At 38.9% G+C, this 144,179-nt stretch overlaps 2 protein-coding genes across 5 annotated transcripts; both read left to right on the forward strand.

The window, feature by feature from the left end:
- The first annotated feature begins 8,757 nt into the window (after positions 1-8,757).
- Positions 8,758-78,223, forward strand: col11a1a (collagen, type XI, alpha 1a). Of its 4 annotated transcripts, XM_087846007.1 has the most exons (68): positions 8,758-9,142; positions 13,599-13,763; positions 14,101-14,314; positions 16,547-16,709; positions 23,138-23,260; positions 24,557-24,649; positions 25,358-25,519; positions 25,738-25,836; positions 27,224-27,508; positions 28,675-28,740; positions 29,070-29,111; positions 29,192-29,254; positions 31,699-31,773; positions 31,907-31,990; positions 32,752-32,808; positions 33,724-33,777; positions 33,883-33,936; positions 34,882-34,935; positions 35,053-35,106; positions 35,961-36,014; positions 36,426-36,470; positions 36,671-36,724; positions 36,819-36,863; positions 37,563-37,616; positions 39,256-39,300; positions 39,809-39,862; positions 41,609-41,653; positions 41,988-42,041; positions 42,159-42,203; positions 43,539-43,592; positions 43,718-43,825; positions 43,898-43,951; positions 44,697-44,750; positions 45,730-45,774; positions 45,942-45,995; positions 46,147-46,191; positions 48,430-48,483; positions 49,132-49,185; positions 52,155-52,208; positions 52,656-52,763; positions 55,939-56,028; positions 57,104-57,157; positions 58,215-58,322; positions 58,421-58,528; positions 59,490-59,543; positions 59,699-59,752; positions 59,843-59,950; positions 61,767-61,820; positions 61,906-61,959; positions 62,131-62,184; positions 62,677-62,730; positions 64,368-64,475; positions 64,870-64,923; positions 65,353-65,406; positions 66,407-66,460; positions 68,844-68,897; positions 70,316-70,423; positions 70,754-70,807; positions 71,289-71,342; positions 72,093-72,200; positions 73,166-73,219; positions 73,307-73,342; positions 73,440-73,493; positions 73,610-73,850; positions 74,477-74,589; positions 74,986-75,054; positions 76,608-76,841; positions 77,397-78,223. In XM_087846007.1, exons 1-68 carry the CDS (start codon positions 9,028-9,030, stop codon positions 77,541-77,543), a joined length of 5,589 nt encoding a protein of 1,862 aa, XP_087702133.1. In that variant the 5' UTR covers positions 8,758-9,027; the 3' UTR covers positions 77,544-78,223. The 4 variants fall into 4 exon arrangements, with proteins under 4 accessions (XP_087702133.1, XP_087702130.1, XP_087702131.1 ...); XM_087846004.1 differs by lacking the exon at positions 25,358-25,519; XM_087846005.1 differs by lacking the exons at positions 25,358-25,519; positions 27,224-27,508.
- A 31,680-nt stretch (positions 78,224-109,903) lies between these two features.
- Positions 109,904-135,715, forward strand: olfm3a (olfactomedin 3a). The gene is made up of 6 exons (XM_006806334.3): positions 109,904-110,161; positions 127,544-127,687; positions 128,080-128,235; positions 128,992-129,211; positions 132,803-132,909; positions 133,180-135,715. The coding sequence occupies exons 1-6, from the start codon at positions 110,042-110,044 to the stop codon at positions 133,855-133,857; spliced, it is 1,425 nt and encodes a 474-aa protein (XP_006806397.1). The 5' UTR covers positions 109,904-110,041; the 3' UTR covers positions 133,858-135,715.
- Positions 135,716-144,179: the final 8,464 nt, after the last annotated feature.

The following is a 144,179-nucleotide window of genomic DNA, read 5'->3' on the forward strand; positions in this document are numbered from 1 at the left end:
ACTTTACTAATATTTTTGCCTCTAATGGTGTCTGCTATTCTCCTTAGAATTTACCATCTATGTTATTTCACTATAATTTGAGGTTTAACCTGCATTGGCTTTAGGAGTTGAAAGCTTAAAGTTAAAGATTTTTAATTGTATTCTTTTATTTATCGTTTGAGTTTGGTCTGGGTCTTGTGGTTCCAGTGAAAGGACGCTTCAGGTTACCAAGACATTTTGGACCAGTCTGTGCTTAAAACATTGTGAGAACAGTTTTGGGGATTTCTTTTTCTCTCCCAACATGACTGTGGCCTAATGCACAAAACATGGTCCATAAAGACATGACTGAATATGTTTGGCATAGAAGCTGACTGGCTTGCTTTAAACCCTGACCTTAACCCCATCGAGCACCATTGTGATGGACCAGAATGGAGATTGCAAACATCCGACATCGGTGTCTGACCTAACAAACACTCTTCTGAATGGGCAAAAACAACAACAAAAAATGAAAAAAAAAATCCACAGACACTTTAAAAAATCTTGTAGAAATCCTTGGCTGACAAACATAAGCCATTAAAGCTGGCAATGGGTGGAGGGGATAAAGAACGTGACATCATGCTGTAGGTGTAATGTGTAGGTGGCCCAATCCGGTCATAAAGTCTGACATCACTAGCCGTGTCTGGGCCTAAACTCCGCTGCAGGTCCATATATCAAACGATCACTATGGCATTACTGAGAGATGAAAAACTGTCTAAAGTCTTTCATCTTTAATAAAATGATCAGCGTTCTGCTCTACCAGGTGTAACAATTGAGTTTAACATCCAGGCATCCATGAAAACGGAATTTATGACATTTAACGGAGTTAGAAGTTAGCAGGAAGTTAGCTCGCTAGCTTCTATCTAAATACAATATAGCATGTCCTGACTGCGGGGTTTTGGAAACAAATTAAAACGTACAGCTCTGTTATCACTTCCAACATAAATGAAGACAGAAAACTAAACAGCAGTGACGTTTGTAGGGTTACTGAAGTTTGGCTAGCTGGTATATAATGATGTGCTACGTGACCGCTAGCGTCACAGCTATGTTAGCATAATATAAACAAGCTAACTTTTTTTCCACTCGATAAAAGTTAACGTGAGTGGTCAGGAACAAATGTAATCGCATGGCTGGATGCTGTAAAAGGACCAAACTTCAGCCAGGAGAACAACTGAGATAATCCATCCACAATACGAGGTAAGTCATTCATATACTGCTGCATGGGCTGGGCTGTAGTTACATCCTAAGGTTTTAAAAACTGAGCTTAAATAAATGATTAGCGGTAATAAAAGCCGAGGGAGGTCAACAGTGATCACTGACTGTTTTAGGAGCTTTTTGAGATTAAATAGAAGAAAATACAAAACATTAAACATGTTAACAACACAAAAGCCATATTAAACGCAGACTACTTTAGGCCCGGAAGTAGGATTCGTCACGTCATCACTTAACGACCGGATACATGTCTGTAGAAAGTATCAAAAAATGAGTTAATTTAATGTAAGTAAGGGAAAGTCTCTCTTAATGTGCATGTATCAAATTAAAGAGAGTATGGTTACAGTGTTTTGTACCACCCAAAAATTAAATGAGTATACTGAACATTTGCCTGTATAAACATATGTGATTGTAAGTTGCCCAACCTATCATTTTAAATCTCTTGACAGTATGGGTAAAAGTGAACTTGTATAAACTCAATATTTGGGTCTTTTTAGTTTGGGGTGAATTCTTAAGAAGTTCTTTGGAACTTTTAGGAAATGGATAACCATGTACGCAAACGGTGTATTAGCATAAGTGGGGTGGTCATGTTTATATGTGAAAGAACCTGATAAAACAAACGCTAATGCTCATAAACTCTTTTACAATCATATGGTGGTTGCAGACAGACTTGGATCAAACACTGCATCCAAACTCCACCACATCAAATGCGTATGGTAATGCACACACCCTGTCATTTTGTAACATGAATAGCAAACTATAGTTTACCTCCTACAATTCATCACTCAGCCAGTCTTCCTCATGGGCTTCCATTTAGAGGCTGCAGTATTTTCAGTGCCACCCCTGTGGGTGCACTCAGTTACAGGGTGGGAGGAGAGAGACATAGTGCATGAAAAGGAGCTCTATGAATGAAGCCTGACTCCAGCTGCCCACAGAGCAAACCCGGAAACACGAGGAAGAATATTTTAGTTGATGCCTGCTAAGAAACCTCTGCTCTGTATTGGTGACATGTGTGCAGCTAAGGCACTTGATGGGCTTCATATAACTTCATTATTACAGGATTATTTTGATACTGTTCAGTTAACTCACTCCGGTCTTCACATATTATTACATAGTGATAGATGGTGGCTTCCTCACTGACCTATAACAATGTTTGTTGCTTACAAACACAAAAGACGCTAGCTAGTTGTGGGCCATCCTCCATTACTTCACAGTAGAGTTGTTATCTTGTGATTCAGCCACAGTGTTCACCTGCTTTCTTCATTCATACCCCAGTCAATCCAAGTTTGCTTCAATCCTTTGTAAAATGTTCTTCTTTATTCAACCGTTTCGTGTTAGTGTCACAGCACACCTTGCTCCTAGTGTCATAATCTTCACCTTAACACCTGTAAGAAGAATGATGTGCAGTATGTTTTTCCACAGACTTTTACATACCACGTTTGTGCAACTCTTCTAATCCTCCATTGTCCTGAGGGCTCACTTTAGAAGCGCCCTGATCAGTTGGTGGAAAAATGTGCAGCTCTCTTTTGATTGGCTGAATGTAGCGCTTTACAGTGATAAACCATTCTTTTCAGTGAAGGAAACTGGAGTCATGTTCAAACTGTCCATCAATATATTAAATGAAGTTATTCTGATGTGCTCAGGGTGTGTTTTATGGTACGGCTGAAATTTGAAAATGATTTTCTTTATTTTTTTTCTTTATTTTTTTTTTTTACTATGGCTCTTTGCACTTTATGAGCAAAAAGTAGAACAGTATTCTTAAATCACAGGGCTAGCACACTAGAAATGCTGACTACATTTCCGCTCTGTCTTGTGAGACAAACTTACCCGAGATCTGGATCTGAGCTGTTATTACCTGTGGCTCATACAGCATACATAAAATAGTAATTATTAAGCCATCTGAGTTGTGAATATCACAGCGCCCTTGAAATTATACTTTTATCAACTGAAGCCATCATTTTAGATGCCTCTTAGCTACAGCGTGCTCAGACGGAAAGACATTCCTGACTTTCTGAGACACATAAATGGCTTGTTGCATGTCTGGCTGCAAAATTGCTGCTTTCTTTCTCTTATGTGCTGTAGCATTGAGTTGCATTAAGAACACCTGTAGACCAGGCCAGACTGACTGCAGTTCATTTGTTTTTCTCTTGGCCCAAAATAGTTGACACAGATTTGTGTTTTTTATCCATATAAACAATAGAGGCATGTTTGGAGTAGCTTTTATCTCAGGCCTGCTTAAAACAGAATGTTAAATTTAATAAGCAACACAAACCCCATATAAATAGTTCTCTTGTGCCCAAGAATATCCTTTTGCCAGATTTTTTGTTAATTATTTGTGTGCGTGTGAGAGCGAGAGAGAGAGAAAGTCGTAAAAGATACATATGTTTATATAAATATAAAGATACATATATTTTACACAGTACTGTGCAAAAGTCTCGAGTCGTCTATCATTTCTTCATTTTTGCTTTGAAGGAACCATATGTTCTTGTTCTTTTTTCAAAGTGGTCTTGAGGAACAGTTCTCCAAGCTTTCTAAAGGTCCCTCAGAGTTTTCTTTGGATATTGGTGCCTGATCATTTTCAGAGGAATGTTTTTTTAAGCCAATTAACACTGACCTATGAATCATTCAACCATAAAAAGGCACCTAACTCGTGAGACAAACCAATGTTGTGTCTTTAGGCACATAACAGACAATTTAGCAAAGAAGTCATTTTAGATTGTGCTTCAAGAGACTTTGTTACTAGCAGCCTGTTGTAAAATCATGTAAAATGCCAAAGATAATATAGTTTGATCGGCACAAAATGGCATTTTTGAACCAATAAGATGATTCCCAGACTGCTATTAGCCAAAACTTGGCAAAGCTTGGATTTATTCTGAAAACAAACTATCTACAGCATATGAACGGTATCTGAACAGCCCACCCTTAAGAAAAAGACAAAAAACACCTGACACAGGACCTCAGAGGTACATACGCCCCTTCTGTTGATCTACTGTTCACTGAAGCCTAATCAGAAAAGGTCGCTGTGACAGGGTTGCAGGGACAAAAAAGCCGAATTATACAACAACTGGACTGAAAATCAGTTTCAACAGGTCTTATGAAGCTATGAATCCAAATGTAACATTTTTTTTCATGTTGTATGTACAAGAGGGAGGACCAACAGTGACTGTCTAAAGCCGTACGTTAAACACAGTGAAGGCTCCATCATGGTTTGAAGCCATTGGTGTTGAGGGTTGAAAGTGATGATTCAGTTTCTCATCATCCAATATCAGCTTGAAACATCTGATTGTCAACAGTTCAGTTTTTCAGCATAACAATGACCCCAAACACACTGCCAATGTGGTAAAAGCACAACTGGATAGAAAAACACAGTACAGACCTTAAAAATGATGGTAGCAGTGTGGAATCATCTCGACAAAGCGCAGAACAAAAGGCAGAAACTTCCAAAGAAGAGCTTTGAATGTCCTTCAAGAAGCCTGGAGAACTATTCCTGAAGACTACTTAGAGACATTACAAGAAAGCTGTGTAAGAGAGTTCAGGCTGTATCACACCAAATATTGACTTTCAAGCAAATTAGACTTCAGCTTTTGCTTTATATACTGTATTTCCTTATGTTTGCAAAAGTTTCAATAAACTTCCCATTTTCCTAGAAAATAGAAGCTAATGATTGTTGGCTCAAGACTTTTGCACAGTACTGTATATATCTTTTGCAATACAGTAACAGCCAAAAATAATATTACTGAAGTCAGGGAACCTTTTCTTACTTGTTTTAGACAGAGGACTAGAGTGAGTGTGGAGAAAGAGCTCTTTATACTCGCCTCTGTGCAGTGTGTAAACAGTGACAGACAGTGGCTGGAGGGTGGCTCAAGTTTGCCTGTGAGAAGTGCTTGTGTTTCAATACCATGTCAGGTAAAAGTCAAAGCAGGTTAAAAAACTCTAATTTTTACACTTCTGCTTATATAGTATTTTTATTGCAGGTCTATTTTGCGTTAGAAGGGTTCTGTGTTTTGTGCTTGAAATATCACTGACTGCTGTTCCATATTTTTAATTAAGGTTTTGACAAATGGCAAAATAGTTGCAAATGATTTGCAATCCTTAACATCGATTTGCATATTTGCCACTTTAGCACATTAACACACAAGCTTGCTTTTGTGCAGACTGATTTTTATTCTGACCTTGATTGTATCAACAACAAAACACACACAATTTCTTTTATGTCTCTTAACACTCTTAGTTATAAAATAGATTTTTTACTCACATGAATGAATAAATTATAATATATATATATATATATATATATATATATATATATATATATATATATATATATATATATATATATATATAAATAAATATAAATCCGTGTTACTCTGTCAAATGTGTCAAAATAGTGATAAACTGTCAGTCTGCTATCAGTTTGCAATTGAATGTGGTTAAGTTGGCAAATGCATCACATCAGTTCGTAATAATACAGTGAATGACTTTGATAAATAACTTTGATAAATCAACAAAAATTGCAAAATTTCAAATTAAGCAAAACCTTATAGATCTGAGACAAAAATTCAGAAATTCCTCCACCTTTAGTGACACAGCAGCATGGTGATTGAACTGCATAAAGACAAAGGCACTTGGGAACCTTGCTTTTACATAAAAATAAAACCAGTATACTGCAAACAGCTGAGTTAAGTCTCCAATTTCAGAGAGACGTTTCACAGATGCGTTGCATTCTTTGGTGCAACCTGACAAAACTGGTTGCAACATGCTGGAAATCTGTTTGCATTTTTAAGTTAACATGTTTGCAAGCCTTCACCAGTCTCAGTGTGATTACTAGAGGTTGCCTTCCTACAGGTGACCTTGGCGACCATGCAGTCACAAAGCAAGGTTGAGAGGGTTGCACGTTCAACCGCTGGACAACCAGCTGGTCACCTCAATAACTTGCAACTGGTTAACAAATACAAAGAAAAATCCGCGCAGTCATCAAGCAACCATCAATTCTTCCTAGCTGCAAGGAGGTTACCGACCTATTATAACTCCATTGTGACTGAGCCATAACACAGCATGCTTGAACTAAACCAGTATTAACTCCTCCTGCACTTTTCCTACTGTGACCAAATAATAACTAATAAAAGCATTCTCAGCAGTTTCTGGATATACATGTAATAATGAATATTGAATTGTATAACTGTAAATACCATAACCCCAAAGTTTTAGCAGAGCACTACCCAAACTCTTGTGCAGTTATAGTCTTCATACGCAAGACGTGGCTGTAAGACAGAAACACTTATTTACAAGTTGCTGAACAGAATCACTGATCATTACTGTGAAAATAGTAAGAGACTAAAGCAGATAGCCAGAGAGATTATTCATCACTTCTCTGGCAGCGGTTAGTTGGCTTTGGTTCTTTTGGTTTTAGGGCCATCTCATTAGTGGAGATGGTAATAATTTTGAACAAAGGCTGATTGTTCTAATATTCACAGCTGATAACAGCTACATACACACGCTGGCAGTAATTACAGGAGAATATCTGAGACAGACTATATATTACACTGAAAGAGTTTTTATTTTATAAATAGGGACCATGAAACAGTTAAAACGTCATTAAATGGATGTCAACTCTAAAGTACACCTCTAATGTGTCACTTTAACTATACATGCATTTTGCATACATTACACCCAACAGATTAGGCACATAAAGCTTTCTGGCACTACTTGTATTTAGCTATCTAATATTTATAACAACATAAATAATCACTAAGTACAATTATTTGGTTGCGCCCTATTTTTAAAAAAAAAACAGAGGGGAGAATATGCTTTACTTATTGTCCAACAGGAAATCAAACCAGCCTTAAGTGTGCCTCAATGTCCCCGGGGCTACCATCTGCTGCTGTCACCCTGGCATCTTTGAACTGCACTGTAGCTGATTCACTCACCCCAACTTTATCTCCTTTGAAGTGCACTTCTGACTCCAAAGCAATAAAAATAAGTGAAAATACACACAAAAAAAGATTCTTTGCCCTGAAAGACTTGCCAATCATGCAAATTTCATTTGACCAGATTTTTTATTAGACCAATGTAACAAAGTTACGTGCACGATTTACATCTGATCAGGAAAATAACAATAAAAACAGGTAAGATCCTACAAGCTAGATACATTGACACCAAATGTGTCTTAAATCTTTAACTGGAACAATTTCTTATGAACCAAAAAATAAAATTACACTCAGGATTAAGCAGACCTCCAAAAGAACCCATGGACGTCACTGGAGCCCACTTTTCTTGAATGACTGCCCCTGCTCTGTGAACCATGCTAGGATGAGATGTAGCATGAAACCATCTCTGACCAGACAGCTATTCTTCCCAGCCATGGATTCGGTCACTGGGCACTGGGACCAGCATCTGATACGATTTGGCTGGGAGCTGAGGCTGGCCTGGGAGGATGAGCCGGCTGAAAAGACAGAGGCTGATCAGAGCTCTTGCCATCAGTGGAGTGAGCCAAAAGACATACAGATCTGACTCCTAAATCCTGGAATGCTTCAACTTCATTCAATTACAAGTTAAAGTTGTTTAAAAGAAGAAAAAAAACAAAAGAAGGTAACTTGCCTTAGTGTGTTGTGGTCCAAGAAATTCAGGAAGTAACTCTCTGTCTTTCTGTCTTTTTTTTCTTTCCTTTAAAAAACTTTAAAGGCAAAATGACCTAATCACTGATCTAGAAAGCATAACATAAGGTTTATTGGCTTTGAATAAGAGCATGGTGTAAGTATAAAAAAGCGATAACATTAGCAAATAAAATTAAATGTATCTTCAGGTCTTGTTGTTATTTTTTTTTAGTTTAACTACACATCAGGAGAACATTACCCTTCATGACCAAAAACAAACAAACAAACAAACAAACAAACAAACAAACAAACAATATTCTGTTAGCTTGTTGAAGGTCAGTGTATGACTCTAAAATATTCCGTAGGTCTAGTTGGTCTGGATGTTTATGAGGCATAACATCAAAACATTTATTGATCTTTCATACCCCAAAGCAAAACATCTGCATTCCTCTAATTTATTCAAGTGTTTTCTTTCATTCCACACCTGCAGGACCTTTCAGGATCTGTTTTCTTTTCTTTTTTCTGTTCTTTCGTGTTTCTGTCCACGGAAAATCCTGTGGATTAGTAGTGATGTAAAATATTTAATCCTCAGTGACTCTCTAGCACTGGCTGGTGTTTTTGTTTGATTCATTGGTGCATTATAATTCACTACTATTATTTTTGAATGGTGTATAAGAAAACATTGTGGATAACAAATTATGTAGTCTCTGGTGAACTGTAGATATTATCAATGTTACCGAACATCCTGCTTGCACAGTTTTCCCAGGTCATTATGAGCTGTGTCAGAGTTTTCTTTCATGAAAAGCGCTCTGAAGAGACTTCGGGGGGCGCACAACAAAGCCAATGGGTGGACCCGAAGGAGAATTTCCAGCCCCGTGATTTGCTAATCGGGGGCTGGTTCACTTGTCATTTCCCTGTAATCCTTGCTCTGGTTTGTGGAGCTCGCCCAGCCCTCCTGTCCGTGGACGCACCAAGTGTACCGATTGCACTCTTTGCGTTTTGGATAAAGCCCGACTACCTTCACTGTGAAGGCTGGGCACGGTACAGGAGGATCAGGGCCTCGTTGTGGCTGAGAGAAGAGGCTTAAATTCGTCACATATGGCTTTTTTGTAGGACAGTATCTATCATTACTTGGGATTGTGGAAGGGACGTCAGTAAAAATCACTTAAGTCGCCCAGAAGTTTTATACACTTGTGGGCGCGCGACCATGGAGATGCAAAGGTGGTCCACAAGGTGGAAAACGAAAAGGTGGCTTATGGATTCCACTGTAACCGGATTCATCACTATAACCTTGGTTCTACAGGCTGCTAATGTCAGAGCAGGTAAGATTACTAGGTCCCAAACGCCTCTAATAAACTTTGTATTGCCGAAAAGGGGAACGGAACGCCGACTGGATGGCAAACCTAGGTAACTGATGATGGAGATTGGGGGGTGGGGGTGTAACATACTTACCTGGAGAAGGCAGCGTTATGCTCGCATCGCAATTAGACGTGTTTTCCCGTTTCACAAACAAACGAGTCACAATAAGGTGAGATTGCCCCATATTTAGAAGCCGATGAAAGCCGAACCAAAGACACAGCAAAGGTGCGCCCTGTTACTGCCACTGTGAGGAGAACCGTTAAATACTTTGAGACAGGCGGCGCAGGTAGGAATCGATTGAAATGCGTGTATTTGTTGATCAAAATCCCGTTAATTAAAGCAAATTTTACCTCGTGCTACTTTTACGCATGAATGAAAAGCGTCTGCGGCAAATATGAAACACATGGCCTAATTAAATTCATCCTAAGCCGCTGGTATGCACTTATAAAGATCAGGAAACAGAGCATGGTGCTTTTTCTCTCTCTTTTTTGCAAGATTCACTTGGGCAAAAAGAAACCTCTTTGTTTGGACTGTGGTCCCCTAGGTGGATTGGAACACGGTTAGCAGGGTGGGCTTTTCCAGCCAGATGGCACTGGGCATTTGTCGGACCCTGGACTTTGTTCACTTGTTTCTTACAACTGTTTAACTGCACCACTCATATCAGAATGCAGTTCTTTACTTCACGCCTGGCTGAAGATATATTCAGCAGTGGATTGGTGTTTAAATTTGGCCGTGATCTGATTGCCAGTATACAGTGGGTGAAATTCTAACGTGTGAACGTGTGGAAAGATATTTAATTGAAGGTTCTTGGGCACAAACATTTTGACGTGAAAGTTGTGGTTTGGGGAACAGCAGCAATGGTTTCATGAAATCCGCTTTTATGAAAGGTCTCAGTGGATCTCCGACCTGTCAGAGCAGAGTGCAAATCATCTGTCGGTGTGGGTGCTAAAAGTGGTCATGCAGGTTCACCCTATCTCCACACTGCCCTGGTCCACACCAAAGCCCAAAAACTGGCCTGTGCATCCCCCCTCCCCCTTGCCACCCACCAACTTTGCACTTAAAGGTTTGGTCAGCTGCAGGACAAGGCTGTGTTGTGTCCGTGGTGGGAATGCTTCCTCTCTAAGTATTGAGCAGTTATTTGATGATGGTCCTTGTTGAGCTTCCCTATGATTTAAGAGCCTTCAAAGAGCAGACCTGCGTATGGGCCTAGCCTACCATTACAGCCACAAGTGACATGGTTCAGGATTACATGGGTCTCACATCTTGGCCGACAACTCTGTAAGGACTCCTTACAGAGTTGTCGGCTGTTGGAGATAAACATAAACTTCATAGTGATATTTATCCAATACCTGCAGTTTGTCTAGTGGGTTTTCAGTGGTAGACTGAAAGCGTGTTCTGCAAAACAAGAAATAAATGCAGTTTAATTGTTTCACTTGATGTTGTGCAAATGCAGGGGTTCATGATTACGTTGTTGTGCATTTATCTACTTCACACAGCATTTTGGTATCATTTGTTGTGTTAAAATACTACAGAACCTGTTAAATTTGATGAAAATTACTGAATTTATGGTCTAAATTGAAAATGTACCGTTTAATAACTAAACAACTAGAGACATTTTTATACAATTTAAATATCCTCCTGCAGACTCTGTGCTCTATGGTCCTAATTTCTTCGGCGCTCTTTATGGCAGTAGGAGCTGTTCCTGCAGGGTGCCCTCTCCATCTAGCAGTGTACAGACACGTTTTCTCAGCCCCTGGGGCGCAGGCTCAGATGTGCATTCCAGCAGACAAAGCTAGCATTTCCACAGTCTTCTCCTTAAAATGCCCAACTGTGAACAAGAGCTAATCAGCTCCTTGCTGGACCTTTGTCTGCTGAAGCTGTCACACATTTATAGTGTTTGTCAGTTCATTTAGAGATTTAAACACAATGGGGCAAACAAACCCATATTTCCATATGGAGGCATACAGTAAAAAGAGATAATGTGAGGAAAAGTAAAGTGAAGGAAGAGGAGTGGGGGGGAAATGATTTGAAAACTGGGTTGGTCTCGGTGAAGTTTCTTTGGTATGACAGCAGCATAAAGCCGTCTTGTTTTAGCCGGCAGCGTGGTGGAAGTTAAAGGAAGCAGAGAGGGAGAGTGGGGGAGAGGGGCTATATATATAGAAAGAGAGAGAGAGGGAGAGAGACACTCTGAAGATGTTATTCGAGTCTCAGGGAGCTGCAGGTGAAAAGGTCCTCTTCTATTTACCAGCCAATTTTACATTTCTTTACCTTAAAAAGACAAAAATGCTGAAAATGAGAAAGTGAGTGTGGGATTTATTATAGGAGTATTATGTACAGTTTAGTTAGAGATGAGAGTATTTGGCCTCAGATGTGAATGATGATATCTTTTGGAACATCCAGTTTACAATGATGTACACTTGTGAATATGACAAATAAATTAAATCTGTCCATTTTGATGTCTTATGGCAACAAAGCTTTATATTGCTCCTCCCATTCTCCTCTTTCTCTATAGTTTGCATTATCATCCACGCAAGGAGTGATGAAGCAACAGAGTATTTAGCAGCTCAGGTACTGGTTCCTCCTCCACTCTAAGGAAGGTCCATCCTGAGTTCTTCTCACAGCTATGTGGCCTATTTACTTAGCCTTGAGGGCAAACACACCAGCTCATCAGATGCACTCTTTTAAAATCTGTGCACACTCATTTGGCCACCTTGATGGATTGGCCAGTATTGACGTTTTCACAGCACCATTGTGTGAGGGTCGTAGCCTGGCCAAATTGGCACATCTGGAACATATGAGTCCTGGAGTCTGAACTGAAAGCAACTCTGCGGGAACTCACAATAAGCTCCTCAGTTCACTCTCCAAAATAAGTAGCTGCTTCATCCTCACAAGCTACAAAAATGACCATGTTGTCCTTAGTGAGGGTATTCCCACAGTCACGGCTGATACTGCTCTCAACTTCGCATTTATTTAAGATGTTTTTAGATACTTTGCCTTATCTTCCTTTGAGCGTTTTGTTGAAATGAGAGTGAGTTAATCAGCCAACACAGATTTTTCTTAGAGGGATCTATTAGCGGTTGGTGTTTGTGAACGGGCTTGTGACTTCTTCAGATTTCAAAGTTCAAAGTGCACCGAGTTTAAGGAGATCAGCTCTCTGCTTGCATTTTGACCTGTTGTGACTATCTAATGATCTTATACAAACCTTCTGTATGAGAGCTGCTAGTGGCATATTCAGTATTCAGTTGTAGATGTTAAGACAGGAGCTTGTTCCCAGAGCACATGCTTCTCTGAATGAATGAAACATGCTCTTTCTTTGCTTTTTCTTGCGATTGCTGGAATGTTAACCAGAAAGTGTTGAGATCGACATCAGTGACTTTTTTTAACATCCTCTTGTGTCAAGAAGTTAGAGAAATACAAGAGTTATTTGATCTCAACATGCCAACCATAACAGCGGCTTGAGAGCGATCAGAAGAGGCTTACTGATGCTTTCAGGCACCTTGGCATACTTCCGCTCCAGAAAAACACATTAGTGTTGTTACATCCAACAGTCTGCAGTTGTATTGCCTGATTTATTCAGAGACCGCTGTCTGCTTCATGGAGTAAACTGAGCAACTGTCATTTGAGCATATTCAGGAGTTAAACTCATTTGTCTATAAATAACACTTGCTGAATTTATCCATCAAATATTTCACATTTTTATCAGACCTTGGACAGGAAAAAAAATCTTCCAGCTGCTAATGGCCTGTATGGCCAATGGTCAGTATATGTTGCAGTTGATGTTTTCCCAACCTAATGTTTTATGATGAGACAGTGGTCTGAATAGAAGGCATAATTACAATGCTTTCCCATGGGAGTCCATTTGCACCCACATAGGCTCCTTTATGTAAAGCACATCAGATTGAAGAGTCTTATCAAGGTAAACCTATCCAGGTGTTATAGAGCTCGAATTCTGTTGGTGCATTGTTCATTGGTATGCTTGGCTTAGACATTTCCTGTCAGATGAGATTGTAGAGCCTGGGCAAAGCCACATTTCCTAATTTAACTATTTATTGTAAGAAACTGAACTCCACATTTAACCAGCATAACACACATATTTTTGATAAAAAGCCATAATTTATAAAAAGTTAATTTAACATTAGGTAGAAGTCCTGTTAGTGCCCTGCATTTGTTTACAAGCACAATGATATGTTCATTTATATATAAAAAAAATGTTAAAAGCCCCAACACTCATCATTGTTCCCTTAATATCTTTGGACTTTGTTGAGAATGCACCTTCACTTTAGCATCCTATCTTGATGGACTGCGTTTTATGTTTCCAACCTGAATCGTTCATGAGGTGGTTATGAAAAGGAAGCGCACCTTCATGTCGCCCACAGAAATCGCTGCAATAACCTGATGTTTTCTTTGCCTTTTAAACAGCAGAGCCAGTGGATGTCCTAAAAGTATTAGCATTTGAAAATTACCCCAAAGGAGTGACAAAAACAACAGGATTTTGCGCAAACCGAAGAGCATCGACGCCAGATACAGCTTACAGAGTTGCCAAGGAGGTCCAGATCAGTGCCCCCACCACACAGCTATTCCCTGGTAAGTACCTTTAACCTTAGACTGCTATGTGCAAACTGCTAGTGACTGCTTTTATCACGACATTAGGTGAGCACAAGAAAAACATATCATGCAGATTTGTGTAGATTTCCATGCGCCTTAATATTTTACCAAAATTAAAAGCGAGTAATGTCGCATCATTATAGTGTTATTATTATAGTAATTCACTGTGATAAAATGAGTATTTACTGAGAACGTACTAAAAATATTTATTGGTAGTTATTTATTACTTTTGAAAAGAAAAGTGATGCTGGGCGAAATTAAATATTATTTATTAGGTCATCTCAGTCACATTAACTTTTCTGTTTTGACCATGCAGGTGGTGTTTTTCCTGAGGATTTCTCCATCCTAGCCACAGTGCGTCCCAAATCTGGCATCCAGTCCTTCTTGCTGTCCATTTACAACGAGCAAGGAGTCCAGCAGCTGGGCGTGGAGGTTGGACGCTCACCTATCTTCCTGTATGAGGATCATAATGGCAAGCCAGTCCCAGAGGAATACCCCCTGTTTGATGGTCTTAACCTTGCTGACGGAAAGTACGTCAGATCTCGAACATTCACTCACGTAGTCACGTATTCGAACACATCCACAGGAGCTCAGAGGGAATGGGTGTGGAGAGTGAAGGGTGTTAAAATGCAACATGGGGCAAAGGAAACATGCCAGTGCGTTGGCATTTTGCAGCACTGAATAGTTTTGAACAAAGTGATCCAGCATTTATTTATTGGTGCCAGTTTTGCTGGACTATGCGTTCCTATAATGCATTGAATATCATGCCATTTTAATCAGCCTAAAAATAGTTTAATGACCATGTAAAGCTAAATATTTTCTGATTCCCACTGACTTGTTCTTTTTAATAAAAGTGAGAAAACAACCCAGATCTTCCCCTTGTTGCGCTGCAGGTGCTCATCACCGGATTAGCCATCTCATCAGGGGTCTGTGGGCATAGAGACAGGTCAGAGACAGAGAGACACTGGATTATTGGGGCACAGCAGGACTGCTATGGACAACCTGACCTCATCTATGAACTCACTGCCTCTGTTATTTTAGAGACGGAGGCAAGGGGCAGTACCAGAAATGCAGGCCTCTTAACATTTAGCATAAACCTGATTATCTTCTCCCATGTTCAAAAATCCCAAAATGCTCAGTGGGAGTTTTTAGGTCACTGTCAAGAGTCCATGTGCAGGGACAGGCTGGGGATAAATAATCAGAAAGGATGCTGTGCTTTAAAGTTTCTTCCAGTGTTATTAAAGGATTTTGCACTTGCTGAACATGCTGAACTTTAGAAGGAAGTCAGAACCCGGTCACAATATTTTTGTGCTCTAAATTGGCTTAAGATGAGTTCTAGTATATATGCTGTTATCATAATAGAAATAAGCTTGACAAATCCTTGAAAAGTCAGCAATAATGCTGCTTCGTGAGCATTTTTCAGCAAATGAAAGATACTCTGAGCCGGCTTTGTGCTAGTCTTGTAGGCGGTTTTGTCCATTATGTGCCTTTGCTTTGTTAGAGAGTGCACTGTTTTTTGTGGAGGACTTTCCAGCTCACTGTCTTGTTTAAAACTTCAGTGGCTATAGCTGCATGCATGGATGGATTCATTGCTACTAGCAAGCAGACACTCAGGCTGAATAGGGAGGTACAATGATCTGCTATTAATGAGGTAAAAAGGAGCATTCTTTTATTTAGAAAAAGGGTTAAGATATGATGCAACTTAGTTTTGCCAAAATTACACTTTTTAAATATGATTTATATAATAATATGCTATTTCAAATATAATCTTACCCCTCCGATCAATATGCACTTAAAGTCCGAGAAAACTGACTGAAGTCAACATTTGCTTTTCTGCCATATAAGGTGACAAATAGTCCTTTGTGCCGTAGTGCTTATCCCAGAGAGTGTTGCACATTTATTTTTCTCCAAGCTCCATTTCCTGCCCTGGAATGTGTCTGTGTGACTTAGCTGATATTCAAAGACACATTTTCACATTTGGTAACACAATTAACCACGCAGATAAATGAATTATCAGAAACAGTTATATCTGTGATAAAAAAAAAAAGGTCTTTGATTGCTATCTTAAGTTAAGATGTTGTCAGGTCTCATCTTCCACCTGTGAACAATGTTTTGACTGTCTGTCTCCTGCTCTGGCAAGGCAAGCCTTCCTGGATCCTGACACACACTTTCCACAATGTTCACAACGTCTGTCATGCTAAGTAACCCAGAAGGAGGATTAAGTTTGGAGTTTAATGAGTGTAATCCCGTGTTAAACAGGGCCAAAGTGTGGGGGCAAGAATGTGGTCCAGTGCTGCCTGGTATGCAATAGCCCTCAAGTGCAGCGCAAATGGTGCAGAGGCAAGGAAGGTGTCAGACTCACGTGTGACCCCAGTTAACCCATTGCATCGATGGCGGTTGTCGATCAAAATATACCATAAACACTGGAGCATGTATTGTAATGAGTATTGTGACTGTCTTTCTCCTTGAGTTGTGTTGTGAAGCAGTCAAAGTTAAACATACTCTTAAAGTGCTGATGTTGTTTTAGATTATGATTAAATTAAATAAAATTACATATCCTAATTTTTACTTGACACCTATAATAATATTTTTTAGCAGCTATCTGCTGTGCCAAGGCCTTTTTATTATGTGAGAATTCCCACCGCAACAACATGCAACAACATTTCAAAATGATTAAATAACAAACAGTTAACTTATTGAACTTTATAGATGTTTCCTTTTTTTCATTTATTGCTTTTCTCCTTGTGTGTGTCCTTGATTAGGTGGCATCGTGTAGCCATCAGTGTGGAGAAGAAAGTGGCCACTATCATTGTAGACTGTAAGAACAAGGTCACCAAAAACCTCCCCAGGAGTGACCATGCCTCCGTCAGCACCAATGGCATTACTGTGTTCGGCACCAGGATACTGGATCATGAGGGTTTCCAGGTAAGGTTGTCAACATGGTGGATTGCATATGTACAGCGCTTGTGATTGAGTTGTTTAATCTGCATTTTGACACCTTTGCTTTGTATTTTGGCACATTGTTTAGGAACCATGCATCTGCCATCTGTGACTGAAAAAGTAGAAGTTTAATCCATTACTGTGTGTATTAAATGCATTTTTCCCCTGTTTAATTTGAAAGAGTGTTTACTGTCTACCCAGTTTTGAAAGTGCATTGTTTAGTAGGTTATAGTTTAAATCGCGCTGACACAGATCCTTGTGATCCTGACAACATGCGTATCAGATATGAGATATCTGAGACCGTTTGAGCTTTGTCGCTTCTCATTTTTAGTAAAGCTACTTTGTGGCAACTTTAACATTTGCTGTTTTATTTGATCTTCCCACAGAAGAATTTTCCGTAACTAAGGGATATTGAATATAAATCGAATACAAATCTGCTTTGTTCTGCTTCAAACTCCCAGACTGTATGAGTAACTGTCTGGGAGTTCGGGTTTGTTACCATTTGTTCGTTCAGTGTGATGTTTGTTCTGCTTTGAGGCACAGGTCATCCAGAGGTTGATGGTGGCAGTGGGTCAGGCAGACGTAAATAATGACAAACAGAGGCTGAATTGTCATGATATTTATGGTCAAACATAAAGGTCACTGGGAGGCTGCATGGGAACTATTTTGGACTGAGGTTTGCCTAAGTGGTACAGACTAGATTTACTGCCTTCTTTTACTTTTATTTAAAAAACCTGGTCTTGCCCCCAACCATTGCAGGTGCATATTAAAGCATATATTTATGTGGATGATTAACTTATGTATTTTAATATATTCCACAAAGATGAGAAAAGATAAAACAAAGACATCAGTGTCTAATATATAAATCCAACATTAAAGACCTTTAAAAACTCAAATCAGACACAAAGACATAGACAGCACAAACACTCACACCACTTTGTATTATGAGAACATGTTTGTTTATCCTTTTAAGTTTATAAAGCATTATTTTGCTTTTTATGTTGTATATCCTGATTATTTTTGTGAGAGCCCCTTAAAAAAGGATTGTTCATCTCAAGTGAATAATCTTTCTAAAAACATCTAAAAAATGTTTATCAGCTGACAAAACCAGATTGTAGTTTATGATATATGATGGTTGACTTATTCCTATTTGTTGTACTATTTTTTAAACGTTTATAAGCAGATTTGCTTTCACATATCCTGTCAGTTTTGATTAGATTTATGGGGGGCACTGAGGCCCATGTTTGTATCAAACAGTGTGTCTAGTCAGAGGCTGGCAGTGGAAGGGCTGAAAATATGAGCCATAAGTCACCTAACAGGATCTTCTCTGTGTAGTTTTTGGAACAGGTCTCCTGTCTGTTCTCTGTCCTTGCGCTCTTCAGATATCCTCAATGTCCATTGCATGCTGGGATGTACAGTAGAGGGGAAGGAAATACCTCGACCTTTTGCATTCATGCCAATTGTTTTTATAATGAGAGATGATGTTAGACCTCCCCCTGATGTTTTGATCTTTTTTTTTGTAAAATTGGTCATTGCTCGAGTTATATGAGATTTGACCTGGTAAAAATATAACTATGTATAAGAAAATTTAAAAAAAAAAGTTTTGAAATGTAAGAAATACAAAATTGTCAGTTTGTCCAAAAGTTTTATTTCTCTGTTAAATGAGTAGTGTTTGATTTATAGGGTTAGATAGCACACATTGCTGTTATGTGTTTCTTTACCCAAATTTTGGAATTTATTTTCCCAACTTCACCTGCATTTTTCATAAATGTCTATTCATGCAGTACCTGCCTCAGGTTTGAGGCGACCACCATGGCAAAGGGATCTGGCTTAGATGAATGGGAGTCTTTCATTGAGCCTTCAGGCCTTCTTAGTTCCTCATCTCCTCCCCTCCCTGCATACTCACCCGTGCTCACCACCCCCTCCTCCCACTGTATCCTCCCTAGGTTGAGGCCTCCCTACTGTGCTAAACGAGACTGTCTATTCATGCCTGGTGAAAACACACACACATACACACACACACATATATATGTATAAATGCACTGATATATCACTTTGCCTTTTGAGTTCTTTTTCTTACTTGCACATACTTACCTTTCTAGTGTTTACTAGGATTATAAATCACATATTGTTGTAACTGTTGTATGAGGCTGTCTAATTACAGCTGACTGTGGTTAGACTTGAAGGTATGTTGCCTTTGGCTACAGGATGTCAAAGGACACATGCTGATGATAAATTTGGCCAGTGATAACTTGCCTCTGTATTTAGAACTTGTAGTAGGATTTTAACTGAGAAAAACAAACAAACAAATAGCTAACTGTCACAGAAAAGGTGACATTGTTGCATGCTAATGGTTCAAAAAATAGATGTTACCTCTCGATTCCAACAATGTTACTATGCGTGGCTGTAACCCTGGACCTCTTCCATGTTTATTTATATCCTAAGTTGCCTTGTGGTTAGGATGAGGTAGAATGTAAAAAAAAGATATATGGCAGAATTTGCCCTTTGCAGATCACAAATATGATTATTTTCCAGGTTTATTTCTGTCACTTTGTGCTACATAAAGTATAAGACAGATGCAATTTTTCCAAAAAAACAAACATAACTTTTTATTAGCAACTCCTTGACTTAACTAGTACACGTTAACAACGATTCGTGAAAAAAACAAAGACATGTTTCAGAGAATAATGTAAGAACTGGTAAATTTATTTGAAAATTATAATAATGTTCTTCGTAACTGCTTTGACCCTGCGTATCCTGATTAACTAAAATTAGCATAGCTTTAATTTTAGTTACTTTTCCCTTGTTAGCTTCTTTAACAGATCCATTGGATGTGTGGGTGAGGGTGATTTAAGTGTCTGATTACATTTGTTATTGTATTTGTTTTTGTGACAACAGATGCGGTTTACCTTGGCAAACTTTGTGTCTGCACACACAGTGAAGAGCTTCCATGCTAACGACATGTTAGCATGTGGCTGTGAGTGCTGTGAGCGTGCACACGTGTGGATGTTGCGCATGCCTGAAACAGACCAGCTTGAACAATTTGAAAATCAGTTGATTGTGGTCCCTGGCTGGTTGATCAGTGCATCTCCGTTTCTTAGTCTTGTATTTTGCTGTAACTTCTTTGGCAAAGCCCTTTGTGAAAGTGGATTTTTTTCAAAGGCATTACATAACTTTACTATTTTGGTAGCATGGGATGCTTCACAACAGTGGATAAAGCAGGTATAGAGTAGCAAACTGATTTCTACAAGTACTGACAAGTATCAGCTGTTGATCTTAGTCCCACTGCTCTTATCCATGCCCCCTCTTTTCTTATTGACCTCTAACAGTGCAGTCATTAATGTATAACCTCATGCGCTTGCTTCCATGCTGCACAGAGGTATTCTTTAGCCAGGGGGGGGCATATTTTGGAGTTCTGGCTTTACTCCAAGTTGCTTTGGCTTTTTTTCACCCCTTTTCTTCTCAGCAGCCCACATTAGAAGACAGGCTTAGAACTGTGGTGTAACTCTTCCCAGGTGTTTCCCAGTACAAAACATCTTTTACCATCCCAGCTGCTCTCTCTAAATCCCCGTCTGTCTCTGGAGCCCTCATGGTGTTACTTTCCAGATTTAATATTAGTTTCTCTCTTACCTTGTCTTGGTTTTGTGGTTTGGCTCTTGTTTGTAATGCAGGTCTGCAGCAGCCTTGTTATTTACTGGAAAGACATTTTAATGAACCGTTAAAGGAAGAAGCAGTCTGTGGGATTTCGGTTTATACCTGAGAGATGAAAGAACTTGGCAGGTATATTGATGGTGAGATGATTCATATAGATTTGCTTCAACATTTATCATCCCAGCAGTCTCCAAGAATAAAATCTTACATTTAATTAAAAATGTTTTTATCTATTAAAACTTTATTGGTGTTGTTGATTGTGAATGCCCGTCTTTGATCATTTTTTTTCTAATTACAACTATTGTTGAATATGTTGGCCATGATGCAGTCAGAAGTTTACTAATTGTGCTGAGCTGGTTTTGAGTGAGAACACCATGTCTCCACAACCTATTTGTGTGCAGACGGGTGGTTCTCAGACGTGGACTAATTACAGCTGACTCAAAGCAGGGTTCAAGCATTCACTGTTGGTCTTATGGTGACACATGTGAGGTAATACATGTCAGCTTGATTCAGGGGAAAGCTTGATCTTACCCTTTTTTTTATTGAGTCCCCTCCCCCAAAACACTTGGATTGAGGCACTCACGAATCTCTTTCCAGGCTTGATTTATAGCTGTCCAATGATCATTATACAAGTAAAATTTAGATTTAATGAACAATGTGGCAAATGTCTTCAACTGATAACACAAGTTAATTTTTTATTTGTAAATGTATACACAGACAGGTATGTTAAATCAAACTAAACAAAAAGACATCACCCTTAAGCTTTATAAATGTGTGTTTGGGCTCTGTGGCTGGCATTTTGTTGCTATTGTTTGTCTCCATTTGTGTCCTTAGAGGGAAGAGACTGGACCTTGGTACTGAGTGGTTACTAAAAGCGTAGTTGTGTGGTATCTTTCAGACATTGTGGGTACAGCTATTTAATTGTCCCACTGTGCGATCCAAGAGTGTGGCTACTAAAATGTAATATATGTAGTGTAATGACTTGGCATGAGCAGAAATGTTGTGACTGGCCTAATAAAACAGAAAGTTTGAATTAGGCATGACAGATAAGATCAGATGTTTGGCAGTCTAAGGAATGGAGCAACTGCAGTCGCTAGAAGAACCAGAGACAGAGAAGATGCTTTCTATGGTACATCAGATAGACTTTTGTGTGCAGATGCAGTGTGTTTAACTTTAAACTGACTGACAGTATGAGGTTTAATTGTTACAAATGCATTCCTACATTCAGAGACATAGGCAGGATTCTCTGGACTGCCAAAGTGATGCAGTCAAACATACATACTTATACACGGAGCAAGCCCTAACACATTGATGTTTATTCTGAGGTACATGTCAAGGATCCATAGATCTGTTTTTTTAACAAAAGGAGAGTTCATGCATGCACACACACAAACGTGCACACAGACACACAAACACATTCTCCTGCCAAGTTTCAGCTTGCTTGATTCCTCTTCTGTCTGACTTCCAATACTCTGTTCTACTCTTCAACCTATAGTGCCTCTGCTGACACAGATATGTTGGGATTGTACCTGTGAGCTGCCTCATGTCCAACACCCCTCACCCAGCCATTGGTTCAGTGGTGGTGTAGCGTGTAGATGCACAAAGCCGGTCTGCAGAGACTCAGTTCGAGCAGTTCTACACGCCAAAGAAAAAAACTGTTTGATTTGGCTATAAGACCAAGGGCTTGGCAGTGCTGGAGTGGTGTCAAGCGTTGCGGTATCCGGTCACACAGTAAACATTCATAAACCATGTCTGAAATCTACCCTTGTTTGTGTTTTAGGAACTCAAAACTGGGTGCAATACAAATTTTGCTTAATTGGTTGTCTTTATTTAGTGGTCAGCTGAGCTGTAACACAATTGCCTTTCGACACTTACTACAATCGACTTTATGGGTAAACATGTCGTCTTGTGGGTTTGGTAGGCAAATCAGAAAATACTGAGTTTGAGTCAGATAGCTGGCTGACTTGTGAACAAGGATTCGAGGGGAAACAAAGATTCTTGTGTTTGCTTTTTACGTAGCCAACATTTTTGGCAAATATATTTTTTATTTTTTGAAGTGGCGTAAAAAAGCTATGTGCTGTGGCAGGATATGAAGTTAGAATTAAATGATCAAAACCATTCCCTGTGCACATGTGATAAGGCATATGTGGGATAAAAACAGAAATACTGCATTGCCAGGATTGTTTGCATTTCATTTTCTTATATATTCACTACAGTTGTTGTACTGAGTATAAAGTCTTTTATATTAATAGTAAAACACACGACTACACCAGGTGTTTCTTGTGTCTTGATGATACTCATTTATTTATTTTTCCTGAGGTAAAACCCAGTGCTGATAACAATAATTTCCCAGTGTCTGAACTCAGTTTCCTCCCTGCACCTTGTCAGTGTGGACTCTGTGGTCTGTGCTTCAAGCTGTTTAATCATACAAGACTCTACTCTGCCAGACTCTATAAGTATCTATAATTTAAGATTTTCATTTATTCCACTTTACACAGTGTGTGTGGATGTCGTGTGAGTCTGTGAGCAAGATGAGGCATGACCCTCATGCCAGTAGGCCTGGGTACAGCATTGCCTTGTCAGGGAGGTAGTGATCAGGTTTCATAATCCTTTAGGGAGTTGTCAGTACTCGTAATATTCATGCAAATTAACATGCAACAAAATAAGGATTTCAGATGTTTACTGTATATTTTTAAAGCTGGCAAAGAAGTTCATGTGTGGTAGAAATTTGCTTATTTTTTCTGTTTTTCTGTTTTCTGCAGGGGGACATCCAGCAGCTTCTGATTGTAGATGATCCCAAAGCAGCATATGACTACTGTGAACATTACAGCCCAGACTGTGACACTGCCCTCAGCGATTCTTTGCAGGCACAGGAGCCAGAAGAGGTCAGGCAACCACCAGGGAGGGTGGTGGAGATTCCACAAATCAACCATAAAAACTAACATAAAAATAGGAATATAAACTAAACTGTGACAGAGGAGGGGCTTAGATGTTTTAAAGCCTTAATTACCCTTCTTTTTATATCTTAATGTATTAAAATTAATTCGATATTGGGAAATACTCCCCAGGGTAAAGTGCAATGCTTTGACAAGTTCCTTAGGAAAGCCCACTGACTTGATCTTTCACTGTTTCACAAACCTAAAGGTTTATGATCCTGGTGAATCAGTTCATCATTTGCACTAGAGTGATGCATGCTGACAAACCGACAGACATGCAAAGCTGTTAGGATTTAATAATCATGACTAAAACTGCTACTGCTACAATGTTGTATTTTTGTTGCAGACTATACGAATAAGGAGTAAAAGAGTACTGATTGGCTGATTTTCCATTTGTGTTCCGTACAATACAGATATATTTATCCAACACATCCATGAATTCTCGGTTATCTGGAGCTGTCCAAAACCTGCCCTTTATTTTTTCACATACTCAGAAAGATGCCATAAATTGCACTATTGATTATTCATTGGTGAATACACAGTCATGTCAGAAGCTGCTGTACATCTGGCCACATTTTAATCAGCGAAGTCCTGGAAGGTGTATTTGTACCTTAAGGGCCAATATAAGTGTGATCTACCTATATTTGATCAATTAGTAACTGCTAAAAGAAATTATACCTGCCTTAATATTTTAATCATTTAACCAAGGCATTATGTTGAGACTGCAAATTAAAGTTCAAAAGTCACCATCACTCCTTAATAAGGAGCTGCTATATAATAGGTCCACTTTTATTTTTTTTTAATCAGACCAGGTATTCCAGCTGAACTTAGAAGTCCTGTCGTGTATAATTTACATGACTTCAGTGAGAAATTTCTATTACGATGTCCCTGAAATGCCTAAAATAAAACTACTATTTAATTTAGCAACACTTTGTTATTTGAAGAGACCATCATCAAAAAATATTAGCTATAAAATATACATTTAATTTTCATGCATACACTATAATGGAATATAACATTGGATTACATTCTGTGTCTTGTAGCAGTTCAAATAATGCTTAATGTAGTTGAACTGTCAACACCTTACCTCAAGCATATTTTCTAACTGATTGCTGTTTAAACACATCGCATGATGAAGCTGATTTATATTATGTGTGATCTTCTTGATGAAAGAAGTTGAAAGAAGATGTGTCTTGCTGTTGCTAACACAAAAACCTCTATTCCCTCCTCTGTTATCCTCTCCAGTACACTACTGATGATTTAGATTACACTTCGTTTGATGAGTATTCAGAGGGAACGACAGAAACCAGTCCAACCTATGATGATTTTGAGCCGCAGGTAAATAGAAAAAGCGAAGGACAAGATGTTTTTGTGCTGTCTCATTTAGATTTTGGTTCTTTCGTGTATTGTCTCCGTGTCCCACTGTTATGTTTACATTCATGTCAAAGCTAAAAAGGTCGACTTGCCCTGCGACATTAAAATATTGAGATCATGCCCTTAGTGTGCAGTACTGCAGGTGTAAATTTGAATGTGGATGCAAACATACACAGTGTGCTAGTCCTGTCTTGTCTGTCTACAGCCTTCTCTTGGAATGCCATCTGCTTTAAGTGAATTTCCAGCATATCTTTGAAAGTACTGTATACACTGTGGAATATCAGCAACTCTGTACTCTTCTGTGGATTTCATATCTATGCATTTATTTATTTGTTTTTTGTGCGCTTGTGCCTGACTGTGTCCTAAAATCATTCCTGTGTGTCACATGAACAGCTCAGTCCTTGATTGTTGTACAGCACCCTGTTCTACCCAACTGTCACGCAGTAGTATTAACATCATCAGGGCTCCAGTTGCAGCCCTTTTTAGTTGATCTGCATGAACAATATGTAAAGTGATACGTGCAGACCAAGTACTGTGTATCCAGCTGCTTCTGGAAACACTGGCAATTGTATTGAAAAAATACTGTACATCAATCAAGGACTGTGGCTTCAAATCATTTCCATTTTCGGATGTTCCATGTTTGGTATTATTTATCACCGTCACCTCTTCCAGAGAAAGAAACGTAGTCTGTCCTCGAAAAAGAAGATGACCAGAAAGCCCCCCAGTAAAACTAAGCCCAAGCCCTTAAAAGCTAAAAAGTATTCTACTAAGAAGAAACGTCAGATGCCTGGCTACCAGGCTACAGCACCGGAGCAACACCGAGGCGATATTAGGGTAAAAATTCATTTCGAGATTAGAGAACATCCCATCAAGATCTTCCCGCCCTGAATTCTGAAGGGAAAATCTGTGATGGCAGATTTCAGCCTCGCTAACCTTCTCAGTGTAGAGGTAGCAGCGACTTCAGTCAGCTTGAGAAGACCTCAGCAAATAACCTGTAGTCTGAGCTTTTATGCTAACCTTTATTCTTCTTTGCTTTTTTCAACATGACTCAGATAAACAATTTAGAAGGAGATTACAATACAGACATTGACTACGGAACTGTAGATGGTACTCACACTCAGTCCCCCTTTGCCACGAGTGGACCCTATGAGGTAATTTTCAACTCACTTCTGTGTTAGTTATTTTGGGGAGTATGAACCAGGATTTTACCCAAGGAAGTGCCTGGTATGATATGACAAAGACATGGAGATTCAAGTCAGTGAATCTCTGTCTTTTGACCTTTGAACTGATGGACAGAGGATAATTTTAAATGCTTAAAAACAAAAATACACACACACAAACACACACAAACATATATATACATATATATTAGTGCTGTCAGTGTTAATCTCATAAAAATTACGTTAACGCTGTAACCGCATTAATGCGGAAAATCTCCATTAGTGAGTTAACGCGGATTGCCCCGTTCACGGGGCTGCAAGGCGTCAATGGGTTAGCTTGGTTAGCTCGTGTATATATACGTGTGTGTGTGTATATATATATATATATATATATACATATGTGTGTGTGTGTGTTTGTATGGCAAAAGCTGTGTCATCCAAAAATACTGATTGTAAATATTATTTAGCAGAGATTATCTGCTAAACAAAATACAAAATTTCCTGTTGTCCATCACAACATGAGCCTTGTGTTGGTCACTATTTGTTCTTATTACCTTGAAAAGAACTATGATCAAAAGGCTTAACTCTCACAGCCAGCTATGACTGTGCATTGTATACTGCAGTTTTTGACAAAGTTGATGTGATTATTCGAGCTATTTTGAACACCTAATTTGACTAAATGTCCACAGCAAGTGTAATTGCATCCACTTTGTCTTGCTCTAGAACTAAATCCACAGCAATCACCACTGTGTTTGAAAAGCACTATTGTGCCAGGTGATTGTGGTTGTGGTGAAAATCGCTGTGGCTAAAACATTTTAATAGAAATTGATTTGCTAATTTTGATTTTATTTGCGTTTCAGTTACTTCACTTCAAATAATTTGATGTTTTTGCAAGTTGCTGATGTCTTTAGTGACATCTGTTTGAGCCTTTCTTTGCTTTTTGCATCAGTATGCCATTTACAGAACGGCCATACGATGAGAGAGAAAAGCAGGCTCGGATAACATCAAGCACTTTCTTTATATCTATGATTGCCAAACTGATAATGATTATGTTTTGTTATCATGGTAACACTTTATTTATTCCTTGAAATACATATATCACAGTACTTGGCTGAAATGGAGTGATATATTGAAGAGTGAAAAGAGTGTAGTTGTTTTTCTCACATTAAAGATAATCTAAGATTGACAATATGGTATTCAAAATAAGTGAAGTGTTACCATTTCTTTTCTTTTCTGCATTTCCTGTTGAATGAACTTGCAATTTTCTTTAATAACATCTTAAAATGGATTATTTTACCTCAGTCGCTTAACTAACATTGTCATTTCCTTGGTTGCTCACTATTACCCCCACCCCCTTGGCTTGGTTAACACATGAAAGGCTGTGGAGGAGGATGTTGTCGGTGCATATGTCACAGAGGCCACTCACGTTGCTCCAGAGCCCACCGTTGTTGCAGAAGCACAGGACACCTTGGATACTGGTGCGGACGCATATGACTTTAAGGAGTATGACCTAAACCAGTATGACTTGGGCGAGGTTGACAGCAGGTTGTATGATTATGGGGCGTATGATGAGTATGGCACAGCCCTGCCTAAACCTGAGGCGACCTACGATGATGAGGTGGGGCCTGGGGTTGCTGCTGAAACCGATGTTTCGGAAAGTACTGTAAGTATCACACCCGGACCTGGTGACTGACGGGTGTGCGCATGAACAGCATGCATTAGAGACTCTGTGTGTCGTGGTTTCACTTAGTCCTTCAGTGCACGTCTTCTTTGTTCGTTGCTTGGCATGGGAAATGCGTCATTGACATGTTAAGTGTGGAATCAGGTGATCTGCTGCTGTTTCAACAGTGTGTGTCTGGTGATTCAGCGGTCATGGGGACTATGCATGCATCTATTTCGCTATAGTTTTTGTTATTAAGGTGGATTTCTATTTAACATAGCACAGACACTTATTCCATACACATCTTTTAATCAGTGTGTGTTGACCCAGCCTACACCCACTGATACCAAACAAGGCCTATTGCACCTCCCTACCCACTCATCTTTCAGCAGCTGGCTGTGATCCCTCTCTCTGCTCGTCTCACTGTGGACTGCAATTAGCCTATAAATCGTAGGCAGCTGTCTGCATAGTGCACCCACACAGTTGTAAAGAACATGCAGACTTTACTAATCAACAGTTTGTCACAGTATGTTATTTAGTCAGTATAAAGACCATATAAATTAACATAACTCCTCATTTTGTGTCTATGTTGGAAAATTTGGCCCCAACTTTGTGCTAAATGTACACAACCAGACTCCATTAAGTGCATTATGTGTCTGTGCGCCTTTGGGTATTGATACTGCATGTTAGGATGAGGCCTTATCTGCCTTTTTACTACCCATCTCACGCACAGCTCACCCAGACTAGCACCTTCTAATCTCACCACACCTTCTCCACCTCCATAAGGAAGAACTTACTCATATTATACATTTGTTGTGCTCAGCTACTCATGTGTATTTGCTAAATTGCAATGTTGGAAAAATAATGGGAAATTAAAATATACTAAATTTACATAGATAACCGCTGGTATGTTATATTGGGTGATCATTTATTAACCACACTGCTCAGTGACGATGCAATGACAGCACGACTCCATTTCAAGCATGCAGAGGTCCGTTGTCGCTCATGAGGACTACCCTTCTTCTTTGTTAGTGTTTGTTAATGTCTCGCTTTGTATTATCCATGATTTACTTAGTCTAGTGCTGTTTGTACCTGTGGAGTATAACTGCTCCATGGTTTAGCTCGACATTTATAAAACTGCCACCACTTTTCTTGCTTTGTAACTGCAGGTCGCTGGTTCCGTAGCAGGCTTTGGCCAGAAGGGAGAGAAGGGCGAGCCGGCTGTGATTGAACCTGTAAGGTCCAAAAAGTCGATAATTGTCCAAACATTATGACTTGTTATCACTTTCCTGGTACACATATTTTTAGAAAAATGTTATTCTCAGAGTGAGCAGTCTCACTTTTATTAGAACTTTAAATCATATTAAACCCAAACGAAATAGAGTCAAACCCAAACCACCGTTTTATTTTATTTATATACTCTTTAAAGATCCCATTGCAGTGCTATCTAAACATCTCCAGAACACAATTTTTTCCGATTATTATCTAATCTGGAACTTATCTATGTTACTGCTTTTGAATATCCCACTATTTGTGGTGATAAACACTTTGCTTGTATTTTAAGGGCATGCTAATCGAAGGACAACCAGGACCCTCCGGCCCAGCAGTGAGTATATTTTTTGGGGAAAAAAAGAGACCTAATTATGCGACGTTATGAACTCTGCTAACTTTGTTTTGCTTATTCAGGGTCTTCCAGGACCCGCAGGCCTACAAGGACCCCCAGGCACCTCTGGAGATCCTGGTGACAGGGTAGGTTTATCATTTACGTCTCCAAGCTCATAGTTTTTTATGTGGATTTACTCTGAATTCTGAATTCAACTATGTTCTTTCCGATTACACTCTTTCAGAAAATGAATGTCTGGACAGCTTAATAGACACTCCAAATTAGTGAAATTATTTTGTTATAGGTTCATTTATTGGTGGACTTCATTTACGCGTTGAAGAATAATGATCTGTGTCAGTGTTTTATATGTGAAAGGAAGGCAGTGTGAGGAATAGAAATTTTATAGCACGCTAATTGCATTGAAAACTGCATTGAGAATAACACTGAATGAACTCACCATTAATAGTTAATATGAATATCAAACACTAGTGATCTTGGGGGCATTACTTGTGCTACACACAGTTCACTGAAATTAAACTTCTTGTTGTAAGAATGGTTAAAAGCAGTCTCTGGGATAGAGATGCAAGTTTTAGCACATCCAAACTCTGACAGTCATTCATTTCTACAATAGTGCACTTGAAAGTGTATTAATAGATTATTGTCAGTAGACAGAAATAGTCTTGAGCTGTTATTTTCACTTCCTTGCTGCTCATCATTAGCATAAGCAACAATAGCCAAGGTGAGTGAGACTCTACCTGAGATGTAAAGTATTGTTATAAAAGTCTAAAATCCAACTGCTCCACAGTTCTGCAGCACACTCACACATGTGCACAAATACGGCTAAAAAGAAAAGATGGAAAAAGGATGCTAGTTTTGGATTGCAGATGGTTGTGTTGCTTACCAATGGACACTCCTAGTATCTGTGCAATTAAGCATTTATGTTAATGATATGAATAGAAATAGCACAATATAAGATTAAAGAGCAAAAAAAGTAATAAATCACCCGAGTAGAGATTCAGTAGTTTTGTGTGTCCAACATCAAACTAGTCTTTATATAGTGTAAAGTTGACATCTTCTTGCTGCCATCTATACACATAAACAGTGTCCCGAATGTAAATAGTATAGTTTTGATGCTGTTGACACAGCCTGTCTACAGACATATGGACAAACAAACACCCAGCAAATTGCTGTGAATCCTGGTATAGCAGGTATCTTCGCGTCTGCCTTTTTGCCGTGATGACACACACAGACACGTGATTACAGCCACACTAGCTACATCAGTGTGTCAGGTAAAAATTTTAATTTTGTAGCTCAGATAAAGATACTTATTATGTAGTTACAGATAGACAGAAAATGTAAAAAATGTCAAACAGGGCTGTAATCTGGGAAGAGGAAAAAAGGTACTCAGTGAGGGTCAGTGTACACCCATCTTTGACCAGAGCCTTAATTTGAACATGAACTATGCAGTTGAGTTAAAATCTATAGACACCCAGCAAATTAGTAAAGGCAATCATTTTGTCCTCCCTGCGTTCACATTTTGTCTAAGTGTCACAAAAACACACACATAATACATATTAAATACATAATCATGCTACACGATTCTCAACTAACCACAATTTCGTAACTCCTCGAGTTAAAAGTAACTTTTTGAAAAACTCTGTTATATTTAGAGCATCTTTTCAGTGGAATAAGTTGCCTTATGCAATTAGAGAATTGGCTTCTATTCATAATTTTAAAAATCACCTAAAAGCCTATTTAGGCAGTTTTTAATTTATTTGTAAATATTGTAAGAGGGTAATGTCACTTGTAATGGAAATTGTGAATTTTGTTTGAGTGTTTTTTATAATTTTTAATATTTACATGTTTACATTTTCAGAATTGTAAAACCTTATTGTGGATGTAAGAGCCAAATTATGTGGACATTTTGCATCCAACTCATTGTGTAACATTTTATTCGGTGGTGTTTGATGGTTTGGGCCCCAGGAAGACTAGCAACCACTGTTGTGGAAACTAATGGGGTTCCTTATAAATAAACAAAAAAAATAAACATACACAGAGTCACAGGGTGCCCTGATGAAAATCTCTTGGTTAGGTCTATTTTTCAGCAGTGCAGAGCATATAGATAATTCTGTTTTTATATTTTGTATAAATTTGCTTTCCGCCCCCTCGTGTTTGATTCATTTTAGCAATATGTACCATCATAAATTCTTGAAATTCAGCCAAAATATAAATGGTAGTACATACAAAGATTCAATTCAATTCAATTTTATTTCTATAGCGCCAAATCACAACAAAAGTCGCCTCAAGGCGCTTTATATTGTACAGTAGATCGCACAATAATAGATACAGAGAAAAACCCAACAATCCTATGACCCCCCTATGAGCAAGCACTTTGGCGACAGTGGCGACAAAGATGTGACAAAGCCCACAGGAAACTGCCAGAGAGCTTTTGCCACAACTGATTTGCTAATGGTTAGATGTTATAAACATAACCAGCTATGGAAATTTATTTTTTACACTTTTTTCACGTGCCATAATTTGTTTTCAATGTTGATGCTATTAATAATTTTTTGCCTCTTCTGTATCACAGGGTCCTCCTGGACGCCCTGGTCTGCCTGGTGCTGACGGTTTGCCGGGGCCCCCTGGTACCATGCTGATGCTTCCAGTAAGCGCTCATACAGCAGAACTACATTCCATCCAAACTTATCATATATCCATAACCAGGATCATTTTTAAGATATTGCGTAGTGATGACAGAGTGAGCTGAACAAAACGCGCTGTCTGTGTGTGTCCAACAGTTCCGTTTCGGCGGGGATGGTGAGAAGGGTCCAGTGGTGTCGGCCCAAGAAGCCCAGGCGCAGGCGATCCTTTCACAGGCTAGAGTAAGTAGAAACAACATTTTAAAAGCCACAAGGAAACCAAAAGGCTGTGGACAAACCCCTACCCCCCTCTTGCTGGCTACATAGAGCTGTAGGGGGAAAGGAGGGGAAGGAAGACAGAGACAGCATTTTGGTGAGGAGGGGTTGCGCTGCATTTTGTTGTCCTTGTGGGGCTAAAAGGAGACATGCCGAGTGGGCTAAAGAGCAACAGCATGAAAAGGCCACTTTGAACAGGTGGACAGGCAGGAGAGACTGTTAAAAATACTTCAGGGGCTCAGCGTCTGCGGGTGGGCTAAGAAACAGGTGTAGTCTTTGCATCTTTATGGGAGAGGAGATGGGCACAATTCACTTTAGACCCAATAACTGAACAGGTAAACCGAATAATTGCTAAATCTGATTATTAACTGTTAAAATGTAAATTGTCGACTACATAAGTTATCACAATGAGACAGCAACCGGAGGATGATAAAGAACGTTTACTGCAGTCCAGATGAGAGGCATCTCAGAATAGGATGTAGTGATCATGTAGTGCGAGCAGTGCCACAACTTTCTTAACCAAGACCAAAAAAAAGGATTATTAAGTACAGACATGCCAGGATACTAGAAAACAGACTATCAAAATATGTAAAATGGGAAGGAAAATTCTGGAAAATGCATAAAGATATGTGTTATGTGCTGCTTATGTGGTTTGCAAAAAGTATTATGAATGGTTTTTTTGCCTCAGTGAAATTTGACCTTGCTCTTGTCTGTGCCCATACCTGCAGCTGGCTATGAGAGGACCCCCTGGGCCAATGGGTTTGACGGGAAGATCGGGGCCAGTGGTGAGTGAGAATTTATCCAGTGGAATTTATGCTGCAACACAGCTTTTCAATCTCTTTTTTTTTTTTTTTCAATCTCTAAATGTATCTATTATTCATAGTTTTGTGTTTGATTGCATTCATTAAAGTTGTCATTTACAGCCATTGTATATATCTGGAACAAGTATTCAAGATTAAGTTAATCAAATGCATATTTTTAAAAATGCAGTGTTTTATTGGATTGGATTATAAAATATCTTCTTTTGTTGCTTGTGCATTTTTCTTTGTACTGTTGGTACTAGAAGAAAGTACAATCAAATACAGAGTAGTACGTTTTTTTTTGTTGCTCAGTAAAACAGAGGAAAAACACACGTGTATTAACAGCTGCTTTACATATTGCAACCGGGCAAACTTTTTTTTCTTGGGCTTGTTGATACAAGATCCACAGCTTATCTCCAGGAAAAGACCCTACAAAAGACTTGCCCAGAGATGAATGCCAGATAAAACACAGATCTATCACTGTACCTGCATGTGTAATCTTAGGCCTCTGGTGCCAGCTAGACCTGGAGCTATCAGGCTAGTCTTGCAAATAAGTTTGAACTCTAACTTGGCACAAAGCGTTTAGAAGCTGAAAATAAATTGCAGCAAATTAAGATCAGCGTTTAAGCCAGGTGCATATAATGCATGATTCAAAATCTGATAGGAGTGTCTTGCAGTTTATAATATCACATGTGCCAATTTGTGCTTAAAAATAATCGGTGCAGTGATGTTTATTTTGATGAGCATTGGTGTATGGTTTGACTGCTGTAAAATGTCGCCATCTGCTGTTTTTTTTAAAGAACTGTTTTCCGTAATCTGTCCTGAAGGAAACTGCGTGTGAAAAAAGCTTGAAAAGATATGTATATATAAGCATGCTTGGTTTGTGTTCCCTTACTTTAGGGTCCACCTGGCATTTCTGGATTGAAAGGTGAAAGTGGAGACCATGGTCCTCAGGTGAGGGATAAGTTATGACTTAATGACTGGGTGAAAACATTTCACACAAACTGAGAAACAAATAGTGCTGCTGATCACCAAACTGGTCCTCATGTGCTTTTACAGGGTCCTCGTGGCACCCAAGGTCCTCCAGGGCAGCCTGGCAAAGCAGGCAAGCGGGTGAGTGAACTCACTCACCTCCAGCACTCGCACTGCAGTGTGTGTGTGTGCTTGCATGCCTCTGTGTTTGTTGTGTGGTTGTTTGTACTTGTCGTCTCTCCTCAGTAGCTGAGAAGCTTATTTCCACTCCAACAAACAATTGCTTGAGATGTGCTTAAAGGTCTGTGGTTCCTCCAATCCTCGGATCAATGGCTGGGCAGTTAATCTGTCTGAAAATGCCAAAACATTAACACTGACTATGAATGTAGGGCGCAATTAGTGTCACGGTTCAGTCCCTCTGCAGGGCCAAACATCGTGACCTAATTGGATACTAATAAACATAAACCAGTCATTTGCAAGTTAGTAATACAAGCTTAATTAAAATGCAGGACTTTAGCTGGTTTTAATGTCACAAAATGTGATTAAATATTGCTTAATTAAATAAATAGTATGCAAGCTACTTATGTACGGATGCAGTGGATGAAATGTATCTTGCGCTGTCATTTCTAATGTTTTCCCTAAAAGCTAGTGAGGCAAGGAGGAGATAGAGATAATAAGAGAAATGTAAGCTGCCCTTCAAAAACGAGTCAAATCTGACAAATAAACATATTCTTTGGTTTTACTTCATTATTTACTGATTATAACAACCAAACAAATACTCATTTTCTTCATCTATCGGTAAGAATTTGCAACATCCAGGAAGCCAACTGGTTCACAGGAAGAGTAAAAACAAATATTGACATTTTATCTGATGATATAAATAGAACGTAATCGCTGGTAGTTTTCTACAGAAATGAAAAAGGAGACTGATAGCAAAATACAAAATAGAAAAGTGTGTGTTTTTAAAGCAGATATAACAAAAAATATATTATTATCTTACTTATCTAGAATCCAATAGTTATGTTCTGAACGTCTCCGCAGTATCAAAATCTGTATTCATATTTTTAATCTCTCTTCTGTTTTAAGGGTCGTGCTGGAGCTGATGGTGCCCGTGGGATGCCTGGAGAATCAGGTTCTAAGGTACAAATGCTGCTACGTAACATTTAAAGTTTATTTCACTAGAAAAGAGCAAATAGTGGAAGTGCTCTTGTCCATATAAAGATTGCTTTTGTAATATTGCGTACTGTTTTGTTACAGGGTGACAGAGGATTTGATGGACTTCCTGGGCTGCCTGGTGAAAAAGGACACAGGGTGAGCATAATATGGCACTTCATATGTTAAATTATGTGCAGTCTGCTCCTTTTGCAGATCTCTCTGATTTAGAATAGCTGTGAGATTTATCCGCTGAGAGTAAATATGAAACAGAGCATTGTTTGCCTGAGAAACTGAAAAACTCTAGATGTTTTTGAGCAGTTGAACAAAACACTGCTTCCTCGTGTGATAAGTCACAAAACTGGCATTAAAACAAACTCTCTCAGTTATACAGGATTAGCCGTCTCAGATTACAATAATAACCAAAGGTTTGGATATCTTCAATCTCTTTTAGTTGGCTGTAGTGGGTGATGTAGTTTGGAATTTCAGTATCTTTCTAAGATCATGTTGAGTAACATCCTTAAATTTCAGTGTGCTGAGTGAAGAACTGTTATGCCAAGAGGGGAAAATGGATTAACAATTTATAATTTGCTACATGGCTTCCACTAATGTACCTGCATTAATCACGCACTGAAACTCGGTAATTGGTTTGTACATTGAAAAATTACGAATGAAATCACTGTCGAGTACGCCATCCTGCCTGTCACCTGGTTATTCGAAATCTGTGTTATGATGTCGTATTTGGTTCATTCCCAGCAATGGTTTATAGCATCAAAGGTTTGGTATGAAGGCTTTTACAGTATAGTGAGATGCAGCAGGAAGTGAAAACATAATGTGTTTAGTATGCAAGGATGAAGAAACAAAAAAGTAACCAGTGTTTGAAAGGACACTAACGTAGTTTTCAAATTAAAAGCTCCAACTAGAAAATTCTACAAAATAAATAAAAAACATCATAATGTGAGACACTAACCTCGACCTGTGTGCCTTTCTGATCTCTTTCTTCTTTTTCTTAGGGAGAACCAGGACCAATGGGACCCCTAGGTGCCCCTGGAGAGGATGGACAGAGAGTAAATGCTTCCTCTTTTATCTCACAAATACCTGCACTCAGCCGAGATGCATCACCAACATACTTATTTAGATCAGATGTGCTTCACCAGCTCAGCCATCAGGCAGCAGCAGCTGGGTTGAGACTGGGAACTGGGAACGAGGAGAGCTTGTGTCTAACCTTTTCTTCTTATGAAACTACCTTAACCAACTCCTGGCTGTTGGTGCATTCAGTAATGTTTGCAGTGGTTTAACATAAGCTGTAACTGATAGAGGATTTTAAGCACCTAAAATTAAAAGTGATGATTACTAATATATAATACAAGATGTTTACTTCCAGGTCTGGTTTATTTGAATTAATATGATAAACGCTAAAAGTTCAGTAAAGATCATTATATTTCATTTTCTCTGATTCTGTCTGTTTCTTCCCTCAGGGCGAGGATGGAGAGATTGGGCCTCGAGGATTAGCTGGAGAGAGTGTAAGGCTCCTGGTTTTATTATATCATGCCATCCCAGATCTATGAAATTACAACAAGCTGCAACATGATCTTCCTTAAGTCATTTAAAAAAGCTAACACAAGCATCCAGCAGGGGCAGTAGTGCCCCTCTGACAATTATTCATGAATATTATGACCATAAAACAATTCTCAGTTTACTTGAACTCGTTTGTTTCTCATAGGGTCCAAGAGGTTTGCTGGGACCTCGTGGTCCTCCAGGACCCCCTGGATCACCTGTACGTACTCTGACTTTTACCATGTCCCCATGTAGTATCACTGCCTGCAATTAATATGATCGGTCACGAATCTTGTTTAATGTGTCCTCTGCAGGGTGTTGCTGGAGTTGATGGTCCTCAAGGTCCAAAAGGAAACATGGTACAAACACAGCTTCCTCTTTATCATAGTCACCAACATGTGACCATATCAGCTTTTAGTGCTGCAGATCTTCAGACCCTGGGCTGAACTACACAGATGCTTTTACTCAGTGCGCATTGTTAAAGTTAACTTTTAGGTTGTAGGATGCACAGCTGTGAGATCAAAGGTTCAGTGCTCAGTGGTGAGTCTGCTGTGATCATTATATCTTAAAGATGTGTTAAAAGTCACATTATGTTAAGATAAATATATATAAATAACAACAACTTACAGAAATGTGTTATTAATACGTTTTGCTGCTATTGAGAATTAAATGTCCACCAAGAGTATAGCCTCTCTTTCATTTATTTCTGTCCTGGACCCCTAAGTAAACATGCTGTGGTATTTTAGGAAAGAGTGGAATTTTTTGGACCAAAGTAAAATACATTAAGCTCAGTAAAAAGGCAATCCAGATTGGAGTATATGAAGCAGATTGGGAAAAGTAGGCATACCAAAATATTTCAATTAGTTAATTAAACTCTTCTATAACGTATCCCCTGAGATATCATTGTTTTTTCTTTGTGATCTGGGGAGTAAATAGTCCAGGCGACAGACCTGTTAACAGTGCCACACTGGGTGTAATTCAGCTGCACTGTATTTCTGAGAGTTGCTCCGGGAATAATGTTTCTTGTCTAGTTTTGACAGTCTTCTTGTTTTTTTTAGGGACCTCAAGGAGAGCCAGGCCCACCCGGGCAGCAGGGAATCCCTGGGACACAGGTGAACGAATCAATCACGAGGTGTCATCACTGCACCTGAAACAAGCAAAGACAAGTGCAGTGCAGGGATATTTTCCATGGACTTATCTTAGGAAAAGAACTATTTGTTTGGTTTAGTTTTCATTGTCTTTGTGTTGGTTTAATCCTGCAAAGCTTCTACAACTGTTGCTTCAAGCTGACACACACACACACATAAATATATAAGCACATATCAGATAGTGTTATGTTGTGCTTCAGTGAAAAACATTATGAGGTCAAAGAAAAGTGTGAGGCAGAATTCATAAGGACCTTGGAAAAGAGAAGTGCAGCGGTCAGAGAATCTCAGACAGCTTAATAATGTGGCAGCGCATGTTGTTGATGTGGGTCTGATGTGGTGAAACAGTGTCTCAAAGATGGACTACACAAAATACATCTTAGATGCCTCACGCAGTGTTACTGAATTGCATACACCTGATCTCTCTTAGGCCATTTTTACCTTGCTCAGTTTTTATATTTGCTTTTATACTTTTATGACTGTTTATGTCTAAATTTTATCTACCATGTTTGCTATATATACATTTTTCTTATGTTTTTTATGGTATGTTTACGTGTTACTGTAAGGTGACCTTGAGGGTCTGAAAGGCGCCTATAAATAAAATGTATTATTATTATTATTACTGTGCTGTTACATGCAGGTCTTATGAAAGAGAGAAACCAGTGAAAAATATCACTTTGTTACAAAGGACGGAATTCGAACTCATCATTAAATACAAATAATGTTCACCTGAGAGGTCACCTCTCATTGAAGGTTCAAATTTTATCAGCACGTTTTGGTATCAAATAGAAACGGCACTACTAATGAACATTTAGCTGCCACATGTCACTGATGCTCATCGCAGTTAATGATGTTCACGTATTATGTCGCTATGAATAATGGGAGGGCATTATCTCCTTTCACTTCATAAAAGGATTGGTCTAGTCTATCTACTGCTGAAGGAGGGGATGAAAGAATCACTGGAGCACCTTTCCTTAGTCATTAGACAATTCATCCAGTTTTTCTTAAGGGTTATTATGGCTGCCACTCAGAGAGATTCTGTGTCACTTCCCTCTGTTAGGATTCTTCCTAAGCAAGTTTAACAGCTTGCTTGTAGCCTCTGTATACACTGAGCATTGGTTTAAAAAAATGACACACAAGTGGGAAAAAGGCACATGAGCCGACTGTCAGGCATAGAAGGCAAAGGAGCAAAGGTGGGAAGTAAAAATACAAGACAAAAGGGAAGACGAACTTTCACAGTACAACGGAAAGTAACCAAAAGATAAATAACTAATGCTGAAAGACATGAAGACAAAAGCATGGGAAACAAGGACACCAGAGACACAACCAAACCAACAAATATAAAGGGCAATGGCAGGTAGGGACTCAGAAATGCATATATGGGAGCACATAAACAAATATTTAAGGATTTGCAAGCATGCTAAGGGCCAATATACCCCACTTAGAAAGAACAAGCACACTTAAACACACAGGCTTAACATTTCTTTACCAGCTAAACTATTTACAGCTCCAATAAACTCCTCAGTTTATCCAGCTTGCGCATGTGTTTGAGCATGCCTGTTGTTGCTATATCGACTCTCATCTCTATCTGTCTCTTGTTTTGCAGGGTCTTCCTGGTCCTCAAGGCCCCATTGGACCACCTGGAGAAAAAGTGTGTTTATCTCTGTCTTCATTATTTGAAAGCTTATTATTAAAGCATTACGGTTTGTACATGGTGAATGAAATGTTTGTTGGTACAAAAAAAACGTAGTCCTGTGCGAGGAATTATTAAGTTGCCGAATCAGTAAACTGTATTTGATATAAGATATAAAGATCCATGATTTGATGTAACTTTTGCATTATTTGTTAAAATAAGGCAAATTTGGTATCTGCAGGTTAGCAAGATTCATGCTAAGTATGCTATGTACTGCATGCTTCTTTGTCATGTCTCTTTGTTAAGGAAGCTTAGTTGTATTTATCTAACTACATTTTAAAATTTAAATTCAGTTTATTTATTTTTTGTTTATGATAGAATTTCTTTTCCTTGAGTTTTCTTTCATCAAAACTAAGAATCTATATTAAAGTCAAAAAGTTGCATTTAGCTTATTTGAACCTGCACGTGATCTTCATAAGAATCCTGGACATTTTTTTAAATCTGTCTTTTTCTTTTCCCCATGCAGGGACCTCATGGCAGGTCGGGGTTGCCTGGATTACCTGGAGCTGATGGGCCCCCTGTGAGTGCTCTTGTGACCTATACACATGCATACTCTATATCAATATTACACACATACATATCCCACAAACAAGATAATCTAACACCACTTTACTCATTTAATATTCACTAAAATTGCGGGTGCTATTTTTTACTTTTTATTTTGTACTAGTATTAGTAGTAGTTTAGTACTGAATCTGCCGTTTAAATATGGGGCAATTGTGCACTTGTCCACCAAGTTCAAAGATAGCTGCACAGCTAATGTACTTACGAGATCATTGAGGATTAGCGAAACAATAGACATGCAAAGTGTAGTTTGTGGACAATCCACTTTGAGAGCCTTTCCTTTATTTGTTTTGCAAAAATAAAGGAAAGTTTTAGTTCCCATAGATTAAGAATTTAACTATGGGTGCTGAGTAGATGAAATGGACATTTTTACTAAAAATTGCTCTTAAGTATGCAAACAAAAAGTGCAGTCATTAATAAAAAATCAAACCAAAACCCAAGTTAAATTAGTTACATGCTTCCCCTTAAAAGTCAGGAACCATGTCTGGAACATTGTAAAATTGTGGTGGCCATAACTCACACAGATTGAAAATTTACATGTGGAGGTGGTTTTGAGAATATTCGTCTCACACGTCTCACCTGCAAGTTATCAGAAGTTGTGAAAGCAGAAAAAATAAAAAGCTTATACCGTAAAATAAGAACCATTCATTCACATGACATGAAACAACAGTATTCTCTATTGAATCCTCTGCAGTAAACCCACCAAGTGGAAAGTAGATTGCTAAGAAAACAGACAGACGCACGCACAGATGCACACATATACAGTGACTCCTTGACTTATTTGTGTTATACCTTCAGTCTGTTGGTAATGATTTTTGGAAATGGCCCCCATTTTTGTTTGTTTGTTTTTCTTGAAATATCTCATATGCATTTCAGACTATAAATGAAGTTGTTGTGCAAGCTATGTGCTTCAAAAATGCACATGGACAATATTTTGATTTTTATGTAATCCTTTTTGTGCAGCATGGCAGAACTGTACCTCAGACATCTCTCGTGGCATTTTCCATCACCAGAAATTTGATAAATAGCCTACGGGATTTGTTATTTCGAACTCGTAGTTGTTCATGTCATACCTCCTTCACTGCCCTTACTTGGAGAGGTGTATAAGTTCAACAGGCAGACAGCCTTAGCTGGCCTCAGGCACCAGAGCCTGGTGATTTACAGCCCTCTACGTCAATGTCACACTTCAGATCGGGGAATGTCAGAGGCTAAAGGATCCCATATGTTTGTGGGCAGTTTATATCCAACCTGTCTGTCTGTACGATAAACCTTACTTCATCAGTGGCCATCACACAAATATCTAATTTAATATTATTACTAGAAAAACTTGTACTTGTAGTAGTATATCTGCTAATATACTATGCTATTGTTTGCAAAAAAGCACCATAGAGCACACAAGTTTACCCTTATAATTAATGCAGCATTGTGTGAATGCACTACAATTGCACACAATTCAGCTTTGCTCTGAAATAGTAACTCTTTTGTTTGTTTGCCATGTGTTTGAAGGACAGCACAAAAGCTAGAAATTGATCTTAATATGAATTCAGAAAGAAACACTGGGGTTCTTTTTTGTGAAGTTGCTTCAACATCATAAACGGTTGCATCACGTAGCTCAGTGACACACATTAGGTCACAGCATTCACTAAGTTCAATAGTTTTGCAAGTTTTAACCACGTTGTGAAGACTTTGTTTTGTTTTGCAGGGTCATCCTGGTAAGGAGGGGCCACCTGGAGAGAAAGGAGCCCAAGTAGGTGTTTTGAAGTCACAGAATTTTATCTTATTTTTTTATTTTTTTCATTTGTTCATTTATTCATTCATTCACTTTTTAATTGTTATTCATATTCAGATCACATAACATTTTGTTAACTGAGCTTATGTTGTGCCAGTATTTAATATTACAGTTTAGTTTGGTTCAATAATTGACCAACACTGATTGTTTACGATGCATTTGTAATGGCGAACCATCTTAAATTGACACTAATCGGGTATTTAAATATGTGATTACAAGTTATTATTAATGCCATCTGCATTTATCTGCTAAGCGTTAGCCCCAGTAATCATAAACTCTTTCTTTGCTCCAGGGTCCATCAGGCCCACAGGGTCCCATTGGTTATCCTGGGCCTCGTGGTGTTAAGGTATGATGTTTGATGAGGCATGTATTTGATCGTCCAAACGTTTTTTAATTATTCTACAGGAGTTTGTCCTGCTAGACATCATTGTCATCAGTCTAATCTCTGGCTTCTGTCCTACAGGGTGCAGATGGTGTCCGTGGTCTCAAGGGATCAAAGGGAGAGAAGGTATATATGTCTTTTTAAAATATATATATTATTTTACACAATTTTTTTGATATAAAACATAAACAAAAATAGCTTAATAATTATACATAACGTATTGCTAAAGTCAAAGTAAAGAACCAAATGGGAGTCAGTTCAATGGGATAACTCCCTTGGTTTCTGTTAAGGAAGTTGGCATAGTGAATTGCAGGTTGTCAGTCTAAACTTCATCTTGTGATAAAACTGAAGGCATCAAAAATAATGTTTGGGAACAGCTAGTAGATAGTTGCACGTCAACCTCTCCAACAGTGGCTGTTTACTGGCACTCCCAGCTTTGGTTTGAGTCCTTTGAGCTGGAGTGGACAGCTGCTGGAGCCTGAATGTAGAGGTCAGTCGATTGCCTTCTTCAGCAAAGACGGAGACTTTCTTAAAGTGACCCTCGATCCACTGTTGAATGTAAAGCTGTCACGCTCTAGAATGTTTTTGAAAGCCCACTACAATCAATTCCAAGCAGTTTCTGAAGTGTTGAACTGTGCGTGTATCCATGTAGAATTTAAACTAATATTTTTTATATATAGATAGGCATAACTTTTATTCAAGATCAATACAGCTGTGTCACTGTAAAAAAATCTATTATCTGACTGAGAGATGTTGTTCTTACTACAATGACAGGTATTCATATCATTTTTTTATTGAATTATTTATAGCAAGAGATCCAAAAGCCAAAACCTCGAGGAGAAAGCGTTTGTTATGAATAAAGGATGTGCTTTTCTTGAGGTGTGTGCGTGTGGTCTTTGCGATGCGAGTTGGTGGCAACAGATGTGCTCAGTACTGCATTATGCATCAGAGAGTTGAAAACATGGACAAGTGAAAGTTTCAAAGAACAGAGGAAGAAGTTTGGATGAACTCAATCGTGTCCATTTATTCACAAAGTCAATAAACCCGAGCATCATTCGGCGTATTGTAGATATACTGAGTGTCTAGTGTCTTTAAAACTAGAGCAAATTATATCATGTTTTCTAATTTGGTACATCGGTATATAAACAGTCACAAATAAAAGTGAATGGGCACTGCTGCAAATGTAGAGGATGAAAATATCAACAGCTTTACGTTTCCATGCAGGTGCTATTCCACTATCTGACCAGCAGATAGCACTGTCAATCCTGTGATTTACACGGTGAACCTAAGAAGGCTGAAGCTTTAAAAGATTTTCAAAAAAGAACTTTTCAAAAAAAGTTTCAGGGAGTTTCTTAGAAAAAATAATCAATTTCAGACAGTTAAACTTTTTTTTTTTTTAGCAAAAATATAGTAAATTAACCCCAAAAATGCCAGAAAATTCACTAACTTCTCTCATTTCAGGGTGAGGACGGTTTCCCGGGTTTCAAGGGGGACATGGGAATCAAAGGAGACCGGGTGAGGAGCTTGACTGAAATAAAAACACTGATGACTCAACGTTTAGTTGCATCTTTACTATTTGGATGGAAAATTAAGATATATAAAATTGAAACCATGTGTTGTTATATATTTGTTGATTGTAGGGTGAAATTGGTTTGATTGGGTCCCGTGGAGAGGATGGTCCTGAGGGTCCTAAAGGCAGAGCTGGGCCCCCTGGTGAATCTGGTCCTCTTGGTCTTGCTGGAGAAAAGGTAACATAGCTCTGACTGCAGTTGTGCTAAAATTGTATTCCTGTGCTTACTTGTGGTGTTAATGTCTCTCAGGGTAAACTGGGTGTCCCAGGATTGCCAGGTTATCCTGGAAGACAAGGACCTAAGGTACGTTTGTGAAAATCACGTTTTTTTGTTGGGGTTTTTTCTTGGATAATAATAGATAACAAATATTAAATGGTGGTTTACTTTGTTGGCTGTGGTACTTCAAGTCATCGGGTTTGCCAGGTTACTTGGAAATAACGCAGCTGTCAAACATCCCATATTATGTAGCACGCTGGTTATTTTTATTTTTTTTTAGTTATTTTTCAAAAATTGGCATCACTTTTTAATAAGGTGTCACTAACAAGGCTATAATTCCCTAAATGAGTAAACAACACAGCTTTATTTTGGCAGTGCAAAATTTTAGTGTTATTGCTTTATGGAGTTTGCCATGGATTCAATTTTTGTTGAATGTCCCCAATGCAACATTTGAGGCTCTGCAGAATAGGTAAGCTTTTTTAAAAATCCCCCTGTTCACAGTATGATTACAGAAAATGTCACTTTGTCTCGTGTTTAAAGATATTTTGTGCCATGTTGTAAAGTTTCCCTCCTCTTGTTTCAGTGTGTCAATTATTTTATATGGACTGAGAAAATGTTCTTTAACAAGAAGTATAGTGCAGTATAGATAAGGAACAGCTTGTTTAACCCCTTATGTTTCAAACTCTAGATTCAGGCTATTTGACAGGAGCGTGGGGTTAACAGTGCAGATAAATACAGGATGAGCTTTAATTATTATGCATGTGCTGACCCTCACAGCTTCTCTTGTGTTTCTGTACTTTCCCTCCGTGACATATCTACCTCTTGTCGACAGGGCTCAAGCGGTTTCCCTGGATTCCCAGGAGCCAATGGCGAGAAAGGAGGCAGGGTAAGAAAACACATGCATTAAGTTTTTGTGTATGAAAATCACCACGACATCACGGCGCAGCACAAAAGAAAATTGATTCCCATTACAAAGCATCTGCATGGTGACTTGGCACAAAAATAAATAAATAAATAGATGAATAACAGCAGCAAAATCAATGTCAGGGAGAGAACAAAAGGTGCGGAAACAATTGTGCTTTCATTGAGCCCATGGCCTCATTTCTTGGCTTGAAAAAGAGTTGCACTCACGCAGTTTCGGAGAGTTGCTGAGATGCTGTTTGAGTTTTCATATTTGCACGTTCACCACTGACGTGTGCAGTAAGCCAGATATCCCCAGCTCAACACCATTTGTTTTATTAAAGGTGGAGGTAATGGGAGAGAGTATTCGTTTGAAATCCACTTTAATATAAAGATTATTAAAAGTATAAAGAGTTATTAAATAAATTGGCTTAAAAATCTTTTATTAAATTAAGTGGATACTTTAAACTGTATTATTTATATATAGCTTTATTTGGCACACAGAGGTTATTTTGTGAAATAAAGCAATCCAGCCAAAGTCAAAATGTCTCTTCTGATGTGAGAAGCCAAATAGTTACTTAAAAAATTATTTGCTTTCAATGAACATAACTCCTGTACTCTTTATTTATATTTCCATATAACCCGTTTACATTTATTAATGGGATCACACTTTAAATTCAAGGTTTTCTTAGTAGGCCCATACAGGTAAATGGCATTGCACTGTGTCCTGTAATTAGAAATTATTGTTTATTTATCAGTTAAAAGGAAATAATGAGTCACTACAGTGTTTTCTCTGCTTGAACAGGGGACACACTGTTCTCTGCTTGTTGCTCGATGTAGAAGAGATGCTTTGTGTGGAACACATGTTAATGGGGTTTCATATGTTAAGTGGATTAATGCTGGATGAGGACAGACAAGCAGAATCTGTGCTTAAGCCTTTTTAAAAAAATTTTGTTACCTAACAGGGCACTGCTGGCAAATCTGGTCCGAGAGGACAAAGAGGTCCGACGGTAGGTGCTGTTCACGCCATATTTTTGTGATTAATGGGCTATTAGTGTAAACATTGTTGACATTAATTCGTTTAAATTATTCTTCCAGTCAAATTATGTGCATATATTATAGCTGTTGAACTAGACTGTTGTTGCTTAACATGACTTTTTTCTCTCTCTCTCTTTAGGGTCCCAGGGGTGCTCGAGGAGCCAGAGGTCCAACAGGAAAACCTGGACCCAAGGTTCTGATGCTATAGCCGTTACAACAAAACACTACTCACAAAGAGTCAAGACTTTTCAATTAAATTGCTACTTTGTCATTTTGAACATAATTAAATAGAGCTGCTTTTTTAAAAATGTGAGCTGATGATGATTTGTTTTTGTGTGTTGAAGGGCACAGCAGGCAACGACGGTCCTCCTGGCCCACCTGGTGAGAGAGTAAGTCCAACACACTGAGCCTGCAGTGGCTGTTGTGCATTTTAAAAGCACACAAGGTTTAGATCCATACCAGTTTGTTTTTGTTGTCCTTGCATTAGAAATATACTTGTAATTGTTGGTATTAGGTCTATCTCATCAAACTGGATTCTAAGCATCAAAGATAAATAGTGATGCTAACCTAGTAGGGTACACATAATATGCTTTTTTTCTTCCCAGTAGATCTCTGGCATCTACTAAAATGATGGCTGTGCCTTACTTTTACTTTTCTAGTTCAACAGGAGGATAAATAATAATTAAGAAATTAAGAAATTAGTTGATCAATCGATAAATCGTTTGTTTCATTTTTAATGAGGGGCAATTCAGGCATCATATAATATTATAATAAGACTTCTGTTCTATACGTTGTTGTCAGCTGGGATTTTGCCTTAATGCTATATCATTGTTCCTACAGACAGCAGCATTTTTGTTTTGTGTTTTTTTCACTTGGCTCCCAGCATTGCAATAAAGTAAATTGCTCCTTTGCAGCATTTCAAACTGACACTCCAAAAGGAAAGGAGGAAAGAAAGGAAAGAAAGCGCTTCAAAACTAGATGTTTAGTGCTGGGTGGCTTACTCAGCAAAACAAAGGAAAAGTAAACAGTGTGCAGTTGCTGCACAAAAACAGATTCCCAGCAGTGACACTTTATTTAATAACTTTCATTAGGTTTTGTTAGATTTCTAGTGGAATTTGATTTTGTTGTGTATCAAAGAAATGAGAAACATTGGCTTGATTTAGTGAAGGCCTGAAAGAAGGAAGGCTGTTAAGCACCTGCAGCAAATGCTCTGTTTGCATTAGCATTTACCTACCAGCACTATTTGTACTGACACACTGTGATGAATTTTAGTTGATCGGGAAATCTGAGCCTCTTTTCTGAAAGTTGAAAGTTGGTAACAACAGAAATGAAATAATGGCACATGTTGCTCCTACCTGTCCTCGGCTAGGTACAGGGATTTCATCATTAATCAGTCATAAAATAGTTTTTTCAGTCTCAAAGGTAAATGTTTATCATAGATATACTTTCACGGACTTAAAGTTTTCTTCTTTTACTGATCTAATACAGTAATGGCACAGTGATTGAAGCAGATGTTAATGGACTGCTGTCAACAGTTCTTTGATATTTAAGCTATCTGAGATGTAGTGTCATGAACTCTGTAACAGTATGAACGTCCTCTTTTGTTAAACTCCTATGAACATGGACAAGTGAGGTGAAATAAATTTGAATCTGATGAATAAGGATGATTAAAAGTTAAGCTTAAATGATCGAGTCAGCTTTGAAGCTTTTATTAGACTGCAGAAAATTAAACTTCTATTAGATGTTTCATCGATTTATGTTAAATCTCCTTAAATTAAACACTTGTTAACTCAATAATGTATAGTAACTGAAATCCTTCTTTAGCATATTTGACTCTACAAACTCGGATACACAACCCCACAATATGAATGTCTCTATTTGTAGCATTGTGGGTGACACTTTTTCCCCTTAATTAATTAAGATACTATTTGTTACAGTTTTTAGTCATTACCCTGATTTTTTTTAACATGCAGTTTAGCTTTCAGCTGGTTTCAACCCCTCATTAATTATATAAGCTGAGCATACAGTATATGCAGCAACATTGATGAAGATTTGTTACCTGATAAGCTACAGCTAATTTTCTACAACAATGAAAAGTAATATATTAGGATACAACAAAGTTTATTTGGAGTTAATGTTCATGTTGATGAACTTGGAGAATTCAAAGGTATTTTTGGCTTATTATTATTGCCATGATTCTAATCTTCCCTGTGATGTTGTCTGCTTGATTTAGTCGGATCAGACAGGGACTTTTTTTGAAGTTATCTTTATAACAATATAATATTGGATTTCAAAAAATATCCATGCTACTGAAAGTTTAAGGTTAGCTGGACAAATAAATCACTGCAAAGAAAAACTCCAGATACACTTTTACTCTCACTACTTTTCTGTGTGGTTAGAAAGTGAGGCGAGTCTTACCAGTAGTCACATCATATCATTTATGACCTGAGGCACAGTTACTCACCTCATGGTGAGGCTAGTTTTTCGATTCGAAAAGCTCCACTTCTCCAACCTTGTTTCGAATTAGCCATAAGCAATCCCAGAGCCTGACACTTTTTCACTTTTAGGTTTTGTTTTGCCTTTTTGCATAATGTCATAACCTTAACTTGACTGTGTGTTGATTGCAGGGACCTCAAGGACCACAGGGACCAGTAGGTTTCCCTGGACCAAAAGGCCCCCCTGTAAGTATTTCTCCTTCCTTGGAACAGAAGAAAGCCACTTGGCCTCTCAGACTAAAAAAGCATCTACACTGAGGCTTTGTGGTTTTGCAAGGCTCTGTGTCTAATCTCTTACTTTATTTACCCTTCCTCGGTGTTGCAATAGCAAAATAGCCTGTTTGCAAACATTAGAAGTCACAATTGATTCAATTTGAAGAATTCATAGGGTGCAGTAATACATAGCAATATCCCTAATTCTGTTCAGAGGTCATTACTCTAACTGTTATTGAAGCAGAGCTCATTTTCTCACTACCCAGTCAAGGCAGGAGACAAGTGGTAATTTCCACCTATTGATTCCGGTTACATTCATAGCTGGCTCTCACGTCTCAGCCCGTAACGATGTTTATTTCACACAAAAATAAACAAAAAAACTCTAACCCTGAGCCTATTTGCATACCCTTCAACTACTTCGAGATACTCAAGGGTTTTTCCTTTCTCAATATTATGTTTACACTGCCCACAAACCATTTGCACAAAATTGTAGTAATGAAACTTGTTGCTTAGAAAAAAAACTTTTACTCAACCAAAGGGCTGTCACTTAAGATATAAGTGTGATAACAATGAATGTCCCTGGCTGCCTGGTGAATGTATGTCTTGTTTTCTACCCGACAGGGACCACCTGGCAAGGATGGGCTGCCCGGACACCCTGGCCAGCGCGGAGAAACAGTGAGTAATTGCAATATCTTGTATGACCGTTACAGACCTCACGTTGAACTTAAACCCAGCATGATCTAAGAATTATACATATTGGCTTTTTTTTTTTAGCTTTCTACATTTAAACTACTTTAAAACAAGACTTATTCCTGTGGCTGTGCTACAGTATTATACATAAGCATATCTATAGTGCTTTCATATGCAGTAGATAACGATGAAATCGTTGGCACAACATCTCAGTGGGATGCCAGAGGTGCAGACCCATTTCGTAAAGCAAACTCTAAAAGAGAAAGCCCTTGTGAATACTGCCTGAGTCTGCTGCTCAGCTGGTCTTTATTCACACAGACAGAATACACACAGACACCGTCGAGGTAAATCCACAGGGCTCAGACTGTGGGCTGTGTAGCCATCCATTTCTGATGGAGTTTCTATCTTATTGTTACTTTGGCATATTTGCAAATATCCAATGAATAGATGCTAAGCTTTGACTGTTTAGTTCCACTAAGGTTTACTTGTGTATCACTGCCTACTGTATAACAATAACACCTTAGAGATAACTAAGCCAGCATAATATTTGTTGCAGCAGGATAAAACAGTTTGTTGCTTTTTTTATTTGTATTGTTTGTTTATTGTTCCAAAATGTGCATGAGCTAAATGAAAAATGGCTGAATTGGCACACAGATAACAACAATAAAAAAACAAAGCAGAGTAAGATTCAATCAAATGAAGTTAGAATCCCCCGCTCTTCGATTCCTCTGCGCTTGGTGTGCATCAGTGCACCATGGTTTGATGAGGCTCGGAGGACAATGATTCTACTAAAAGCTTGACATCATTGCCTTTATCAAAGCTTCCTTTTCCATCTGCCTCTTTCCCTTAGATAATATAATACAGCACACACAAGTGCTTCCCCGCCTTTTCTGTAATTCAGGCCCCAATAGTAGTCTTCATTAAGGTGTTTATGTGGTGATGAGTGGGCTCCACACAGCAATAAAGATGCTCATAGATGCACATCCTCAGAAATGCAAGTTACATTTAAGTAAGTGCAAATAAAGATTTGAGCCGTGAGCCACGGCCGATGCTGCAGCAGCCTGACTTGAGGGCTTTCTTTAAAAAATACATCATCATAAATCACAGCACATAGTGATCAATAGGCCTGGAGTCACAAGTCTTTCAGTATTGACTTTGTAAGAAGTTTGCATTTGAAACTTTGGTTAGTTATAGGATAATAAGTTGCAAATCAAATGTGCTGCGATTGTAATACCTCAGTGTGTATAGGTTATAGAAAAGGCCAGCGAATGAGGGATCCAATAGAAAAAGCTGATTTCATCTAACACTCCTCTTGTGCTCATCCTGGGGTTGTACTTGTTTGCTTCTCAGTAACTCTCAGGAAGCTTAATTAAGCTGTACACTGTTCACTGTCTACAAGTGTGTAGCCTTATTACAGCTGTGATAAAGGTAGAAGATACCATTCTTTATCTGGTTGTATCAGTACACTTAATAGTGTGTTTTAAGAAAACTGTTTAATTAGTATTTCAGGAATATACTGGAGTGCACTTGAATTCTGGTCAATGTGGATTGGATTGTTCCTCTCCCTGAAGACAGAAGTTCATCTGATTTGTACTGCACTGTCGGATTCAATGCTCGGGAATTTTGAACTTGGATCTTTTTTGGCTCGTCCTGTTTTGCTGTTTAAATGTGCTTAAACGTATCCACGGGGAGTACTTCAATGCAAATCAGCCATATGCTGTGAATGTAAACTTAAAAGTTAACTACAACTAACTGGTCTGTATTCTCCCAGAGAGCATATAACTTAATGGTGACTTGTACACTGTATACAGTAGTAGTAGAGCAGCTATACTATTATACTGCTGGCTTTGACGTTGGCTAGTTACACATTCATACACAACATGACCAGAGTTTTATGTCACCTCAATGACATAAAGTCAGTATTTTATTAAAGATTTCAAATTAAATTCAAGAAAAACCCCAACAATCAGATGAGTTGGTGCTTGCTCAAGGGACCTCCTATGAGCAAGCACCCTCAGGGAGGGGCAGCTATCTGCTCTGACCAGTAGGGGTGAGGGGAGGAAGACAGGACAATAGATACACTGTGGAAGAGAGCCAGAGATTAATAATAACTAATGATTAAATGCAGCGTATATAACTAAGGGGTGTTTAAGGGTAACTATATGCAAAATCAAAAAAGGAAAGTTTGAAGCCTAATCTTAAAAGTACTGGGTGTCGCTGTCTCCTAAGTCCAAACTAGGAGCTGGTTCCACAGAAGAGGGGCATGAAAGCTGAAGGCTTTTATATACTCTATGAGCCATGAGTTAGCCTGACGTGTTCTGTTAGCGACCAAAGCCCAGTTATAAGAAGAAGGACAGGACTTAGAAGCCAAAATGTTCATAATTTTCCACATTTTTATTCCTCATGTAGAAATCCGTCACTCTCATAGCAAACAAATGAAAATGTCATGTCAAATCTGTTGTCTGTTGTTGTCTTATTTTTAAATCTTAATTACAGCATCCAAGTACAGGTACCCCACTTTATTATCTGAGTGTCTTTATTGCCTGGTTTGGTTTAAACAAGAGGCGTATGTTGTGTGACCCTTCCTTTTCATGTCTACTTTGGACTGCAAGCAAAAAAAAGCTAAAAGCTGTAAAGCTTATTGCATAGACTTAATGTCCACATAGACATTAAGATATGCAACATATTAAACAACTGTACATATAACTCTAGTTATTTACCACCCTGCACTGTATTGCAAAACAATATATCCTTGACTGTAGATAGAAGCTGAAAAACTCTTGTTCCAGAATCAAGGAAACATCAGACCCAAACACATAGTAAATCCCTGCTCATCATCATAAATAATATCATAATAATTGCTGTACATGGGCTTGAATAGATATGATTTATGTCTCCAATGCTGCTGTAACTTGTATAAATAAGGTTTCATACTCTCGCTTTTCTTTTTTCAGGGTTTCCAAGGAAAGACCGGTCCTCCAGGACCAGGAGGTGTTGTTGGGCCCCAGGTAAGAGGAGATATACAGAAAAGGCAAATACATATATTACTAAACAAACAACAAAGCAGAAGGTGATATAAAGTAAGTGCTGCATCCGCAGTGCTGTGGATCAAATTCTTCTATATTACAATTTTATTTCAACAAGAAGTACTGTGGGCAATTACAAGAAAACACATACTTGCTCATATACAGTAGATAGATCATCATTTACTCAGTTGGATCTTGGACACCTACTGGCTTTGAGCTCTACTGTACTGGCGTAAATTATAAGTGAAAAACTGATAAGCTTTATTTATATGGCACATTTTAAAGAAGGTTACGAAAATAGAAAAGTTTAAAAAAAACAGCTGTAAAATTCACAAAGTCTTTCATTACTTATTTTCTAAATGTAACTTACTGATTTATGGTCATTTTCATACGTTGACCTGTAAATCCAAATGTGTGATAACATCTTAGGGACCCACAGGAGAAACTGGTCCCGTCGGTGAGAGAGGCCACCCTGGACCTCCTGGCCCACCTGGAGAGCAGGGTCTTCCAGGTGCTGCTGGCAAGGAGGGAGCCAAGGTATGTATATTGGATTCCCTTTAATTTTACTTTTCCAATTTATTTTAGATATCATATAATAGCAAACTATGCTTTTCTAGCATCTAACACTTTTACACACTAACCTTCTGAAAACACAAACAAACAAGAAAAGCGGCCTTGGCTTTTCATGTAAACTGAAGAAGAGGATGCTCATGACATTGATAGGAAGTTCAAGAGGGTATACACGAGCTGCAAATTAAACCTACACATTGTTCCACATGATTTTATTTTGCAGACTGAGCCAGCTGTCCCCATAAATACTTTTGGGGGGCATACAATGCTTGATAGATTACATATTCCTTTGATAACACTGTGAGAGTGTGGGATGTGTTTCGCAGCAATCACCCGACTATCACCATTGCTCTCTATGCTAGACAGTGCAAAATTGAAGGAAGTGACTGCTGAAGATACAGAGGCTGAGATTTGAGCAGTGTCTGGCTACGTTCTCTCCCTGGGCCTCCCTGCTCGAGAAGTGAGTGCCCATTAGGAGCAGACAGCAGGCATTTTGTAGAAGTATGAGCTGCTCCTAACCAACCCCCTGATTCCCAGGGCCACTCAGCATACCCTGCTCCTCAACCCCCACAGCCCTCAAATCCTCATGTGTTCTTCTTTCATTTTCTTCCTGTCTTCCCCAAGCAGACAGTTTAATCAAGTCTGTCGGCTAACTCCAAACCCTGTGCCAGTCAGGTCTACTCCGTTCAGACCTGCGCATCAGTATGCCAGGGACACTTTGAAGAGACCTTGGCAGCAGAGCCCAAATCCTCTTATACCTCTCAAGCCCACTCTTCTCTGCCTCCCTGTTTGCAGATAAAGTCAGCCTGCCAGCACTAAAGAAGAGAAAACGAAGCCAGAAGTTACTTTTTCTGAAGTCAAATGTCCTTGTTTTAGAATTGCACCATATAAAAGAAAAAGAAAAAGAAACAAACCAGAATAAAAATCTGTACTCAGTGAGGATGCAGTACAAAGTTTTTTTTCTTGTAGGCAGAACACAAAAGAACTTCTGAAGGAGATGTCTTATGTTAGGGAAGGGTGGAGTTTGTGCACTAAAAGGATGTGAACTTTGTCTTTTTTCTCTGTTTTTTTGGTTTTTGTTTTGCTTCATTGTAGCAAGAAACTGGCTGCTGGAGTGGAGTACTCTTGATTTTTGATTTTGTTTTTAAAATCTGACTGAAGTCTTTATGTTTCATATTGTGCCTGATGATGCAAAAGCAATACTGCATTGGTATTAAGAGTTATTTATTGACTGTGTAATGACAGTACTAATGAATCCACAGGAAACGTGTGTCTGTAAAACTAATTGCATCTAATAGCTCATGATGGCTGTCAGTTTTGAAACAGGTTCACTCCTGTCCCTGCTGGGGAGTTCAGAGGCATTAGTACATATATTTGCTCATTTTCCCAGTACTATGTATCTCTCCCTCTCTCTCTGCCTCCTGCTACTCAGCAGCCAGCACTGCAGTATAGTCCTTTTTTAAATGCATAAATGGCTGCAATGCATATTCCACCAGTGGGATGAGAATCATTAAGTGACTTGGTCATTTCATAAGTTTCTTAATTTCAAGGTTTTCTTTGTAGTGCAACTAAAAATCCCTTGTTTTTCTTTTCATATGTGTTGCATCTCCAAACCCATACTAACATCATCAGTACCTATGCAGTAAAGTTACGTTAGCAGTTGTTATGTAGATGATGTAGTTTTGTGTAAAAACAAACAAACAACATATATATATATATGCCCCCTTCCTTCCTTTAAGCGGAAGGAAGGGGGCCGGGGACTGGTGAGTGTCAGCACCACAGTCCAAGATGAGACAATGAACATCCAAGAATACATCACGAAGATGGCCCCAACTGACAGCGTGCTCAGTGAATACCTCAGGCAGCAGAAACCCAAGAAAGAGGAGGGAGACGAGGAACCATCATGGAAGGACAGGCCCCTGCACGGTATGTACCACCGGCAGATAGAGGAGGTGGCTGATATCCAGAAATCCTACCAGTGGCTGGACAAAGCTGGACTGAAAGACAGCACAGAGGCACTAATCATGGCAGCACAAGAACAAGCTCTGAGTACAAGATCCATAGAGGCTGGGGTCTATCACACCAGGCAAGACCCCAGGTGCAGGCTGTGTAAAGATGCCCCAGAGACAATCCAGCACATAACAGCAGGGTGCAAGATGCTAGCAGGCAAGGCATACATGGAACGCCATAACCAAGTGGCCGGCATAGTGTACAGGAACATCTGTGCCGAGTATAACCTGGAAGTACCGAGGTCAAAATGGGAAATGCCCCCAAGGGTGGTGGAGAATGACCGAGCTAAGATCCTGCGGGACTTCCAGATACAGACGGACAAAATGGTGGTGGCTAACCAACCGGACATAGTGGTGGTAGACAAACAGAAGAAGACGGCCGTAGTGATCGATGTAGCGGTTCCGAATGACAGCAATATCAGGAAGAAGGAACACGAGAAGCTGGAGAACTACCAAGGGCTCAGAGAAGAGCTCAAGAGGATGTGGAGGGTGAAGGTAACGGTGGTCCCCGTGGTAATCGGAGCACTAGGTGCGGTGACTCCCAAGCTAGGCGAGTGGCTCCATCAGATCCCGGGAATAACATCGGAGATCTCTGTCCAGAAGAGCGCAGTCCTGGGAACAGCTAAGATACTGTGCAGGACCCTCAAGCTCCCAGGCCTCTGGTAGAGGACCCGAGCTTGAAGGATAAACCGCCCGCAGGGGCGTGCTGGGTGTTTGGGTGTTTTTTGTGTATATATATATATATATATATATATATATATATATATATATATATATATATATATATATATATATATATCTCAAACATACCAAAACAGTAATTGTAAGTCTTTTTCATTACAAGGACATACTCCTGCAGTAAAGACTGAAGACCTTTTCAGACTGAGACTATATGAAGAGTGAAGCTATTAAATACTTTTCTATGGAAAGTGAGCTTTTATTATTCAGCAACAGTGCCTGAATTAATCTTTGTGAATGGTGACAGATGATTCATCTTTTATAACAGTCTTAATGTAAAAAATGAGTATGGTACAGGAAAGTTTCAAATGACACATTTGTAGTTATACACAAAAATTAATGCAACATTTTGAATTATAGTAAGTCCAATTAAACACATGTTATTGCCTGTATAGGGTGATCCTGGGCCACAGGGATCCCCTGGTAAAGACGGTCCCCCTGGTCTTCGTGGCTTCCCTGGAGAGAGAGGTTTACCCGGTGCCCCGGTAAGTGCTCCATTTCACCTGCATCTATTCATCATCATCAGATTTCCTTTACACGTGTTTGCTAGTAGAAAGTGACAGAACATAGCTACATAATAAATGAACCAGCATCTATCTAGAGCAAGTCACTTCATTACAGACTCCGGCCCCGCAATTCACACCAAGTGATCAATCCGATGCAGAGGAAATCCAAAGCGACATTTTACAAATGAGCAGGCATGCCTCAGCATTGCTCTGCTGCCACCAACGGCACTGTTTTAACACCCGCAATGGATCTTGGGCCTGTATTACGGAATTGGGAATTGTTGATTAGGGATTCATTTGTAAAAGTTTAACCCAAACATTTTTTCTTGTGGGGAGGACAAAGTTATGTGCTGTTTCTATATGCATTATTTACCTAATAAATTATTAAGTGAGAAATGTTGGCAATTAGACTGGGTTATCTGGGAATGGATATACTGCAGGGAGAGGAAGTGTTGTGCTTCCTCCATCCTCAAGGTCAGTCGGGCTCTGCAGGACAGCAGCACCACTGATTGTTTTCTGCCATTGTAATTTACTCCAGCAAACAGCCAGAGCCAGCAAAAACTCATTACCCATACTGCTATGTGTTCTTTTGTGGCCCACTGGGGAGCTGCACATGCACATGATGGGAACTGACAAATATATAAAACAGCACACATGCGTCTAGCCTATTATGCACACCCCTGCATGAGCAAAACTGAATTTACAAGCTTGCATATGCAGAACAAGATGGAGAAAATTGTATGCACCCATACAATAGCTTACAACTTTAAGCAGCCATCTATCTGCAAAAGAATCCCACTACACTTTCCCTGCAGTGTTCACAACAACACAATTATAGATGAAATGTGTTTTTGAAGTGTTGTATATTGTGACTGAGATATGTATTACAGATATTAGATTTACAATACACTAGCAATCTATTGATTTGTGTTTACTAGGATGAAAATCTCAGCGCTCAGCTGTAGTGGAGATTGGCTTGGTTAAATGCAATTAAAACACAAAGTTCAACAGCTGTGTGAAGGTATTTATGTCTCTTGTTCCATCTTTACCTCAGGGCCCTGCTGGTCTGAAGGGAGGAGAGGGTCCCCAGGGTCCACCTGGTCCTGTTGTAAGTACAGTGTTACCTGAGAGCTATGTAAAGATAACTGTTTTTATGCTCTCTGGATTATGTTGGTTTGCATGTCATTTATATTATCATCTTAGATTCTTCTAGATAGTTATTCTAGATAGTTCCACACTATACATTTGAAGTATTATTAAGACTTGAATATTCAAATATTACCCAAGTTGAGACTGTAGTATGTTCTTTTTGAGCTGATCGTGCCACACTGCACACGAACATATTCTGCTGATTCCCATTGTGTCATCATGACACTTGCGTAACACAGTACTGGCTAAATAGAATATAAACCAGATTTAAGTTTTTATTATTTATTTAGATATTTAGGGTTATTGTTATGTTGAACGTTGTAGTGTTTTAAGTTTGATTAGTGTAGAACAGCCTCAGTAAGACAAAACTACCAGTCGTTTGTATGAATTTATCATTTAAAAAAAGAAGATGCATCCCTGTCTCTACATAAAGCATTTGTTCAATAAAAACAGAGTCTAAATGATCTGTCTGGCCTTTATACTCAGAGTTTTTATGTTGTGTTTCTGTAAACAAAATTAGTGTGCATGCAGGTTGGTTCACTGCATCGATAATATAAAACAAAAAGTGCTGAGTGTCATTCATAATCATGTTTTATGGATTGAGCTGGACACTGAGTAGAATAATATATATGCAACAGAAGTCTGTTTCATTTTGTAATGCAGCTGCAGGTGAGAGTTGCTCAGGGCTTGGAGAACCACTAAGACATCAGCTCCCTGACAGGAGATAATGCTGACTACTTTCAGTGAGCTTTGCTCTCTTTTAGAACTTGCCACCTGATACTGCATGTTTCTACTAATGTTTTCACACTTTTTGTTTTAAAAAGAGGGGTTTGTGTGTAGCTGTGTATCTATTGATATATTATTAACAGAAATACACAGTGGGGTCTTTCTTTGCCAGTTTCCTAATGTCCTCAGTGTTTGTTCAGTGCAAACAGGCCAACAAAACTGAGATCTTTAAAAAATCCTTCTGCCCTTGTTTTTCATTAATATTGTCCGTCTTGTGCTCATGCTTACAGGGTTCTCCCGGTGAGAGAGGTGCTGCTGGCCCAGGAGGTCCAATTGGCCCATCTGGTAGACCTGGCCCTCAGGGTCCCCCAGGTCCCGCTGGGGAGAAGGGAGCACCTGTAAGTGTTACTTTGCTCCTAAAGCTTCATTCTTCTTGTCCTTTCTTTGGTCACCAATTTTCAGAATATAATTAAAAGACATTTCTGTCTTCTTATAGGGTGAGAAAGGGCCTCAAGGTCCAGCTGGTCGTGATGGTGTCCAGGGTCCTGTAGGTCTGCCTGGACCTGCTGGACCCCAGGGCCCACCTGGTGAGGATGGTGACAAGGTCAGTTACCTACATTCAGCACCACCAATTTCATCCTGTTACAGCTGCTTGTGTTCCCTAAGTGGGGCATGTGGGTAAATCAATCATTTCCCCATATTAATCTGCAACAAAAATATATTCCTCTTTTTCTAACTGTTGCTTATCCATCTTCATAAACAGATGTAACAGAAAGCACAATCACAGCAAGATGCTGTTGCATCATTCATTTCTTGTAATTATTATGGCCTTTAGGGTTACTATCAGACATTCTATAAAAGCTGCCAAACAAATGCTCATGCAGAGATTTGCAGTGCATTAACTTAGACTGACAAAATACATTCCTGTACTTGTATATGCATAGGGTGAACTCTCGGGAAATAAAGTGCCTAATTGCACCTTGACAGGAAGCACTTATTTTCTTCTTGAACCTCATTCTTCCATTACACAAAATTAGATTAAGAATGAAACTTGTCACCATGTATTAAATGCTGTAATTTATCTTTAATTGAAACTGGGAATGAAAACAATATTCAGCCTAACCTAACCATTTTCTGATATTCCACCTTAATATCGAGAACAAATATTATACATATGCATACCTTTATGGCCCTCGGAAAGGTTGAAATAGTTGGTTTTAGGTCTAAAAGTTAGTCCCAGGAGTGCATTTGTGCAGACTGTGTCGGTATACCCTCTCACCATTGCAGTTATAGATAATGTATATTTCTGCTAAGCTGAGGTTTTCAATGATTTTGCAATAACAATGTAGTATTGTGCTCATTTAGAAGTCTTAAATCCTACATTTGGTGTTTGGGCTTGAATTTGCAAATATGCAGAGAAGAAGAATATCAGCACTAGCTGATAACTATTATTGTTGTTGTTTATTGTTGGGTTTGGGACATGTTTTGGTTATTAGTCAAGTCACTGATATTGTAGTCATTTTTCATTATCTCAAAAATTGACTGTGTGTGTGTTTCTTTACCAGGGAGAAGTTGGAGAACCAGGTCAGAAAGGAAGCAAAGCTGACAAGGGAGAACAGGTAGGTGATGCAGAACATTTATATCCATCCTTCTTCAAAATAAAAAAATAGCCCGTTAGACTTCTACTCAGGAAGTGATTCGTGGGTGCTTGGATTTTTCTTTGACTCTGTGGGGATGTGCATTTTGGTGGCATTATTTTCACTGTATGTTTCAGGGTCCTCCTGGTCCAGCCGGTCTCCAAGGTCCTGTAGGCGCTCCTGGTCCTGCTGTAAGTACTGACAAAGAATGAGAAGTTAAACCTGAGCAGGAGGTCACAGCAGCGCTGTTCAAATCTTTGCTTTTGTTTGTTGTTAATAAGGGAGGTGATGGAGAGCCTGGTCCCAGAGGACAACAGGGCATGTTTGGACAGAAAGGAGATGAGGGCTCCAGAGGTTTCCCTGGACCTCCTGGTCCTATTGGTCTGCAGGTTTGTGCCATAACTATATATATATATATATATATATATATATATATATATATATATATATATATATATATATATATATATATATATTCTTTGTCTTATAGCTGTCACACAGGATAATATTCATGTTATTTTCAGCGTCATTCTGTCTGCCTGTAATAGTGTGTCTAATGATGTCACACGTTGTAGTCAGAAACACTCGTTTACCTTTTTTAACTACACTGTGACCTTCAGGTTACAAGCTATGGTGGAAAAATGGTAGACACAAACAAATTCATATTTACACCATTGCTTAAGCACTTTAATTGGATCTGGAATGTCACGTCCAGTAAACTTGCTTTGACCTGCAACGATTGCACCTCTCACCTCCATTCAACAGCAAAATCCCTTTTTTCATCACGGCCTGGCTTCTCTGTGCAGTGCCAGTCTCAGCCCCCGCAAAGAATTCACAAAAACCAACGAGGCCCGCCAGTGCGTGTATTGCAAAATAGATTATTATCAGTGGCGTACTTTTCTTTTGTATGTATTCATTGGTGAGGGTTATTCATCCAAGGAAATACTTGAGGCCAGACTGAAGTTATTGGGGGCATTTTAAAAACCCAACACTTTGACACAAAAAGGTACACATAAACTTTAATGATGTTTTCCTGAACTATGATAATATTCTAACGAGGTAGGACCTTTCCCATTGATAGACCTCATTTCTTTGTAATTATCTGTTTATTAGTAATCAACTTCTTAAGCTAGACGTGTTGGGCATTTACTGCAGAGATTGGGGTCATTGTCTTGATCAAATTACATAGACTGCTATTTATCAATCCGAGGTGCTATCCTGTCTCTGCAGGATTTTATTCAATGGACTTTTAATTGGGAGTAATTCACTTCCCATCACGATTCCATTAATTGCATGGACTGACCCACTCCAATAGCCTGGCCCTCATTGAGCACATTTACTATTCTACATAATGAGTAGCACTGCTAATGATCTTAGACTAGACGGAACCTTTACACAGATTATATTACTCAGCACAGGAGACATTAGCATGCATCCACACACCATTTTTTCAGCACCCAGTGAGCACACACATGCTGAGATGCATGCATGCACAAGCTCAAAACAGTCAGCACAGGGTCTTCGTTTTCATTGTGTGTCCTCAGTCTAATGTGGGGAGAAATAAATTCTTTGATCTCCCCCAGCAAACCTCCACCACTCACTCACGATCAAGTCCTAAATCACACAGAAGCAAAGCAACCTTCAGCAGTGATATGGCAATTACTGGTAGAAATGTCACAGATCAAAAACACATATGAGGTCTGGACCACGCAGCTTATTTTACAAGAATGAGTGAGCAGGATTTATGCCTGCACCTTGGAATAAGGATGGACAAGTTACTGCCTGCAAAAAGGAGAAAGAAATAATAGATCAGTGCTCTCTTACATGTCTGCAGAGCTGCAGGAAGAATTGTAGAATAGAAACATGACACCTTCACCAAAGAATTCATAAGGGAGCTTAAGCCCCCCCGTTTTGCTCAGGCAACAAGTACGTAACATAGAGTCTAACAAATTCAACCTTTTAGGGCAGCAGTTTTCCTTGACCTTACTGATCATACTCACTGGATATTTAATTGAACACAGACAGCAGGTGAAACATGAATTCAAGTAATTCATTTGTGCACATTTGGCTCACAGATACATTTAATATTTTACAGCATCACTGCATCAGTAGCATCAGCCGTTGTGACTACAGTTAACAACTCTAGTAAAATGATTGTTTTCTTTTCTAATAACATGATCATTGATTCATTTTATTTGTCCACAGGGGCTTCCAGGACCTCCTGGGGAAAAGGGTGAGAACGGGGATGTTGGACCTATGGTAAGAGAAAAACCACTCGATATTTGTTAGTACTTATAAAAGTTTGTTAAATACACTGTAACAACTCTCTGACTCTTTCCTGCAGGGCCCCCCTGGTCCACCTGGTCCCAGAGGTCCTCAGGGTCCTAGTGGAGCTGATGTACGTACAAATAGTTATTAACAACTGTACAAAGTACAACTATACTCATATGCATACTAGACTGTGACTTTTTTAACTGTAACTTCTATCATTTTACATTGTGAGGCCTTTATATCATCACTTGTCCTTCCCTGTGGTGATTGATGATGATTTATCTCTTTCCTGCTGCAGGGTCCACAAGGTCCTCCAGGTGGTGTGGGCCCCATGGGATCTGTAGGTGAGAAGGTAAGAATCAAAACTTGGCACCCCAGTGTTTTGTGCCTGCACTGAAGGATGTTAGGCACTGAGACTGAATTAGAGTCTGTTACACCTTCCAGCCAACTTCAGACAACCCAGTCACCTTCTTGTTTTTTAACACCGTGTGTTCATTTCAGTATGTTTTTTATGACTTAGAGCTTGGACACAATGTCGTTTTTTTTAAAAAAAGAAAAGTTTATAGCACTTCCAGGACTAGGACTACAAATACTTTGAATGTAGTAGCACATTATTAGTCAGCTACAGTTATAGACTTAATAGAGTTATATTGTCAGTTATTATTGTCAGAATAAATAATGATGTTATTACTAATATCATTATTTATTCTGACAATAATACGTATTCTCGTGTATGACTTACGCAGTTATGGCTCAATTTCAGATATCATATCTGAATTTGGAAAAAAAAAAGTGTGATATTGAAGATTTATTTGTTTTGACATTGACATTTGTCTAACCACAGGGGGAGCAAGGTGAGGCTGGAAACCCAGGACCACCTGGAGAGCCTGGAACTAAGGTAAGTAAGCTCTTGTTTTTGTTTTCTGTCAAGCTAAATATGTGTTGCTAATGTGTATTTGTGTCACTGTGTTACATGTTACATGTTTACACACTGGACCATGCTTATCGACATACATTCAGTATTTTACTGTAGATTCTGTAGCGTGATTGTAGGGCCCGTCTTTAAAATGGATAAACACACTTTGTGCACACTATTGCAGTTGAATGGTGACAAGGAAAAAAAACAAGACTCAGTAACTTTTGGTATGTTTACCACTAACTCCAACCTAATGAGGAGGTGTTTTTGTTTGTTGTTTGTAAGTGACACTGTGTATTCATCACCATGATAGTAATTGTTCCTCACATTTAAGCTGGTAGTTCATCTCAGCACGACTCTTCTGCTTTGCACCCTGGATCCACATAACCCGCCAAGCAGAGTCGCTTCCTCTTAAGACACAGCCTAATTAGCAGGAGGATCTGCACACTGCTTTTGACCTTATGAACAATGATTGCAGCAACCCTGAATCAAAGTTGCCTTTAAAACTTCAGACATCCGTGTTAATGCAGCTTAAGTTGTGATTTGTCCTTCTTGATAGTTACATTGGGGCTGTTGCACAAGAAATCGGAAGTGCTCTTCAGTGCCATACTTGTTTGGAGTTACTTCTAAAAGCTTTAAACTCATTAACGTACTGCAGTCATACACTTGACCTTGTTGTTGTCGAAGAAAAACACCCATCAGTGTTTGCTTTTTAGCTCTGCGGCTTAATTTATCATTATTGAGGTACAACAGCAGATTGAAAAGTTGTAAAGTGTGATTATAGGTGTCTGTAATGCCCTCTATTAGTTCCTCATTAAATTGCTGGTGTGACAGTTTCAGAGTTAGAGTGCAGTTTACGTTCCTATCATAAGCAATAGTGTTGGTTTAGTTAGTATAAAATACATCTAAATCTAGCTGTCATCCTATTTGCTTTGCTATATTAAGAAATGAAACAGTAGTGGACTACATGAGTTTCTTTCTTTCTTTGCTTGTTTCCACATCTTAATTGAACTCATCTTACTTTAAGAAATGTTGCAGAAACCAAGGACATTAATTACCAACTCGTACGCTCAAAAACATTATTTTTCACCCTCATAAACATGAAGCAAAAAGTAAAAATAGCCTGAAATGTGTAAAAGTAAAGATTTATTTGCTCAAATTATTGATCAGCAAGGATCTTTGTATAAACTGACACTATACTTACCAGATTCCATTAAAGTTACAATCAAATTACTTTAAAGTCAGAATTTTCAGAATCAAAGATTGTTTCGCATGTATCCAAATCTTCTCCAGATTTCTCACCAAATCAGCTTTAATCCTTTACAACACTTAACAACTGGACTTGCAAATAATAGTTTGAAAACTTGAAAATCATAACCAGCATATTTTTTCATCAGGGAGGTTTTAAAATATCTATATAATTTAAATGACCATCCAGGGTTGCTGTGCTCTATTACCAACACGGGGATGATCTTTGGATCCAGTTTCTCTCAGCAGCCTCTGACTGCTTGTCTGTTTTTATCACCCCATCCTGTTCAGTGTCAGCCTTGGAAGAAAAAAATGCCCCCTCTTGTGGAATTGATGTAATGAATGCCCTCACTTGCCCCCCATCACTACAGGGACCTAAAGGTGAGAGGGGAGAGAAAGGAGAAGCTGGCCCCCCTGGAGCTGCTGGACCTGCTGGTGCCAAAGGACCCCCTGGAGATGATGGCCCCAAGGGCAACCCTGTACGTGTGGCACATACTCTCAATATCTCTATAAGAGTTTTTTTTTAGGATTGACTCAGACAAGCTTAAATTTACTGCTCTAAAGGAAATATCTCTTGCAGCCATAAGGCAGGCAATTTTAGCCTAGAACATATTCAAGAGCTAAAAAGCCTTTTTATTGATGGAGATTATATTTTATGCCTGCATAGAAATGGGATGCAGTGAAGCCTTTTCTCAAAGATTTGCAACATTATCATTAAGTCCATCATATTTCCTTCAGAGGCTGTAACCAAGTACACCAAGTCTAAATCACTGTCGAAATTACTAACCATGTCTTTAATGCTTGAAGCCAGGAAAATTATGTCTTTTTTTTAGACACTGATGCATCTCATCATCTTATTTCTTTCTTCCAAAGGGTCCTGTTGGATTCCCTGGAGACCCTGGCCCTCCTGGAGAGCCAGGTGTAGCTGTAAGTATGAAACCCTTATGTTAGCCCTATATAGAGAACAGAGTATGTATAACTGCATTCAAGGTGGATCAGGCAACCGTGGCTCAGGGGGTTGGGAAGCGTATCTGTAACTGGAAGGTCGCCGGTTCGATCCCTGGGCTCTCTGTCCTTGGGCAAGACACTTTACCCTACTGCCTACTGGTGGCCAGAGGGGCCGATGGCGCGATATGGCAGCTTTGCTTCTGTCAGTCTGCCAGGGCAGCTGTGGCTACAACTGTAGCTTGCCTCCACCAGTGTGTGAATGAATAGTGGCATTGTAAAGCGCTTTGGGTGCCTTGAAAAGCGCTATATAAATCCAATCCATTCTTATCATGTTTAATGCAAGAATTAAAGAGTATGGTCCTAATGGATATTCCAGTGTCAGACTAATCTCTAATGTCTTTCTTGCAGGGCACTGATGGAGAACCAGGAGAGAAAGGAGAGGATGGAGAGGCTGGTCAACCGGTAAGTTGACACTTTTTTATAATTTGGAATGAAGAAATGACTGCGTGACCTTATATCACGTATAACATTTGGTACACTTGGTGCAAGCACATCATATGAGGACATCAGCTAATAGTCAGTTTCTCTGTCACAGTGCTTTTATTATTTTTTAGTTTTATATTAGACTTTAGTACTCCACCACAAGTTTGCCACTAAATGCTCTAATTATATTTAGTGAGTAAATAATTTACACTGCGGCATTTTAATTCATGCTAGTTACCTCATACGTACGGGTGTAGGGTAAATGGACTTATCTGCTTTGTAGATTCATTAAGTATAATTAGAAATAAAATCCACGTATTAATGTGCTGGCCCCGTGTAAAGTGCAACAAATGACAACTCTGAATATTTATGGATGTAAATAAGCCTTTATCATTGCCAGAGAAAAAGTCGACCGATGTTACATATTCTGTTTTTGTTTTTTTTTGTTGTTTGTTTGTTTATGAAGCCGGTTTGCATCTTTGAACGCTGCAGTGAAATATGTTGATTTAGACGGTATATTAATACATAATGTGAACTTCATATGATGGCTTCCCCTTCTTTGAAATCAGATCTACACACCATGACTTTTGTATTTATATGTCACTGTGCAGTCATCCCAAAAATGAGCTGATTAACACTGTGAATATTTACCAGTTTGAATGTTTAAAAAAATACTCTGATTGTCTGCAATTAACTCAGAGATAATTGGATGAAAGTATCTCAGGGAACACAGTGTGTATTATTTCAAGCAGTGCTGTGCACCATCCAACTTTTGGTCTGGGTGTAACTCTTACAGACTATTGAGGGGTTTAGTATTCCCAAAATGTGTATTCGGCCTCTGTGTTATTATCCTTCTGGCAGACAGAAGACGAATGCTGTGCTTTCATAACAATTCATAATCAGTACAGATTTACTTGTTAATGCAAACTGTTAATAGTGTTTCTCTGTTTTCTTTTGTTTTTTGGCTTGCTTCTTTTAGGGACCTCCAGGTCCATCAGGAGAAGCCGGCCCACCTGGACCACCTGGCAAGAGAGTAAGTCTGAGGCAGTTAAAACTCATTTCAAAGTGTTTGCATCACTGGTATGGTTCCAGCTACGATCCACAATCGACCAATCGGATGGTCCCATTATTACAGTTTTCATTGCTGACTAACGCTTTTATCAGCTATAACATCTTAACTTATTATGCTCATTTGAGATGTGTATTAGGTCGTTTTTATAATAGATAAAGGAGGTGGGATTTCTGTTGGCACTGTACAAAGCCTCTTTAGCCAGCGGGCAAGTGTTCTTCCTCGCTTTGCGACAACTCCTCCTCAACAGCTCAATTTTGGCAGTAAAGCCCGGAGAGACTCATTTTCATTAAAAGTAGAATGGGGACAACAAAGTGGGAGATTTAAGGGGTCGAGGCGTTACGCTGTCTGCGAAGAGAAGCCGCCTTAAAGCCTACTGAGAGATGAACGTCAGGATGTGAAAATCATGAATCAATTTTTTTTTTCTTAGCAAGAAATTGGAAAGGCTTACTGAAAAAAATTGCTGGGAAGAGGAGAAAAAAAAGCGAGAATCTGTCGGTTCCAAACTCATTTAGGTCCATATGGCAGAAAGAGCAAAAGCGAGAGAGAGATATAGCGAGTCTGACACACTATTGATCCATGGGTGCTGGACTGACAGGCGGAGCAAAACAAAAACATGGACATGCAATGACAAAATTGCTAGGATGTTATTAAAAGAGAGGAGCTGAGTGATGTCAAGGCCAGGACAGTGCACAACAACCAGTCAAAGTATGTGTGACAGCTGAGATTTGTCACCACTGCTATTTTGGCTGCCATAATAGAGGATTTCAACATTGGGAGAATCTTCTCAAGGTTGCAGGTCTGATTTAAAATGTAAAAAACAAAAAAAAAGCATATAGCCACACTAAAAGACAATGTGAAGCAGATGTCCCTCAAATACATCATGAGGCTGAGATGTCGGTGAAAAATATGAAAGCCGATAAATTGCTGAACAGAATTTGCAGTTCAAAGATTGAACATTAACATATTTTCAATCCCACATGAAACTCAAAGCCTACATGAAAATGAGCAGCTTTTCTCCTGAATTTGAAAGAAAAGTTACAATCTTGAGTGCCTCCCTGCATTTCAAAGAAAAGCACTGGGCTTCGGTCCAATGGGATAAAAAAAAACATGTTGTGCATTTATAAACGAGGGTTGATTGCTTTTCTAATGTCTCCAGTCAAATTTATATTCCGAGTCTTTAGCATGGTATCAGCATATGCTGCACCTTAATGTCCTAGGGATTATAGTTATGATAAGGGCCATTTTTCCCCCCACGCAGATCCTTGGTAGTCCATGCCTGGTCGCTCATACATAACTCCTCCTAACACCTTTTTGTATTTTCTCTGCATTTGGCCTTTTAAAAATCTGCAACCGTCCTTAAATCGTTGTCTGCTTCAGCCTGTGATTCTTAATTAGTCGGTTGAGCCTGTCCACAAATTTAGCTTCATTTATTCTTATAATGCGTTAATGCTGGAAATTTATTCACCTATGCTTCCTGAAAAAAGAGAAGTGGGAAAACTTATTAACCCCGTCTGGCTTTTTTTATTTGGGTACAGGTCACAGCTTTTTAACTGGAACACTAATAATCTCTATCCTAAACACATGGCATATGACAAGGTGCTTTAGCAACCTTGACATAAACCTACTTATTGACTCTAGCTGCTGTATATTGTGCCACTACTGAAATGGTTCTTTGTGCTGATCAAGAGCCTGCCTCTTCATCACCAGTAAGAGGTGCACATCAGGAGGAGATGAAAGCGCCAAGACAGGAGGCAAGCTCACATTATAGGCTCTCAGTCAATAGCACTCAGGCTGCAGTCGGCCAGATCAGAGTGGAATTTGGATGGAGAGTGGATTTGAAGAGGGTGGAGTTGAAAGAAATTATTGTGGGCCTCGAAGAGCCTGACCAGAAAGATAAGACGATCCAACAACTGTTGGCTCTGACCGAAGACGCCTGTGTTTCTTAAAAGTGATTTTTTTTCTGTTTTTAACATGGCTGATTGCAAATTATGGGAAGGCAGACACAGAAGAGTCATTCAGATAGATCTTTGCATAATAGACCCGTTGCACTTCACACTGGATGATAGAGAAAGATCCACCCTGTTTGAAGAAAACATCCACCAAGAATTTCATTAGAAAGACAACTGACAAAAATTTCCAGCGATTCCCCTTTTTAGACCAAAATATGCATGATGATGCAGAGTTGCGTGTAACTTGAAAAAAATGAGCCAACAGATAGAGTAACAACTTCTGTGAATAACTCTGATGTTCATTTCCTGTACGTGTTTGTGCAGTCTTCTTGTACAGTTGGCTTGTGCTGATGTTATGTGGGAATGCTGAAGCAGTGTACTATCATCCTCCTCAGGGACCTCCGGGGGCCGCTGGTGCAGAGGGCAGGCAAGGAGAGAAGGGCGCTAAGGTAGGAAAATCAATTCTTCCTTTGCAAAGTAGAGCCGTCTCAGCAAGTCCCTCGGACTTCCTCCTCCCTCACTGCGCCCACATTGTGGAATTAAAATCGCCAAAAAAAGCGCTGAAGTCATTTAATTTCCATCGCAGATTAGATGGAAATTTATGAACACAGTCTATTTGAGTAAAACCAAGATTCACTTGTTTCTCCTATTGTTCTGTGGCTTAATTTCGAGGCCTACAAAGGAAGTCAAGGCTATTTACGTATAGCCCTCAGGTGTTCGTCAGTTATCATGCGTTTCTCTTTTTTGTGCTCGCTGAAATTCCTCTTGAGTTTGCACTTGTTGTAAGCCAATTTCTTTGTTTCATCATTGTCTAAATGTACACGCATACGCTGCTGCTTCAAAATCATTTAACACCAGATGCTGCTCGCAACAAGACGCCTCTCTGTTTATGGATAACAGGGAGGATGTGGATGTTAACCTGAAGAAATGAATATTTTTTAATGCCAGTAGTGTTGCACACTTTGCATACATGTTTGATAATCACTGTTAATGAATGACTCTCTACGGTGTTCTTAAAACAGAGATTTGGCCTTAATTATCTGATTCCTGATCGGAAACATTGCAGATGTCATGCACAGTGGTCATAATAAATTCAGTAAAGTTGTTCTGACAGCTTTGCAATAAGCCTTTAATCTGTAAGTGCCTTGCAGCTCAGACATAGTTTATTTCCATGTGCTCTGTTTGCATAATGCTGTGTTTCAGATTACAGCTTGTCAGTATTCAGCTGTAGAACATGAGGACTTTATGTTCTCATGAGCTTTTTATTAAAACATGGCCAGAGTGACTTCCATCTATTGGGCCCATTTTCAACCTTGTGTAAAGCAGCAGCAACATAACTTTGAAAACTCAGGGTCTTTTTAATTTTATTCATTTATTTATATATGATTTTTTTACTGGCCCCCATTTACCCAGTCTAAAGACGAGATACTTTCTCGGCATAATTTAAAACTCAAAGCAGCCTGCAGTTGAAATTAGTCTGTAGTGCTGAGTCGCTTCAGAAAAATACTTAATACGCTAATAAGGTTGTGTGTGTGTGTTGCAGATCTCAAACGCCACACACATTTTTTAATCTATCCCATTATATTACACACTGCTATTACACATTAAGACTTTTATGAATAACCAGCTATATACCACTGGTTTTGTCATGAATCTGTGGTGAGTGCTTGCAGGCTATGCTTACTTAAAAACTGTGTGCATGTTGATTTATTTGTTTGTTTTACTGCTTGTAGGCTCCAGGACACATTTCCTAAATTTCCTCAATGACTGAACACTTTGGACTAGCTACTTTAAAACCTGCATTTGCTCAACTGTACAAAACTTTGCTTAAGTTATACCATTAGATCATTTGTATGTCCACATACAGGGTGAGTCAGGTGTGGAGGGTCCAGCAGGTAAAACAGGACCAGTTGGCCCCCAGGGACCTCCAGGAAAACCTGGTCCAGAGGGTCTGCGTGGAATCCCTGGCCCTGTTGTAAGTTGAAATTTCAGCAATGATGCCTTCCTGTTCATACGATATACTCCAGAGAGATACGCGTACTTAAACTAAGACTCACACTCACAGACACACTTTTTTCTAAAAAAAAAAAAAAAAAAAAAAACTACGGCTAAGGCATGATGATAGACTTCATGGAATAATCAATACTCCCATTTGGCTTATACTTTAGTTTCGCTTGTTTATTCCAGCACACTTTTCTTCCCTGTTTGGGCTATTAATCATCATGCTGGGCACAGAAAATCAATGGCAGACCAGAGAAAATACAGCAGCCTATAATGCTCACTACAATTGAATGGTTTTTCACAGGGTGAACAAGGAATGCCCGGCTCCCCAGGACAAGATGGCCCACCAGGTCCTATGGTTAGTATGCATAGCGTCCCCTACACTCTCCTGCCTTCTACTCTTGGCATTTATCTGTCTAACTAGAGCTGGTGTTGTTGGAAGCGGGGTTTTTTGAAACAGTGTTTTTTCTTGCTTCCAGGCTTGCAGAAGTTAACTCACATTAGACTTGTTCCAGATTTGACTGTTTGACAAAACCATAGCCTATGCCCTTAAATAATGGCTCAATTGAAAGTGTTTTCATCTGTTGTGTTGTTTCTTTGCTTCCCTCTCTGTGAAACGTGTGATTTTTGAGTCACTTATTTTGTTCCCTCTCATTTTGACACTCCAAGTTCTCTCTTACTCTGTCTTCCCTTTCTTTCTCTTTATTGCCTCATTTTTAAAAAAAATCAAGTCTTGTAACTTTACAGTTTTGCTTGTACTGTCATGAGTTCTTTTCTCTCTTTTTTTTTTTGGTCGTCTCTGTGAAAATTGATTTTTAACTTCAGTTATTGTTCTTCAGGGTCCTCCCGGTCTTCCTGGCCTGAAAGGTGACCCAGGTTCTAAAGGTGAAAAGGTGAGCATAGCACTTTCTTCTTCGTCTGATTGCAGACTGGTTTCATTTCTCATCTTTGATATAGGAGATAACCCTATAATTAGAGAGAGGAACTTTGGGGCAGAAGTGAGTCAAGACTACAACTTCTACCCAGCTTCCATGCCTTTTGGAAAGTATCAAAAGCAACAGATTTAATTAAAAAGACAACTATACCCTTACATTAAAATGAACCGAAATGAGTTCTGTCATACTGTCTGTAAGGAAAAATGCCTTAAAGTGATTGAATATGCAGTTGAATGTGATGTATGACTGTAAATCTGTCTAAACTAAACACTGTCAAATTTGCTGATGAAATATAACTGCAGAGGATATTCAGACAGCACACATTGCTAAGCTAAATTGCCTCCCACCCACTGACAGGGTCGGCTTGGGAGTGAGCAGTTTAAAAGTGCACAATTTAGGCACCGTTTTGCATGTTGTCAATTTAGCGGGCCTGGTTAGAACTCACCGGTTTTTCAGTAATCATGTACTGGTGTTGTGAATTGGCCTGGCTCATGTTTGATTTTCAGAGAAGTTCTTCGGTGTGTGCTGTAAGAAAGGCATTCCAGTTTTAATCCCTGAGGATTTGTACTGTAATGAAACTTCACCCTTCGCAGCCTCCCACGTGCATTTCATTTTTGCAGATAAAAAAAATAACTTCACCTTTGTCGGGAGATATGAAAATGTTTTTATGGTAGAGTTCACAAAGGGACATTTGTCTTCATCCTGCAGGGTCACCCAGGTTTGATTGGTCTGATTGGACCCCCTGGCGAGCAAGGAGAGAAGGGAGACCGAGGTTTGCCCGGGCCTCAAGGTTCTCCTGGTGGCAAGGGCGACGGTGTAAGTGATTGATGACTCTATTCCCACACTGGTCCACAGGCCACTTGCCCTGCACCTCTTGCCATTTTTAGCCCATTTGCCCTTCTACTGTGGCCACAGATCTTGCCACGGTCACTTGTTTTTGACTACAGCTTTTTATCAGAGCTCTGCAATGCACTGCACATCTCGTCTCTTGCTGTATCCAAAACATTTGTCTCATTGGATTACTGATGCAAATTGCTTAAAATGTGTAGAGAAAACTGTATAATTATGGCTGTGAGGTGTTTAAACCAAACTCTTTAGTTGACACTGCATTAGCATGTAGAATATCAACATCATGGAAACGAGCAGTTCAAGTATATGAGCATCAACACTAGTATAGATATTCGTTGACGACTCATTAACACCGTGGTCAGTTTCTATGTGTGTGTGACACTGCCGTTATAATATCACACTGTGTGATGTGAAAAACGGCTTTCATTCGGAGCCACATCATTAAAAATCAGACTTCTTTTTTTCTGGCTTTTCTACTTAAATAAGAAGCAGTACTGAAAGGAGGACATGACAGCCTTCATCCATTAAAAAACATACACACACTGCAGGATCACTGAATATGTTACATTTGTAACACACTCCGCTGTAGTCTTCAGCCTGCCTTCGTTTAGTGATTTAAGGTGGTGTGCTGGTTATCTATCTTTGTGATACTGCACTGCCTCCTTTTATCAAAGCTAAAAAATGTAAACATTTTTATTCAGATTGGTATGTTTACTTTAAGGTCTGAGAAGCAACAGCCCTGTCACAAGTGCAGTGTTTGGCCACTTTTGATAGTTTTCTTTGAATGTCACTGGTTCTCTTATCGTATTTTTTTTTATGTCACCAATTATTCAAGCTTGACAGTAATTCTGTATCCTGCAATGTTTTTGGTTGTTGTTTTGTTTTTCTTCTCAAATATATGTACCTTCTACTTCGATCTGATCTCATAACAGGGTATCGCTGGAGCCAGTGGTCCTCTTGGTCCCCCAGGCCCACCTGGTTTGCCCGTATGTTTGTTACTTATTCTACTTATATATTAATGTCATAACAGAATGACTTTGTTAAATTGCTGTACTGTGTTCTTTGCCATACAGGGTCCTCAAGGTCCCAAAGGAGCCAAGGGTTCAAGTGTGAGTACAAACCCATGTTTCTAATAATGCATTGCTGCTGCGACAATAAGCATTTACTTTAAATGGAGCTTTAATAACATGTTTGTATACTTTAAAGGGTCCTGCTGGTCCAAAAGGAGACACTGGTGCAATTGGTCCTCCTGGTCCTCCTGTGAGTCTTTTAAACTACTGTTTTCATTGTTTCCATTACCTTAAAGTTGTCACACCATCACTGCACAAAGTCTGTTGTATATTTTTATATTGTATGAAATCTAAAACACCTTACAGGGCCCACCAGGTGAAGCTATCCAGCCTCTGCCAATTCAGTCACCAAAGAAGACAAAGCGCTCCAGTGATATCCAGTCAGATGGTACCATCATGGACTATGGCGAGGGTATGGAGGACATTTTTGGCTCCCTCAACAACCTCAAGCAAGATATTGAACGCATGAAATACCCCATGGGCACCCAAAACAACCCCGCCAGGACATGTAAAGATCTGCAGCTCTGCCACCCAGAATTTGCCGATGGTAAGTTTAAGCCCAGCAAGACTTCAGCCTGAAAGGAAAACACACCCATGTTGTTGTCATGTTTCATAGGGATATGTATCAGCACAGAGAAGCAGACACCAGAGATTCTCCTCATGTTTCCAGATACTATTGCTCATCCTAACAGCCATTATTGTGACAAATGGATTCTCTATTGAAAAAAATAAAACCGGTTGATAACAGTGATTGGCAGACCTGCTCTCAAAGAATTACATTCATTAGTGAGCATTAGTGTTTGTTTGATAGCTCTTTGTATATCTCCTTTTTAAACCTTTGTGCCCTGTCTTTGCCTTATAATTAATGCATGAATTTTAGGCCGCCTCTCCTCTCGGTACAATGTGGGATTATCTGCTTCTAAAGCCTATAACCATAGCTGTTGCTGCGCAGTAGGTTTATTACTGCTGCTTTATTTCCTTTGAGGAATAAAATGTACCTTGGCTCAGGCATAAAAACCTCATTTAATCCAGCTGTGCGTGAGCCATGAAAATGAGCAACAAATTTTTACTTAAGGTAAAGAAATCAAGCACACTAACGTTTGAAATTGAGCTTTCTGCAATTTTCTGTCGATGTGTTGAAGAGAAAACTTGGCTGTTCTTGGTTCTCTTCAGGTGAGTACTGGATTGACCCGAATCAAGGCTGCTCAGGGGATTCCTTCAAAGTCTACTGTAACTTCACTGCCGGAGGCGAAACCTGCATTTATCCAGATAAGAAGTCCAGTGGAGTAAGTAACTTAGGTTTTTACGAATTATTTCAAACTGACTATTGTTAATCATCCTTTCTAAATTACTATTAAGCCATTATGCTAAGACAATGACGCAACAGAAGGCACATCACAAGGCTGCTATTGTTATAAGAACTCGTTTGATCTGCTGCAGGTAGAAACCTGTTCAGATCTGATTTTGTACAAGCACCTCAAACACCACCGAGAGGCAAACACTACACACAACTCAAGAAGTTTGTGAAAATGTTCTCTCGGAGATATAAGCTTTATCTTCTTTCCCGGATGATCAACTTTGATGCTATGCTTGAGGCATTGCTGTATACAGCAGAAATGTTCACATATTATGCCTGTGGTAATCTGAAATATTAATAAACTTTGTCTTTTTATTTTCCAAAGGTCAGAATATCTTCATGGCCCAAAGAAGTCCCAGGTTCATGGTTTAGTGAATTTAAGCGTGGTAAAATAGTAAGTTTTCTTTTTGTTTTCATCTCTCATCCATCTCTTAGAGATCTAACATAAACTGAAACATATTTAGTTGGTTCAACAACATGATTCAGCACCTATTAAAAGTTTAAAAAAAAAGCTTAGTTTGAATTTGGCTGCAAACTCTTTCAAAGTTGTCTCTTTGAGCAATCCTGCTAGGTTTCAGTCACTCAGTCAAAGTCCCATTTTCACTTGGAAGTGTTCATTTATCCCAATTGCTGGATCAACTCCAGTGTGTCAAAACAGGGGCAAATACTCCAGGTGGCGTCCCATCATTGTGTTGTTTTAGCAAAAACGTCAATTAAAAAAATGCAAAAACACAACATGCAAACACCAGTTTTTTCCTTTGGACAAGATTCACAGTTGTAATTGTAAAAAAATGTATTTATTTTTAACGAAAGAAAGAAAGATCGATCTGATCTAATGCACTTTCTCCTGACTCGGAGGCCCAAACTGCAACATGAGTTTCGGTCAGTTCGACACAGAAGAGATCTCTGCCAAACCTGAGATCAAGATAATATCACAAATGCAAGAAGTCAAGGAGTCAAAAAGGGACTTTTAGTGAGCAATGTAAATGTAACAGAGGTGCTGGAAGCACTGCACTGCTTTACAAGAGGATGACCTTGAGAGTGAAAGCAATCACATTTAAAGCAGGTATGGATTTGCTTTTTATGGGAGCATACACTGAAGTTTTTCATTGAACTTCAAAAACTTGCTTAGACAGTAACACCACCCATAAAATGGTTATTGTTGAAACATTTCTGTAACCAGACTATGCCATATACAGAAGAAAGTATCACTAAAACATCAGAGTGAAGCCGAGGAGAATTCTTCAGGATGTTAGCATTCCAGCTGTCCTCACTCTGTCCCTGGACAGTGAAAATCTCTCTCTAAACGTCGGCTATTTACTGTATTTACCAATGAAAGATACAGGTTTGTCCCGCTCCATCAAACTGGTGTCATGGTTCATTCCACAACAGCACAAAGGCTGGCTGTGACAGAAAATGACACGACTTTGAGGTATTGAAAGCACGGTGCATTTCCTGACATTGGACAGTGAGTGCTTTTAATGCACATGTTCAGACAAGAGTTACACAAAGTATCTGTCAGAACTGTGTCGTGTCTACAGGTCTTGTTTCTCTTGACGCTTTCCAAGAGAACAACACAGTGTCTACTGTAAACCATTTTCTACTATTTCTCATCTATGCAAATAGCCCTGTGACAGTTTGCTGCAGGAAAAACTTTATACCTTCATATACTCGTCATATTTTGTCTGCAAGTCTGTGCATGTGTATGGATGCTCTGCATCCATACTACATACATTACTATCCACATGAGTCTTTAAACTTAAAGTATTTAGGTATCTGAAGTTATTTTGCACTGTTTTTCACATAGTTTGTACAATCTTGCATGGAGAGACAGAACATTTTGTTCTTGTTAAATAAGATCAGGTATCAGTCATCACATTTATTTAGATTTGTTTCACAAACTTTTGGTAATTGCTGCTCATTCTCCCTCTTTCCATCTCTGTCCAGTTTTCCTATGTCGACGCAGATGGGAACGCAATAAACATGGTACAAATGACCTTCCTCAGACTACTGACAGCCTCAGCCAGGCAAAACTTCACCTACAGCTGCCACCAGTCTGTGGCGTGGTACGACGCCTCTAGCGACAGCTACGACAAGGCGCTGCGTTTCTTGGGTGCCAATGATGAGGAGATGTCCTACGACAACAACCCTTACATCAAGGCCATCTCAGATGGATGCGAGGTAAGCTTGACCGCCTAAATAAGAATGTTTATTGTGGTGTATTAAATTAAAGATAAAGAGCATTCCTGCTCTGAATGGCTATAATCTCTGTTTGTTATTGAATTCACATTTGTTGAATAGAGCTATTTTATTCATTTATTTCATTTACTTAAAAGAGACAACGCAGTTTGACATGGTTCCAATGCTGGGCTTTGTTGGGCTTTTACATCCACAGTTGAATGATCTAAATCACAATTTAAATCATTCAACTGATTCCAAACTTTCATACAATATGAAAAATGAGAAAATATCAGAGAATGGATAAAAAATTGAGCTGCTGGCACCTTTAATTACTTTAATTACAACTTTTATTACTCATGCAATTAAAGTTATCAGTTGGTAACATCTTCCTCCAAACAGAGTTTTTCCAGTAGCTTTTTTTCTGTAAGATATAAATGAAATGGCTTTATGATGAGCTTACAGATTGAGCACACAGCTGAAGGTCCCGGTTTATTTTTCTGATCATTTCTCATCTGACTGCTTGTTTTTTGTGTGTTCCTCTCTCTCTTGTTGCAGACGAGGAAGGGCTACGGAAAGACTGTGATGGAGATTAATACTCCCAAAATTGATCAGGTTCCAATTATCGATGTCATGTTGACTGACTTTGGGGATCCGAACCAGAAGTTTGGGTTTGAAGTTGGGCCTGTCTGCTTCCTTGGCTAAATACAAATGAAAAAGTCAAATAAAAAAAACAAACAAAACAAAAAAAAAAAAAGGACTTGATGGGGCCAACAAAGAAAGTCAAGTTGAGACATTCTGGGTACTACCAAGCCCCATTTTTAGCCCCCCACCCTTTTCCATGCCACATGCAAGTTTTGAATAAGAGATGGTGTAGCAAACATGTCTTTCCATGTATGTATGTGTAACCCAGGAAAATACTTGTTGCCCTTGTGGGGCTCGAACCACATGACTTAACCACGCCACGGAGCAAAGGTGAAGGACAATCGAATCGTGTGGCAGAGGAGGGTGGATCGGACGCAACCAAGGGGGGTGACACGCGTCTCCTCTCTGGACTCTCCAGGTGCTGTATGAAAACAACAATAAAAATGGTGCTTGTTCAAAACACACACAAAGTATAAAAGAGGTGCTACAAAAGAAGGTGTATTTTGCTAATTATAAAATACTGTAATTATTATTTTGTACAAAACTTTTATTTCTAAATCCACTTTCAAAACTTGCATGTGTATCAGATTTCACTTTTGGCTCTTTCATTTCAACGCTGGTTTAAAGACATACAGTGTAAGTTAAAGGCATCATTAAGTCAAGTCAATTTATAATTCTGTCTTTTTGTTCCAACACTTACTGTGTACATGTCATGAAGAAAATAAAAGTGAGCATTCAAACAGTTCTCTATTGCTAAATTAGACTGTATGCCCTTTGTATATATTGACAGTCCAAAGCATGAGGTTACTTGCTGTTTTGCCCTTGTGACCGTAGGTGAAACAACTGGAAGTATTACACCTGCACGTATATGACAACATCTCCCACTAATGTTGTGATCCTGTGCTAGTAGGAAGCAATCATGGCATTCATCTTCTTTTATTTAATTCTATTTTGCTTTTGTTTGTTTGTTTCCATTTTCTGACAGGCTTTCATTTTGGTTGGATACCTCAAACTTTCTTGATAACCTTTAAGATGCAAGGTTGCCATGCCCTGTATATACCTTGGTTAAGCAATTAAGTTTATATATATTTGGGTGGGGATTTTTTTAAAGAGAGAAATACATTAACTGTTAGAGATCCACTGTTCAGATCCCTCTGTGAATGCATTGAGAATCCCTTTCGGTGACCCATTTTTGTAACTAAGATGTTTTAATGTGCTTTTTATAGTTCATTTAAATATTAAAAACCGGATTCTAAACAACAGTGAACTGAATGTCTCAACAGTTTGTGTAAGATGATTTTGGAGAAGATCTACCTACTGTACATGTGAAATGCTTTAAATCAAGGATATGTTCATTCAACTAAGACTCTGGGCTGGTGCAATTCCATCTCTTGAAACCAATAAAGTACCATCTTACACTAATTTACGTTCATTTGGAGTACATGAGTGGAAACATAAAATGTTTTTTATTTGCCATGGAATGGATGAAAGAGACTAACCTGCCTTCATTTTTAAATGTTTCAGTATCTGCTGCTTATTTACCCCTAATCAGCCTGTGAAATGCATGCTGTATTTCACTATGATGCCTATTTGAGAAGCATGCGCACACAATGACACTTAATTCCAGGGAATACACTTTATTTCATTCAGTTGGTGGAAAAAAAACTGGGCTTATACAGAAAAGGATGTAAAGACTGCAGCAAGTGGGGTTAGAGTATTATTCTTTGCATATAGATGTTACATGCTGGGCGCAATTTACTTGAGGGGTTTTCCCCCACTGATCTATGTATCCTTGCCTCTCCTGAATTATTTTTAGCCCTGGTGGGGGGGCTAAACCAAAGACTTCACCAAAGTCATTAATAGTACTTTAAAAATAGATATACCAAGATATTCTGTGACCTTTCAGTGTGGTGCCAAGCACAGATTTCTGTGAAAACCACAACTACCTAAACGAAAAGGATTTAGAGCAGCAGATATGCCTATTTTACAGCACTCTTACAAAATAAAGCTGAATTTATAACTGCTGAGAATGAGGTTACAATCTCATTCTACAGTATCATTAAAACATTTTTATCCTTTTTTTTCTATCTGATAAGTAAGAATACAGTCGTAAAAAGAAAGTTTTCATAGCACTCTGCAAACCTGTGAGAAACTGCATACGCCGCATGATTCAGTTGCTCGTAGAGCTACCATCAGCAGCAGGGACTATCAGTAATAATTCTCTGTATGATCCCCACAGCACTTTGGTCAGGTTTATGTCTGGTCTCAGACTGGGCCACTGCAACACTTTGATTTTTTTTTTTCTTTTTTAGCCATTCTGTTGTTGTAGTTGCTGCTGTGCTTGGGATCATTTTCCTGTTGCATGAGCCAATTTGGACCAAGCTTCAGCTGTTGGACAGATGGCTTCACATCTGATTCTAGAATGTTTTGGTGCACTGAGTAGGTCATAGTTGGCATGGCAACTGCAAGGTTCCCAGACCCTGTGTCTGCAAAACAAGCCCTAATCATCACACCTCCACCACTGTGCTTGACAGATGGCATAAGGTATTTGAGCTGATGTGTTGTGTTTGGTTTCTTGACTGTGGCACTGCACATTTGGGCCAAATACCTCCACTTTGGTCTCATCTGTCATTGTTCCAGAGGTCTTGTTGTTTGTACAACTTGCAACCCTTCCAAACAAGCCATACTACAGTACTTCAGCCTTCTTTCTAATGGCACTGACATGAACTTTAACATTTCACATGCTAACTGAGTCTCAGATGTAGCTAGCTTGGATTTTTTGCAATTTCTCTGCAAAGTGCACACTTTGACCTTGTAGTGAATTGGCTGGGTGGTCCATTCCTGGGGAGATCCTGGTGAACACTCCAGACCACCAAACTGCTAAGCTTAATCAAGTGCATATGGCTACTACTTACCCTCTGTAGGGTGAATAAGTCCTGTGAAAACTTTCTCTTTCACATGACTGTATACTGTAGCTGGTTGTTCATGTATGCATTACTTATTTTACCAGATGTTTTGTATTAAAGTGATTTGGCAAACATGGCCTAGTGTGGCCCCAATCTAAAAAGGGGATTTAAATCATGCTCGTAAAATATCTGTTTTATTAGTCTGGCAATACTTTGTCATCAAATCGCTAATTCATTTTTTTTAAAACAGAGGAAAATTGTGAGTACAGTGGTTAAGTTCAAGTTAGAATTGGAGAGCTTAAAGCCTGTTTTAACTCCTACAATCCATAATGTGTATAAAGACCATAAAGATGAAATGCCACCATCAAGTGTTGTAAATATGAGGCAGAAGGCTAGCTAGCTAGCTTTGCTTAACAGAATAACTGAAAATATGCAATCATAATGAACTACCCTGGCTGTGTCCACGAGCAATAAAATTCCCAACAACAAATTACATCAAACCTGACCACTTAATTTGCTCAATGTTTGTGTCAGAGAGTAACAGAAACACTTTGCTGGTTAGTGTAATGACCCGTTAACGCAATGAACAGCTAGCTTAGTCTGCCTCTGCGCAAAGGTAGCAAAATCAAATCAGGAGCATATTAAAAGTGCAATAATCAATAATTAAATATTAAAATTGCTATCAAAATATAATCATGGAAACAGTATTTGCAAAATACCACATAATCACTAACTCTGGTGCATAAAACATTTTCAGAGTGTAATCAAAAAGAGAAAATCCAGTTTCTGAGTACATCTTTGGTGCACTGAGAGAAGGAAAAGTTTGGCTAGTTTTATCATTGTTTAATAGAGACATGAGTTTAAATTAGCCATTAGAATATAGCTGATCTCCACAGGTTTGTTCTAGAGTTGAAAGTTCTTGGTACTTGGCCTTGCTTTTTCATCAGTAACTTGAAAAAGCTGAATGAAAGCGTGTATGGCAAGAATACAGTGTTGTGTGTCTTTGCTGATTCCTCTTGGACTCCACAGTAACTAGACGTGATTGTATTAACGAAAACAGAGACAGGCCTCGTCTATCTAATGAGAAATCAAATAAATGCATTTCAAATGTAAAACTATTGCTCTACAGTTTGCATCTCTCTTAATTCATCCTGAAAGTGCCCATTGTCTTTCTAATAATTGTAATTCCATTACAGTTGTGTAGGTTGTTCCAGCCAAATCACTGCAGTTCTGCAGCTCCTCTTCTCTCCTTGAAATTTTGAGGGGCAAAACAGGCCTAATTAGTATTCAGTCCTCCTGTGCCTTCTTGAAACAAATGTTAGCAATGGCCTGTGTCACTTCAAAGGACTGACCACCGCTAAACCTTTTATTTTCTCCTTGAAAGGTGTAAAAGAAATCCTCATAATAACAACTGACATGTCTGTGCTAGGCAGCAAAAGAAATGGACTTTCTTTTTCTTTTATCTTTTTTTTTTCCTTTAGATTGTGGGTCTTTGTAGGGAAGCGACCAAAGAGAATACTCATGTGGAACTACACACAAGCAAAACAATCAAGAAATGCTCCCCGTGGGTTCAGAAGCAAATTCAGCTCCACGCCTCACGCTACCTTCTTTATAGTCCTTTAGCAAATACCACGTTTGTCTCAAGAGATTGCTCACACCATTAATAGCTCTTTTTAAATATTCAATTCACAGAGTTTATTCAAATGAAGCAATCAAACTTCCTCGAGTTGTTGTGAAAGATAGTCGTAATAATAATCTCCTACATTACCATATAAATGTCACTTTTGCTGCATTTGCTGTCGTACACTGTGAGGTGAATTGTGCACAGAACAAGATCTCAAAGAGTCCCGCTGACAGAACATCATTTTTTATTAACAGGAGATCAATGGGCAAAACAAGCTGCAATTGCACTGCATGAATGATTGATGATTAGTGAGTAGCGTGGCTCAAAAGCATCACAACAATAGCTTGTTAACAACAAAGCAAAGATACACTAAGCTGTGCAACTTGAAAGAAGCCAAATGTCAAGTGGGGGAAACCCTCAAATTTCAGCGAAAACACAATATTCTGGTTGTCCCTAACACAAGATCATGTTTCCAGCAGCTTTTTAATAACATAAATCTCTATTTCATGTCCCTAACTGGATATGATAAAGATGGCTTTGGAATAAGATATCCAAAACCTAAAACCACAGCACTTTTATAAGCTGTTGATGGGTCTAGTTTGTTTCTAAACTCATTCATAGACCTAATCAAGTCCGGTTTTACTGACTCCAGCAAATGTTTGTGTTGGTTCAGTGTATACAGAAGGTAAATAATTACAAGGACACCACTCACAGGGAACATTAAGTCTTCAGTTGCTTCAGCAGAGAGGGAGGAAAAGCATTTGGCTGTTCAAATTACTGCTCTATTCCTCTGGATCAGTGGATATGAAAAGATTACACGGCACCCCAAGGATCACACAGGGACTTCACAGTCACAGCAAGAACTAAGTGTGGCTAAGATACTCTAGTGAGACAAGAAAGCGGTAATTCTTAATCAAAATCCCCTTGAACTGTAGCATACAGCTCCTTTATAATGAAAACCAGACAGGGTTGATTTAGCAAGCTCATATATAGCAAGCTAATACGCCTGACGCCGTGGAACGAGAATGAGGAACATGTTATTTATTTGGAGATCGGGGTGTAGACGTTCCAACAGTTTCTCATACAATTATAATACAAGGGAACCTCATACCACTAAAAACAGAAAACATATAGTATTGAAAGCAAAAGATATTTAGAATAAATGGAAATAAGATTAAATGTTTTCAACAGAACAAACCCTTTCTGGGGATTACAAAACTTCTCAGGATTTACTAAAGTTGTTAAAGGTGTGTGATGGAAAGGCGTGGGCTTCCCCTTTCAAACAGCTACATTTAGGGGTTAAATTTAATGATACAGGCTTTACAGTCACCCAATCATACAACTTTGCTTTGGTCAAATTTCTGCTTATATCATTGTAGACTTAAAAACAGCATGTCAACCAATTTCTACTTGATGTGGCTTCATTTGCAGGTGGTGGGAGGAAGTGCTAAAAACAGAGAGAGAGAGATTAAAAGCTACTGTTAGCTGGCTGCCTGTAACTAGGGGTCACCACAGCAGGCAGCTCCACATATTTGATTTGTCAGAGTTTTGCTTACTAAGTGAATGTGTACACCACAAAACAGTCGAGCTATCAGAGAGAGAGAGAGACGTGTAATAGAAAAATAAAATATATTCAATTATCAGAACTTATCAGTTGCTAAGAAAGGTTATTCCAAATTTATAATAAGAATTATGCAATGCCCTCGGTCACAAAACGTCTTGGAACTCTTTTTTTGTTTTTGTGCGTTTCTGTGTTTGCTGCCTCTCCTTTTTAAGAGCTCGAGCAGGGCTCTTAAAAAGGCTCTTAAAACATTGTAAGGATTCATGTCATGCCTACAGTACACGTCTAGACAACATTAAGAAAAGGGGAAATTTATGGGTTATTAAGCTGAAGATTTGAACTATTTTTTCTTTTTCTTTGTTTTAAATGGCTTTAGGATCCTGGATGGATGTTGGTGGATGATTTTGGTTAAGAAAAATAATCCTACAGATGCTGGCTGCTGGTCAGGCCTACAGCAGCTATGACTGATGAGCTCGTGTTATCTTGTGCAATGTACTTTGTCCGCATGCTGCACATGCATTTGTGGGCATGCTGTGTTACAGATGTCCTTTTTGCTGGCAGGTTAGGTTTTGCCATGTATTTGATCAATCCCTCCACTAACGTCAGTTATTCCACACCGAGCAGTTCCTCTGCTTGTTCTGTAAAATAAAAACATGTATAAAACCTGTACTTATTTTTAGTCATCACTCACACCATTTTGTGGTCTGCTTGATTTCAAAACAATATGGAAATGATAAAGGTGAGTCTGTTCTCATACATTCAAACGCCGTCAGTAGATCACATAAATACATTTCTAAGTCTGGTAATGTCTGCCGGTGTGTTTACCTCTCCAGATCTTGCTTTTTCAGTATAATTACAGAGCTCTTTGTTGCGCAGGCTTGGCTGCTTTTGGCTGTGAAGGTAGTTTAGCAAATCACATTCTTCTGCAGGGAACTTGTGCGTCAATGCCAATTTTACCTTGTGTTGGAGGGAAATCATTCATCTACTGCATCCTGCTGAGTCAAACTGCATTTTTGAATGACGTTATTACCATTTTGGTACTTTGATGTTACCTTTGCAAGAAGTAATTTTGTCATTTTGCAATTAGCGATAAAGAAAAGCTGAAAAGAACCTATATACACACAGCCTGAAAGGCTAAATCATGAGGGCTGATGGCTTATTGAGTCACATCATGTTTTCCATTATTTAATTATCATTATTTTATTTTCAATGTTATGTTTCACAAAAAAAAGTGCAATTTACTTAAAATGACTTAAATTGAATGCAATTTGAAAATAGAGAGTTGTCAGTGCCACAATAGTAGGCTCTGATTGGCTGAAAGTAACAGAAGTTTCATGGTTCAAATCAGGTAAACTAGCTAAGTGGAGACTCTTGAGCTTTAATGCAAACTGAATTTTCTAGTGGCAAAACGGTGTTATTCACTTCAAATCTGACCTGACAGTTAGTGGTTTCAGTGTTCAAAGACAGACTTCAACTGTTATTATGGAATTAAAATTGGCTAATCCTCAAACTATAAATGATTACAGCAGAAATTTCCCCCAAAAGTTAAACTTTAAAAAGAAATAATGAGCTGCTATTTCTCTCCCTTCCAAATTTCCTCTCACTCTTTTCTGTTCAGGACATCTCTACATGACAGCTGGGTAATCGCCAGATGTGCACTTCTTCCTTTTTTACTACTCCTATATGACTCTGCAACTAAAAGCAGTGCATCAAACATGCAGGCTGAGTGCTCAGTCAGCACAGAAAGTGAGTGGCAATCATCTGAATGCACCAGCCTGGATTTCTGCTCAATGCAATAGTCAAAAATAAGGAAACACAAGACACTGGCTGGGAAACTCAAGGAAATGATCTCCTGACAGTCACTATCATATTCAAACATGGACAACATGGACGTGTTTGTGTGCGCTCTAAGCTATTTTTGTGTTTGAATTAATTAGCATCCTCATTCCCACATGTTACTGAATTGTCTAAAGAAGATGAAAAGGCTGAAGGAAGCTTTACAAGCTTTTACAAGCTTGTCTGTAATCAGCTGAAAGACTTTGAAAAGATTCTTTACACGTTATTTAAAAAACTAATTTCAGTACAATAGCAAACAAAAAAGAAGATGAAGAAATGTGAAATAAAATGACAAAAACACTAGATTGTCATCTAAATATTTGTGTCACATTCTAGAGATATCAGCAGCAAAGCAGTGGATAAAAATGTGTCATCAACAAAGATATTTGGGTCTTTCAAAGGATATAAGAGGAAACATGTTTTGGATGAAACAGTGTACTGCTTGGTGCATCAAATGCCTGATATGTATTTTTTGTTTTACATGGAAGAAAAAAAAAATCTGATTTTAAACACCATCAGACTTTGGCAAAACATAAATGAACCTGTAATTCCAGGGAACGTCCAAAGAAGACTGTGATGGCCAAACCCATGGCCACACTCTAGAGTTGGTAACTCTTGTGTATTTTTATTTCTTCACTTGAACACAATAACACATTTTAGTTTCCAGTAAGTTTATTGATTGGTTTAGGTACATTTGTTCTATTTGTAAGCATGCACATTTATTTTACTTATGTCTTCATACCAGTTTATTGCTTTGTTTGATTTTTGACTAACCTTTGTTTCTTTACTTGCTTCTTACCTGCCATGATCCCTGGGGGTTGCCAGACAAAAGGTGGTTTGAAGCCTTTAATACAAAGAGGGATAATTGGACCGCACCACCACTTCCTGCTGAAGGGGAGAACGTGTATTTTCTTTAATTAAAAAAGCTTTTGTATTTGATTAAATATTTGAGTTTGGATTTTCTTCCTTGGTGTTTAGTTTAACAACAAACGGCATCGTTTCTGTGGTTTATGATTGTGTTTGTTGAGTTACCCCTCGTGTATCATAGGGATCTGATCAACCATTATATATAACCTTGTGTGTCATTTCCTGTTTAGGTCAGTTGTGTTTGTTTGGGCAGTCATTTGGTTTGCTAAGTTTGCAGTTCTTTGCCTGAGTTCAGTTTTCTTTCTTTGACCTCTTTTATGAGCTCAATATTTATTACTTTTGTAATAAGTAATAAATGGGTTAAATAAATGGAAACCCTATTTTTCTAATAATTCTTGTGACGACTCCTGCTTTTTTCAACTCTGTCCATCACAAAGACACATAACTAGTTTGGCTTACTTTATGTTCATCTTTTTACTTGCAAGTAGTGTTTGTTTCTACATACAGCACAAGTCAGCTCGCTGCAGATTCTACTACACCGGATGACCCTGATGAAAGCCACAAGCCGAAACGCGTTGGTCTATTATTAAAGTTGTTCATCTTCCCTCAAGTGTTGCTGGAGTTCCTGCTTTGTGAATTCTTTTATCCTCTCCATGCACCTTGGAAGCAGGTGAAGTTGTGCCAGAATTTTTTTTTTTTGCTGCGATTCTACTGCACCTGAAAGTTTTCATTTGTTAACTAAACTCCAAGTTGATTGTTTTCTGTAATTTTTACATTTTGATTACCCTGGGTATTTCAGATTAAATTGCAGACGTTGTAATTTTATCATTCATGTTAACACAAGCTCCTGCTGAAGCCCTGCATGCAAAATGCCGCGTTACCCACAGTCTTCACAAATCTCACCAGTTTTGATGCATTCTCAATCATCCAGGAAAATAAATCTCCAAAAGTTGATTCTGTTCATCTGGACGTAGCGTTTTCTGGGAGAAACGTTTCGTCACTCATCCAGGTTTCCCCAATCTTATAAACAGTACATTTGCATAATGACTGAAACCAGCCCACTGAAGGAACAATGGACTGTGAGGTCAGTTCCTTAATCTTAATTATGCAAATTCTTATGACCATTGATCAAAAACCACTGACCAAAACCCACTGATCAAAGTGGTCACTCTTTCAAGGATGAGGATGTTCACATCCTGGACAGGGAAGAACGCTGGTTTGAGCGCGGAGTCAAGGAGGCCATTTACGTGAAAAGGGAAAGACCATCTCTGAATCGAGGAGGGGGCCTAAGTGTACATCTTTCGCCATCTTACAATGCTGTGATTGCAGCCATTCCCCAACTCTCTGTGAATGGTACTCATGGCCATTGATCAGTGGGTTTTGATCAGTGGGTTTTGGTCAGTGGTTGTTGATCAATGGTCGTGAGAATTTGCATAATTATGATTAAGGAACTGACCTCACAGCCCATTGTTCCTTCAGTGGGCTGGTTTCAGTCATTATGCAAATGTACTGTTTATAAGATTGGGGAATCCTGCAGTCAGCTGAGACTGAAGAAGTCACTTGGATGAGTGACGAAACGTTTCTCCCATAAAACGCTACGTCCAGATGAACAGAATCAACTTTTGGAGAATCTCACCAGTTGTGTACCTCTATGATTGAATTACACTTAAATGTTGGCATTTTTTCAAATAAACTGGGTTACCTTTTATTATGTAACATTTATAAATGCACTTAGCTGCTTATCTTTAGTTTGAACATCATTTTTAAAGAGACTTTATGTACAAAGCAGTACTATTTAAAAATTGTTTGCCATAATAGAAAGAATACCAGGCTTGTGAGTGGCACATATGAAGACACAGCCTGGCATTTTAAAACGGTGGAAACATCTACTTTTTGGGGAATTCCTTACCTGGATGATTGAGCAAGCATCAAGACATTGCTTCTCACAGTTGCACAATCTTGGTTCCAATTAAAAGAAAATCTCAGTCTCAGTACTCCCATATTTACAGTGCACTGCTGGGCATTTGGGAAATAATTTCATTATTAGGTAAATAGGTATTTTGGGGGGGCTCGACTGTCTTGACAAATATATCGGAGTAAGCAATTAGGGTCACTCACTAGTGTTGCATGCTCACTGATTTGATTTAATTGTGCTTTAATGACTGTCATTATGTCAACAGGCAGCACATTTTCTTTGGTTCTTTGTCTAATTGAACTGACAGACCTCGAGGGGAGTCCAGTATCAGGTTTTTTGATAAGTAGCTGTTTATTTTCCTAATAATTTCACGTTTTAAAAGACTTCAAATTTAGGCCCTTGAAGGTTTGTACAATTCGATTTTGTTCTTTACTTCACCACAGTGGGCTTTAAATAAAACAATCAACTTGTGGCTGAAGTGCAGACTTACAACTTTAATTCAAAAGGTTTACCACAAGCAGGTGATGTATGTTCCCTCGTTATTGTTCCTTCATTATTATTGATCTGGAGTTGAGTCTAGATTTTGAGAAATCAGTTCCATGACTGTCTCTACTTTTAAGATTAGGCTTAAAACTTTCCTTTTTGCTAAAGCATATAGTTAGGGCTGGACCAGGTGACCCTGAATCCTCCCTTAGTTATGCTGCAATAGACGTAGGCTGCTGGGGGATTCCCATGATGCATTGAGTTTTTCTTTTCCAGTCACCTTTCTCACTCACTATGTGTTAATAGACCTCTCTGCATTGAATCATATCTGTTATTAACCTCTGTCTCTCTTCCACAGCATGTCTTTTATCCTGTCTTCCTTCTCTCACCCCAACCGGTCGCGGCAGATGGCCGCCCCTCCCTGAGCCTGGTTCTGCCGGAGGTTTCTTCCTGTTAAAAGGGAGTTTTTCCTTCCCACTGTCGCCAAAGTGCTTGCTCATAGGGGGTCATATGATTGTTGGGTTTTTCTCTGTATCTATGAAGCGCCTTGAGGCGACTTTTGTTGTGATTTGGCGCTATATAAATAAAATTGAATTGAATTTAATTGAATTGTCCAATGGCAATGTGTACTTTTCACTGAGAACTAGAGAATCCAGAGAAGATGTACACTAAGACTTCATTTTTTATGTAAGTGGCCTCTTTAACTCCCTGCTCAAACCAGTGTCCCTCCCTGCACGGGTTATGTACATCCTGTTCATTAAAAGAGTGGCCACTGGGCTATTGATGTAAATGCAAACTTCTGGTCTAAGGTAGTTCTTCTGTGTTGAGCCATCCACTTAGGTAAAGGTTGTTTGAGTGTATAAATTATGTAAATCCTCTTGGCACTGAACTACGTGTGCTACGTTGGTCTGTTTGTGCCGGGGGATCCGATTCGTAGGGTGGACTGATTTCTAGTATAGAGTGTTTTGGGGTTAAGAAGTCACAAGACTTTTTTCAATATGCATCTGAGCTGTTCCAACAACACTCCTGACACACAAGGGCTCAGTGTCGTTTCAATTCAGTTTCTTTAAGAAGAAAGCAACAGACATACTTATTATATGTTAACATTATGCCACCTTGATTGTTAATCAGTGGAATGCTTTCTTCTTGATAAACATCATCAGGTACTAATGTCTCAAGGTCTGCAGTCTTAATCATGTCATAGACTGACTGCGAAGACAGAACCATGTAGGAGTTTTCTGGATGAATTTCAGGAGTCCGAGTGGACAGACTGGTATCAGTCACTCTCAGAACATTCTTAGAGAAAAACCTTGGACTGTTATCAGTGAATAAAATGGCCTGAATTGGTAGCTAGTGTATTTGTTCTTGTTCTATATTTGCCTTTTAAAATCCTCTAGTGGACTTCAAGGTCACAATTAAAAAGAAGGGTATAAAGAAGCAGAGGGAGTGATCAGAGAAGCACCCGAAGTGATTGTGAATAAGCCCTAAGGCAAATGCCAAGGCTCCCCTCGTTAGAAAACCTGAGACTGTCAACGGCACATCCACTGGGAACCATAACAAAGCTCACCCCATGCAATGCTTCAAAGACACACTCTCATTTGAATAAGTTTAGATGAGTTCTGCGCTCCACCCTCTCATCCTATGCACCGGGTGCTGCAGCCGGTGCGTGGCCATGAATCTCGAACAGGACAGCAGGCTCTCTGACCTCACTACCAATAAATTTTAGTACATCTCCTGGGAAGTAGTGAGCCGATACGCTCTTAAATAGCAGGTAAGGGACAAGCGTGAAGATTGTGTTTACCAGCCAAGGACACGGGATTCAAATACCCCAGGCTGGGGGAAGACAGGGCAGGCAGAATAGATCTTGGCAGCACCTGTTAAAACATTTAACAAGTCGACTTTTCAAAAGTAATTTCTTTACTTGAAAGGGCAGGAATACATCTGAGGAAACAAAGGGGCGATACAGAGAGGGAATTGGGGCTCTGCATTTACATTTAATTATAAAGTTGTAATAAAGCTGCTGTCAGACAAACAATACCTCGAAGTAAACAAGTTCAGCAAAAACCTGCATAGTCTGAGTGTATTATAAGCATATTGAGTGAAGTCTGTGGTCTGTCTCTAGGAATACATCAATTATTAACTCTCTGAAAATGCTGCAGTTACTTCTGCTTACTTGGTCAGTTAATGTGTGTGTGTGTGTGTGTGTGTGTGTGTGTGTGTGTGTTTACTATACTGCGGTCATTAAAACTCACACTACATTATTCCCATCCCTGCTGTATCTCCCTCCCTTCATCTTTGTTCTCTTACTTGGAGCTTTTAACATTCTTTTTCTTTCCTGTTTTTTCGGGTTGTTTCCACCTGCTTCACATTTCCTCCCTCCTTCTCTTTATGCTAACTTACACAACTTCTTTCATCCTGTGATCTGGAAAATCATCCCCCACCTTCCTTCATCATCATCATCATGGATAAGCTTTCAGTTTTTTAATTGAACTTCAAGGTGAAAGTAAAGAGGTAGCTTTTGGAGGAGCTTAGAGAATGGGAACACATTTGTATTCTACAGAGATTTGTTATCAAGTGGTGCGCCATGTGACAAAAAGCCACGCCTCCTCAGTCTTGAGCCTGGCTGAAGAGCCAATAATGTCATTTGGCAGCTTTGGCTTTTCATCTCTTCCTTCTCCTGATTCCAGCTATCACTCACATATTGGCTAGAAAGAGCTAAAAAGTGGAGATGAGAGTCGAGTGAAAAGATTATGTAGACATGTTAGCTGAATTAAAGGCACCCTTCTGCTTAACTATCTGCGTCCTGCATCCTTTCTGAGTGTCTCTTTGTGCCGTCACATTGTCCCCTGGGGGTTTGCTGTGTAGGAGTTACCTAAACCCTAACCCAGCAACTCATCAGCCACCTGTTGTTATTTCACTGTCAACCTTTGTTAGCTTCTCCCACAGACTTTATCCAAATACCTTTGGTTTATACTACCTCACTGACTGCTGTTCATCTTTGCAATCAGGTCCTTTTTACTGAACTCACAACAGCAGTTTGTGTAGCAGAATAATACATAATGATGCTCTTTTTTCCCCCCGGTCCAACTAATCATTTTACTCCCCTTCATATTCAAGTAAATATTGCATGAAAATATTGTTTTCAAACTGATTGTCCATTTTTTTTTGCATGCTTATCAAACATCTGTGTTAACTTTATATGCATTTAATTTGCATATTAACTACTGTTTTTCAGTATGTACTTGAGTGTATTTCTAACAAATTTTCTGATACTATACTTGGTCCTTTCACATTTTTTTTAATTGAAGAAGAAGGTCTGAATAGTTCCTCAGTCACAGGATGGCTGGAAAATAAGAGAAAGCCATGAAAGTCTGACAGGATTCACTTTCACATTCACTGTTTCCTTCTGCAAAGAATGCCGCTTGCTTTTCACAGGTAAGAATGTTCTACACAAGGTCGCACATATCCACCCACCACTGATGGATCTGATCTTTAGCGTGCACATCCTCGACAGCCTTATTCACATCACGACCACTTGAAGTCCTGACGTCCAAAATAGTCTACCTGAAAGACTGACATTTTCATTTGGACATAAACTATACGCCACTGAGATGCTGTCATCCTTTCAGAGCCAGCTGCTTTCTTTGTTTGTCAATATGGCTGTAGATAGTTAGCCTGTTGGGTTCCCATCACTATTTTTTCTTTTATCATTGTTATTGAAATTGTGTTGAGCTGCTGAATGGTGATGACCTTCAAATGACTTACAAGTTTCAAAATCACCCTGGTAAATATCAACGTGTGTTCAACCTGCAATGAAAACTTGTTTTGAACCAAATTTCTTAATTGAGCCAAAAATTGACGATGTTTCACATCAACAGTCTGAACCTTTGACCTGAGAACCTCCTCCAATGTGGACTATATTGTCCTACTTGACAATGCCTTTATGTTTATTAAGTGTCCGCTCCTATCCCTTATGTATTCCTCACATACATTAACACAGAGGTTGTTTTCTGATTTTAAACAGGTCCTCGGTGCAGTAAATAACGTGATGGAATTCGGCTGTCCTCATTCAGCCTTCACATAACATAACAATTTTTCCACAACATTCAGCACAGATTGTGTGAGGAGAAAAAAACCCACCGGAGTAGAGGACATTAATGTTCTTGGATATGAAAGCATTTGTTCCTGCATTCAAATGCTGATAGAATTTCATTTTATGTCCATGCAAAGTTCAAAATTAAAGACATCAACCTTGTTCACACATTGCAAATTTCATTTAACAGCGTCATCACCTCAACGGATGTTGATTAAAGGTGGTTGTAAAGAGAGGCAGAGGCTTCAGCCTCTCACTATTACTGCATTTATTGACAATAAATTCAAGGAAATGAAGACCAAAGACAGGAGTAAAGGATATTCTTGCATTTAAATGTGAAAAACTTGGGAGGCATTTTTCCAACTGAGACTTGAAATTAAGACCCTCGGGAATGGAGGTGAATTGAAAGCAATCATTGCTCATTTGACCACGATCCATCTGGCCTGACATTTTAATGATACATCTCCAGAGCAGTTTCATCTCTGTGTAGCCTGAGCAAAAAAAAAAAGTGTCACAGCATTTCTCTCCTTAGGAGGCTGAAGAAAATGAACTGATCTTTACCTTAATCTCACAAACACTTACACATAGGAGAAAATCGTGGATGCTGGAACCTTTGAGATAGGGCATGTTGACATGGAGCCTGACATTTTATCTGAAAAATTACATCTATGAAGCATGTTATTCTGTTCCTTGTAGAAGACAGAGGGGAAAAAAAAGAATCATTTCTGTGACTGTAGCTCAGGTGGTAGAGCAGGTCACCTACTAATCTGGAGGTTGATGGTTCAATCCCTGTCTACTCCAGTCTGCGTGCAACTTAAAGTTTTGCTCAGAGTGTGAATGTTAGATAAAAGTGCTTCTGTGAATGAGGCAAGTTGTGTAAAGTGCTTTAAAAGCTCAGTTAGAGTAGAAAAGCACTGTATGAGAACCAGCAGTCTTTTATTGTAGTTTAGAACTAATTAGTGATAAAATTAATTAAGTTGCAAAACAATTAGGAGACAAGTAATTTATAAAAAAAGTAGAAAGCAAATTCATGATTTCTTGCTTGATGTCTCTACTCTGTTAAATCGCAGTGAAACAATTATCACAGCTATTAAGAATACTCAAAAGATGGCAGCTGTTGTTAACACAATGAATAGGTGCTAAGAATAAGGTGAAAAATCGTTGCCTTGTTGATGCCACTCAGTTCTCGCTTTGCTCTTCAAACGAATTTTAAGGGGATTTTGTTTTTAAAAATGCATGCCTAAAAATTGCTTAAACAATCACACACATTTAGCTTTAATACCTAGGAGTTTGTGTGATGAAAAATGTCTAAATTTACTCTGCTGTTTTAGCCCCTTTCAGTTTACTTCCTTCACTAAACCTCAAAAGGACTTTGAACAATCCCCTAAGAAAAGTCCTTGTTGAATCCAAGTTTTGGTTAATAGTACAGCTGGAAAGGAGTGCAGGAGTCATTCACAAGTAAAGGAGTGTGGCAAGATGTGCTCTTCACAGCCGCACACTGGATTCACGTTTCTGACAATGCTCTCGAACATTTTGCATTAGATGGAAGCAATTGATACTGAAGATGGGTTAGTGCTGGACTAATAAGCAGTGTTGGGGTGTTTACTCATAAAAAAGAATTTGTTGCACATTACTTGTTACTTTTCTAAAAAGTGTTGCATTAAATTACTCAGTTACTCACTGGAGAAAGTAACCTGTTTACACTACTCATTACATTATATTTGTATTACTCCATAAAAAGCTACAGTCCCAAACACCAACACAGATCCTCCTCCTAATAATAATAACAACATCAATGTATACTTTGTTGATCCCCGTGGGGAAATTCCTCTCTGTATTTAACCCATTCACTCAGTGAAGCAGTGGGTAGCAGTGTGTAGGGACAGTACCTTAGGGTAGCCGTTCAGTGGATTCGAACCCTTGCCCTTCCGATCATGGGGTCACTACGCTACCTGCTGAGTTATCCCTGCTCCTAAAGAGGACACACTATCTTTCTTTTAGTGTTCACATGTGAACATAATGTTGACAACACAAGGCAAAATTGAAAACCAGCAGGTCTGACCTCTCATTGCTGCCTGTTTAAGTTCAGATTCTGGATGTTGGGTTGGGGGTCAGCATACACTCAGCTTGAACATCATTCTGGATTTTTGGCTAGCTTTTTGTTAGCATGCTGTATGTGCAGATGCTTGCAAAGAGCCAAAGTTGTGTTAGCAGTATAATGCCATTGTGTTTTTGTTGTGGTGGCAGTTTGCCGTTTACCATTCCACACTTCTTCTTCGTGCACTAAGAATAAAAGAAATGTTCATATCTTCACTCATGAACAGCTGTAGCCCACACCACCATTTTCCTGCTGCTGCACACAAACTCAGCTGATGAGCTGATACCTACAGAAAAAAAAATTAAGTGAACTTACAACAAAATTGTAACTGTAATTTGATTACTGATTTTAGTGCTCTAACACGTTAAATTACTTCATTACTAAAAGATATGACGTCATTACAATACTTGGTGTGCCAAGGTGTACCGTGTACGAAGTAACAGGGTACACTGGACTTAACTGCTGCCAGTGTTCCCTGTGTGAAGGCCAACAGCAGCTTTGGTCCATATTTTTATTGTTAATTTTGCTGAATATAAAATCCACACAAACACTGATTCAGCAGTGTTTCAGCATGAGCAAGCTGACATTTCCCCAAGACTTGCCAGTCATGCAGCAAGAGTAGTGAAATTACTTGTCCACACATCTCAGTAGTATACAATATTTCATGTCAAAACAGAAGAAAAAAAAACACTGAGAGATCTGAAAAGTGGGCTGAAGAGGAGAGGATATAGCAAAACAAACTAATTATATTTGCAGCAAGGATTCAGGCCACTGTGAATCATTCAGAATCTGGTGAGTAACAGTGGGAATAAATCAATGGAATAATTCACCCATGTCATCAGATATACTCAGGGTGTTCTTTATAAGCGCGATATTAAACTTAAGAGTCCTAGTTGGCATCAAAAAATTGATAGCAGGTTCTTATATCCAGACATAAGTCTGCACTAATATTTCATAGAGTGTACATATTTCAGTGTTTATTAGCAGTGCTTTGTGATCTCTTTTTCCTCCCAGAAGTCTCAGGGTTTGTTCTCTCTTCCAAATAGAAAAGCAGCTCTCCTAAAGAAGCGAGTGAGCAGAGATCCATGCCTTTGCTATGTTGAAAGTGAGGCTGCATTGTGTTAGCAGGACTTTTCTTAATATTTACCTGATGCCACTATGAACATGTCTCTGATGTGACGCATCCACTCAAACCTTCTCATATTGGTGAGATGAGCCCAGGTTATTTAATCAAATCTGAATAATGCAGAAATTTTTAGTGTGGTCACTGTGAATGGCTAAATAAACAGAATATGTAGGCTATGCTTATTCACTGGGGTTGAATTATTAGACATTACTACCATTTTGGTGGGTGGCCAGTTAGGATCAAATAACAATACAAATAATCCGTTACCGTGCAAAAGTATTTAGCCACCCCTCGTTTTATGGTTTTGAGTAAAGAATCTATATTAAATAGTACGTTTTGGCACTTTGTTGCTGGCAATCTGTTACAAAGACATATCATTTGTTCCCATTTCTTTAGCTGAATCTGTTAAAAATGCCAGTGATAACAAACAAGGTGATTAACCAGTTATATGCCAAAAAACTTGGTATGGTGTGCTCTGTGCTCATAAACAGTTTAAGGAAATGAGAAAAGTAGGTGACAAAATAAGTAGTAGGTAGATCTAAAACTGTATATGGTAGAAGAACATATGAATCTGAAAGTGCCTAGGAAATAGGGAAAAAATACAATAAAGATGTGACACAGGACCTGAGAGACGCATCTGACTCTTCAGTTGATCTGAAATGGCCTCAATGGAAGGGCAGCTGTTTTGTTCTTATGTCAGTAAGTAGTAAAGTTTAATTTTATAGAGCTTTTCAAGAACAAAAGTCACAAAACGTGTTACAATATAAAATGAGATACAACCATTAAGTATGAATAGACAAAACTAAATTAAAAAACTAAAGCACGCATGTGGAGGTAAATCTTCGGCTTCTTTTAAAGGTATCAACAGCGGCCACAGAAAGTGCAATGCAAGCAAGGTCCGCAACCTGGGAGTCACAACCTTTAAGTCTCCTTGTCTCCACAGTCTTCTTGTGTCCTTAACTTGGACCTGGGCAGCACCAACAACCACTGATGAGCTGACCTTAGACATGGGACCTTTTAGATGAACTGGCGAGAAGCCTTGCAGCAGCATTCTGTAAGTGATCCAGGGATGTTTTCCTTAGGCAAAGGAATAATGGATTGGAATAATCAATGCATTTTGAGGTAAAAGCATATATAATCATAATGATAATCTTGGCTGTTTTTTAGAAACTTGTACAAAACAGCCAAGATGCTTATCAAAGCGGAATACTGATCAAAACACCCACATTTTTCACAGGAGGATGAAATGAGTCTATGGGGGAAAAAGCTAAGAGAGACAAAAATGATTTTTTTTTAAAAAGATAAATAATTAGCTGCCATCCAGTTCTTTAGAACATTTTTGTATATTCTGAATGATTTATATAGACAGATATCATCTGTGTAACAGTGGTATGTCATGTCCTTAAAATCATTCAGGATGTCCAAGTGGAAGCACGGGAGTGACAGGAAGAGAACCAATTCAGCGCTAACCCAAAGATGCTGGCAGAAGAAAGACCTAAAAGTACAGGAACAAAATATTAAACTCTTTGCATTAAATCCCCCAAAATTGATTCTGTTCATCTGGAGGAACGTTTTGTCACTCATCCAAGTGACTTCTCCAGTCTCTATGCATTAAAATATATGCATATACATATATATAAAGTATTATTTGAAGAAGAACTGTTTAGCCAATATGACTAAAAAGTATCTAGAATAATTTTAGAAACTCTGTAACCACCTTTTCTAAAATTTTGGAAATGAAAGGAAATTTTGAAAGGGGTCTAAAATCCTGAGGGAGGGAAAGGTAAGCGTTTTTAAAAGAAGTTAAATAACAGAATGGTTACAATATGAAGGGATCACAGCTAGAAGTTAAAGGGTTGTTGATTATCCAACAAACACATGGCCAGTGAATGACCTTTTTGAGTAGTGAGGTTGGTAAAATGTCAAGTGGGTAAGAAGAGGTTTTCATTTTATCGACCCTACTGGACGAGAGCATTCAGAGATATCGGTGCAAAGCTCAACAGTTAAGGCATGGTGTTGCAGAGAAAGCAGGAGGATTAATGTTTTCTCTGATATGTTAGCCCTTATTAAAAAAGCAGGAAAGAAAATTTTCATATTCTTGGTAGGGTGAATAATTTGAGCAGGAGATACAGGTGTAACAATCTTTCTGATGGTGTCCAGTGAAACCTTTGGACTCCCTCTACTGTTTTGAATCAAGTTTGAAAAATATGTAGCTCTTCCACCATGTGATTAAAACAGTGTAGGAGTTCTCTTAGATAATGATGATTAAGATGAACCTGGAACTTTCTGGATTTCCACAAATGCTCCACTTTTTGTCAGCTACACTTGAAACAGTCAATACTTTCATTCATCCAGTGTAAGGATTTAGCAGAAGGGCCATTTCTGGTTTTAAAAGGAGCTGCTTCGTTTAAAACAGATAACCTGTAATCATTAAATGACTGGACCATGAAATTTGCATAATTGTTCAGGAAAACAAAAAAGGATAATTGAGGTTAAATACAGCAGAAAATGTATCTACTTAAAGATGATGCGAGAGATAAATAGATGGTAGGATGAGTCAGATCTGAGGAGGAATTAAAAAGAATACACGTGTGTTCAGATATAAAAATAGTCCGTGTTCAGGCCCAGAGAAAAACATGCTCTAAAACATGTTCCTTGTTATGAGTGGGGCCTGATGCTTGCTGAGTCAGATTAAAAGATCCATCGTATTAACGATTTTTGCTGTGGATTTATCTGTAGCATCGAATATGTGGGAACTGAGGAGGTCAGGACAGAGGTAAAGCAATGAGTGTCTACAGGTACCACAGTGGTGGTGTTGGGGATTTTGTCAAAATGGATTGGGAATGCATAAAAAAGTGTGGTCAGATTTTAGTCCAGCATGCAGTGTTATCTGGAACGTGTTTTTCTCTATGTCAATTATCCCAAACACACTGCCAATGCAGTAAAAACACACCTGGTTAGAAAAACACAATATGGATCAGTAACAGTCATGGACTGACATCCCCAGACCCCGCACCTCAACATTATCAAAGAAGTGTTGATTACCTCGACAGAGAACCGAACCAAAGGCAGTCAACATCCAAAGCAAATCTCTGGATGTATTTGAAGAAGGCTGTGTTGAAGAATAAAGATGACTTGGTTTCTATATGCTGCATTTACATTTTTGTTTGAATAAATCAATAAAGAAATGAGAGACACAGCAAAACTGAATAACTTACTGTCTGTGTCATAATGAGCCAAGTGCTTACTCTAATTTTATTGTGCATTACTACTCTATAAGTACCACACAGTATACCTTTCTATAATGTGAAATGCGTACATAGTAACCTTTAACCTCAGCATCTGTGGGAAATCCAGACAGAATCCTGCATTTATTTCCCTAAATGCACAGCTATTGGTAAAATTAGCTTTAAGTATAATGGAGAAATATATATTCCCTAATAAAATTGATCTTCAGCTAATCGCATTAATCCTTTGCCTAATTAGCATAATCTTGTAAATACCAGATACAGGGGCTCTTAAGTTTGATCTTAACTGTCTTAAATATCAAATCCGACTAACAAGCAAAAACCTATTTTATTATGGTGAGTAATAAAGAGATCTATATTTGGCTCAAACAAAGGAGAAGTTATACTCAAGAGGCCACTCAACTTCCAGCATTCAAGAGCCAATTATCCAAGTATAAGCTAATTGGCACACTGTACATTGTAATTAGCTATGCGCAGTAGGATCAGTGTGTTACCGAAGGTTCTTGAGCTTCATTTGAAGAGAAAACACCATTTCAATGAGTCTATTTTATCTCTCACCATGAGAATTTATCAAAACTTCCTTTCATAAAGCCAAGAATGCTAACCAGAGCAGAGAAAAGGTCAAATAAAACATGTTTAAACTTTATTCTCACATAGTGGGTTAACATTAATCTGCAAAATAATGAGCTTTTGATTTTCAAAAAAATAATAAATAAAAAAAAAAAAAAAAAAAAAAAAAAAAAAAAATAATAATAATAATAATAATAATAATAATAATAATAATGGATTGGATTTATATAGCGCTTTTCAAGGCACCCAAAGCGCTTTACAATGCCACTATTCATTCACTCTCACATTCATACACTGGTGGAGGCAAGCTACAGTTGTATGTGACAACTATTTCCCAATAATGACATCATCTGAAGCAAAATTAATGACTCACAGTGATAAGGTACACTAATACAGTCCTAGCGTTGCAGCTAAATGCTATTCACTGAGCAGTTATTTCTGCAAATGGACTTTTTTCAGCCTGACATGTGAAAGTGGAAGTTTTGTTAATAAAGTCAAACTGCATTAACAAGTAAAAGATTAGCATAGCTATAGCAATGCCACACATCTGTTTTTGATTTGATTTTGATACAAGAGCTGATTTATTTTTAAGACTGTATGCACGCACAGTGTATGACAGAGCAGTCTACAGGATACACCTTGCTATCCAAGCTAGGCAGCATTTTCAGCTGACATAGCACTCTTGTCCGAGTATCATCACCTCTGGCTGCTATAAAACAATAGTTTCATACTGTTGTTTTCACATGATGTCACATAATTAAGGGAAAATACAGCTGAAAGGCAAAATGAGCTCCTATTTGTGCTTTCTAGCTTTTTTATCAGGACTGTCTAGCCAAAATGCTAACAACTGACCACTCAGTCTTTGCACAACAGCTAGGAAAACATAGGGTTAGCCTCTGAATGTGAACACACTGCTAATGCTGTCATGCAAATGCTGTGACCAAATTCCACAATCCCTCCTCCATAGTATAACAGCCAAGGCTGTTAGTATGTCATTTATTCGTGTTTTGACTAGGTTCATGTCATATAACCTTCTCCTTTGTCATTATTGCCCCAGAATTCTGAGTAATTTTGATGTTACTCCTGAGAACTAATCCTGATCATGCTGAACTGTTTATTAACTTACATTAGCTAATTAACTGGCAACTTTGGCCTAAAAAATTAAGAAATTCCTCAACCACGTTACTGACACATCCTGATGTGATACATATAACTGGATATACTTTTGTACACTTTGATGACAGAGTAACCGGAGAGACTTTAAAAGATGTGGCATATATAAACATCGCCAAAGTGGAAATCTGGCAGGCACTGTTTTTAGTGGTTAAAATACTGCAAGAGTCCCAGAGGTGAATTTACAAGTGAATATTGTCAGTGTGTGATTAATACAGTCTATAAAGAATTTGCAGTTTGTTCTCACATATGTGTTGGAACAGTGGATTGCCCACCAGGGCTCCGCACTGGAGCTGCAGTTGTGACTTTAAAATAACCTTGTATGATGTCACAGTGGCTTCATCGACCACTTTAATACTATACTCATATTCACAGCCTTCATTGTATCCATTGCATATGTATACATATATTGGTAGATCACTGGTAAAGTTATTGTCTCATCAAGAATGTGGTTTTGGCATCATCCCATAAAACCCAGTATTGTACGGTGGATAACTGCCACAAACTGGTGCTGTAGTAATGTGCACTCCTGTATTAACAGTGTGCTTGTCACTCATTGCACATCAGAATAAAGGTTATACTTAGATGTACACATCAAATAAATACATTCAATATTTATTTCAGTTTCTAAGTTTTGAAATAATAACTAGCAAAATGTTTAATCGCTAAAAGACAGCCTCGGTATAACTCCAGTCAAAGTTATTTGCTTTTTGGACCCTGCAGCTCTGCAGAATGACAAAAGACCCCTCACAATGAACTGCTGTTTCTGCCTCACTATTTTTTCCTGTCCCAACAAATACCACTTGATGTTGCTGAGCAACTAATGCCAGAAAAGAGGAAGCAAACTTATGAAAAAGGAATAGCACAGCAGAGGGAATGACAGTAAAAGGATAGCAAAGCAATAGCATATAAGGTTTTTAGATGAGCACAGCAAAAGGCTAGGAATGCAATTCCTGCAAAATGCTAGGGTGAGAACAGAAGAAAGGGGAAATAGAGGAAGGAGTAAAAGAACAATTTTGGAAAAAAAAAAAAAGGATATTGGTCTATTAAGCTTTGGCATGAAAAACACAATTCACATGCATACTCACTTTTCGTAGCTTTCAGAGCTATGGATGGTGCACTAATGTCTGCCTGTGTGATGTTTCTGGTAAGAAAAGAAGAGAGTCTTGACAAACTGAAGGGGATGTAAGAAGCATTTTAAGTTTTAATGCTTTTCTCAAATAGGGTATAGAGCACCAAATGCTAAACATGCAGTGCTGAGCAAGTCTTGAGCTAACCTATTTTCTTTATATTTCTATAGAGTTTGCATGTTTTATAATGAGCTTGAAAGTCAACTTTCTTCTTCAACACATCCTGGATTCTCCTAGGCAAGCTTTCCTGTAATCTCTTTAAGTAGTCTTCAGGAATAGCTCTCCAACATTGAAGGACAACCGAACCTCTTTTGTGCCTTTTGTTCTATTGCCTGTCGAGATTATCCCACATTGCTTCAACAATTACAAGATCCAGGCTCAAGTTTTCAGGTTATGAGTCTTCAGGAATTACCTTGTTGGCGAAAAACTTCTTATGCCTGTTAACTGTGTTAGTTTTGATATATTTTATATATATTTAACATATATTAGTATTAACTGTACACACTTGCTCTTAAGTAGCATCTTTATTGTGGAAAGTTATTCAAAGAAAATCAGTTTATTCCTTCTTTCCTCTGATTGGAGATAAACACCTTTAATCAGCCTACAGTGTTTGTGCTTGTGTGAACTACTGACATCAATCATGTTACAGAAGAGAACTTCAGCAATTCAAGTGTAAAACTAAAATGAAAGTGTAAAACAGAGTGCCCCCTGGTGACTCAGATGTCCCCCTGATTTGAACACAAGACCCCTATAGATCTATGAGATATCGCAAAACATTTTTATTTTTCATTAATGTGAACAAACACTTTTTTTCTGACAGACACTTGTCATGGACAGACTGTCTATATCTTTGAAACCAGACTGGAGAAATCCATCGTTTTTATGGTATAAATTGGATGCAAAGCACTTTTTTCAAATATTATGTCACTGTTGCCACTATGATGACAACAAGTTAAAATGTTGCATTGCACAGTAGAACTCTATAGCTCCTTTGCATGAAGCAGCACATCATGCTTCGTGGTATGCTTCATCTCTCATGGGTGACTCAGTTTAACAACCACTCATTGATTTCTTGAAAACACATTCACAGCTTCACAGGTGATGAATCCTACAGCCTTTACTGCTCTGCTGACCTTTCCTTTGGCTTCACCATGAGCTTTATGTTATCAGTGGATTAAAGTTACTTATTTCAGTTATTAGTCATGTTCATATGGAATCGACACATCGCTTTTGGTGCTTTTTTCAAACTTTTTGTATAAACTGTAATGAAACTTGCCTTGATGAGTAACAAACCTATCTCAAACATATCTTTCACAATTATTTCACTGCAGTAGAGATCTGCTGCCATGAAATATCAGACACAAAGGATCTATAAAAATCCGGCTCTTATTGCCTGTGTACCATTATATACTTTACATGCCCCGATCATACCGCTGTGCCCTGCTTTGGAGTGTCTGATTTTTGGAAGTGAGACTGGCAGCTTCAGCTTGAACAAGGTAAGTACTTATGAAAACTGTTAAAAGCACCGTCCACATCAGTGTTTATTTACTAGCCATGCTGCTACTTCAAATATCCGGAGGCTTTACAGATACCTAGTACCTCAGAAAAAACAGTCCATGCTGGAGTGAAAACTTGCCCATACTAAGATGTGTCCATGTGAACTGCTCACACTTCCTTTGGACTTGGTGTGTTCTTATCATCCACAGCTTGACTATGTTAAAAAGTCGGTCCTTCCATGCTGAGCTAAAGCTCAAGAGTCCCCTTCTGAACAAAACCACTGGGGAAAAAAAAACCCCACTGTGGCTGCTGGTAAATCTTGTTTACTGAGACTCTGACTGGCCAGCTCCCCAGACTACCTATTAGATGCCCTACAAAGAAAACTAATGTAGATGAACATACACACACATTCACACACAAACATTTATCCCTCAGTGATGCATTAACCTTTAACCTCAGCTTACATCTGGTAAGCACACAGACATATGTGCAAACATTTCAGCTAATGTGAAATAACACTAATGGTGTCTCATCCACCAGCTAAACAGCTGATACATTATGGACGTCTGTACTTCTGTGTTTTACTGATGATCTTTGATAAGTCCAAAATAGAACTGAAGACCACAGGGAGATGAGAAGCAAAGAGAGTGTGAGACTGAGCTGTTTCAAGGTGTAAAAAACAGCGATCAGATGGAAGCTTTGAATTAGCAAAACAAATAGCACTATTCAGAGATGGAGCAATGAATGACGCAAAAGCATTGTACATAGATGTGTGATAACAGCTTTGCACATGACAAACAGCAGAGCCTGGAGTTCCCAAACACAATTTTCTTAAAGAATATAGAAATAAGCCCATTGGTCTCCGAGCAGTAGCAGGTCTGTTTAATTTTAATTACTCGAACTTAACCGTCTGAACCGGCTCTGTTCTTGCTCCATTAAGACTCCATTATACTGGTGGGAACAGGCATCGCATCACTTCTGGTATTTCTTTTCTGTTCAACTACAGATTTAATTCCTTTAATTGTCCCAGGAAAAAAAAAAACTAGAGGTCGCATTTAATTAAGATGCAAACACGGATGCAAGCTGCTTTTCCTTTCACTGTCAGTGTTTCTTCATTTTAAAAAGTAGGGCTGAGGAAGTCTTTGTGGGGCTCATTGGTAAGCAGTGTTTATGGTGGTGCAGAGAAAACTGATTCACTCTCCGTTGCTGTAAAACTATGACCAACATTTCTGTCTGCTACTGAAGAAACACTGTGCTGCAGTCTGAATACAGCAAACCACCTCGAACAGCAGACTGCTGAAAAACATCCTTTAAGGAACTATAAGGAATTAGAAGTAAAATATGAGGGGGTGAATAAGCAAAGGCCACAAAGCTCAATGCTAATCTGATCTCACCTGGTTTGCTGGGGAAAACATTATCAAGACTTGTTCATGGTAAAGGTTTTACACATTTATTCTAAGAGCATTTGGGGGCATCACGAGTGAACCAGACACAAGCTTAGTGTCCACCTATGGTGTGTTTTAAAAGCTTTATAAAGAGCCAATTAATATTTAACCTTTCATATTCCCGATGTTTGCACTTGATGAAGGTGGTTTCAGTTAGTATGGACTTCTCACTTCTTTGAACTACCTTCAAACTACCCTCAAATTACTATATTCCCCTGGAGATCTCAGTACCTTTTTTACCTTTTTGGGTGTTATCTGTTTAAGGTGTCCTGTTGCTTTTGTCTGCTCAGTGTGTTTTATAAATGTTTTTGTTTCTTTCTTTCAGGAAAAACGTCTGAAAACTAGAGTTTAATTTTAATGACACTGCCTCAGAGTATAAAAATGTAATATTTACAGCTTAAAATTAGATATTTTGTTTTGTCTTGTCTTTTAAGCACGTTTAATAATATAATTCAGAAGTAAAACTATTTTTTCTGGTATTTTTGAAATCTCACTTCGGCATGAGGATAAGGAAACTAAAGTGTGTCTTATCCAGAGAGCTCAAGATTTTGCTTGAATGTTACTGTTGACTAAATCTGGGGGTGTTTTTTCCAGGTGAAAATAACAATAATAACTTTTTTAAGGCTTAGAGCTTGGGAAGTGAATGAAGAATGTTTTCTTCTTCTTTTTATAGACCTCCTTCTATATATGTAAATACATATTAAGATGGGTGAAAGAAAGATAAGGTTGAATTGCATGTCTGTTTGATCTGTGTAGCAAATGAATCAAAATGACCTTATTCTAATCATCATGTACATTAGCCATAATCCTCTGCACAATTCTACTTAGCTACCCCGTAATTCGTAGTAGCATGAATAATAATAACGCGATATTGGATGTGGCTTATTTGAATGAATTTCAAAATTAAACATTTCATCAGCTACACCAGCATCTACTGAACTGCATAGGACAGACTGGAGATTTGAGTTAATTTTTTAAGGATAGACTGACCTTGTACAGATGAAAAAGAAAATGTGACCAATCAAAGTTGGCTGGGCTCAACATTTCTAGCACAGAAATAATGTTGAGGCATCAACCAATCATAAGTCCCTGTGTTTACACAGTGTAACACTGCGCATCATTGCACAGTGGCAACAGTGTCACTGGTGACTGTATGCCACTTTTTCTATTGTGCTTTCATCCTGGCGGCTCTTTGGAGCTCAAAACGAGCATGTCAACATGCTTATGTTACATCATCTCTAATTTATATAGATAGCTATAAGATTATATCCCGTTATATTTATCATCCCACTTTCGAGTGTTAGCACACCAAGAGGAGTCAATTACCTCTAATTACATAGTGATGTGAATGCCATTTTTATGCCATAAAACTATAATGCTGCTAATAATTATACATGGCTGAAGTTATTACAATTTTTCTAGAGGCAATATGCAAATTCTGTGCGAATGCAATGTAGTGCTTTTCTAGTCTTACTCTCTACTCAAATTGTTTTAGATCACAAGTGTAGACGCTATACACTAGGACTTTATCCACCTCACATCCATCACCTAACAGGAGTCACTGTTTACCCTTTCCGTGTCTTTGGACTGTAGGAGGAAACCCATGTAAACAACTAGAAACAGGTAGAAAATGCTGACTACACACAGAGAGGACAATTGAAACTGGAAGCTCATTGCTATGAGGTCAAAGTGCTAACCACTGCACCACCGTTACAGAGCCCAGAAGTCTGTAATACTTTGTCTAATCTAAAGATAACATGAACGTGAAGGTTAAACCAAAGCAAAAGCCAGTGTATCACTAAAGTCTTTAGCATTCATCACATGTGGACCATGAATGTTTGTGCAAGATTTCATGGAAATCCATCCATGAAATACGTATTAAGATCGGTCTAAGAAAGATAAGGTTGAATTGCATGTCTGTTTGATCTGTGTTGCAACTGAATCAAAATCCTTATTTTAATCATCATGTGCATGTACATTAGCCATAATCCTGTGCGTGTTATTTAAAAGGTTAAAGTTTGTACAAGTTCAAGTACAAATGTATTAAAGCATCAAACCGATGACCCTGTGAAGAACATTTTACTGATTTATGCTTTTAGTTTGCTTCAAAGTATGCTTCAGCATTCTCACCATGATCTCCAATTCATAAAATAGCAAGGATGAACTTTTCACTTTTAGTGCTTTGCTTTTTGAAATATTTATCTTAACATGGGGAGCTGCAAACTTAGAAAGTGAGCGTGTGTAGCTGCTTCAATAAAAAAATAAGAAATTTATAAACTTGAGAACAGAGCTCAAAAGCTTTCAAACATCCTGAAGAATAAAGGATGCTTGTAACAACAGGCTTGTTGTCTCATCTGGTTAAGCGGGTCTAGAAACATAGATCAGTGTAAGACAGTGAAGAGCGAGAGAAGCAGTCTGGATAGACTGAGACTGACAGAACTCAACGAGAACCCCCAACACAGTGTCACAAACCAGATGACCAGATCATCAACAGCCCTGCTGACTACCACTGCCAGCATGGCATTATACTGCTGCTTTCCTCTCATCACTGTACCCTGCCCCAGCATCTCATCTCCCTACTGCTGCTTCAGTTATGAATATCTCAGACATGATATATTCATGAAACTATATGAATGTAACCACAGAGCTGTGCAGTAACCAACTTTGTAAATAAAAATCTCTCAGCCCGGGTTTTAAATGAGAGTCATAAAGAAACAGAGGCCCTCATCTTCTCAAGAAAATGTAAGGAACCACAGTCTATTCTCGATGATGGCTTTTTATTATTACAAAGCCTGTTTTGCATCTGCTATTTCCCCCCATAAAGTTTAGTATATCATATAAATGCATGAGGTGGGAGAAAAAAAACCTTCTCAGGCTGGAAAGGCTATTTTGCATCAAGTAGATATACTCTTTTAGCAAAGTCTGAGCCACAGTCTTACAGCAAACACAATACATATCTACTCCAGCATGATTTTTTATACATATATTTTAAGTGTGTGAGTCCCAGCTCTCAAGTATGATACCTGAACCAAAAGAACAGAAGTAGACAATATGGACCAATACTAAGTTTCTCTTTATATATAAAAATATATAAAAATTTGCATTATTATTTGTCCTGATGGCATTTAGGTAACCAGTATGGAGACATACCGGTGATACTGGTTAGTACTCATAAACAAATTCTCTGATGTTATGTAAAATGAGTGTTTCAAAACACTCTTAAAACACTGTTTCAAGTCAAATTAAATGGGTATTTTCTCGCTCTTGCTCAAGAGCTATTTTCTAGTAAATCTCCCATTTTACTTTTCTAGTAAAGTGGGAATTTGTTTTTTGAACATACAGTTATGTGAAAAAGAAAGTTTTCACAGGAGTTTTATGCATTATTGTGAAAAAGCAAATGCACCCTTACTGTTTCCATAGTAATTAAAAGTCGCAACAAGTTGCAACCAGGTTCTGTTAATTAAGTGCATTTAATTATTTGATCATCAGCAAGTGTGAGCACCTTTTGTTCCTTGGTCTGGAGCATGGAGTGTGTTAAAACAACACCACAATGTTCCCAGGAGTGGACATGCCAGCAATTCTAGCCCAAAGTCAGACCGTGTAGTGTCCTGAATCCAAGAGCTACAGCTCAGATGCTACAGGCATCGGTTAGCATGTTAAACATTAAAGATCATGACAAAAATATTAGAAAAAGACTGAATGGCTTGTTTAGGAGGGTTTCCATGTAAAAGCTTCTTCTTTCTAACAAGAGGATGGTAGGTTTGCAAAGTTACATCTGAACAACCCACAAAAGAATGACCTTTGGACAGACCAGACCAAAGCAGAGATGTTTAGCCGTAATGCATAGCACCATAATTACATAATACACAAACACCCAGCACCAAGTGCCACGCACTAGGTAAAGGGTTGATCATTTGTGTGTGTTTTTGCAGCTGCAGGACCCAGGTACCCTGCAGCCATTGAGTTGACCAGGAACTTCTTTTTATGTCAAAGTATTCTAGTGTCAAATGTGAAGCCATCTGTCCAACAGCTAAAGCTTAGCCCAAATTGGGTCATGCTACAGGACAATGATTCCAAGCACAGTATCTACACAAAAATGGCTGCAAAGGAGAACTGAGGTGCTGCAATGTCCCAATGCTCAATAATGTTGTAAAGAACAGTGGACCAAAATTCCCCCACAATGATGATATAGACAATGATTACTTAAAGCTGTTGTTGCTACGAGTGATTCTAAATCATGGGATGTACTTAGATTCTCACAGGACTTCACGGAGTCCAGTAAAAACTTTATTTTTCACTCCTAATCCTCCATCCACTATATCCACAGATCCCTAGCTGAATCACATGTGTACAGATTCAGTGCACTGTACCTGAAATATTTAGATATTCAACATGGACAGATTTCTCCATTTACTGTTAAAGCTTCTCTCGCTCTCATCAGTTCAGTCGTACATCTGCACTGCTTTCCTCAGCTTTTTATTTTTATTTAATTTCGCGTTTTTCCTTTCAACAAGTGCACTGTGCACCACAGCTGCATTTCCATATATATTTCCTACTGAACAGTCATTCCCCCATCATTACAAAACTGATAAACCAGTACCTCTTCAGCATCCGGATAATGAGCTCACACCTGAAACCCCCTGTCCCACAATGGCCTCATTAGCCATTTAAGACATTATCTGCGTGAAGGTTGTGTAAATGAAAAATGTGGTCGCTTTTCACAAGGCATTCAGCACGGGCAGATAGATAGAAGTGCAGTCACATGGTTGGAGCGCCTCCCCTGCAGCTTGCTGGAACTGAAATATTTGAATATTTCCCCCTGTCTCAAAACTTTTTTTTCCTCGGCACTGCCCTCAGTCGGAGCGCTGTGTGTGATGTCGGTGAACGCGTGGTTGCAGTGCCGCGGTCGGAGCGCTCTCTCTGCGGTTCCACAGCAATAAAAAAAGAAAGAAAAACGCGTGAGGTGAACAAAAGGACAGGAGCTCCATGATAAAGGACTGTACCTTGGGGAAAAGTGGCTGGCCGGAGCCCGTCAGCATGCGGGTCCTGTTGAGCGTCTTGTACCCGGTCCTTTCCCTCACCATCTTCGGATTGTATCCCTCTATGGTGAGTTTGATTTTTTGACACTTGTTCCGTTACAGAGCGAGGATGTCGTTTTCCGCGCACTAGCCTGCTAAGGGGTGAGGATGCACAACCTGTAGTTTCTCCACACTAACCCTCGCACTGATAGATGCCACAGTTTGTTCTACGGAGGTATGCCCAACTTCACTCTAAAGTCGCAGTGCTTTAACGGGATTTAATGAGGTTCACGAATGTGCAGGAAGTACAGCACGTCGGTTTAGGTTTGGTGCGCATAGCTGCCCTTATTTCCATTAAAACTTTAAATAAATATAATGCCTGGAGCCATTCTCTAAAATGTAAACTGAAGCCGTCCCACATTTTTTCTAAATGCAGTGCTAGTTAGTAGAAAATGCGTGTGGCTAATTACCAAATACACCGTGCATTCTTTTCTTTTTTTTTTAAATTCACCTGGGTCTGTTTTTCCAATAAGCCAGAAAACGGCCACGTAGTTAATTTGTTCAATTTCTGTATGAAAATAAAAGGAAATCATTCTTTTGTGAATAATACATTTTGGTTCGTCACCCATCTTGGCCACTTGTGGATGTCATTTCGTTTGAAAGCTGAACAGGTCGTAATGCAGTTGTGGGAGAAGGTGCACAGCATTTCACCGTAAGCTATGGGCTGTTTCCTGTCTAATAGATGGTGAAGCTTCTGCCCTAAGCCACCATTCGTGTCCTATATGGTGAATACTTCAGCAGCAAAATCCTCCACAAAGGAGCGTCTCGCTCTTTTGTCAGTAACGCTGTTTCTGTCAGGATTTGTTGGTTTGTCTTTGCGTTTAACCTTCAGAAAATTGGAGGAAAGTGCAGTTTTTTGCTCAAAAATTCAAGTCCGAAGCTCAGTTTATCGGGCTCAAGGTTTTCTGCGGAGCTGTCCACTCTGTGGTGCTGAGACTGTGGTTCTTCCCAACTGGAAAACCAGAAAATCGACTTCATCCAACATTTGTATGCAGTTTCCAAAAGCGCAATAAGAACACTCTATGCTTTATTCATAGGGGTGAGTTCCTTGATCCTTTACTAGTCTTGGAACAATTAGGTGATTAATCAATTAGCGCACAGACAGAAAATGAATAGGTGGCAGTTTTTTTTAATGAGTTCATTCTTTATGTCATCAAGATGACAATGTCTCCTGCATATACGTCCTCAAAATACTGCCTCCTTTTTCTCCTTCACATGATTTCATGATTCCTCTGTTCTTCATCTGTAACTTTTATCTGTATACTTCAAAAGTTAATCAGTTGATTAGCTCATCCCTGCTATATACTGCATATGTTTTCATTATTTCATCACTAGAGAACTCTGTAAATCTGCTCGTTGGTATTCTCTCTATATTTTGGACGTTTTTTCTGCAAAGGTAGTTGTGGTTGCCTCTGACTATCATTCAGTTCGGTCTCTATATTTTATCTCTTTGTGATTAAATCAATGAATACACCGTTGCCATTGAGGAATGTGAGATATAGTGCTTGATCAAGAGCTGCATGCAAATTGCTTGCATGGCTCCAAAGGCCTTTCAGCTTCAGTGTTTAAAAATTATCTGGAAAGGGAAACCTTTTATGGTATTACACTAAGCTGGAAATTATTAAGCTGTCACTCACATGCTTTCAGACCATATACATAATGCTTTCTTCAGTTTAGGAAGTGGTGGCAGCTGTTACTTCTTGGCATTTAAGTTTATTTGTTCATTCTGCCTTTATTACCCCTCAAATGTTCAGTTGGGCAACTTGAAAATAACCTTTTACAAACCAGACCTTGGACAAAGAGACTAGAACTAAGGCTAATGGTATGAATTTTCCTTTGTTGTGGAGTGGCACAATCTGGTTTGGCAGATATTACCTCTGCAGTGTAGACAATGGATCCCTAAAGAGCTTTTGTGAGAAGATGAAATATTTGCATAGTGTAGTTTTCCCTTATGGTCTGTGCCAGCCGGGTAATTACACAGTGGCTGCTAACGGCACAGTGTTACTCTCATTATGATCAAAATGATGACTGGGATTTGTGTTTTATGATTACACGTGATAGTCTGCACCCAGAGGACGTATCGATTGAAGAAGAACGAGAGACGTAATTGACCTGAAGAGTCTGACATCAGTCCTGATGCCAAAAATTCAACTGCCCGCTTCAAATTCAACACCCATATCTTTCCTCGTAGTCCAAGCTAATAGCAGCAATTTTGTCTAAAAATAATCGTACAGTGCTTTTATGTAAGGTGTTACGTGTTAACATGTTTTAGCGAGTGCTTAACACGATAGGCTTTTTTTTCACGGCGAGGCTTAAAGTAATCATTGACTGACGTCTTTTGCGACAAAAGGGGCAATGCTGTTTCCTGTGGAAAGTTTTTTCTTGGTGAGACAAAAACAGCAAATCCCTGCCAGTTTCCTTAGAATAATTAATTCTTCTTTGTATATAAATGACAAATGATGTGCATGACTGCACAAAACATAACTGGTGTGAATAATGTGAACTTTTCTGGGGATTTTGTTACAACACCAGTGGGATGGAGCTTTGTGTAGGCACTTGCCCTCTCTGGTAGCCATTGTGAGTAGGTGGCAGGCAGGAGTACACAACCTGCAGGAACGCACACACACACACACACACACACACACACACACACACACAGTCCAAATAATCCCTTTTATTAATATAAATGCCAGGTTTGTCAGTTTACAGAGATGCTGTTTTCAGCCTCAGTTTTGGCTGAAATGTTTCAGGTCACTTAATCAGGTTTTGATCACATATGAAAAATATGAAATGAAAAATGATCATGGGTGCATGAGAGAGCATACTGTGACTGATCCAACATCCCACTGATCATTAATCATCTTAAACACAGAAAGGCATTTATGTAGCTATTGTTTTGCGGGGCTGAAGGGGGCTATCTGTCATGAACTGATGTTGTCTCTTGCTTGTTTGAAATCCGTTTTTCAGCTTGGATTAGCATTTATATGGATGATACACTCAGGGAAATTTGTTGAGCACCGATGCCATATCAAAAGATGAGAGGCGCCATAGGCACACACCTACTCATATCCACACAGTCGTTAAACAATGGAGGTTTTACATTTCACATAACTATTTCCACCAGGAGCTAGATTAAAAATGACATCTTCTAACTATGTGTCAACATAAACCAACCAAACTGTTAGCCACAAGTCGGCACGCAAAGTCATTAGTCTGATGCTGCTTGTTCCACGATGGAAGCAGGAAGGAGGTTGTCAGGGCTCTTGGACTGGAAATAAAGAAAGCAAGTCACCGATGATGGATGGGGACAGTTTGTGCAAACAGCAGGATAAATATGAGGCACTTTTTGGACTAAGAGATGTTGGACCTTTTGAGGCACTGAGAGGTTGTAATGACTTTTCTGTCAGCTTTTTTAAAAAATAAATAGTTTTGTACCCGTCTGTTGAGAAGTATGTGGCAGGCTGACGGAAGAATTCACTTGACCTTGTGTTTGTAGCGGTTGAATTCATCCTTTTGTTTAGCAGCACGGTGTCTAAATACAGACAGCTATAGACACCCACAAACAAGCCCTGAAGAAGTTTTAACTTTTGCACCTTTGCTTCTCCCTTTTCTGGCGACTGGCCATCATATTCACTCAAAAACAGATACTTACCAAGAGATCGCAGTTATGTGGGCAATTACCAATCGCTTAAAGCTTCCATCTTTTTTTATATAGGTGATGATTATAACTCTTTGAAGTGACATTTCCTTGTTTTATTTTACTTTTAGTTTTTTGCCCTCCTCTGAGTGAGACTGCAGCTTAGTTAATAATAAGTCTAAGCATAATTACAGGAGTTGAAACATGATGTTGAAACTACCAGGGGTATAGTTACAGCCCTCTCCCTGTTCCCCTTTTGATTACTATAATTACAGCCCAAGCGGTCTGTATATCAGCTGCATATTACTGGATAAGAGCTAAAAGGCTGAACATGAGAGGAGTGGAAGACATTTTTGGCCTGGAAAAATGGATGTTATACTTTCAGAGGTATTTAGAGCCAGATAAAGACAATAATTCCTGATGTCTTACTTAGATGCTGAAAAACTGGAGCAGAGTTGAGTTTTTAGACTGATGTCAATAATTTAAATAGTCATTAGAGTCAAAGTAAACATGCATCAGAATGCATGAATTTCTTTTCTTTTTTTTTTTAACTACGATTACTGTGCACACCAGCTGATTATTTGCTAAACCTTTTCTCTGACTTACTAAGCCTACCATTCTTGCAAAGTAAGCTAAAAATTTCCAGGCAGATATTATAAGCGGTGTTTTTAAAATGGGCCAATAATAGGATTGTTCTTAGTAGAGATAGGCATGTCTCCAAAAAGAACATGGCAGCACGGCTTAGGTTTGAAAGGTTGCCTCTGAACAAACCACAAGATATTTCAAAAGACATTTGGAACAACATCCTTGGGCAGAAAAATGCAAAGTGGAGATGTTTTAATGTGCACCACCTCATACCAGCTGTCAAGCACCGTGGTGGAGGGGTAATGATTTGATGAGAATCTGGGCATATTGCAGTCGGTGCCTAAGCCATGAACTCCTCTGTATACCAGAATACCAATGCTAGAGCCAACTGTGAGGCCATCTGTGACAGTTAAGGCGTGATCTAGAGTGGGTCTTGGAGGAAGACAATGATCCCAAGCACAGCAGAAAAACTCCAACAGCATGGCTGAAAAAGAGAAGAATCAAAGTGTTGCAATGACCCAGTCAAAGTCCAGACCTCAACCAAACTGAAATGCTACGGTGGGACCTTGAGAGAGCTATGTGCAAACAAAAGCCCTTAAACCTCAATGAACTCAAGCATCCATCCATTCGCTTCCGCTTATCCTTTTCAGGATCGCAGGGGGCGCTGGAGCCTATCCCAGCTGTCATAGGGCGAGAGGCGGGGTACACCCTGGACAGGTCGCCAGTCTGTCGCAGGGCCAACACACAGAGACAGACAACCAGTCGCTCTCACATTCACTTCCACATTCACACCTATGGGCAATTTAGGTTGATCAATTAACCTAACCCCACTAATTGCATGTCTTTGGACTGTGGGAGGAAGCCAGACTCAAGCACTCAAGCAATGCTGTAAAAAAAAAACAGTCACAACAATCACTTTTAGTTTTTGCTGTTACGTTTAACAGGGTTCTACTAGCTTTTGAGTCAGGGCTTTATTTGGCTTAATATTTGTTTTCATATGACTGTTGCCTGCTACAACACAGCTGAAACTTTCTTGGACCTCAAATGTGCATCATTATAAAGCCACTCATGTGCTTTACTGTCAGTGTTTATTTAATACACTTGTTCACAAGCGTTTTGCCCAGTACATAGGCACTGGAGCAGGAGGAATAAATGTGCCGTGAAATTGTTCTTTATATTTTTGGAACTTGAACTTGAACAGGTGCTAATGTTGGAATCCAACTGGGGACCTTTTGCTTTTTAGGTAAAGATGTAAACTACCTTACAGCCCATAAATATGGGTCTTTTATTCAAAGTGCAAAAGAGCTGCAAGATCAGTAACATTACAACAATGAATCTGTACATTCTTTAGCACTGAACAGAAAAGATAACAATCCTTTAAAAGGTATTTCCCCATTCATCAGGTATACGAGTTTGCTCTTGGTGCAGATGCTGTAACATCTAGAATCCAGAATGATGACTCAGGAGTTGACTCCTTATGCACGAATGGGTCACACAGCAGGTTTCTGTAGTTGCTGTGGCTGTTTGAATGCAGTTCAAGCTCCAGCATCAAAGATGGAGAAGTGAGGGTCACCGTTGAAGCCTGTAGATGCCACCTTGTCTTCTGTGTATCAGAGGATTCCTTTCATGGGTTCCTCAGCAGCAGCCTCGGCAGCATTCTTAATGTTGCTGTACTTAGCGGGCTTTTCCAGATAGTGTGGTTGATGACAGACTCTTTGGGAAAGGATACATGGGAATTCATATCAGTGAGTTAACATTCAGCTTGTAGATAACCTTGCCAACAGCTTTGGTGGCTTCAGTGGAGGTGGGAATGATTTTATCGGAGGCCGTCTCTCTGTATTTTACCAGATGAAGTTAAATTCCAAGCCTGATTCAACATGTTTGTTTCAGTCTGCAACCAATGTTGTGTATGTAACTGATAACAGATGTTGTAGAGCGCATTACAGCAGACAGGCACACAATCAGTGTTACATGCTTGCTCTTATAATATAATTCCAGAAACTCTTCAATATCAATGACTGCTCTTAGTACAGTCCAGTGTACTCATTTTAACATGTGACAAAATACAGAGTTTAACAGGTTACGCTATAATAGGACAAAGGTTGTTTAGGGTTAAGGTTAAGCAAAGAGTCATTTGAATTAATTGTGTACAAAATAGATCAGTACAAGTCCAAAGTCTGAAGTTTAACCATCAGGTATTGCTTTTTTTCTTCAAAATCATTTCTTTCTTCTTCCACTCTTCAGCACACACGTCCAGCTTTCATAAGAGAGAATCTCACCAATTCCTTCATTGGCAGTAGCCTCAGACAACCTTAAAGAGTTTAAAAAGTATTTACCAAGCTACATACTGCTATACACTTGCAGTACTGTCCATATCTATATATTCTGCTTTATTGGAGCCAACTAGTATAAGCATATTCCCAAAAAGTTGTTAAGAGACATTTTAAGGAACTCATTAACTGAAGTAGAAATGTTGGAGTTCAGTTTAAGGAAAGTAGTTAGAGCAAATAAATTGCAACACAACTTCAAAGAATTGCCTGAAATGCACTGAACATACTAATATGATGGTTTTCGTGGGTAAAAGGCAGTTTTTAGATTTTGTGCTCTCTTGCTTTTACATCAGGATTTGGACCAGAGGCGGACATTTCTCTTCCCAAGGGGTCACATGAGAAACTGGGAGTGTTATGATGGGCTGCATCAATAAGCTGAACTCAGTTCTGCTCAATGTTAATTTTATCTCTTTATAAACAGTTACTGGTGAGAGTAGATGTTACAATAAGCAAATAAAAATATGAAATAAGCAAAATGTTCAAAATTTAGAAGACTTTTAACTTTATCCAGTGTGCTATTGCTATAGTTCTTGTAGTTTAATTACTTCATCTGCTGTTTTTCAGTTAAAATCCAGTCTTTTTTGGGACTGAAAAGTCAGGTTCATTGTCTGAACAATATCTGCCTTCCATTCTGCATCTGAGAGATTTGGAAATCCATAATTTCTTTCTCACAAAACTGAGGTCCTATGCTCTTTTTAGTACTTTGCCCATCCTGAGCTAAATGACAGCTATGTGGTGGCCTATGTCACCATGTTCAATCTCGTAGTGCAACAAAGTATTTGTGATTCTCTTGCTCTGATTAAGTTAATTTGTTAACATCAGCGACATGCACGACACATCTTGGTGTATAATGGAATTAAACAATACCAATTTCAGGGTTCATTTCAGTCCTTTTATCTTCTATTGTATCTGTTTCAAAAGTCCTACATTTTCCAGTCAGATTCAGACACCCAGCAGTTGTAAAACCTACTAGTTTGTCCCATTGCAGCCCAAGCCTGTCCATGCATGCAGTTGAACAAATTACTCCCTGTCCTATTCCCTTTCACTGATCACACTGCTGCTAGCTCTTCCTAATCTCAAATGTTTTATTCTCCTATGTACGAAGATGAGTAACTGGGTTGTGTAATGGACACTACATCACAGCTTTCATCCAGAGACGAGAAGAAAAAGACAACATTTTCAGCTAAAGCTCCTTGGACCACCTTGTTACGCTTTGCCCGGAGAGGCAAATACATTAGAAATTCTTCTTTTTTTTCTATTAGCACATCAGAGTCCACCAAATACTCTTTGATAAATTTACCGCTACATCCCTGCAGTGCAAAGCTTGGTTGAAAAAAAAAAAAAAAAGTTCTTGCTGCTTTTACAGTTTTGCTAGCAAAGATTCAGATCTCTATTTTTGCTCTACATTATTGGTCAACTTATTCTGCTTCTTTGTCTTTAGTCTTGTAATGGAGATCCAGATTGTAAAATCCTTAAACACACAATCACACAGCGTGACCTCTTGCTTCTTTGAGTGAGTACTTAGGCCAGTGTTTCTCAACCACTATCCCGCGGCACATAGGTGTGCCATAAGAAATGATCAGGTGTGCCGTTGAAGATTGTCTGGTTCCAGCGGTTAGTACTCTAAGCCAGCGGTCCCCAACCCCCGGGCCTTGGACCAGTACCGGTCCGTGAGTTGTTTTGTACCGGGCGGCGAGAGTTGAGGCTCAGGTGTGAAATGTATGGTTTTCAGGGTTTCGGTTTTTAGCGTTATTTTGTTATCGTTTTTATCGTTAACTTGGTTTTCCTGGGTCTTTTCATGTGTGTTATGAATAAATCTTCTTTTTTTTTGGTACTGGTACTAGTTTTATTTTGTTGTATTTATCCGCGACACCTTAAAGGCCGGTCCGTGAAAATATTGTCGGGCATAAACCGGTCCGTGGTGCAAAAAAGGTTGGGGACCGCTACTCTACGAGACCAGCGTGGGTAGCGGGAGAACAATTACATTCTCTACCACAAGAGGGCAGTACAACTACCTGCTCTAATTCAATGGCATGCCAACTGCCAGTAAAACAGAAGAAGAAGAAGAAGACGATATTACATAATTGTCATCCTGTGAGTGAGAAAATACATAATAGCGATAGATAAATATTTGAGAAGAAAAATTAGTCAATATGACCTGGGTCCGGAAGAAAATTCCGACCCAGATGAAGGCCCGAGCTTGAGTAGTGGTCAGCAGAAAGCAAAAAAGGTACACTGGGGACAAACTGAGCCAATTCCGCTATGCCTGGTGCACATGGTTTATCAGTATGCTTTTGTGACATTTTTGTTTGGTGGTGTGATTTACAAAAAAAGCAGAAAAAAAAATAGCAAAGCATGTTATTGTTTTGATAAATATGCAAAGTTACAGTTATTTGCTTGCATTCCTGATCAGAACCATTTGGTTTAGTGGTTGAATATTAAACTTGATTAATTTCTGACTTTTTACAGGAATCCAGTGTGGCTGCTCAAATGTTGGTATGAAAACATAGTTTGGTGAATTCATTTTTTTTTGTACGTTTTAAATATATTTCAAAATGATTTGAAATCATATACATTTCTAAAGCACTGTATGGCAAACTCTCACCTTCAAAATAAAAGCAACATAACCGTATTGTGATTGGGATTTCCCACAAAACTGCAAATAACAGTAGGCATTCTCTGATGGGGAGTTCCTAAAAGAGTGTTTGTTGACTGAAATGGGACAAACTGCTTGATGTATACTTATTTACATTTTAATCCTAATTTTCCTGACTACACACCGACTGGTTATGGAGAATCAGAAGACCAGATGTAGCCCAGGGGCTGCACAACACCCAGGTCTAAATTTGTATTAGAAGAATCTGCGTTGTAGCTTCAGCATCCTACCCATCCTACTGACACCACCGTAGAGCATAATTAGGAGGCGAGAATTCAAAGGGTACTAAAGAGCAAGAATTTGTAAAATGTGACCATCTACAGATTCTGTGACATTAGTATGGCAGCAGTGTCCTTTTTCAAAGATTCAACCTTCTTATGTAATACTAATGAGCATGCTCTCATTTTTACCCTTAGAAGCTGCCAAGACATGTAATTGCTAATGACACAGATTTGATTTGGACATCAATTAAAGGGAGATTCTTTTTGTGGCAGACTGCTTTACAAGATTTACTACACATTAACTTTAAAATAATCCAGTCTCAGGACCTCGTTGGGTCCTGAGACTGGATGTGAGTGGCATTTCAAAAAGGATCCATAGATTTAGCTCTTATGAATCAGCTGAAGGTGGACACTCCTGACAAAGACCGAAAGAACAAAGATTCTTGGCGCCCAGCATCCGCATGCTTTTCTCAGCGTATCACAAAATAAATTTACATGGGAGATCTCCTTAGTAATCTGCTTGTGTATGCATGTGCCATTCACAGTGGCCTGAAGCTGTCCACTGGCCTTACTTCACTGATAATGTTTGATGACCGTTTCATTATCATCCTCCGTGGTGCCTATGACTGACATGTCATCTTGTTCAGTCAGAAGACTCATCGAAGCACCACCCCCCCACCCCCCACCCCCCCCACCCCCCCCACCCCCACCCCCCCCGGAGAAGAAGCACAGGCGTGTGAACAAGATAATGCTGTGGTTCATTCAGAGACTGTCTAGGGCAAAATGTGCAGAGCGCCTGCAAAATTATCTATTCAATCGTCTCTTCACTGGGGTCAGAAAAGGCAAGAAGGTAGCACGCCTCTAGAAAAAATAATCTCCCTGCCTTTCACTATAGTAACATCTGAGAGAAAAGATGGCTTTTGCTGCGTCTTCTTTTCCTCCCTTTTTTACTCCACAGTATGCAGCATCTCTTTGTCACTATCTTTCCGAAACCCTTTTTTGGTTTTAGGATTATTGCTGCTGTTTCTCCTGTGTTTAGGGGCGTCACCATTTCTCAGCGCTGTTTTGGATGTCTGCATTAGACTGCTTACAGACTGCACATGCAAGTTCATCTTCCCCTGCCATTAGAGTTAAAATGTTAAGTCATTTAAGTCGTATGATCATCAGTTACAGCACCGACATGCGCATTCCACTCCACTTGCCTCCAATACCGTGGTGGCTTTTTGTTTGGACAGGCTGATAGATGACTGGAGAGATAGCATCTGTTTAGGTCTCTGTCTTGTGGCAGGCAGAACGGCAGCATTATTGTGATATGAGATTTAGCTTTGCCGGCATCACTGGCAGCTAGATTTGTTTTATACAAATTTTATACAGATTTATTTGTACATATTAACGGGTCTTTTAATGTCACACAATGCCAGCTTTAATCTGAGTTTAAAGACAGGAAACTTTTCAAACACGTATGTTTGGCGTGACTTTGTGGAATTCAAATGTTCGACAACCTAATGGACAAAGACGAGCTGTAGTGACAACTAGTAAAGTTAAGGTGTGTGACAGTGAAGGCATTTCCAGTCTGTCACCTTCTTCTGTCAAGACTTCACACTGTGGAGATGGAAGTGCCACTTGAGACATTACCATCTGAGAATGAACCTCATATAGTCATAACTCCATATTTTACAGTACTGTGACAAACAAGTGATGACAGCTTATCAGAATTAGACTATTTGTGGCTTTTCTGCAGCTCTGACTGATACTGTTGAGGGAGTCAGTTACCTTGCTATTAATCTAAGCTGTATTTATAACGCATTGATTTCTGCTGCTGTCAATGACAAGCTTTTAATTTTTTCAGCCACAGCATCTCACCTGGTTCATTCCTCTGAGGGGTTGCTCACAGACTCATACTGCTAGAGCGTAGCAAATAGAATAAGCCATCATGAAAATGGCTAAAGAAATTATATCAAGAGACCAAAGCGATACACAGCAGGGGGAAGGGGGTTCATTTAGTGCAGACAGTCAGCTATGGTATATAGACTTGCTGTGAATCTTGGCAGCGGCTAATACAGATCTACTCAGCACTGAACAAAATCATTCCGCTGCTAGAGCCCAGCTAGTTTTGCACACAAGGGTGCACTTGAAAAAGAGCTACAGTATCCTCTATCAAGTTATACCTGCTGTGACTTTATAGAAATGCTTGCAAAGACAAAAAAAAAGTCCAGAATTCAACGTGCAAATTTATCCGGATAAACTGATCACAACTCACAAACAAGGGGAAAAAATTTTCAAATGCAAAAGAAAAGTGCAAGAGGGCAGAGACCAGATCAGGACAGAAATGCAATCATTAATGGAAGGGATTGAAATCTAATGACTCTAGCTCTAACTCTCCCAAATCCTTCGAATTAAAAAGGTTAATGAAGAAACAGTTAAAGGCAAATGAGTAGTAGCCAAGGTGAAGGTTCAGTTAGGTGTGAAGCTGGCAGAATGTATGGCAGTATTCATGATTACACTATTCATGGTTACACCAACTAAACTCAAGATGAACTCAAGATGATGTTAAGATGGAATCAGTTTTGCTCAAAATTATTTCATCTCTTTTTAAGTTTATTGGTCCAACCACAACAGTCCCAGTTTCCCATATGGCACATGCTCATCCATGACTTGATATATTTACAGCACAAAGGGAGCAAGACAGAAACATTCACAGACAATGCAGAAAATACTTCAAGTAAGACAGGACTATCTACACCGAAGGCTAAATTGAGAAGAGGATAGGGGGAATGCAATCAATAAAGTCAAACAGGGAGGTGTGTGGATCTGTCAGTTACCCATATACAGGGGTTAAGGTTAGGGGGTTGGGGAAAAGTGTGGACCGGCTCTCTATTTAAAGGGAATTTCTGATTCCAAGGGGTGTTCTTCCTTGGCAGGCCATGCAGAAACTGGTTTAAGCTAAGATGAGTCTAGCTCTGACAGTCTACCTCTGGCTGCTGACCCCGCTAATCTTTTGACGAAACTCTCCCAGAGTAGCCTTGCTGGTGAAGTCCAATGCATCAGTTCCTCTCCATGGCTGCAGCTCAGGAGGTAGAGCAGCTCATTCACTATTTGACGGGTCGATGGTTCAATCCCTGGCTGCTCCAGTCTGCATCCTAGATCCTTGCACAATACTGAACTCCTACTGCTCTCCGTTATGTGTATCAGGGTATGAATGTTAGGAAGCAAGTACTTGGGCATTGAAAAACCTGCTTGTATAAATGGGGGGCAATGAAGTATGTTGTATAAAGTGCTTTTTGTAGGATAGAAACGCACAATACTATATGAGAACCAGTGTATTTGGCTAGCTTATTACTTTAGTGGCCAGGAAAAGAATAAGCCTCAGGGATCTGTTTCTTTTTAAAGGGAATCTATAAAGACCATTGAAGATATGTCATAATTATTTGCAATCATTTAACCTTAAAGGGTATCTAAAAGCAAAATGCAAGAGAATACTAAATATTAAAGGAAATATTAAAAGGAGCATTAAAGTAGTACTCAAGCAAAAAGTCACAAATGCTAAAAATGAATGGGGAACACGTTATAAAGACAAAACAGAAGAGAAGCACGTAAAACCAGTCTAACGTAACCTTCGTAATCGTAAAGTAACCAAGCAGGAAATAAACAAAAGATAACTGACACCAGAGGCTAACCTAAGAGTGATAACAGACAGTGTCGCACAGAAGACACAAACAGATAAACGAGACCGAGGAAACACAAATAGGGAGATACTCACAAGGCTCGAATGACAACAAGAAGCCAAACAAACATCAGAACTCAATAATTTCACAAGAACTAAGACTCAGAATCACTAAAGTCAAAACTCATCATTAGAATGACAAACTAAAGCAAGAATCAAAATTCAAAAACTATTCAAAACACTAAATCCACAACTGAGAACCAAACAGAAACTCGAATACAGTGTATTAACCAAGAATCCAAATTAAAAATAAAACAGCAAAGCCCTCAGACCATGCAAGGACAATACAATTACGCATTTCAACATACAAACTTGATTCTGGTGGTGCAAGGCAACAAACAGGCAATTACCTTTTTTCTCTTTGTGATTTCTTGTGAATTTTCCATGAGGTGTAGAACAAAATGTATGCACTGATGTGAGATGTGACTGGAGGTTTGTGTTAAATCATCTCCTTGTTTACTCACTCACTGTTCTGCATATAATGGACACACATTGGTTCACTCAGCAGCGACAAGTAAATTGAGATGTATTAACCATGATTAGTTCATATCATCACTGTTTGCAATTTGGTGGTCGCGTCGAGCTTTTGTAAAGCACAGTGTATTGTACTGAGCTATTTTAGGCAGATGACACTGACCTGCTTTTTCTGTGTAACCAATTACTATAAATATAAAGAATGATATTAGAAGGTTGTTGACCAGCATATGTTCAGCCTTTATTGAAAGCCTTGTTTTTCTCAAACTCACAAATGTCAATCCCACAGTAAGAAAAGGGCAGGGGATCATTAACGTAATAACTAAGATCCATTATCTACATTACATTTTAAGAAATCCCATCATTCTTCCATGAGATTGTGAGATGTTTTGTGCTGAAATGATCAAACCATTGCAATTCCACAGCCCTTTGCATGAGCAGCAAGCTTTGTCTCAGCAGAAGATGCAGCTGTGCAGGACCGTTGGGCAAAAATAAATATTGTTAGCAATATAAGTGATAAACAAGCAGTTACAGTAAACTAGTCAATAAACCATGAAAACAACAGACAAAACAATCAACATGAAGCTGGCGAAATGACATCAGTATTGCATGTCATATTATGTGAGGGGTGCCTCCATTCATCAGTTTATTGCTTGTTGGCCTGATGACAGATCCAGTACTGTAAATGTCACTCTGGAATTCACTAAGGCATAAAAGGTTTAGGGGCAAATTCACTGTTCATTCAGGCAGCCTGACACAAGTCCAACAATAAAGAGGACCAGAAGTGAGACTGATTTTGTGGGCGGCAATAAAAGCAACGAAAACAATTCATTCATTACTTAGGTGTTGTGTAATCTTTGAGTCAGTAAATCAAGACCAGCAAACACTGTTTACATCTATGTTGAATGAACACATTTGTAATAAAAGTTAAAATATTACGAGTTTTGATGATTGCTGATCTGACTTGGAGACAGGTACATAGTTGTTAAATGGGTCCAGTAAAGGTTTGTTCTTTCGTTTCACTGTGTTATGTTGTCAGGTGTTTATATTATGTCATGATGTGTTTTCTGCATGTTGTGTTTTAGTGCAGAAACTTCCAAATCTCCCAGGAAGCAGGAAGCTGTAGTAAACAGTCTAAATCTGTCAGTAGACACAATTGATTCATATAATAAATGTTAAAAGGGGCTTTCTTTAAAATGACATGAACCGAGATTTGCTATTTATTAAGTAAGGACTTTCTTTGGATTTGTGAGGTCACTCAGAGAGTAGGAGGCTATAGAAACAGTTTCATATTGAAACATATTATTTAAAAGCTCAGATATTATTGAAAATGATCTCGATCTTAGTCACATAGAAAAATAAATGTTTGTAACAGGTTTGTTAAAAATTGAGTGATTTCACGAAATCTTCTAACATGTGCCTATGTTAGCATGTGTCATAGGTTTTTACTCCATTTTGTTACAAATCATGGGGAAATTACAAACTCTGGGCTTGCTTGCTGGTTTCGACTGTAAACATATTGAAAGCTGGCACAAAATAGTGTCTGTTGGCAACTTAACTCCAGAAATATTGATGACTGCTGTAAATCACCCTTTCAAAAATCCATGAGTCAAACCTTGGCAAAGACACATAGGGAGATCAAGTATGAGAACAACTGCAGGAAACAGTTGTTCTCATACTGTGTCTTTGGCAACTGGCTGTGGGTTTGTGTGCGTGTTAAATACTGCATGTGACCACTCATGCAATTCTGCGCTCATGTCTATGATTCCTGTAAGGAGAGCGATACCTCGCTGGATGAGCTGAGCAGAGCTTTCGGCTGCTGGATGCTGTTTTGTAAGGATGATAAATGACTGAGCTTTGGTGTGCAGAGCTGTGAAACCCCATGTAGCCTTGGAGCAAGATCTTCTTGTATTTAGTGTTTTGGAGGCAGAATATATCGGAAAATTAGTGTTTGCCTCATCGGCTACACGACAGCATAAGTAAAACACAATGTCACTGTGCTGAACAAGCTAAAAACATCGTCCCTTATTAATGATACGGCAGTAGCTCGCCAGGTTTAGATATGTACATCGTGTTGGACGTTACTGTAAAAGATTTGTTACACTTCTTTATATCTGTGCTGTCTTGCATTAGTAGGCAGCTTTTAATAAATCAATATTTAGCAATCAATAGTTAAGCATCAGTGAGATGGACTGCACTGCCCTAGTTTTTTAATGTTTTTGCTTTTGCAACTTTTTGTCAATTTTCTTTCATTTTGCCTCAGTACATTTTCAATGCCTACCTGTTTATTCCTCATCTCAGAATTTTGTGCTTACTGTACAAAGTACTTCTTTGTCAGCAATGTTCTGTTTTCTTTCCCTTTTTCAGATGTTGTTTACCTACATAACCACCTCTTCAACTCTTCGGTCTATTCATATCCCTCCTCTTCCCATTTTTTTTTCTTCAGATGTCAGATTACAGTGAATGAGAAGGTTTACAAGCACATAAATATTTATATCATTACAAATGCATCTTCTGGCTCCTCTGTCTGTTTGTTTTACTGGCGAGTCAGCTAAATCTCTATATCTAGAGAGTGCATGGCCCCGAGTCCTATGAATAATTGAAAAAAGGTACTTGAAGCTACGTAAGTTACACACAGTTCAAAGCTGTCAGAGTTTCATAGATGACTTTTAGATCTGTGGTGTTACTTTATTAAGAGTATTTGATTCTGATCAGATATTATGCATTATACTGAGATATCCCCATAGTTCAAACATGATAACATAACAGTTCAGTAAAAAAGTTACTTAAAAGTTGTAACTTATGTTACAACTTTTAACACAAGTTAATGTATCCACGCAGAGATTAAACAAGAAAAGACCGAAGGGATTGCTGACAAATTGATGTGTTAGAAGCTATTCTGACAGATGTGGTGAAAAGTATTGCACTCAACACAGGTTAATTGACATCCTTGAATTGCCTTATCCAATCATGGCAAGCATGACAGCAGGCTAGTAAGGGCTTAAGTTTCTCCACACGTTGATGTTGACGTGTGCACAGGCGCAGGAGCAATACTCTGAATACTGTACTGTGTGTATAGGAACCTTGCAGAATAGAGGCCTTTCTTGACCTTTCCAAAAAAAAAAGAGTTGCTATGTGTGCTCTAAATGTAAGTTACTAATGTTTAACAGTTTTATTTACTAGCTTACTGTTACCAATAGTGACCAAACCCAGTATCAAGTAATTCCAAAGCTAAACAGTATTTCTTTTTGATTTTCAGGTGTTATTAAATTCAGAGTGGATTACGATACTACACACCAGCGTAGCCGACACAAGCTTTAGGTGTGCGACACCTGCTCAGACTGGCCAGACAAACTGCGCATCCCCAAAAAATAAAAGTCACAAATCTGATTACTGATATTGGTCCATAAAATCACAGAAAGTGCTGAAAGACTGTTTTAGCAGCTTTAGTTGATGAAGCAATGGACACATGCCTCTTAAACTACCTCTTGTAAAATTATAAAGTAATATTTAATATTTTTAGGCTTTCTCTTATTCCCTTTCATTCTACAACTACCTGCACTTGATTACAAACTTACATTTCTATAAATGTTCGTAAAAATCAAGCTGAGCGTCACTTCAGCCAAGTCATGTAGTCATGTGTCATATACTGCATGGGACATAGGTAGTTACAACAAGTGAAGGATGTCAGAGCTTAGTCTATACACATTCCATATATATACTAGAGTATATGGAATATATTATCCATCCTTAGACTCTACATATATTTGTTGGGTCTTGCAGACTATCGGCCCAAAGGAGGGCTGGCAGGTGTACAGCTCAGCCCAGGATGCTGATGGGCGCTGCATCTGCACAGTGGTGGCACCAGAACAAAGCCTGTGCTCTAGAGACGCCAAGAGCAGACAGCTCCGCCAGCTACTAGAGAAGGTAAACACGTGATTTTACCACGCATCTGCACACACACGTTGTGTTATAAAGGATAGGAATAAAGACGTAACAAATCTCTACAAGCTTTATTTTCCTTTCATCTCCGATACAAGGTATTTTATTGTGAAATTTAACTGAAGTGGGGCGCTGCTAGGCCTTTCCAGGTTTTTTTTTCTCTTTTCAACAATAGCCCATTACAAATTTCAGGCACACACAGGCTCACCAGGGAAACCCATCAAAGTGCCTTTCAATTAGCTGCGCTGGCAGGAAAGAAGGAAAGAACAGAAGACGTCATATATTTACTTTACAACCATATCATGGGCTGTAGCTAGCGTCTCAGTTTGTGCATTGGAACCCCCGTTCCAGTTTTAACGTGGCTTCTTTTATTCTAGGTGCAGAACATGTCTCAGTCCATTGAGGTGCTGAACCTGCGCACTCAGAGGGATTTCCAATATGTCATGAAGATGGAAAACCAGATGAAGGGTCTGAGAACCAAGTTCAGACAGATTGAGGATGACAGGAAATCCATCATGGCCAGAAATTTCCAGGTGTTTATGTGTATTAGTTGTTTTTGTGCCATTTTGTACCATGAATCCGTTCAAGTGTAAACTGGCTCAGTCTTTTTTCTCATGCAAGTCTTTACATAAGTTCAATCTAACAGTTCTTTTAACTTAATATATTTCAAAAAAGAGAAAATCAAGAAATACTAAGTCTTGAAAGGGTTTACTAGTTGAGTTAATTGACACTGTGAATAGAAAAGCCACTGTTATTCAAGGCTTAATTTAGTGTAGTTGGCTAATAACTACCCTACAGATTCCCTAGAATAAACATTTACAACATATTTACCACAAACCCTTCAGAAATCATTCAGAAAGGGTTAAAATCTTAGATTTCTTTTCGCTGTTGTCACTGCCCTGTGTGGATTGTACTGACAGCTGGTAGGGGAGTAGGATTATTTCTGGTGTGGCAAATTGTCTGACACCAAATGAACTGAAAGATTCGCAACAAGCAGCTGGAAAATCAGAAATCGAGCTGTTGGTTGACCACCAACAAATTCCAATGTCATTGTATCATTGCAAATAGGAAATCGGTCCATTTTCTTGTGTTTAATACTACTAGATACCATTGCTAGCATTACTTTATTCTTTCATGTAAGGCTAACTGTTCTACTACAGTAAAATAAAATTCTACCATCGACATTTCCTGACAAACAGTCATTTCGTTTCTTCCTAACTTTTGCACCTATCTGCGATCTCCCACCTCTTCCCCTTTGTTTCTGATCTCTGCTGCTGTCATTTCTGTAGGAGCTTAAGGACAAGATGGACGAGCTGAAGCCGTTGATCCCTGTGTTGGAGCAGTATAAGATGGATGCTGCACTCATCTCTCAGTTCAAGGATGAGATCAGAAACCTGTCTGCGGTGTTGACAAGCATACAGGAGGAACTTGGGGCGTATGACTACGATGAGCTTTATCAGCGAGTCCTGCGACTAGACAGTCGGCTCCGCAGCTGTATGGGCAAGCTGAGTGAGTAGTGTTCACTGCATTTTGCTGATAGTACAAAAAGTTTCAATTCTTCGTGTTATCACAATAAACTAAAATAAGAAGCCACATGTGTACTGAGAAAACTGTGCTCATCTAAAAATAATACTACTGTGTGTGGCAAAAAAATGGCATTAGTATGTTGTAACAAGTTCCCATAGGAATATTGATGTTATAGGTTTTGCCATCATGGTGTACTTGTGAGTAATCCTGCTAAAGAAATTAACCACCTAGGGAAATACACAGTGCTGTGCTTAAGTCTAGAGCCATCGCTCATTTCTGTGTATGTTGCTAGGAAAATAGTGCAGCAACTTATTCAAACATGTGGAAAACAAAAGTAACTAATTCTATTTGGTACACCTTAATTTTTCATCACAGCCTGAACTGTCTTAGACAAGTTTTATTGTAACTTTTTTAAGTAGTCTTCATGAACGCCAGTAGTGATGACTAATACTGTTACTGTTTATGAGAAGGACCCAAGATGCAAGCACAGGCTGTGATGTGAGTGAGCTTTATTCCAAAAGGTGAAAATGCAAACAGACGCAGAGAATGTCCAGGACAGAAGTAAGAGCACAGCCTGTTCTCACTCCTGACGCATAATATACCAACGATTTGTCACATTCCGAGGCGTTCCATGGTGTGATGGACCGAGCAGTGAAGGAAACTTAGGCACAGGTTAAAGTCCAAAAAAATGATTTTTTATTTAACCCAAAAAACATAACTGGTTAAATCATGCAAAAAGAATCAAAATCTTGGGCCCATAAAAGAGGTCAAAACAACAAAACTCTACTCAAAGTTGACAACACTACTGATAACTCAAACAAACTGACCTAACTTAACGAGACAAAGGGGAAACTTAAATAGTGGCTGATCAGCCCACAAAAACACGAGAAGGGGGTAAAACACACAAAACCTAACTAAACCTAACATAATGAACTCCAATTCCCCCCCATGGTCCCGAGTTCATGGCATGAACCAATTTGTAGTCTTCCTTTAAAGCTCGCTCCGCCCCTTTTCCACCTCTTGGCTCCTTAATCAAGGGACTGGAACAACTAATGTGCGCACTTATTTTAGAATACAGTGTTATGTGGCTATGTGAATTAACTCTAAACAAAAACCAGTTATTTATTGTCCTGTAAATTAATTCCTATATTTAAAGAAAGACAAATGTGAATGCAATGTTACTTATAAGCCTCTACACTAACATGGTGGGAATTACCACTGTGTGGCTGTAAGTGCAGCCATCACACATGGGAATGCGAAAAGTGACCTTCTGTGTTCCTATGCTATGCGCTGGATTGTAGATGAAATCGAACAGAATGACGCTCCCGCGGTAACACGTTCCAGCCATGTAACCCTAACCATTACCATATCCCTAATCTTAACCACCAAATTAATCATGTTAGATAGTGTTTTCCAAAGCGATTTAAGTAACAGAAACATAAATGTGGAGATTCATTCCTCTCATGTTTCCTCATTTTTCTGAACTCGTAAAATAGGGACCTGTTGGGTGACCGAAAGCGCAATATACGACGATTGGTCACCTAGCGTAAAATGTTACGCTTTGGGAGTGAGAACGTGTTGCAGAGCAACCTAAACTGGGATAACTAACAAAACAAACCGGAAAACATGAAACGCAGGGGCAACACAGGGCATGATGAGCAGACGAACCAACGACGAGCGCTGGAGAACACACACTAATATACACAAAGGGAAACGAGGAAACTGCACACAGGAGGGAGACATAGCTGAACCTAACAAGCATGATGAGGCAGGGAGGATGCAAACTGAATATACTGACATCAGACACAGACTTTCAAAGTAAAACACTGACAGAAATCAGACACAAGATACTGACAGGGAACAGAGGGAACATACGGGCAGGGATGACTAGACTAGACTAAAGAGAAGCTCAGAACCAAAACCAAAGAACTAGGAAATTTTTAACAGAATACATAACCAGAATAAACAAGAACATAAGATAATGTTAATTAATACAAAACACTGAGTTCACAAAGTCAGGACCATCACAGTTACATTGTGTGTTTTCTTATACAGACATGCTTTTACAGCAGTTTTAGAATAACTGCTGAAAAATGAAGCCTTTACCATTTAGATGTTTTCCAGATTTCAAAATCCAGCATCACTTGCCTGCATCAATAATTGCATCAGTTCTGAAAAAATCCCCAAGACCACTGAAATGCAGCCCAAAACCACGACAGAGCCCCCACGGTGTTTTACAGATAGCTGTACCTCTCTTCTGATCTCCTCCATATATATTGACAACATATTGAACCAAAAATGTGGATTCATCACTCCATCACCTGTTGCGTGAGATTTTCAGTCCAGTTTTTGTGTAACGTGGCATACTTCAGACCTTTCCCTGCGTTTTCCTTCATTAAGAAAGGCAGTCACTCTTCCGCTGAGACCATTGGTGATGAGGCTTCAGTAGATGGATCAGCTGAACTGCCAGACGCAACTTGAGGGTTGTACCCTGAAATCCAAGAAAATCAGTGAGGTGCAGGAAATGGACTGAAAATGAGTGAAAAAAAAACAGCCAATGTCCAAAGAAAACCTCCAGAAGGCTTTAAGAGAATCTGGATTAAATTGTTCAAGATCACTTAAAAATGACACAAACATCTGGCTCTTTGGAAGCAAAATATATATAAAAAAAATGAGCAGTGGCTTTACACTTGCACACAGTTTCACACAGTACTTTAATATAATATAATTAATATAACCAAAGCTAGAATTATCCAAAATTTTTGAATGTCTAACTTCAGATACTTTTACTATTCTTTGCTTATTTCTTGTTACATCTCAGAGTGACAAATGCTGCTCTGAGATGTAACACCTGTGAGAAATAAAAAAAACCTTGTGAATGTCAGTGTGTTTCATCTAGAATTCATGCTGGTGAAAGACATTTTTTTAAGGACTGCTGTAATGTTTGGCCTTTAACATTAAATGTTCTAAAATCTTTAACTGAGGGAAATGAGAGTAATGTGCCATGCCTAATTTCTTCCTAATGGGCCAAAAAGGAAGCAGTTTGTGCCTTTAATATCTACAAGCACCGTTTCTCCCGGGAAGTTAAGCTATTAATTAGTACAGTAGGCAACATTCAAATTACATGGTGACTTTCAGGGGGTCTGACTTCTTATGCTTTGAGTTGGGGGCAAAGTGAACAAGCAGAAGATGGATTTCTTAATATGATGGCAATTTTAATGACACTTGTTCCATACTTGAAGATCAACCACCCATTACTAATTGTGCTTAAATCAAGCCTGTTATAACTTACCAAAATAACAGGTGGAGGAGGTCTGCATATAGAAAGAGATGTGTACATTTTTAATCTTCAGATACTCTAAAGAACTGTGGAGTAGACATAAGTTGAGTTTCCTTTAGCTACAAACATCAGTTGTGTAATTCTGTTTTAAGTTAAATTAAGCATCCACTGCTACCTTAGTATGCACGGAGGGCACACTCTGTGGTGGAACAGGCATGAAATTGGCTTCAGAAATCTAGTTAGAGACAAAAAGCACCACAGCACATCTTATCGCTGCATTTCTTTATTAACAGCGTGTGGGAAATTAATGAAAATCACTGGACCTGTTACAATAAAGACATCTGGAACCCGGTTTGGGGCATGGATGACTGATCCTCTCGCATCAACCAGAAACAACAGGGTGAGTTATGAGAGCATGAGGGTGCGATGCATTTAATATCAGCGATGTGCTCTGTTGTTTAAGTGGGCAGAATATCACAGCAATTTAAGAAGAGGCTTGCATTTATAGATGGGGTTTTGATTTCTTTTTGGGAGGGGGTGATTTTGAAAAGATGAACGATGTGGGTTTTTTATAATAATATCAAGAATGATTCAGATTTGATTTTGTATTGCTGATGGCTGTTAGCAGAGCTGATTCTAACCATCTGTCCTCTCCATCATCTCTTGTTAGGTTTGGTATATGGACAGCTACAGCAATAGCAAGATTGTACGTGAATACAAGACAATGGAAGACTTTGTAGCAGGGGTGGTTTCTCGAACCTACAGCCTCCCCTTTAAATGGGAGGGAACAAATCACATTGTCTACAATGGATCGCTTTATTACAACAAGTACCAGAGCAACATCATTGTCAAGTATAACTTCGAGACGGGCAGCGTGCTGGCCCAGCGAGCTTTGGAATTTGCCGGCTTCTACAACATGTACCCATATACGTGGGGGGGATACTCTGACATCGACGTCATGGCTGATGAACTGGGAATGTGGGTTGTGTACGCAACCAATCAAAATGCTGGAAATGTTGTCATCTCTCAGATCGACCCTGACACCCTGCAGGTCCTAAAGACTTGGACCACCGAATATTCCAAAAGGAACGCAGGTGAATCTTTCATGATCTGCGGGACACTGTATATTACTAATTCTCACCTGTCGGGAGCAAAGGTTTACTACGCTTATTCTACCAAGACGTCAACCTATGAATACATAGACATTCCTTTCCACAACCAGTACTTTCACATCTCCATGCTCGACTACAATGCCAGAGAGAGGGCGCTGTACGCTTGGAATAATGGGCATCAGGTAATATTTAATGTGACCCTTTTTCATGTCATAAAAACTGATGATGACTCTTAAGTGTGATACTTTTCAACTACAACTACAGCACCATTGTTTGTGATACAAGGACCTCCTTATTGACCATGTTTTCTTCTATTTAAAATGGACTGTGGTTTCTTTACTTCACATTACTTGAACTTTTCTAATTTTTGCCTCTGGATTCTTGGCTGACTTGAGCATGGACTTTAATGCTTTACTGAAAAACATGCTATACAGTTTATACACATTTCCGTTGCTGCTGATCAGACTAGTATGCCTTATTTGCTAAGTGTCAGGTCTGCCAGCAGAAGACGCTTTTGCATGAATGTTAACATTTTGTCCGCAGTGATTTGCTATGACATGACTGTGTTTTGTTGCAAAATTGTTACTTGCTTTACAGTGTTTGCTTTCTTTGTCTTATTAAAATTCTATTTAAAAGTATTTAAACCTTGAAAGTAACGTATTAATGATTGTAAAATGTAGTTGCCATTCTTTTAAAGATTACCCTGTAAAATATTGTTGTTATGTATGTCTCTGTGGAAGAACATTTGTATTTTTTATAAAACCAAAACCATGAGACGATATCGGCGCATTTTCATTAAAACGAATTATTGTACATTTCATTCAAATTATTTTGTCTGCTAAAAATGAATATCTCCCCTGATCTGATGAAGAAGCAGTCAGCACCCTGGACTAGTCTAGTCATTCGGCTTATTCCAATCAGGAAACGATGCATCCCACAGTGGAAGCCATCTGCCTTGTTTGGTTTGTGTCCATCATAGGCATGCAGTATTCATATTAGCATATGAGCACTCAAAGAGTTTGAGGTATGCTGCAGATGACTCTCCCTTTTGAAACCCAACCTGTATCATCTTAAACAGGACAATTTGATCAAATGACTTCTCCTAAAAGTTGATGGAAAAATAGAAGTATAGTACTGCACACAAGTCTTAAGCAGTCCCTCATTTCTTTATACTGTATTTTGCTAGGAAAATGGGAAATATTGAGACATATTGAGTCCTATTGAGATTTGTGTAAACATACATGGAAATACAGATTATAAGGCAAAAACAGTTTGTACAATTCTTAAAACCTTGAAATTCAATGACCATCTTTATTCTTTATATTCTGAACTCTCTTAGGCTACGTCCACACGTACCCGGGTATTTTTGAAAACGCAGATTTTTCTATGCGTTTGCTCCTTTCGTCCACACGTAAACGGCGTTTTCGGTCACTGAAAACGGAGATTTTTAAAAACTCCGGCCAGGGTGGGTATTTTTGAAAACTCAGTTTTTGCATTTACTGTACGAGAAAACGGAGAAAACGCAGCATCAAAGGTATGCGCCTTTTTTGACGTCACACTGTGCGCCACGTTATTGTTTCGGTGAAATGAATTTCTACAATGGCGGACGTAGACAAAATACTGTTACTGTTAATTGTACTCTCTGCAGGGTTTAAATGCTTACATATACACACACAGTTACTGTCCCTCCACACATACGACTCAGTTCTGCTTCTATGCGCCATCTTTGTTTACTCTTTCCCGCCCAGGCTTATTGACTTCTGATTGGCCAACATTTCTACACAGATAGAAATATAGCGCCACCTGCTGCTTCGGCATGTTCCTAGCAGCGTTTTCCTTCGTTTTTGGCTTTTATGTGTGGACGGGATTTTTTTTATAAACGAAAACGGAAAATCTTCGTTTTCAAAAATACCCGTGTACGTGTGGACGTAGCCTAAGTCTGCTTTCTTGTTATTTCTTTAAGTAGTCTTCAGAAACAGTTATCCAAGCTTCTTGAAGGACATTCAAAGCTTTTCTTTGGATGTTGGTTCCCTTCTGTTCCTTTCTATGTCAAAATTATCCCACACTACTTCAATAAAGTTGAGATCCAGGCTATGGGGAGGCCAATCCATGACTCTATTGTGTGTTTTTCTAACCAGGTATGTTTTATTATCAGCAGTGTGTTTGGGATCATTGTCATGACTAGAAGAGTAGAATTTTCAAGTATCTGCGCTTTATTTGAGTAGTTTTTCTCTGACAACTTTTTACTTTCACTCCCTAAAATTTTAAACAAATATCTGTACTTTCTACTCCTTAAAAATAAGCTAGTTACTTTTGGTTTAACAAATTTGCAGGGAGATATTGTTTCACGTCACTGAGAGCCTTCAAACATGAAACCGATTTGAGCCTAAACAGAAACACATGAAAGGTAGTCCTGTTTGTATATTAATCACCAGGGTACGCCACATAAAGACAAATGACGTGTGCCATAGTCAGAGGTTCAAGTTGGCCGGTGTGCAAATGCAACGTTTCTGTCAGTTCAACAAACATCAGCAAACACACAAACTGTGTGTTTGCAGTTTGTTGCACAGAGTTTGTCACTAGCTAAAGGTCCAGCTGCTGTATTTCACAAGGAGGGAAATAACTTCACTCAGATATGGAGAAAGATAAGAAAGAGAGGTTATATTTAAAGGTACAGGCTGCTCAGTGGTAGTTGATAAACTGGAAATGTAAAGCTTACATGTAAGTCCTCATGGTTTTAACTCAGATATTGAGTCTGTAAATTTTTTTTCATATTGTGAAACATGCTGCAAAACAAACTGATGTAGATTAACTGTGTGCTGGTTAGTGCAGGATAAACAGGGTATTTTGCTGTACTGTGATGGATTTAAAGTAAAGAACAGTGTGTGACTGGTGAACAGTGGCCGTGGTGCTCATGGTCTGTTACATCAAGTGTAGCAAAGATGAATATGAATTTTAGCTGATGATGCTTAGATCTAGAAAAAAGAAGCATAAACTGTGTACTGTCAGCGTAAAAGATGGAAATCAGCCAGGACAACTCAGGGAATACAGTACCTGCTGACATCTTCTTGAATTCAGTTGTGTAAATCTAAAAGAGCAGAGCACATCAACGCACCACTAGGTACATTAAGAAAATCTACTGGAGCTTAGAAATTATTGTGATTTGTGAATATTTCCCCCCACACTGAGCCAGTACAACTGATTTAGGGTTCCCCCATCTGCCGAATCCCACTTTAACCCTTGACTGCACACAAGGAGGTATAGTCACCCTTTACAAAGTAGGCAACAGCAAATAGACATATTTCTATTTTCTTCTTATTCTAAGTGAGTACAATTAGAATTAAAAATTAGACTAAAGTTTGTATTCCCATCTACTGATATTATTTTAACATAATGTTAATATAGCACAAGGCTCAGTTAGCTTTGCACATTTCTTTGGAGGAAACATCCTCCAAAGAGCTACTTTTTACCTTCTTACTTTGAGTACATTTCAGAGCCTGTACTTTTTTACTTTTACTTGAGTAAAGAAGTTGTATCAGTACTTCAAATTTTACTGGAGTATTTTTTTTACTAGTATCTGTATTTCTACTTACTTTTCCCAAGTCTTGTGATGACAGAGGTTCCACCGTGTTTTGCGGGTGGGTGGATGTAAACACCAGTGTAGGGACTAACGCGTTATTAAGTAACTTTATTTGTAACTGTAATTGTAACTGTAACGCGTTATTAAGTAACGCGTTACAGTAACTACGTTATTATTGTGGTAACGAGCACGGTATCTAGTTATTATGCCAAAACTAGGAACGCGTTAATCGTTACTGGGATTTAGATAGGGTCTTTAGTCGTTACTTTGTGTGGTGGCTATCGCCGAGCTTCCACAGATTCAGTAACAACATAACAAATGGTGGAGCCAGCAGGTGGATGAGTTAAAGGAGGCAGGAGGAAGAGAGACCCGAGGCGGCCGCCGGTCTGAGTGTGAACTGAACTTCAGGTAAGAAGTTATGACCTGCAGTCTATCTGGGTCAGATATAAACCAAGTTTAGGTGGAGTTTATTTTCGTTATGCTGACTGGGTACTAGCTAGCATGATGGAGTTTCTATACAGCTGGGTGGGTGCTATGATGTTAGTGATGTTGAACTTTATTTTGTTCATAAGGTTAATTATTAGAGTTGCCGTAAAAAACGGAATCGTCTCGTATTCAGAGAAAATCTTAACGTGTTTCGTATTGAGGTGAAAAGGAACAGTTTGTCCCGGACTTCAGCTAGAATGAAAAAGACACAAAGCTGGAGCTGCACAGCTGCCTCTTCTTCTCTCATTCTCTCCCCCCTCCCTCTCCTGTTTCTACTTCAATCATGAAACTGATCAATGATCAGCTGATCGGCTTTTCTCTCGTGTTTGTTTATCGCCCACTTTGCGCCAGAAAGAGGAAACCAGCGGATGTCGCGCTAAACAACAGCACGTTTAAGCTTGATCAGCTGTTGTTAGAATTTATTTAATATTACTTTCTAGTATCAGCTGATGTTTGCTGGAGCCACAGCTGTAAAAGCTGCTGGTCATGATGTCGGTTTGGATATGTGGTGAGAGGGAAACATGAGGATGAAACCAGGAGATGTCCTTACTGAATCATCAGAGCTGAACAGGTGATGGAGAAACAGGTTTACCTTTTAGGTGTCATGAATGAGTTGAAGGGAAGTTATGAACTGTTTCTGAGAGACAAATAACACCAGGATCCTTTTTCTGTAGCTGACAGCTGGTAACTGTGCAGGGGCGGGTCTAGCAAAGTTTTGCCAGGGGGCAGGTGGGGCATTAACAGGGAGAGGGGGGCACAAAGACATACTTTTCTTTCTTATTCTCATTTAAAATATCTAGCTTTTAAAAAAATAATTATCTGAATCTTACAACAAACAATTGATAGATTGATACATATATACCATCAGAACAGTGTACATCACTGTCACAACAGCATTTGTTTTCATTCAAAGGCTTTATGATTTTTCCTATAATGGTGGGCCAGTCTCTAATCAAAATGCCCAGGCTGATTTTCTGTCCCAGTCCAACCCTGTATGCAGCTCATCTGCAGTCTGGAGTTACCTACATCTTCCTATTCAGAAGGCAGAATGTCTGAGTTCTGAGTACAATCGAAAGCACCACGACTACAGTTTTCGTGTTGGATGTAAAAAGCGTACATGACGCTATGACGTAGGCTAGAATCATGGCGGCGGTCAACAACGGTCTAGGCGTGGGATTTCTCTCGTGGAAATATGCACATTATCTTTTCCTTTCTATTGGTAGGTGGCACAGTGCACTTGTGGCAAGTAAGCAAGCTAGAAGACTGGCAGTCTTGCTGGGTATCCAGTTACAGAAGCAACACATTAACAAGAGAAGTCTGAGTAAAACCAAAGTTACTTTTCCTAGTAACTAGTTACTTTGAAAGTAACGAGTAACTTGAAGTAACTGAGTTACTTTTGATAGAAGTAACTAGTAATGTAACTAAGTTACTAATTTAAAGTAACTTACTCAACACTGGTAAACACTCACTGTTTTACTTCTCTCCTAACCTCCCTCCATATATATTGATGTCTAATAATAATGGCAAACACTAAATGGATCAGCTGACAGGCTGCATGCATCTCTTAGCTCCTGTATCAGGCCTTTGCTGGATTTCTTTTCAATTTCTTAAGGACTTGACTTTCAGATACTGTTCAATTGCTGTAGATAGTTTTTTAAGCCTGCCACTTCTTCTTTTAAATCTTTTTTTTTTTTTTGGCCTTTTACAGTTTTTTATTGACAGATACTGTAAAGAAAGAACAAGAAAGCAGAGGGAGAAAGAGAGAGGGGAAGATATGCGGCAAAGGGCCATGTGTCGGACTCAAACCCAGGTTGGCCACTCTCAGCCGTATGGCATGTAGTTGAATTCAACCAGCACCCTCTGCCACTTCTACTTTTGTCCTCGTTTCAGTTTCCTCAAATATTTTTTGAACACACTGTACACCATGCTGAGATACTGTATGACAAGTTTTCAGCTAATAACTAACTACTACTTTATGCCTGTCAGACTTCATTATCTTTGGCATTTGTATTACTTAACTATAGAAATAGGAATAAATTAAGTAATTTTGCAACAGAACACTAGCAACAACCTGCCTGAAGAGGCAATTTAAAATTTGCTCTTTGCTAAGTTGTCTGTTATGTGTGGAAACAAGACTGGTTTATTTCTTGTGTTTGTTGCCTTTTTGAGCGATTCATAAGTCAGTATTAAATGGCTTAACAAGCAAAAATAACTAAATAAAACAAACATTCCTCTGAAAATGGTCCGGTACAAGAGCTGGACTGACAATGAGTGACAAGCAGCCAAACCTACAAAAGACCTTCAGAAAACCTGGAGAAGTATTGCTGAATACTTCTCCAACAAATGAAAAGAAAGTCTGGCTCCTTGGAAGCAAAATATGAAGAAATGAGGAGTGGGTCGAGACTTTAGCACAATACTTTGGATTTTAGTAGCGAGGGTAGGAATTGTTTGCACTTGAAGATAACCTAAACTAGAGTATTTCAGATTGTGTTATAGCTTAAGTGCTTCTAATAGAATATGTAAAGTAGCTAAATATGCTTAGCCATTTTACAGAGACACTTACAGCATACCATTAACTCGTGTGGATCCCACTTCAGGAAAGGAATTGATGGAAGCTGCAAGGTATTGTGGGGCTTAACGTAACATAAAAAGACTCCTTCTTTTCATTCATTATAATGAGGGGTAAAGATGAATAGATATGATGATGCTGGTAATGACAGCATCTCTCAGTAAGAGGGAAGAGGATTTTCATGCACTCAACATTAGACTTTCTAATGGCTTAAGAGTTATCCTTTGGCATTTCAAGCAGCATAAAAAGGCAATGAGCTGCTGGGATGTTCACTATAATTTCCTTCTCCTTACCACTGTGTCTGTATCTTCAGTAACAAAGAATGTGTTTACTTCACAGTCCCCGATGGTGAGTTTTGAATATGTCACAGTGTGGTCTATTTCTTTTTAATGGGTAAACAAACAGTCATGTTTTCATGCACACATAATGAAACAAGCCTGAGGCAAAATACATTTGCACTGGCACACATAAACAAACACAGACACATGCTTGGGGGTGGACTGCAATCAGTTAATTTCATCAGCATCCATCAGAAGTCACAGGCATCACTGTCATCTGCCTGACACGACCTACAAGAGCCACTGCAAGCAGTATGTTTAGACACTAAAGGTAATCCATTGTCGCTGTATTATACAGCTTTGCAATTCACTTCTTGGGTTTTAAAGTGCTGCAATTTAGCTCGAACGTGAGACACAAGAGTCGCTCTATATATTACAGCTGGGTCATTAAGGTCTTGAACAATGAAACATGTTTTGTAATTTACACCCCTGTACACCACCAGAGTTAAGTCAAACATCAAGATCTGCTTCAACTGCAGTGATTTAACACTTTTCCACACCAGAGTAATATTTTGAGCTTATCAGTGACTCATAAATCATCATTGATGGTATATATTCAAAGAAAGAGCAGAAAGTTAGCTTTTTAACACTACATCACCTGATTGCTGGAATATTTATAGTGTTAAAAAAAATCATTGCTTGAAGTCTTTTAAAATTACATTACACATTGTTATCAATAGTCCCCCATATTCAAAGGCTCACAATGAACTGAAAAAATGAACATTGTTATAAGTAAGAAGATTGTTTTCAATATTTGGATGAAAATCCGTTGCTCTCAATAACTGTCTAAAGTCTAGAATCCATGGACATCACTGAATGCTATGTTTCTCTCCCAGAGATGCTCTGCTATCCCTTCACTTGAACCACTTTCAGTTGTTGCTTGTTTGAGGTGCTCACTGCATTCAGTTTTTATCTCTAGTAACTAGACACTCTGCTCTGTTAGGCTGAGATCAAGTGGCTGAGTTGGCCATTGAAGAATATCCCATTTCTTTGCCTTGAGAAATTGGATATTCAAAAGCAACCCATGGCCTGTATATTGGGTTGCTTTTGCAGTGCATTATCCCTTTTCACAGTGAAGCAGCATCTAATCATTTTTGCAGGATTAGTCTGAATCCGAGCAGAGAGGCTAGACCTGTACACTTCAGATTTCATTCTGGTACTTGAGTCAGCAGTAAACTGAATCAGCTAGCAGGAATACACACCCATGCCATTACACACTCAGCACTGCGCTGTTCTGCTGATGATGTGATGTGCTTTGGATTATGAGCATTTCTTTTCCTTCCTCAAACTTTCTTCTTCTTTGGTCTTCTTCATTTTGGTTTCATCTCTCCAAAGAAAAGGTTGTTTTTTTTGTTGGAGGCAGTGGGGGGGCTGACTCTTTAGGAATTTGACTGTTTGTAGAAAAACATTAGCAGTGTGGTTGATTAATCATTTCATGCTTTCATGTTCGGAAACATTAATCATCAATAATCACGTACAGAGCAAGCACTAGTTTCTGCCTTCTATCTTGCCTGTTCTGTGTGCACAACCTCTAGTTGCTGCATGTAAATATCTATATAAGTATTTTGCAGAAAGCTGTATGATTCTGCGATAACTGTAGAAACCCTGAGCAAATTTAAAAAGCATGAATATTCAGTTTAGCAATCTTTAAGTGAAGCTTTCTTTGTCACTACTCCTTCTGGTGGATACACAAGACATTACCACCAGTTTTCCTAAATGCTGTTCAAGGTGATAATGACCACATCACAGGCAGGGGATCTCGTTACGGTCAAGGACCGTCCAAGGATCAGCCAGGGATTAGGTGACTGGATCTGTAAATGCTTTCACTTTAGTTGTCTTTGGTGAGCTGGTGGTTGGGTTCCTCCTTTTAAAAAAATTACCACATGCTTGATCTGTTTTTGCGTTTGTTGATCTCTTTTATAGGTTCCAATAGCGTTCCATTGAGGAGCAAGTTTTGTTTTTATGTTTTTATCTGTTTAATTTATGATGGAATAATGAGTGAAAATGCCTCATCGGGCCATGGACCTGCACGTAAGTCAGTTGTTCAGTTAATTTTGAGCCTCTCAGTAAAAATAAAAGTATTACTTTAACTGTAATTTCTAAACTGTTCATGCAATACTTTTCTCAACAGTTTCTCTGCCCAAATTAAAGCTGAAAGTCTGGCAGTCTGTTCAGTCACATCTTGACAGCGTGAAAGAAAATCCACTGTGTTGGTGTAGTGAGGCAAATTTACAACATATGTCATGGATAGATATAACTGTATGTGTACCTTGCAATATGTAACTCACAGTGTATGTATTTAACTACATTACAGAACTATGTGATTGGGTTTTTAATAGCTCTCACCACTGCCTTTCCTCATTTATTGACTGCCCATCAGGGGTTTGAGGCGAGTGCCACTTAAAAAGAGTGAATGAATCATCATTGTCTACTCAAGTTTACCAATAACAGCAAAGAAAAAAAAAGACCAAAAACTTCCCATCAGCGTTTTTTAATTGAATCAAAAATGGCTCATGCAGAGAACTCAATTAGTATTGATCTTCCCACTCTTCCTCTCTGTATACACCATGTGACTGCTTGGACAGCTAGCTGCTTATTCAGGGAGGTACAAACATCAGATCCAAATCTGTATGTTTGACCACACACATCTTTTTCTGTGCTCAGCGGCTGTTACAGGGTACAGTGCACAGAAAGGTCCAGAGGCTGTCATATCAAAGTATATCACAAAAGGTCTTCTTTAGCTTCAGACTAGCAGACTGACCGGCGGCGTGTTTTTGATTGTTTTATGGTGGAAAAGAAAGAAAGAAAGAAAGAAAGAAAGAAAGAAAGAAAGAAAGAAAGAAAGAAAGATTTAATTTTCAACAACACATTTATTCACTCAATAGTGAACCATACAAACAGTCAGCTCAAACCAACACATTGCTAAATACAAGTTCAGAGTTATTTAAAATAAACAGACTACCGTTATAATCCCAAAGATTTTGAAAAACATCCAGTCCATCCATATTGAAATAATATTTATACTCTAACATCACTCTTGCTCTCGACATACTTTTGAAGAGCTCAACACAATCTGTATTTTGTCCATTATCAATCTTATACTTTCTACTCAAGTAAATTGCCAACTTTGCTTGGCCCAAGAAAAAATTCAGCAATCGTCCCTTTTTCTTCTTCCCTTTGTCATGTGAAAAACCAAAAATAAAACACTGTTGTGTAAAACATTCTCCAAAGGATTCCCAAATACCATTAAGTACCGAAAATAAATCAATCAATCTTGATACGCATGCACAACTTGATCAATCACTTTCCGTAACCTGCATGCCAGTGCTTTTGAGAAGATCTTATAGTCAGCACACAAGAGGCTGACTGGTCTCCAATTCTTTATTTCATAAAGATCCCCCTTCTTGGGAAGAGAAGTGAGCACAGCTCTGCGACAACTTAAGGGGAGCTTTCACCTAGCCACACTGTCATTAAGAACCTCCAACAAATCACCAGCCAACACAGACCAGTATGATTTATAAAATTCCACAGGCAAGCCATCTATTCCTGGAGCTTTACCATTTTCCATACTTGACAATGCATCCT

Source organism: Neolamprologus brichardi, chromosome 9, assembly GCF_056152115.1.
Source record: "Neolamprologus brichardi isolate AB-2024 chromosome 9, ASM5615211v1, whole genome shotgun sequence".
Classification (NCBI taxonomy): domain Eukaryota; kingdom Metazoa; phylum Chordata; class Actinopteri; order Cichliformes; family Cichlidae; genus Neolamprologus; species Neolamprologus brichardi.

Coding starts and splice junctions, on each gene's coding strand:
- col11a1a (XM_087846007.1), top strand. CDS start 9,028: ATGGAGATGCAAAGGTGGTCCACAAGGTGGAAAACGAAAAGGTGGCTT. Junction 43,952..44,696: donor CTGGAAGACAAGGACCTAAG/GTACGTTTGTGA, acceptor TCTTGTCGACAG/GGCTCAAGCGGTTTCCCTGG. Junction 70,424..70,753: donor GTGGAATCCCTGGCCCTGTT/GTAAGTTGAAAT, acceptor GGTTTTTCACAG/GGTGAACAAGGAATGCCCGG.
- olfm3a (XM_006806334.3), top strand. CDS start 110,042: ATGATAAAGGACTGTACCTTGGGGAAAAGTGGCTGGCCGGAGCCCGTC. Junction 110,162..127,543: donor TCGGATTGTATCCCTCTATG/GTGAGTTTGATT, acceptor TGGGTCTTGCAG/ACTATCGGCCCAAAGGAGGG. Junction 127,688..128,079: donor TCCGCCAGCTACTAGAGAAG/GTAAACACGTGA, acceptor CTTTTATTCTAG/GTGCAGAACATGTCTCAGTC.